The 142,344-nt window shown below is 48.9% G+C and overlaps 3 protein-coding genes and 2 non-coding genes across 13 annotated transcripts in view; 3 read left to right on the forward strand and 2 right to left on the reverse strand.

Annotated features, from left to right (window-relative positions):
• Positions 1–7,799: 7,799 nt before the first annotated feature.
• On the reverse strand, positions 7,800–87,501 carry ARRB1 (arrestin beta 1). 8 transcript variants are annotated; one of them, XM_049652445.1, is made up of 16 exons: positions 86,767–87,497; positions 56,924–57,071; positions 35,994–36,024; positions 34,483–34,543; positions 32,968–33,012; positions 31,972–32,168; positions 30,632–30,691; positions 29,716–29,783; positions 27,344–27,479; positions 26,397–26,481; positions 25,885–25,957; positions 24,654–24,791; positions 23,390–23,473; positions 19,911–19,981; positions 19,118–19,169; positions 7,800–17,763 (listed from the first exon to the last, which is right to left on the reverse strand). In XM_049652445.1, exons 2-16 carry the CDS (start codon positions 56,974–56,976, stop codon positions 17,652–17,654), a joined length of 1,266 nt encoding a protein of 421 aa, XP_049508402.1. In that variant the 5' UTR covers positions 56,977–57,071; positions 86,767–87,497; the 3' UTR covers positions 7,800–17,651. The 8 variants fall into 8 exon arrangements, with proteins under 8 accessions (XP_049508402.1, XP_049508444.1, XP_049508409.1 ...); XM_049652487.1 differs by lacking the exons at positions 56,924–57,071; positions 86,767–87,497 and adding an exon at positions 38,964–41,617; XM_049652452.1 differs by lacking the exon at positions 7,800–17,763 and adding an exon at positions 32,331–32,514 and having other exon boundaries at positions 19,129–19,981; positions 86,767–87,501.
• Positions 87,502–121,549: 34,048 nt separating this feature from the next.
• Positions 121,550–142,344, forward strand: part of RPS3 (ribosomal protein S3) — a 780,806-nt gene continuing 760,011 nt past the window's right edge. The window contains exons 1-7 of one of the 2 annotated variants that reach the window (XM_049619655.1): positions 121,550–121,627; positions 122,834–122,964; positions 123,235–123,328; positions 123,790–123,884; positions 125,293–125,480; positions 125,942–126,138; positions 126,782–126,854. In XM_049619655.1, coding sequence (XP_049475612.1) covers positions 121,598–121,627; positions 122,834–122,964; positions 123,235–123,328; positions 123,790–123,884; positions 125,293–125,480; positions 125,942–126,135 — 732 coding nt within the window. In that variant the 5' untranslated portion in view covers positions 121,550–121,597 and the 3' untranslated portion in view covers positions 126,136–126,138; positions 126,782–126,854. Of the gene's footprint in view, positions 121,628–122,833; positions 122,965–123,234; positions 123,329–123,789; positions 123,885–125,292; positions 125,481–125,941; positions 126,139–126,781; positions 126,855–142,344 lie in introns of those variants that run through there. The other variant, XM_049619664.1, reaches the window with a different exon arrangement.
• LOC125917521 (small nucleolar RNA SNORD15) lies at positions 122,529–122,677 on the forward strand. The gene has a single exon (XR_007456217.1). It is a non-coding gene; the product is annotated as a small nucleolar RNA SNORD15 (small nucleolar RNA).
• LOC125917515 (small nucleolar RNA SNORD15) lies at positions 125,690–125,834 on the forward strand. Its single transcript, XR_007456214.1, has one exon. It is a non-coding gene; the product is annotated as a small nucleolar RNA SNORD15 (small nucleolar RNA).
• Positions 135,980–142,344, reverse strand: part of KLHL35 (kelch like family member 35) — a 7,690-nt gene continuing 1,325 nt past the window's right edge. The window contains exons 2-6 of the mRNA XM_049619610.1: positions 141,451–141,635; positions 139,661–139,779; positions 138,825–139,013; positions 137,299–137,487; positions 135,980–136,420 (exon numbers count right to left, since the gene is read on the reverse strand). Coding sequence (XP_049475567.1) covers positions 136,232–136,420; positions 137,299–137,487; positions 138,825–139,013; positions 139,661–139,779; positions 141,451–141,635 — 871 coding nt within the window. The 3' untranslated portion in view covers positions 135,980–136,231. The remainder of the gene's footprint in view (positions 136,421–137,298; positions 137,488–138,824; positions 139,014–139,660; positions 139,780–141,450; positions 141,636–142,344) is intronic.

Below are 142,344 nucleotides of genomic sequence, written 5' to 3' on the forward strand. Positions count from 1 at the left end.
AAGGAGCACCCTCTTTCGATGAGGAGCTCACTCCCTCCTCTCCTGGGAGCATCCCTCTCATTGCCAGAGGTGTCTGCCTGGGACTCCCTGACAGTGGCAGCTCTGCCCCGGGGCCAGGCGTGTAGGTCACCCACGATAGCTCTTCACAGAATTGGAGATGGTGCCATGAGTCTCCTTATCTGTTCCCAGAAAATTCCCTACCCCTTCTCCCAGTCATTCCTCATGAGAGGGGGTCAGATTCTCTTGAAACGTTCCCATCTGTGAATGACCCTCAAAGGGTGCCCTGCCAGTCCCCCAGGACAAAACAGTAATGATCTCTCTAACACAGGTTAGAGAACTGTGTCTCTAACAGGTCACCTCCCGAGTTCCAAAGATATGCCCTCGTAAGGTAACATAAGACTGCAGTGAGTCCTGGCGAATAAAGCATGCTGTTAGCTGTGGGTTCATTGTCAGCAAAAATCTTTGAGGGTTTTATATGAGAGCTGCTGTTAAGCTAAGTACCAAATCAATAGTTGTCAAAAATCAACTAATTGAGTGCCTAATGTATGCCAGTTCGTATTTAACCTCAGTGCCATTCACTGATTCCCGTTAAATGTCATTTCTGGGCTGCCATCCTTCTTGCAGCCTGTCAGTGGCCTTTGGCCATATGGGACTATCAGCAGGTCCCCAGGGCCCCTAGCCTTGCCTCCCCCACAAATCCAGCCAGCCATTCAGCCTCGACTGAATACAACTTTGCCAGTTCTAGAGAAGCTAATGACCCAGGGAGAATCCTATTTAATCATGATCTAGGGAAAAGAAGTCCCAGGAAACAGAGCTTGGAGTAGGGGCCCCTGGCCCAGCCTTGAGAGGCTTCTACTTAGAGGAAGTCACATTTGAGCAGGGTTTTGAAAGAGGAGTAGGATTTTGAAGAACGGAGAAAACTCAGAAGTATCAGCTGGGCAAAGAACTGGAGGCAGGAAGATCTTGTTAGTCTGAGAATTAGAGAATACCATTAATGGCTGGGGTTAGGTAGGTGGGTGTGTGTACATAAGTCAGATCTGCATTCCTCACATTCTTCACTGGGAGGCTCTGGAGGGATCTCTTCCCTTAGAGGATATGGGAAGCAGGATCACTGCACGGTGCCTCTTCCTTTTTGCTCCCTTCTGCCCATCTTTTTTGTGCCAGACGCTGGGCACTGGAGACAGAGAGAGGAATCAGATCTAAGCCATGCCCATGGGAGCCCAGATGGGCAAGGAGATAAGGGCTGTGGCTTCCACAGGAACCCAGAAGAGGCCTTGCAGGAAAGGATAAGATGGAGGGGTCTGGCTGGCCCTGACCTGATACCCTGATGCCACCCACCCCTCCAGACGGTCTCAGCAGTGCCGAAGTCTCATCGATCGAATGACCAGCCTTCCGCTCTAATCATAATGCTTCTTATGCTGCTGGAAGTCTGAGGTGGGCAGGGGGGTGCAAGGGCCAAGTGCCAGGGGGAAGAACTCCATCTGGTTTGTCCCCCTAAAGAGAGAAGAAGGAGAGAAAAGGTGTGTAACAGTCAGAAATGTGATAGACATGAAACCAGCTACGCTCTTTGAGAAACATGTCAGACACACCAGGGTTTGTGGCCCTGTAAAAGCTGAAATTTCCTCTCAGAAACAAAGGGAAGCAGTGGCCTATCTCCTTGAGAAGACTTTTACTTCTGCAGCCCCTTTCCTACCCATGCCCTTCGGGTCTGCTGTGGGAACTAGGAAGGGCCCGGCTAGAGTCCAGAGGTCTGGGTTTCCATCTGAGCTTAGCATTATTTGCCACACCATTTGGTCCTCCGTTACAAATACTAGTTGAGACCCTACTGTGTGCCGGGTGCCAGAGATACAACAGTGAACATGGCAGAGCTGGCTCCTGGCTTCCTGGCCCAGTCCAACATTGACCTTGGACACCCCGTGCCCCTCTCTGATTCCAGGTTCTTTTTGTCCAGGCTGGGACTGGACTTGTGACCTCCAGAGGTCCTGCCGGCTCTCACTGAAGTTCATCTCCTTCATTAAGTCTCTGCCTGGCAGACTCACGGCCCTAATTTATGGACATGACCTTTGCTGGACTGGGAGAAGCGATGGGGCAGTTAATATTTCTGTGGTAATGTGCTTGGTGGCCTTTGGAGTCCCCTCCTCCACCCCCTCCCTCACCATCCCCACCCCCTCCTTCAGCACCGTCCCAGGTCAATTCACCTAGGGCCGGCTGGTCCCATGCGACCACTTCAACTAACCCTTCATTGTATTGATGGGGACATTGAGGCCCAGAGAGTGTAGGAGGCCAGCCAGGTCACCCCAACTGTCAGAATCAAAGCAGATCCAGAACCCAAGATACCTCTGAGGCCATCCCTGCCCTACTCTAGGTTTGAGTATCTGGCAGGGCTGTCTCGTCTCCTCACTCTCTATCTCCATCCCTCTGGTCATTCTTCTTAAAGCCAGACCCAAGCCTGTGGTAGCCTAGAGATGGGGCAGGGGGAGGGGAGGGCAATGGGGAGGGGAAGCCAACAACAAAGGGTTTGGAGGACTTTGCAGCCTCCCATCAGCAGCTTCCAGCAGGCCTTGGAAACCTCTTGCAGGCAGAAACCCTGCTAGGGAGTATCTCTATCCTTCCCTGAGAGAAATGAAGGGTTTGCTCTGGAACCCCAAGCTCTGTGGTCCCCACGTGTAAAACTCATTCTTCCTGAACCTCAGCACCTGGTGAGATGGACCAGATCCTGCTTCTGTCCTCAATAAAGACTGGGTCACTGTGATAATGGAAGCACATGGGGCCCCTAAATAAGGTGACCAACCAAACCAGAAAACTTTGGAGAGTGAAAGAGGCCACTGTTAATAGTTATATTGGGACAAGAATAATGTAGGACTGTTCCAGGCTGGTGGGCCTTGGACTCCAGTGACTTTTAACAAGACGTGAAGACTGCTAGACTAGCTAGTCTACCAACACTAGATAACTAATACACTCTCCGTCCTTGACCTTATCCTCCAGCCTTCTTGAACGTCTATTCTCCAGCTACACCAAACCACTTAGATTTTAGTAACTAAAATCTAAGCCCAGTGATTCCAGACCCCGTACCTTGGCTCACCTGGTACCCTCTGCCTGAAATGCTTTCCCTATGCAGAAAGCATCAGGACATCTCTAGTCCCCTCTGCTGTCCTCCCCTCACCTCTTCTTCCCATCACTACACCCGCTAGACCTTTATTTGTATAGATTGGTTTTCTGGCCCATTGTCCACACCGGACCAGAAGTTCCCCTCAGGGGTTGGGTCCAGTTCCCTTTTGGGTTCCCAATCCTGGAGGACAGAGATTTGTGAGCACTGTCCTTGCCCCACAGAAATCCAAAGCACCAGGGAAGAAACATCCCGCAGGGCTCATGGCCTCCCTCTGCTGCCCGTCAGATACCCACTCCCTTTGACTCCCATAACCTTCCACATCATTGAACTGAGGTTGCCGTTATAGAAGATGCCTATATGGCTAGCTCCTTATTACTGTTTAGTAAAGTGAGAAAACAGAAAGAAAATGCGGCTATAGAATATGCAATCGTGTAAAACATAATTTATCCTTAGCTCCTCAACTTTGGCTTTTTAATACAATTCTAACTTTCTGGCCCTCGATTTGGAATATTTGTCCATCATCCCATCTGGGTTTGACCACTGGCTCAGCCAGCTCAGTCACAGGTCTTGGTTCCTTTACCCAGAGAGCTGCAACGACATCTGTTGGCCAATTTGTGGCAAAGTGGAACGAGTTTTAATTTTTCTTTGCATACATACGCCATCTGCTGGTGAATATAGGAAAGTTCCTTCTTTTCAGTTCCTCACAATCCATTCAAGTATTTTATAAAGTGCCTATTATGCGCTATAAGCACTGTGCTAGGAAGAAACTGGGGGTTGTTCTAGGCACTTTATATATATTAACCCATTTTATTTTATTTTATTTTAAATTTTTTTAACGTCTATTTATTTTTGAGACAGAGAGAGACAGAGTATGAATGGGGGAGGGGCAGAGAGAGAGGGAGACACAGAATCGGAAGCAGGCTCCAGGCTCTGAGCCGTCAACCCAGAGCCCGACGCGGGGCTCGAACTCACGGGCCGCGAGATTGTGACCTGAGCTGAAGTCGGACGCTTAACCGACTGAGCCACCCAGGCGCCCCTATATTAACCCATTTTAGCCTGATGACAGTCCTGTGAAGTAGTTATTATTATTCCTATTTAGAAATGAATAAAATAAAAAGAAATGAAGAAACCAGACACATAAAATGTGAAAGATTTGCTCACACTGCTAATATGGCCACACTGCTAATAAAGGGCCAAATTGGGCTTAGAACCCAGAGCCCATGTGCTTATACCATAAACAAGCAAGACTTATGAGGGAAATAAACAGAGTGATATAAGAGCAATGGGGAAGGATGTCTTTGACTAGGGTAGTCAGGCAGACCCCTCTGAGAAGATGGCTTACCCTGACGGATTGGAAGAAATGAGTCTATAGGATCTATCTATCAGTCCAAGCAGAAGAAACAGCAGGTGCAAAGTGCTGAGACTGAATATTCAAATATCGAATGGGAGGCCAGTCCTAGCCAATGTCCATAGCCTCTCCTCACCTGCCTAACTTCTTCTCATCCTTCAAAACTCAGTTGAAGCAATTCCTCCTCTAGGAAGCCTGCCTCATTCTCCATCTTACCCACCCCACCTATACCTGATGACCCCTACTTAGTGCTCTCATGGCATGCCATGACTACATGTCAGCCCCATCTCCAATATCCCTCAACAGCAATTCCAAACCTTTGTTGTCATACCTTATCCTCCTATGAATCTGTGAGCTCCTTCAATGGGTTATATTATTTATCTTTGTGTCTTCAAGGGTCCATCATAAGTTCCAGCAAATGGCACATGCCCAGTAAATATTATTTGCAGTCTGTGATATAAATTGTTTACTTTCTTTTTTGCTTTATTTATTTTTTTTTTTTTTGCTTTTGCTTTTTTATTGAGATTCAGATTTGCATAAAGTAAAATCCACTCTTTTGGGCTTACAGTTGATTTTGACAATCAAGATACAGAACAGTTCCATCATCCCCCAAGTCCCTCCTGTAGTCTCTTTGTAGTCAGGCCACCCTCAATCCCAGCCCCTGGCAACTAGGGGTCTGTTTTCTATCTTCCTAGTTTTGTTTTCTCCAAATGTCATATAAATAGCATCATACATATTTGTTCTTTTAAGTCTGTCTTCTTTCACTTAGCATAATGTATTTTAAGATCTATGTTATAGGTATCACTAGTTTGTTCATTTTTTTATTGCTGAGTAGTATTCCATTGTGTGGCTGTACAATAGTTCATCCATTCACTCTAACTGAAGAACGTTTGGGTTGTTTCCAGCTTTTGACAATAAAGGCATTATTAACATTCACATGTGGATGTTTGTGAGAACATAACTTTTCCTTTCTTTGGGGAGTAGCGCTGTCAAGTCTTATATAAGTATATTTAAATTTATAAGAAACTGCAGGCTGTTTTCCAAGGTGTCCATACATTTTACCTTCCCAACAGCAGTGTATGAGTGTTCCAGTTCCCCCACATCCTCACCAGCCCGTTTATTGAAAGGACAACAACTGGGTTGCCTTTGAACTTTTTTGGAAAATCAATTGACAGTATATATGCAGATCTATTTCTTGATTCTGGATTCTGTCCCGTCAATGTAGATGTTTATTCTTTCACCACTACCACACTGTCTTTATTACCATAGCTTTGTGGTAAGTCCTTAGATCAGGTAGTAGATAATTCCAACTTTGTTTTTCCTTTTAAAAATTGCTTGGCTGTTCTAGTTCTTTTAATTCTCCATATACACTTTAGAATCACCTTGTCTATATCTGCAAAAAACAAGCCTGCAGGGATCTTGACTTGGATTTCACTGAATCTGTAGTCAGTTTGGAGAGAATTGGTATCTTAACAGTATTGAATCTTCCAGTCCATGAACGTGGTAAATGTCTTAATTTGTTTAGGTCTTCTTTGATTTCTTTCACCAATATTTTGTGCTTTAGAGATGTGCATCAATATTATGCTCATATTTTGATGCTCATATTTTAATACTGAAGTATTTCCATTTTGGTGCTGTTGTTAAATGGTGCTATCTTTTTATTTGGCATTTTTTAAAGTTTTTTATTTATTTTGAGAGAGAGCATGAGCAGGGGAGAGGCAGAGAGAGAGAATCCCAAGCAGGTTCTGAGCTATCAGCACAGAGCCCAATGTGAGGTTTCATTTCACAAACTGTGGGATCAGGACCTGAGCTGAAATTGAGAGTCAGAAACTTAATTGACTAAGCCACCCAGGCGCCCCTGGCATTTTCTTTTTAATTTCATTTTCCAATTGATGTTACTATCCAGAAGTACAATTGATTTTTGTATATTGATCATGTATCCTGCAACTTATATAGATTCACTGATTGGTTCTAGCACTTTCTTTGGTAGATTTCTTGGGATTTTCTATGTAAATAATCATGTTGTTTATGAATAGAGAACATTTTATTTATTTCTTTACCGTCAGTGGGCCTTTTATATCTTTTTCTTGCCTCATTTTACTGGCTAAGACCTTCAGTAGGACGTTAAATAGGAGTGATGGGAACAGTCATCCTTGCCTTTTTCCCAATCTTAGAAGAAAATCATTCACCACTACCACACCATTTCAACATTAGATACGGTGTTAGCTGTAGGTTTGTTGTAGATGCCCTTTATCTAGTTAAGACAGTTGTTGTTGTTGTTAATCAGGAATGGATATTGAAGGGGGGCCTGGGTGACTCAGTTGGTTGAATGTCCGACTTCAGCTCAGGTCATGATCTCAGGGCTTGTGAGTTCAAGCCCTGCGTCAAGCTCTGTGCTGACAGCTCAGAGCCTGTAGCCTGTTCCAGATTCTGTGTCTCCCTCTCTCTCTCTGCCCCTCTCCCACTCCCTCTTTCTAAAATAAATAAAAACATTTTAAAATTTTAAAAAAGAAATGGATATTGAATTTTGTCAAATGCCATTTGTGCATCTATTGAAGTAATTTAGCAGCATCCCATAAAATTACTTATTTTTGTTTTCATTTTCATTTAATTCACAGATTTTCTAATTTTCTGTGTGGTTTTCTCTTTGATCCATTTACAAGAGTTGCTTAATTTCAAAGTATTTGTAAATTTTCCAGATGCTTTTCTATATTAATTTCTAGTTTAATTGTTATAATCTGAAACATCTTTTTTATTTAAATTCTTTTAAATTTGCCAAGGTTTTTTAGACCCAGAAAATGGTCTTTCTTGGTGAATGTTACATGTGTACTTGAAAATAATGCTCATTTTGTTTTGAAATATTTGATTAATATAAAATATCAAATATTAATAAAGGTGAAATATTTGATTAATATCAGTTAAGTTATTGATAGTGTTCAGGTCTTCTACATCCTTAGATATAGTGTTGTGGATTTGTATATTTCTCCTTTCAGTTCTGTCAGATTTTGCTTCATGTATTTCAAAAACACAATTACTAAATGTATATACAATTGGGATTGTTATGTCTTCTTGGTAAGTTGGCATTTTTATTTTTATATTATGTCCCTCTTTATCCTTGATAACATTCCTTATTCTGAAGTCTACCTTGCCTTCTATTAATATAACCACTTCAGCTTTCTTTTTATTATTGTTTGCATGGTTATCTTGTCCATCTTTTTACTTTGAACTTATCTTTGTCTCTATATTTCAAGTGGGTTTCTTGTAGACAGCATATAGTGGGATTTTTTTTAAATCAACTCTCACAATCTCTATCTTTTAATTGTTATATTTAGACCACTTACATTTAATATAGTTACTGATATGGTTTGATTTAGGTCTACCACTTTTACTTTTTTGTTTGTCCCCTCTGTTTTTCATTCTTTTGTTCCAACTTTCCTGCCTTTTTTTGGAATATGTGCTTATTTTTTAGTATGCTATTTTATCTATATTTTTGGGTCCATTTTAATTGTTGCTCTACAAATCACAATATACATAATAATCTTTCTCAGTATACTTAGGGTTAATATTATATCACTTCAATATAATACAGAAGCTCTACAGATAGGTCTCTTTATCTTTCCCCACTGAACTTTACATTATAGTATATATAGTATAGTATAGTATTTTATCTATGTACTGTGACAACCCTACTAGACAATTTATCGGTTTTCCTTTCATCAATAATACATATTTTAAGGAACTTAAGGGGAGCAATGTAGTCTTTTATAATTTACACAAATAATCACCGTTTCTGTTGCTCTTAATTCCTGAAGATGTGGATTTATCTCTGGCATAATTTCCTTTCAACCAAAAGAAATTTTTAGTTTTTATAAGAGCAGGTCTGCTGACAAATTATTAGTTTCCCTTCATGTGAGTATCTCTTTATTTTGCATCATTCTTTTAAACAAAATTTTTTTAATGTTGATTTATTTTTGACAGAGAGAGAGACAGAGCATGAGCAGGGGAGGGGCAGAGAGAGAGGGAGACACAGAATCCAAAGCAGGCTCTAAGCTCTGAGCTGTCAGCACAGGACCTGATGCAGGGCTTGAACTCACAGACTGTGAGATCATGATCTGAGCCAAAGTGGGATGCTCAACCGACTGAGCCACCCAGGCACCCCTATTTTGCATCATTCTTGAAGGATATATTCACTAGATACAGAATTCTAGTTTGACAACTATTTCATGTTAGCACTTAAAGATGCTGTTTCACTCTCTTCTGGCTTCCATGCTTTCTATTGAGAAAGCTCCATCAAATCATCATTCTTCGTAAAGAATAAGATAGAAAAATGTGTCATTTTCTCTAGCTGCTTTTAGGAATTTAGAGTTTATCTTTGGTTTTCAACAGTTTGGTTATGTGTGTCTATGTATGGTTTTCTTTGAGTTTAACCTGTTTGAGGTTTGCTCAGCTTCTTGAATCTGTAAGTTTACACCTTTCATTCAAAGATTTTTTTTTTCTGCACCAGACTTTTTCTCCTCTCTTCTGGGAGTTCAATGACATGAATCTCAGAACCTATATTATGTCATAGGTCCTTGAAGCCCTGTCAATTTTTCTCAGTTGTCCCTCTTTTTCAGATTGAATAATTTTATTAATCTATCTTCAAGTTCATTGACTTTTTCCTTTGTCAACTCCATTCTGCTATTAAGCTTATCCAGTGAATTTTTTATTTCAGATATTGAAGTTTTTGGTTCTAAAATTTCTATTTAGCTCATTTTCAAGTTTCTATATCCCTTTTTATTTTAAAGGGTTTTTTAAAATTATTATTTTAAGAGAGAAGGTGGGAGCAGAGAGAATCCCAAGCAGGCTCCATGCTATCAATGCAGAGCCCAATGCAGGGCTTGATCTCACAAACTGTGAGATAAGGACCTGAGCCAAAATCAAGAGTCGGACACTTAACCAACTGAACCACCCAAGCACCCCTATATCTTTTCTGAGAACTATCTTCCCATTCATTTCAAGTTATAATCAACCACAATATCTTTTCTTATAATTCCAACATCTAAGTCTTCTTAAAGTTGGCATATGTTGATTGTATTTTCTCTTGATATTTGGTCATGTTTTTCTGGCTCTTTGTATATTGCATAATTTCAAGTTACTATATCTGAAAAGGACACTGTAAATGTTATACTGTTTAGACTCTGGGGTCCCATTATAATTCTTCAAAGAATGTTGATTTTGCTATTGTTGTTTCAAGAGGCAATCAACTAATTTAGGTTCAGACCCTAAGTTCTCTCACCTTCTGTTGGTGGTGGTTCTAACCTCAGCACAAATCCACAAAAGAGAGAAAAAAAGGAAATGCACCCCATGCAGCTTACTTCTCCAAATTTTGACTCCTATGTACCATCTGCCTGCTTTTGTTTAATTTTCAGAGTCATTAGATAGTGTGTTTAGTACTTCTGTCAGGAATTTTTATGTAATCAGTTGAAGTGATAGGCTGTAGTGGACTTACTCTCTTGGCTATAATTTGAAACTCCTACCCATTTTATCTTGATTTTCTAGAGTTTAAAAAAGCTAAGAGAAATGAAGTCCCAAAGCACCATGAAGACAGTGACACCAGGAGAAAAGCTCAAAGCTAAGAGGCAAAAACAAATACTCCCTCTCCCCACCCCCCGACATTTACAGTCCTGTTTAGAGGTCAGGGCACTCCTCAAATTGTGGTATCCGGGCCAATATGATTATTTTTATTTTTTGGATGAGAAGATTCGAGGAAGAGCTGATTTGCTCTTTGGTCTCAGATCTAATCCCACGATCCTCCCCTGCTCTGTATTGCAGGGCATCAACCATTGCAAACCACATATCCTAAGATTCCTTGAAAATTAGCTTTTGATTAGATTCTGCCAATAGTAGGCATGGGCATGATGTTGGAGGGCAGAAAGAAAGGAGAAACCAGAATATTTCTCCTACTCTCTCTGCTTTGAGTAGCATCCCCAGTGACAGATGTGTTTCTATGGTGGTCTGAATTCCTCAGATACCCTCTCCCTCAATGTCCCTAGTTCCTTAGCTCTGTAACTCCTCTCCCTGTCCTTCCAACCTCCAGGTGGTAGTGGTTTCCAGTTGCACCTGATCTCTGGGTTACCTCCAATTTCACTTGCCCTTTTAACTATTGCAATATTATAACCAGTTTCATCAGTAAAATCCCTGCTCCTGAAATACAGGCATGGGGTATTTCTCTGGACTCAGACTGATATAGACCACGAGGGAGGGCAAAACGAAAGCCCTAGCTCAGGTCTCTTAATTCAAATGTCAGTGTCTTCCCACTACCCTTTTCTGGCCTAAAGGGAGCATCAGAGGAAACAGACCACCTTCTGGTTAACCAGGAGGGCAATGCTTTGATCTAGGTTGCACATTATTTTGGAGGAATGTAAAAAAAAATTTTTTTTCATACATAATCAGTTTTCTGGGAAAGTCATCTTACATTCATCAGCGTTTTTCTTTTGTGTTAATACAGCACATTATCATGTAGAACTTTGAATCTTCCTCACATATATCCCCACTCCTCCCATGTGTTCTTTTGGAACAGACAGTGGGTAAGTCATGGAAAGTGAAGTGACTTCAGGGAGACCCAGTAGAGCAGGAGATGAGAACTGAATAAGAACCAGGTCTGGGGTTGGGGTAGGATTCCAGTTGAAGTGGTTGGTGTTGCCAAAAAGAATATGGGATAACTTTACCTGAGGAGCATACCAGGGGTCATGGGATCTAGTGATGCCTGAGAGGGAAAAGAAGTTTGGCAACTTCCCCAAGACCATAATACTGGTAAATGGCAGAGCGGGGAGAAAGCTCTTTGGCAGTTTCCAAAAAGGGTGCAGGAACCAGGTTGGAGTTCGGGCCACAGAAAACACCTGACCCAGTCACAGGTCCTGTCCACCATTCCAGGGCAGCAGGGAGAGAATTTACTGGTCTGTGTCTTACTAGGAGCTAATGAGACAGAAATGAAAGCACATCCAGGATCTGTCACAAAAGACCTTTAATGGTCTCTTATTTATGGTTCTTTTGTTCATTTGTCCTGTTAGAGTTGAATAAACTGTAATAACTTATCTAACGTTATAAGGAATGCCACAGGTACAACAGATAAACCTGGCAGGTGGCCCAGGAATGAGGGTGTAACAAAATAATCACTTAACAGAAGAGCCACAGACCTGGAGACCTGTCCCAGCTACCTGTCACTCCCTGCATCCAGGATCCACACAGTCACTGTGCCAGGCTCAATGCTGGCTCCCATTGGATAGGAAGAGACACGTCTCCCATAGTGTCTGTGGCTAGACCTTAACACCAAGCAGAGATGCCCCAGGAAGATGGTACATCTCATAATCATTCCCCCAAGCAGTCTGCTGATCTGCAGTGTAAGCCATGACCACACCCCAAGTTTGTGCAGATCCCGTCTCATATGACACTACCTATCATGCCCACCTATGACCCTTCCTTGCTGTAATCCCTGTGAGGAAGGCAGAGCCTGGCACTAGCCCCATCTTACACATGGGGAGACTGAGGTCAGTGGGGTTCCAAGGGCATGCTTAGACTGAACATAGAACACTTTCTCCCATGCCACATGGTTGGCTATGCCCTGACCTTCACATTTTCCCCATAGAATTCCCTCAGCAGTGGGCCCATACAGGATTCTGTGTCAAGGGCTGGTCCAGGTCTCACCAGTGTACCCACCCCTTAGCCCTGGTCGTGGGCCCAAGCAGAGAGGCAGGCTGGCAGAGAAAGAATATGGGAGACTGTGGGTGGGAGACCAGCATCTCTTCAGTCACCTTTCTGTTGCCCACACACTTGCTTGTCCACAGATGTGGGAGTGGAATCCTACTAGAATTGCTCAAGGGAAACTTGCTGCTTTAAAAGTCTCTGGAGGGGAATGCTCTCACAGGAGGGACTTCTGTCATGAAGCCCTCCTTCAGCATTTGTTTTGTAAAAAATCTGGACATCCATCCATCTGGCTGTATGTAAAGAGGAACCTGAGTCTAGTTTCTCCTTCTCCCACCATGTGGCCTGGGGCAGGGAGTTGGGGTGCTGACACGAGTCATGGGGTGGGGGCTGGGCCTAAGTCCTTGTTCCGCAGTCCCTCACACTGCACGGGCTGATATCAAGGTAAGACTCACCCTCACTGAGCACCAGGCCCCTGCCCAAATTAAACTCAGGCCAGAGCTTCAGGGTGGGTGAGCAACAAAACCATCAAATGTGTACACACACACGTGTGTGTGTGTGTGTGTGTGTGTGTGAGCAAATGCTTGGGCCTGGGTCTGCGACCCAAGTTCCAATACAAAGACACTTTGTATTGGAATGCTAGAGCCATTCCAACATGAAGAGCAAGAATAGAACCTATGCTTGCTGGTTGAAGATCAAACCTTAGAATGGTGGTTTGAAGAAGTTTTCCTTCACAAGTTTGAAGGTGAAACCTCAATAGGCAAGACAGATAAAAGCAGAGTTGTCCTGGTGGAAGTGGGGATGGGGGGAGAGCTGGAGATCTAGGCTTTGCCTCCACCCCCCATCTTCCCACCTTAGCAGCCCGACAAAGCTCTGTGAAACCCAGGGGTTCCACAGCACCTGGTTTGAAAACCACTGTGTCAGAGTGTCTATAGATCATGGGTCCTGGGGACCTGTGCTTTGATTTCTCATTCAGAGTGAGGAGTTGGGAGAGAGTCCTGCGGGCAGGGGGAGGGGGGATGCTCCCCCTTCAATGGGCCTTTGAAGCCACTGTGCAGGGACACTGCAGGGGAGTGGGAGAGGTGGGGATCCTGCCCCACAGGTAGGCCATTTCAGTCCTGGAGGGAGGACAGAAGCGATGGACCTGCCTGGACAAGAAAAGCAAAATGCCAAGCTCAGTGCAGGCATATGCATGAGGGTCAGGGGGGGTCTGTTTTGGTCCCTGCTGACTTTAAAAACATCAGAACAGATATAGGCCTTTGCCCACGAGACCCAATAACAGTTCAAGATTGGGGCCAATGACTTCCTCTGGGATGGTGGAGGATGTCTGGTCCCCAGTCACTGGCAGGAGAGAAGCTGCCTTTGTGGGATACTGGAGCCACTGGGTACAGGTCATCAGGGCTCAGCTCTCAGGGAAAGAGGCCTGGGTTTTCCCTGGGCCCAAATCCCTCCTGTCACCAAGCATTAGCAGCTGTGTCTGATGCTGGAGAGGACCTTCTACTTTGAAGGGCAACTTCTATTCCACCTCACCCTTGGGGTTCTTAGATGGAATAGTGGTTCAGCCCTCCTTGGGCCTGGGGGTTAGGGGCTCTCCCTAACCTGGGATCAGAGCCAAGGCTTCCTGGCCTCTGTGGGATCTGAAAGATAGGAGGTGTGGGTGGCACCAGGCCTGGGACGGTCCAGATGCCCCCCCAGCTCAATCACTGATATCCATGGCTGATATCCTTTCTGTCAGGATCTCTGGGACCACTATCTGTGGGCGAGGCATTCCTGAATTGCGTCTGGATTTTTCTTTCAGCTGAGGCACCAAAGCCAAACTGACTGCACTCATTCTGGCTGACATCTGCCTAAATGAGAAGGGGGCAAGAGATGAAGACTGCTGGGAGGAGGACTCTGCCCACAGTGACCTTCCCACGTGACTCTGGGTTGCTCCCCTGCAGTGGCAGTGCCACAGCCTGTGCAGCCATTTGCAACTTCCAGAGCTGACTTCCATCTCCTCTGGGCCTCCCAATTCCTTAAGTCAGGCGGGGAAGGGATTACGATCTTAGTTTACAGTTAGGGACACCGGGCCCAAGAGGTCAAGTGACTTGCTCAAGGCTACTCAGCTGGTTGGGGACAGTTGGGCAGGAGGCACTGTGGACTTCCAGGCCAGCATGCTTTTCATGGCACCATGTGGGAACCAGCTTATTAGCAATACACCCAGCTGAACCAGCCCCTGGTGGGCCCACGCTCACCTGTCTGCGCCTTGAGGCTGAGGCGGCCCATGGAGTCCAGCCAAATAACTCAGTCCTTATCTTCATGGGGACTGAACTCTTCTCACAGTTGTAGTGCTGAGGACGCCCCACTGGCCCTCTGCCTGTAGATTTTCACCTGGGGCCATGCTCTTTCCTCCTGCCCAGATTGCTATGTATATGCCATCCACAAGACCCACTGGAAGGTACCAGTGTGGAGCTGTGTGGTCAGCATAGAGCCCAAATGTGTGTACAGAAAGAGCCAATACCATGGGCTGGCGCCTGGGGCCCAGTGGGGCTCCTACACCCCCAATTTCACTCCAAGGTCTCACCTGATTCCAGACAGGCTAAACTCCAGATGGAGAGGGGCCCTGCATAGAAGGACTCGGTCATGGTTGGGGGCCGCAGGTGGAGTGGGGTCTGGAGTGGAAGCTTTGAAAGATGATCTAGGTCTTTCTCCCAGGAAGAGGCCAAAGGAAACACTCTGGCCTGAGCATGGCACCTGGGCTGGGCAGGTGGGGCTGAACTCCAATCTATGCGCCATTCACAAAGTTTTGCATTCTAACATGGGTTGAATCTACCTGGAAGGGGCACTGCTTCTAATTCACAGCAAGGCACCATACGAACTAGCAGCAGCCAAGGAGCCCTGAAAGCACTTGGCTCTTATTACCTATTCCCACTATAACTTTCACCTGACCATGAGCTTTCTGAGGACAGGGGCTGGGACTGACCTATCTCTGTGTGTCGAGTGCCCAGCACTGAGCAGAAGTCATCAGCCAAGAGCGGTGAAGCCAAATTCAAATGAACTTGACCACTGCCCTTCTGCAGCCCTGGGCCCAAAGAGTAAAAGTCTAGATGGGGCTATGATACTTCCCACAGCTGGAGAAATTTCCATTAAAATACTGGGATAAAGCCCAAAGGGTGAGTGTGGTATTGAGGTGAAGAAGCTCAAGTAACCAGGCTGACAAATCTTTCATGTGTGTAGGTGAGGGATAGAGGAAGAGGTTTGTAGGGGAGTGATCGATCACCTCAAATCCTAAAGGGTCTCGTACCAGCCTCAAAGGTTCCAGAGGAAGACACTGGAGAGCATATGCTTGGCCCATGCTGTTCCAGCCCTTCGTCAACTCTTCAGCTGTCCAGTGAGGTGCGGACTGCCAGCAATCTCTGGTAGAGGCTGGATGCCTGGGGCATCCACAGCTAGGACCCCAGGGATGGCCAGGAGAGTAGAGCTGCCCCAAGCTGACTTGGTCCTGACCTGGGGCAGGGAGTCCCTAGCCTCAGATCCTCATGAGATTCAGAAGTGGAAGGGCTGAGGTGCAGTGCCAGGCCTGTGAACTGGGTAATCTCGCCATGGATAATGGTTACGCAGCCCACCCCAGGAGGGGCTGGAGAGTTTGAGACCCAACTAGCATAATAAAAGTTTGTTGTCTCCTTTTTCAGGCAAGCATGGGACAGAGATAAAAGGGAGCAGGGATGGAGGAGAGATCCCCTTGCCCTGCTAAGCAATATATTTGCTTGGGTATAAGGTAAACCTCAGGGGGTCTGCCATCCACAGGGAGCTGTGAGGCACCAGAAGCCCTGTCATAAGCAAATCCGAGCTTGGCATTCTGTAATACTCAGGTACTAGGGCCAAGCAGCTCATGCTAGCTATGGCCACAGCTTGACATCAGATGACCCTCCAGAGGCCCAAGAAGGGCCCTTCTCAGGCCTGGGGAGGCGGTGGCTAGAAGCTCTCCAGGGCCCCACTACCAATGAATCACCTCTGGCGGCAGACAAACGAGAGTCAGTGGTCTGGCTCTGGTTCCACCTACCATACCAGAAGCTCTAAGGTTTACAGATTCTTAGAGGCCAGAGCCGGGAGGTCCCTTTGTGATTATCTGGTCAAACCCCAGGTGAAGAACTCAGGCCCAGAGAAGGAAAGGAACTTGCCCAAGGTCACACAGTAAGTGGGCCTTAAAGGTCAGACAAGAACGAATACCTTTTAACACTTTCTACCTCATCATCTGCCCACTCTATTGCTTAAAAATACCCCAGGTCTCAATCACACAAAACACCAGCCAATGGGTAGTGAGTATCCATGACACTGGGAATGGCGGAGGGTCATCAGCTCCCTAAGGAAACGAAGGGTTCTTTGCTACCTGGCAGTCCCCTTCCTTTCAGGTGACGGCATCTTGATGGACCATGCCACCTTCTGCGAAGAAGCCCCTTTGACTGTGGGCATAGTGGCCTCGAGCGCTCTCTCCCAGCCTGCAGGGCCAGCCCAGCTCAGCCCGGATGAACCGCAAGGGAAAGCCGGAGGATACCGGTGTCCCCAGCCCTATCTGGACCACCAGCCTTACTTCCTGAGGGATCACCGATTGCTCTTACGTCCGCAAAGGAGGGAACAGAGCAGATTCTCATCTTCTTACTCCGACCCCATCTCTCAGAGCCACCCTTCGGGAAACCTCCCCAAGAGCTTGGGCTCACTCTACCTCCGGTTGGTGCTTTCTGAAGACCCCTCCCTTATTTCTCTGTGCATGTGTACAGACAGGACACACACATAAGATACAAGGTGGCTAGGATGTTACATCCTGACAGTACTGAAATAGATGGGCTAGTTCACACAGCTTGCCTTAGACTGAGTAACTGCTGGTGAGAAAGCCAGTCTGGTGGCTTTTCTCTACTCCTGGGGTCTGCAAACCATCACCACAGACACAGAGGGTCACTGTCAGACACAGAGGCATGTAGGGTGGGGACGGAGGGGTGGATGCAGAGAGGTGTTTCATGGGTCTCAACTGCCTGAAGGCAGTAAGAATCTATCCACAGGTGTGCCCCTCCCAGCCAGAAGAGGGTGGCCCTCAGCATAGTCATCTTTTAGCTGCCAGAACTGTGTTAGCCACCTAGGACTGTGGGCACCCTCTCACACGTCTTGAGCCCTCAACCTCACCCCTCCAAGCCCTATGCCCCACACTCCCTGTTCTGCTCCCCATCCCAAGTCAAATTCCAAGGCCAGAGCCAGGATGGCCTTTCTGGGGGGTCAGCAGGAAAAGAGAGGGGCTGGAGGGGTGCCCCGCGACAGGGGTGAGAGGGGTGAACGTGGCCCATGTGACCCTTGTTGGCATGGTGATGTGGGGCCAATCCTGAGGCCAGAGGTTCACCACCGTGACCTGGAAGAACACTGGGCCCCCTGGTAGAAACTAGAAGAACAAAGGGGAGGGGGGAACGAGAACAGGAAGAAGACGAATAAGCATCTTAGTGCAGGAGAGCAGACCCGGAGCTGCCCGGAGGGAGGGCTGGCCCCAGTCTATCTGTCGTTGAGCTGTGGAGAACCAGTGCCATCCTCCTCTTCCTCCTTGTCATCCTTCATGCCTTTCAGTCTCTGGCGGGCAAAATCCTCAAACACGATGTCATCATCGCTGGTGGAAAAGACAAGCAAAACGGGATGTGTTTGCATGGCAGGGAGGGTAGGCTTATCCAGAGGGTCAGATGGGACTCAGAGGCTGGCCCCTAGGGTTGACCTTGGGCAGAAAGGCCTGCCAGGCTGGTACATCCAGATGCCCTCCAGTGACAGTGGGACTGGTTGTATCTGGACTCCAGCTAGTCATGGAAATACCAAAGGGAGGCGTGGGTTTGACTTTCCTGCCTAAGGGCTGGGAAGTGACCCAGTTCTTAAGGATTTGGGGGTGCGAGGCGGATATCAAATGGGGATGGAGGTGCAGTGTGGCTGGGCTGGGGCCAGAGGAAGAACTTATTCCCACTGTGAGATGCCAGGCCCAGTAGTTTCATAGCCTATGCTGAAACCCTCAGAACAGGCCCAAGAAACCCCACCACCCATCCAAAGAACTACCCTCAGGAAGCATTCCTGTATCTGCACAGGATGGTGTGGGCTTGGCTTAGTGGAAGAAAAAACCACAAGAGCCCTTTCTCCAGGGAGCTGTCAGCTCACACTCTATCCTGAGGGATCTTGGATAGGATGGGGTCTGGGGGCAGTAAATCTAAATAGTGGGGCAGAGGGAAGGGTGGGTGGGGAAAGGAGGTGCCTGAATGGGGTTTCTGGACTGAGGACCGCTTTTAAGAACAGTGAGTTCTGTTCTATCACATAACATGTACACTTAGGCCCACCCAAGTCCCCCGCCCCACAGAACTCAGCCAGCCTCATGAGGTGTCCTCATGGGGTGGCTTGAGACACCACATCCCAAATATCCCCTGGGGGACAAGGAAAGGGTGAATTTGGAGCTGGAGAGAGAAAGCTGCTTGGCTCTGGAGGTGGTTCATCCTGTCGGCCTAGGTCCTCCCCCTCGGGCCACTGTCCGGTGAGGCGATGGCCTTTGACCGCAGGGAAATCCGCATCGGTCCTCAGGAGGCAGAAGCAACAAGAGCCCCAGAACCTTCCCCACCCCACAGCCTGATTCCACCGGCTGGGCGCTGGCAGGGCAGGAGAGCCCCAGCCCAGGGCCGCGAACCGAACCAGCCCTGTGAGAGCCGAGCAGGCGCTGTGGACGGATGAACGGATTGACGGACGGACGTGCAAGGACGAGGGAGGAAGACAGACCCCACCAAGGCAGGAGGAAGAGGAACAGGCACGGAGGGTCCTTCAAGTCACATGCAGGCAAGCGGGTTGCTGAAGAGGCGAGCAGAGGCGGCTCTCAGCAGACGGGGTTAGATCAGCTGTTCCTCAGAGGTTAATAAGCATATATGCAAATGATCCCATCGCCCCGCCCACCACCCAAGGCCCGCCCCCCGGACGTCTGCAGGCAGGGTTTGGCTTACTTTGTGTCAAGTTCTATGAGATTGGTATCTACTGGCGCCTCGTTCTCTGGAACTAAACACAGGGTGGGCGGGCGCCCGTGGGTTAGTGGTGAGTGGGCACAGGGGCAGGTGGGTACAGCTCCCCACTCCAGGGCAAAGGGGAGGGCTAGGGAAGAAGGGAAGTGGGGAAGAAGCGTTGCTCCTTGATCTCAAAAACACCCCCAAATCATCCTAAAGGCAGGAAGGAAGGTCCAGGAGGGTCCAAGGAGGCCCCTTGTAGTTCTAGAAGAACAGAAAAACCTCTGGACCCTACTCCTTTGGCATGTCTCCCACATGACTTAGATTCTTTTCTTAAGTACGGGGCTTTCACGAAGTGTTACGACAACCCTTTTTTTTTTTTTTTCCTCACAATTTCACATCTCTGAACTTGGGGTATGTTTTACAACCAATGGCATTTGATACTTTAATTGTGAGAACATTTTTCTTTCTTTGTGGTACATACTATAGAGTTGTCTCTTTCAACTCAAACAGCCTTTGATTTAAGGAAATATGACCAATCTGGTCATTGACCCTTCCACTCCCAGCCTGCCTCTCCATGGACAAAGGAGTCAGACCTCTTTGTCTCTTGGGGGAGTCAGATGCAAATAGAGGAGTGTGGTCCTCACAACAGATCCTGGGGAGCTGAGGAAAAAGGTAACCCAGGCCTGAAGGCTAACCCAGAGTGAGATGGGATGATGGGGAAACACAGCACTGGTGGAGAATGGGGTCAGCAACCTGCAAATTCCCACTCCAGTGACCCACAGATCCTGCTCACCTTCACGATGTGGGGGTTCCTCTTTGGGCTTGGGGTGCATTAGGGTGAAGGGCAGTTCCACGGCCACATCACTGAAACAGAGACCCAGACCCAGTGAGCCTTGAGCCCAGTCTCAGGCTGTAAGACTCAATGCCCTATCAATGCCCTATTTTATGGTCAGAGGAGGTAGGTCTCAGCTAAGGCAGGAAATCTGCTCAGGCCCCAGTTCTGCCACTCTCTGAGCTTTACTCTCTCTAGGAGGTGAATTAGAAGCCCTTTTCTGCTGGCTCCAAAAAAAAAAAAAAAAAGGAAACCTCCCCTTTTCCTGAGAAGGATCCTTGGATTCTCATGAGCTGGGAGGAGGCACAGGGGTGGGGAAAGGACTGCCCAGAGCAGTGTGCACATTGGGTGTGGGTGGGTCCCAGAGGTGTCCTGGGACCATGCAGGCCTCAAATCACCACAGCCAGCCCAGCCTTCCCTAACACAACCCTTCCTGCCGACTCAGTCCCACCTCCAACATCTCCATGAGACTCTTATAAAAGTACTCCTGTGGTCCTAGCCCCCCACATCTGGATGATGCACTGCTGAGGTCAATTAATCGAATTCAAGTTGTATTGGCCCAGGCCCCAGGGCTATCTACACTGTGCATAGAGCCTTGAAGCCCTGTAGGGGCGGAGGGTCTGGGTGGTGGGGAAGAACAGGGGGAGGTGCCACCAACACCCAGTGCTTCTGACCAGGACCTCCCTCCCCTTGGCCCTGATGAACAGAATAGTAACAAGAGCAGACATATGGTGCTGACTCTCTGCTAAGGACTATTCTAGAGTAGCTCCTTTAATCTCCACAACAACCCCATTAGTATAGCATATATACAGACTAGGAAACCGAGGCACAAGGAGGAAAAATAATACTGCACAAGGCCACACAGCTATTAATGGGAAGTGATAAGATTCTGACTCCATAATTGACATCCTTGCCCAATGAGTGATAACTGCTCAGAATTGAGGTGGTGATTCCTATCCATCTTCTGCTCTCCACTCCTACAGAAGGAGCCATGAAACCTTCTCCTCTCAGCTTGGGATGGTGTCACCTTGGAGGCCCTGCCAACAGTGAGCACCTTCAGGCACAGCCTCATCTCACTGACCTTGCTGCCCAGAGCCCAGCTGGTGGGAGGAAGGGAGAGTGGAACAGAGTGGGCAGGGACACCGGCTGTGCAACCAGAAAGGTCTGTTCCCAGCCCCAGCACTGTCTGGGAGGGACACTTTTACATCTTCAAGTCTCACTGAGCTCATCTGGAAAATGGGGAGAGCAATGCTTACCTTCTAGAACCACTAGAACTTCTAGGAGATGATACAGGTCAAAGGTTTGACTGAACTGTGACACTGGTACCTGCCAGAATCATTACTTCCCCTCAATGGGAACATGGGCGATTCACAGGCTATTACAATAGTCTGGCTTTTCTTTCTTTCTTTCTTTCTTTTTTCAATGCAAAGGGGATTGCTTTTCCAGATTCACTTGGAAGAGTGAACTATCAGAATGGAAGAATGAGTTTGCCAACCTTCATTAAAGCCATACAGGATGTGGGTGGAAGAATCTAGACATTAACTCCAGCAGGCCTTGAGTGATCAAGGGCAGGGGATGTGTCTGATTCTTCCGTGGGATCTCAGCATGTAGCACAAAGCTGAGCACAAACCTGGGTTCAGAAAATCTTTGCTGAATTGTACTGAACTGAATTGAATTAATTTCACTTCTCCAAATAGATGATTTCTTGGGATGAACAATACTGCCATCTTGTGACAGGAGGAGGCAAAACCACTGCATGTGGAGCATGTGCCGTTTGGGGAATGCTCATGGATCCAGCTGGCTACAAGGAGAGCAGATATCCCCAGGACCTCTCCTTAGCAGTGCATGGCCTTAGTGTACAAGTTTGGAAGCCACGAAACCCGCATTTCTCCAAAATGCCAGATTTTTACGGGGCTATTCCCCAGATCAACGAAGCTGACCTTGCTGTCTGCAGAGGTTCTTATCTCTTGGGTGGAATGGAAGAACAGGGCAAGGTTTTTAAAGGAGAAACTGCATCTCCCTAGTCCCTCTGGGGAGGGTTCTAGTCCCAGCACATGACTGAGTCTGGCAATCGAAAGTGACTGCTAAGATTCCTTCCAACCCAGTGCCCTGCACTTCTGGATCTCTGGGCCCTCCAGGAAGGTGGGTCGATCAGGTTGAAGGGAGGGACTTTACCTGGATGCAAGATCTCCCAACAGGCTGGGTGGGTCAGAGGAGGCGGGAGAAGTGGTCAGGAGAGAGTTCAGAGAGGAAGAAAACAGAAAGTACGTTCATTCACCACCTTGCTGCCCACAGGGGTAGGGAAGACCCTGAGAGGCACTCCCACCCACCACTGCAGGGCTGTAACCTCATTCAGAGATACACAGAAACGGCATTAGCCTTGCCTGGGGGACTGAAATCCAGGCCCAGCTCAGCCAAATCTCCTCACAGGAGGCCTCACTAAGCCTGAGGATCCTCTTCTGCAAAGGAGACAAAAAAACTGACCCCTGTGCTGCCCGCCCTGGGGAGGCCTCTCTGATGGCAGAAGAAATCAATCTGGGATTCACCGAGGATTCCTCAAGGAAGAGCTTGAGGCAGACTGTGGATCCTGCAAGAGCCACAGGGCACAGGACTTGGGATTTGCAGTTCTGAGATGTCCTGTAATATGTGGGCACATTCTAGTAATAAAGGGGATTCAATGTCTAATGCTATTAGCATTCAAATCTTTTCATAGACATTTATGAACAAGAAAAAAAAAACCCTATGACAAATTAGAAGTCCTAATTCTAGGTTTCTAACAACATGCAGGCCCATTCAGTGGGGAGAAGTTGTGTCTGAGCCTCCACTAGACTGTGCTCCGGGGCAGGGAATGTGTCTGGTCTACTGCAGTGACCCCAGCACCCAGCCTACAACCTAAGATTAGGGGAGGAGATTTCAGGAAATGTGTGGAGAACAGTTTGGGCCTCTGTTTCCCCATCTGTCAAATGGGAGTCAGAACATCCCTAATCCAGCTCTGGGATTCTGAGCCCCTTTAGCCATGTCCTCAGCAGATCAGCATGTGCATGAGCAGGGGTGGGTGCTGTGCCCCAACATGTGATGAGGGGACAGAACTCTCTGGAGATCCCACAGCACAGACTCTGAGGAATCTTCCCCCACACAACAACCCCATGTGCCCAGACAGGGATAGAGAAGAGGAGGAGGGGGAGGAGGAAGAGAGAAACATGGAGAGGGCAGGCAAGGGATTGAAAGTCTCTGAAGTAGGAGAGGGAAAGGGGGCAGAAGAGGAGAAAAAGGAACATGAAGGGGGAAGAGAAAAAACAGGAAGTCCTCCAGCTCGGTTTACCCTCTTGGTGGCTGCAGCTAAAAGGTCCGACAAACAGGCAGAATGGGACAGTGGGCTGTGGGTGGTCAGGGATGCCCCCTTCTGCGCTTAGAGTCTTGGGCTGGGCTAGAACACTTACCCGCCCCGAGATACCACCAGCTTCACTTTCACCTTGTAGGAAACAATGATGCCCAGGATCTCCCGGTTGGCGCCTTCCCTCAACCTGCAAGGTGACATAGGGAAGCAGGTTCATGGAGGATGGCTGGGTAGATGAGACAAGGTAGGGTAGGGTGCAGTGGGGGCAGCAGCCGTCCATCCTTCTCCTGGGCCACTCAGCCACCATGTGCAAACAGAGCTCTGTATGTGAGAAAGGTAAGCTTTGCCCTGAGCGGATAGGAACCTAGAGCCCTGGGTCCCACATCTGGTTGTGAAATTCACTCCCTGTGCACACCTGGCAAGCCCCTTTCCTCCCTGGGCCTGACTCCCAGCAGCGCGGTAGGTTCTTTCTACCCTTAGATAGACGGAGTCTGCTTCTCTCACTGTTCAGCAACCCGTGGGACACAAAGGGCTCGCCAGGCAGGGGATTCAGAGAGAAAGAGGGAGGTTGGCAAGGCAGTGGGGCGGAGGTAGCGGGGAATACCCTGAAGGAGGTGGCCCCTCAAGTCTGGAAGTCTTGAAGTCAGTTAGGATTTGCGCCAGGGTGGAAGAAGGGGAAGAGGGCAAAAGCTTGGAGGTGAGTGGCTAGCATGTGCATGTGAGCAACTGTGTGGCTGGAGCACAGGGTCTGTACTGGGAGTCACGGGCAGGGCTGCTGCAGAGGCAGGCCAAAGCCCCACTGAAGGGCCAGACCTCAGCAGATAGGGCAAGCTGAGTTCTCCACACCCCAGGTCTCCACTAAAGCAGGTAGCCTCAGAGTCAGTGATGACCATGAGGCAAGAGTGATCATATGGCCCTGGGATCCCTCTTTGAGGGCCATACTTCCATCTGGTCTTGCCCAGCTCACTGTCCACATTTTCCCAGACTCCCCACCCCTCTTCTGATTCATCCTCTCCTGCTGGATGAATCCAGCCTTACTCTGCCTCAGGGACATACCCCATATGACTGTAGACCCTAGGTCAGGAGCTGCTGCCTCCTGCAGGAAGTCTCTCCAGGTTGCCCTCCCCTAGGCAAGCCAGCAGATCCCAGCACTGACTAAGAGAGCTGGGTCTAGGGGCCCAGCTTGCTCTCTGGTCACCCCTGGATAGGGATGGGAGTAAGGGGACAGCTTCCTTATAGTTCAAGCTCCTGAGGATGGGCCAGGGACAATGCCTGGGGAGAAGGTAACCACACCATGTACTGGCACTGGTGGGAATAGGTGGGTGTGGACCCACTGGGGGCAGGGAGTAGGGAGGGTGGGTCCTCACAGGGTGCTGGAGGCCAGGTTCGTGTCTTCATGCTTGAGCTTCCCGTCCAAGGCAAGGCCCCGCTTCTCTCGGTTGTTGGCCAGGAAGGGGGTCAGTGTGTAGACCTTGCAGAATGTCGAACTGGGTGCCACTGTGTCACTGGGAAGAAGGGAGGCGGGTGTGGAAATACCGCTCCCCCACCAAGAGCCAATCCCCAGCCATCACCCCCAGCCCAGCCAGAACAGCTCCAAGATCACATAGTAACATTAAAACACGTTTTTAATTTTCAAAAGTACTGATTGCTATTACATGTAAACACACACACACACACACACACACACACACACACATACACACACACACAAGCATGAAAAATTACATGAAATGCACTTGCCTCCCAAAAGGAGGCAGGGCTAGGAAAAAAAAAAAAAAAACTAAACTAAACTAAACAGATGTGTCTTCTACTGGGAGCATCTACTTCCTTTAGGTAAGAAAAGATGTTTCACTTGAGATCTCTCCTCTTGGCTTAGCTGCTAACAGGTTTGGGACAAGATTCCATGCTGTCCTCAAACCTAAATTTTTTTAAATTAAATATAATTTATTGTCAAATTGGTTTCCATACAACACCCAGTGCTCATTCCAACAGGTGCCTTCCTCAATGCCCATCACCTACTTTCCCCTCTCCCCCACCCCCCATCAACCCTCAGTTTGTTCTCAGTATTTAAGAGTCTCTTATGGTTTGCCTCCCTCCTTCTCTGTATCTTCTTTTCCCCTTCCCCTCTCCCATGGTCTTCTGTTAAGTTAAACCTAAATTTTTTAAATATAATTATTCTCTACCCTCCCACATACAACCCCTTTTACCCAATGAGCTGGATTATTCCTTTATCAGACAAGAAATGCTATGTACCTAGTGCCTTCCCCTCTTTGCTGTGGCTGCCAGGAAGCTCAGAGCAAAGTATCGCCTTCAATCTAGGTTTCTGGTACAGTGTAGTCATGACCCTAGTCCCCTTATCTTCATTAGCTTTAATTTGGTCATTCTAGTTTAAGTAGGTCTTTCCCTTGACTGTCACATGCATTTTCCTGTAGCTAAATCAAGTGGATGTTTTCTAAAAGGCTGCTGTGAGTGGCAAGAAAATCTGAGGTCCAGCCCTCTACCAGGTGGAAAAGAGCCATCTGCACCTGTAACTGGAGCCAGAACTTCTCATTTCCCACCCAGTCCCACACATCCAAGGCTGGGCTTGTGCTCACTTACTCAGCCTCTTCCATGGCCACAGGGCACTTGTACTGGGCTGTGTTGAAAAGGCAGATGTCCGCATACTGGCGCACTGGGGAGGAAGAGGGAAACAAGCTGGTGTGAGCCAGGGGTGCAGCTCCCAGGCAAGCCAGGCTCCCTTGAGTTGAGGATGTTCAGCCCCAGGAATGGCCAGAATGCACTGGGGGATTCTGCAAGAGACCACCCCCGTCTTCTACCTAAGAGGTAGCCCAAACTCACCCATTTCCTTCCATTACCAAACATCTCCCTCAAGGACAGCTTTGCCCAGAACCTAGGGAACCTAAGAGTAGGTGGCTTAATGAGTAAACTCATTACCTGGCCAACGAGCAGCCTGTGTTACTAGCCTCAAAAGCCTTACCCTTTGGCTTAGAGCAGGCCCTGGGCTTCTCTGCAGGCCAGAAGTTCACAAGGGGAGAAGCTTCAGCTACCCCCAACCCTTGGGTGGATTCCCTCTTGCCTGCCCCCCTGGGCTGGCCCTGTGCCCAGAGTACCCGAGATCTTGATCTTCTTCACTGTCTTGTTGGTGTTGTTGGTGACGTGAACATTAACGCTGATGGGTTCTCCATGGTAATAGATCTGGGAGGGGTAAGAAGGGAGAAGGGTTGGACCAGAGAGTATTAAAGCTCTAGATAGGGAGAGAGAGAAGAGGCCCCACACACACTTCCTGGGGTTCCCCAGACTTTGTCCACTCTGACATTGGCCTCAAGTTCATCAGCCACTTCCCACTGATGCTAAGTCACTGGGCATGTTCAGTTCCTTTGTGGGATTTTTGAAAGATGATTGAATTAGAAGGTGATAGTCCTGGCTACAGTCCTGACATGGTCACCAGAAATAATGAGAGCAATAAAACAATGGTAATGAAGGATGAGCGCAGCGTGACCTTGGACCGGTCTAAGCCTCGGCTTCCCCCTCTATTCAATGGAGGGGTTGGACTAAGTGATGTATCAAGTCCCTGCTCACAATGGGTGCCAGGAATTTTAGACACAGGAGGGTCTAAAAGAAGCAGGAGAAAGGTGGGGAAGAGCTGACCTGCTCACTGAGGGAACCGGCTCTAAGAGCTCACTGAAGGACCTCATCTCAAATCATGCCCCCAGCACCTACCTTTGGCTGTCCCAGAGATGAAAGGGCAGTGTCCACACCTCAAAAGGGGGAAGGGGTGACGGGAGATGGCCAGAACCCAGGTCCCTTTGGGAGGTACCCTGACTTCTAAAGTCAATCGCACCCTTCAGGCTCATGCCCCACTCTGCCGCTCCTTTGGACCCCCAGAGGCTTCCCCAAATCCCCCAAGGGAGGTCTCAGATTCCCTTAACCCTGTGGCCTTAGGACTGGGGGCAGAAGCTCCTACCCAAGGAGCCCAAGAGGCCATGAAAGACCTGGGATCTGAGGTCCCAGCCCCAGTAGAGCAGCCCCCACCCCCTGCCAAGTCTAAACCTCCTACCTCCTTATCCAGGGAGGCCTCTAGATGCAGGGGCTTGTCCGACATGAGGAACTGCCTGGTGGTCTCAGCTGTGGGCTGGGGGCCAGGCCTCTCCGGGGCATACTGAACCTTCCTGATAACCAGGCGCACAGAATTCCTAATGGAGATGGGCAGAGCGAAAGATAGCCAGAGTCACCTGCCTCCATCCACTTCCCTTGGGATCCTCCCTTTCCTGCTCAAGAGACTGCCATGGCTCCCCATGGCCTTAGAATCCGTCCAAACCACAGAGGTTAACACAGGCCACCTGTGTTCAGAGTCGCCACCTGGCCCCACTCCATCCTCCCCCAGTGTCCGCAGCCACCCCCACTTCCTCACTATCATCCTTGATGGTCTATCTAGTCTTTTCTCTGCATCTTCACTTGCACTGAGCCCCTGCCTGCAACACCCTCTTCCCACTTCTGCCCTCATTTGCTTCCTTCTTCAAGGTCCAGCTCAATACCTCTTCTTCCAAGAAGCCTTCCTGGATCAGCTCACTTGATCTCCTGGTCTGAACTCCCACACCATCAAAGTGAACTACCCCATGGAAGCCCTTCATGTGGGTCTGTCTTGGTAGCCAGCAGGATGGCAAGAAAGGGACTATGTTTTCACTTCCTGCATCCCTTATGTCACCTAATAGCATAAGCTCCTTAAGGACAACATTTTGTATCTAAATTGTTCACTGCTGTGCTCTCACCACCTACGACAGTGCCTGCCATCTAACAAACGCCCGCCAAATACCTATTAAATCAAAATACACAGAGGGGCCCCATGAAGAAATGGGGGCTCAGAGAGGTGATGGGCTTTAGTGGGGGGGGTATGGATTCAGTCAGGGGGATGCTGGCCAGTGAAGAGGACAGAGACTCAGTGGGAAGATGGAGGCCCAGAGAAGAGATGGTGCTCAATGAAGGTGACAGGCACTCAGGGAGGAAATGAGGGAGGGCTCAAGAGCTGGGAAGGGATGGGACCCGGTGAGGCAGCGTCTGTGGCGTGCTGGGTATGCCAGCAGCACCCCCGTTTCTCACCTCCACTCCCTGGAACTGGATAGCCAGGGTTGAGGTCTTAGCTCTCCCTTTATTAGGTGTATGACCTTGAGAAAATTAACCTCTGGGTCTCAGCTTCCTTATCTGGAAAATGGTAATAATAGCCACACCCACCTCACAGGGTTGCTGTGAGGATTAAATTAGTTCATACACGTTCATCACTCTGAATAGTGTCTGGCCCTTAATTGGCCCTTGATAAATGACAGTTGCTATATCATTAGTAATAGCAGTTAGTAGTAGTATGGACATAAAATGTCCCATTGGTGGTGGGGTGAGGGTGGTGGCCTTCAGTGTTGTTCCTCTTCCTTGGTCTGGTGAGGCCCCTTCAAAAACCCACAACCTCCTTTCTTTCCCCTGGTCTCGGGTCTTAAGAAGAAAAGGAAGACAGAAGCCAGGGAGAAGGGTCCCATCTCCCCAAACTCAGGAGTTTCCCAGGCTGAAGATAGAGATGCCTGCAATACACCCTTCGGCCACCAGATGGCAAACTCAGCCCACGCCCTAGGAAGCTGCAGCCCCTCCCTCAGCCAGCCTCCGGGAGGAATTGTGCCTGGGGAGGCAGAGCACATCAGAGTTGGGGTCTGAGACCAGCCTCACCAGGAGGCTGGGCAGGGCCTGCCTGGAGGAGGAGCAGGCATGACAGCAGGGCTGGGCAGTCCGGCTCAGAAGTCAGGGCCAGCTGTTTCCGCCTGCCAGCCTAGACTGTCTGCCCAGGGCTGTGCCTGGCTGGGAGAGCACTACCTTCTCTGACACGTGGGCTGACCACCCCCCTCACTTTCCCCGGGGGGGGGGGGCTTCACTTACTCCACTTCCCTCCCTTGCTTAGAAGCCTCCACTGACCCCACATCCCCCTGTCCCCCCACCCACCCCAACCACCACCTGCTGATGGCCTCCCAGGAGGAGAACTGGGAAGTGGGGGCGGGGGGGGGGGTTCCAGGGTGACTGGGAAAAATCTCGTCTACTGTTAAAAACAATCTGAATCTTGTGTTTCTTTCCAAAACAAAATAAAAAGCCATGCAGTCTGGCGGGGCAAGACTAGAGGCAGGGAGGAAGATGGAGGAGGCAGGTACAGTGGTGTAAAGGAAAAAATGATGAGGCCTGAGCCAGGGCTACTGAGCCACCTCCCCCAGGAAACCCTCCATGACTTGCCGGCCTTCCAGAGTGCCCTTCTCAGAGTTCCTGAGGCTGGAATGTGTGGCCCCTCCTCTCACACTTCCAGGTATTGTTACTTATCTCTTCTTCAGACTTTGCTGCTCCTGTCTCCCTCCCTCTGCCAGCAGGCAGCCCACACCCGGGAGGAAGCTGTGCCCTTCTCACCGCTTGTGGATCTTCTCCTCCAGGTTCTCAGCACAGAAGGCTTTGACTTCATAGTCCACACCACAGGCCTGAGGGGAAGGGGCTGCTGACCACAGGGCCTTGGAGCGGGCAGGGTCCCGACAGCACAGCCATCCCACCCTCTCATTTTACAAACAAGGACGCTGGATGGGAACACCAGACTCCCACAGCCCGGCCACCCCTCAGCCTGACTCAGGGGCCCTGTGCTCAGCCCCAGTGCAGTGCCGCCTCCATCTGCGGCGGCCTCCCCCATCTGACCTTCCCGCAGAGCTCTCCCAGCTCCCCCGACACTGGACATCCCAAACTGCCCTCACTGGGCTCCACTCTCCAGACACCTGCCTGGTCTGGGCGGCTGTCCTCACCAAGGCAGCCACCCGGCAATAACAGCGGGTGCCTCAGCCCCCCTGTTTGGGGGAGCACGTACTGTGTGCAGACCCTACAGTGCTTCAGTGTCTCACTCCACCCTCCCAACCCCATGAGGAGGTGCATCCTATTGTCTCCATTTTGCAGATGAGGAAACTGGGGCTCAGAGATCTGGGGCCTGTGACACTGGAGGTGTCCCTTCTCTCTGAGCCCCAGTTCCCCCACTTGTGAAGCCACCACGAAGGCACCTCCCCCATGTGAGGTTGTGAGGCCGGGTGGTAGTCCGGAGAATATTTTGGTTCTGCTACAGCCAACAAGCCCGGGACAGACTGCACGTAACTGAACGTGGGGGTGAGGATGACACAGTATCAGCCACCCTGTATGAAGGGGCTGCTTATCTGAGGTGGTATTGAAGTGGCCTAGACATGAGGAGGCTTCCACACAGAGGGTTCCAGCACCTAGCAGAGAGAAAGCCAGGGCCCTGGGGATACAAACGTCCTACACCCAGAGAAATGCTCCGAGAGAGGTGACCCACCTTCCCTGTGTCTTCAGGCCCCGGCTGCAATGTCACAGAGCATGGGAGGTTCGGAGGGATCTGTTAAGGGAACAGACGAGCATAGGTCTCCTGTCACATTCACCACTGACCTCCCCATGTCACCCACCCATCACCCCCATGCACATTCAGCAGATCGGGGGGCCCTAGCAACAGGCCATGTCTCTTCCATCAGACTCGGGGCTCCAGAGGACAGACCATGTCTCCCCCATCAGACCATGACAAGGATGCCCCACATGGGGCCAGAGGCCCCTCCAGTAAAGCCAAGGATTTCAGGGTCTTTCTTCACCTAAAGGGTTTCACCTAGACTGTAATAGGTAGAATAATACCCACCCCCCTCCAAAGATGTCCACATCCTAATCCCTAAAACCTGTGACTGTGCTACCTTACACGGCAAAAGGGACTTTACAAATATGGTTACATTAAGGATCTTGAGATGGGGAGAGCATCGGGGATTATCCAGGTGTGTCCGATATGGTCACAAGGGACCTTGGCAGGGGAAGCAGGAAGCAAGAGAGCCAGTGTCAGAGTGTCGGGCTGTGAGAAAGACTGGCCGGCTCCTGGTGGCTTTGAAGACGGGGGGGCGGGCTTTGAGCCCAGGAACGTGAGTGGTCTGCAGAAGCTGGAAAAGGCAAGGCCTAGAGAGCCCCCAAAAGAACGCAGCCCTGCTGACACCTTGATGTCAGCCCAGTGAGACCCATTTTTGATCTCTAACCTCCCAAACTGTAAGACGATAACTTGTGTTTTAATTCCGTGTTTAATTCCCACCAGGTTGGAGGTGGTTTGTCACATGGCTACGGGAAACCAATACATCTACCATGGAGAGGATGACTGTTTCCTCTCTCCTGCTCTAACCTCCCAGCAAGCCAGGGGATTTCACTGAATCACAGAATCGGAGTCTGAGAAACAGGAGATTTGAAAATCCAGCATCTGGGAGTCTTCCCATTCAGCAAAGTGGCAGAGCAGGGAAATCACTATGTGCCACCCCTGGTTTGTGAGCCGGGCTGAAGCCGGGCCATGTGGGCAGCTGGTCTGAGGGAGGAGACAGTCTTTGTAATAACTCAGGGGCGAGAAAGGGCTCCTTCTTTCTCTACAGTCTCTCCCCACCCCACTCTCTCCCGCCAATGACCTGGACACAGGAGGGTCCAAGGAGTAGCCCAGAGGTAAGGTGCCGCCCCTGGTGGTGGCCAGAGAAGAGACACTTACCAGGTAGTGTAAGTGACAGTGCCCCAGGTCCCAATGTGCACTGAGAAACTGAGTGCCATGGAGCTGCCGCCCCAGCTGCCCCCATGTGCCTGCCCAGAGGGCTGGCGGTCCCTAACCTCAAAGGTGAAAGGGTAGGCGTGCTCGCCCAGCTTCTTGATGAGGCGCTCCTGCAGCCGTGTCAGGGGCTTCTTGTCCTCAGGGGCCGGCGGGAAGGACTGCACGTTGGCCACAAACAGGTCCTTGCGAAAGGTCAGGCCCAGGACATCCAGGTCCTCCCGGCCATAGCGGAAGGCGCAGGTCAGTGTCACATAGACTGTGGGAGCAGGGGGCACTGAGGACGGGCCCAGGAGGGCAGCAAGCAAGCCCCCCAGAGCACCAGCTGAGCCCTGGGATCGGCCCAGCTGGAGCTCATAGGTCTGTCCCGAAGCTCCTGTGGGGAGGGCTGTGCTGCCCTTGGGATGGGGGTGCTGGGTACCTGGGAGAGCCATTCGGGTCTGGCCCCTGGGAGGAGGTGGGGGCTGACTGCTGGACCAGCTCTGTCTTTCCCCACCCCCAACTCTGGCCAGCGGAAGTGAGGAGGAGCACAGGAGACTGACAGGGTTGGTGAGGGCTGGCACAGGCTGGCAGGACTGGGAGGGTGGGGCCGATGAAGGGACTGGCTGGAGAGAGCAGAGGGAGGGGGAAACAAGGGCTGGGTGGTATCTGGAAGGCACGGGGTCTTGTCCCAGCCCAACCCCCACCCAGTGTCTCCCTTGGACAAACCCTTCACCTCCCTGGGATTCCATTTTCTCTCCTGTAATGAGACCCTAACTCCTGCCCTGTTGGGCAGCCCCAGCCTTGCAGCAGTCATGATATACTGACGTTGAGAGTGCTCAGGGCACTGAAAAGGTTCTCCCAAAATGGGCCTAAGTGGGCCGCCCCAGGCCAGAGGAGGCCAGGGCACCTGATCTGATGCTTGTTGGAGCTGTAAAGGGAAGAGCCAGGGGGGCTGGGCAGGGAAGGGCTGTAAAATTAGTTGATGTCCTGCCCGGGACTCAGGGAAGCCCTGGGCTAGAAGTTGGTGAGGAACAGGAGGCCCCTTGACGGGCTGGAGGTGGGGACCACCACCTCACCTCTCCTCTCCTTGAGATACTCAGGATCCACCAGGACCACACCATCTGGAAGAAGGACACAGAGTGAGCACACCCTCCCAACTTGACCTCTCACATTCCTGAGCCCCAAAGACCACGCCAAACCCAAACCCAACCTTCTGTCTGCTGGGAATCATGAGAGAAATGGGGAGGCCTGCACCTAGGGGACAGCACTACCACGTCCCAACCCCTGGGGCCTTACAGATCCAGTTGGTAGCCTGGGGCACGTTACCTCTCTGCTTCTTCTCTATTAATAAGGATGACGATGTGGGTCCGAAACCCCTACGATCAGGTATACTTCAGAATTGAGAGGTTCTGAACTGTGGAAAGGCCCCATGGTACACCTTCCATATGTTCTGTAATACCCTCTGCAGGATCTGGGGCCCCATGATCAAATCCCTTAACACCTCAGCAGGGAAACATGGATATCTTCATCAAGAGGCTAAAGTGTAAAGAGCTCCCTATGGGTTCAGGTCAGGTTTTGCGTCTAAGTGAATCCCACGTCAAACGTATGAGCAAGTTTAGATTTCCAGAGTTTCTTGGACTTGGGATTTGCAGATCGGGACTTGTGATCCTGTAGGATCAAACTCACAGGGCTCCTGTGAAGACTAAGTGAGTTGATATGTTTAAAGGGTTAGTTGGTGCCTGGCTCATGCGCTACCATGGAAAATGTCCCATGGCCTGGCCCTGACCCAGTAGAGTCCAGCTGGACACAAAGGACATTTTCTCTGCACAGAACCCCAGGAAGCCAGAAACTCTGGCTCAGGGGTCACCTCCTTGCCTGGCATTCCTGGTCACGTCTGGTCAAACTTTACTCAACCATACGCATACCCACTGAGCAAGAAAATTCTCTCTCCCCAACTCTAGCCCACTGCCACCCTCCCCCAATGCTGCCTTACAGCAATCTCTCTGGGAATCTCAGAGGCCACATCTGGAAGTCAGTGCCAGAGGGCTCCTGGTCCTATCCTGGTCCTGGGCAGGTCCAAGGGATACCTGGCCAGGGGATGCCCACCCCATTCCAAAACCTGCTGGGCATCTCCCCTCCTTTTACTATGGGTATTCCCTCTGTGCCTGAGCACCAGGGACTCCGTAAACAAATCAGTGGAGAGGGCACTCCCCCAACCAGAGGTATCAGTCAGGGAAGGCTTCTTGGGGGAGGGAAGTGGGAGCCAGGACTTAAAGGTGTCTGGCGTGTAAGAAGCCTTATACTGAGTGGCGGCTGCTATCGTCATCGTCAGGCCACCCTCCCTGCTTCTCCCCTCAACCCGCCCACACTTTCCCCTCACATGGTCCTCACTGAAGGGAACGGGGCTGCTCGGTAAATGTGGTCAATGTTTGCCAACTGACACAGGAAACCGCTTACACCCTGTTCTTGAAACCAGGCCCCTCTGGAGACCTGAGAGCTATTCCTAGGTGGCTCTAACAAACCCTCTTTAGAAGCGGCCGGATCGGCCCCACCTTCCCCCGCCTTCCTCCCTGGCCTCTGCAGGGACTCACCGACAGGGTCCACGAGGTCGATGTGGTCCACAAAGTCCCGCTTTCCCAGATACACAGTGAGCTGGGGAAGATAAGCACAGGGGGTGTCAGCAGCTGTGGGCCCGGGGGACACATCCCTGAAAAGCCACTGGCCCTTGCTCTGGAGGAGAACCTGGGAGCTGCCTGTGAAACACCTACACCCATCCATCCTTAACACACATTAAAGTCCTAACTGGACTTGGACCCGAGCTCCAGCCCTAATATCAACAAACCCTTGTACAATTTTGAAAGTACCTGCTTATCCTAAACCCCAGTGAAGAAGTTATCAGTGTTCCTGGTTTATAGATGAGAACACTGAGGACGGCACACCAGACGCACCAGCCCCCTTGATGGTCTGTGGCCTGCAACCTCGCAAGCTCCAGGCCCTTCTTCTCTCCTTAGGCCAGACCAGTCATCCTAAAATGCAAATCTAATGATGCCACTCCCGTCTAAAAACCCTCTAATGGCTCCCAGGGCCCAGAGGTAAGATGACAAATGGATTTCATTCTAAATGCCAACTCTGATAGATGGGGGCTGCCTGGGGCTCTGGGTGGAGAAGGACTCCAAGGCGGAATCCTGGCTCAGCAGGAAAGGGTGAGCAGTGACTGGTGATGTCTGCTGTGGGCACGAAGGGAGACAAAGGAGCACGCGTGGTACTATCTGCCAGCCCAGGAGTCTGGGCTCCTGAGCCCTACAACCTGTCCCACCTTGGCTCCCGCTCCCCCTGCCTCCCTCCTGGCACTCAGATTCAACTGCTGTTCATTCCCCCACACTCCCTGTGAATTATGTTCATGCCTACAATGCCCTTTTTCACCCTGTCTTGCCTGGAAGACAAGGCATCCCTTTTAGAGAAGCCATCCCTGACTGCCCAGGCTGGGTCCCGTAGCCCCTGGGCATCACTTTATCCCACACCTGCCATTTCCTATTGAAATGACCGGTTTCTGTGCCTGCCTCCCCCATCTGACCGTGAGTGGCACGGGGTGTGCCTTATTTGTCTTGGAACACCCTAGCCCAGTCCCCGCCGGCTTGGCCTGCACCCGACAAGGAATGATGTCAGTTATATCTACTTGCTGAACCGAAAGGAAAGCAGGATGGAGCCTGCAGCCTGTGGGAAGAAAGAAAGCAGGACAGACCCTGGGAGCTGCCCTGGATAACTAGGTGATGGCAGGGTTCAGTAGAGAGGCTGCAGGCACCTCTCACACCAGGGGAATCAGTGCCCCCGAGGCCCTTGACGCTTAGTCTAATTATCACACTCACACTGAAGTCTATGATAGGCTGTATCTCAAACCAGAGCAGTGGCTCCCTAAAGTCCAGGGGAGTTGAACTACCCCCCGCAGACAGAAAAGTTTCCCGAAAGGCCCCTCTCCCTGAGGTGGATAGCTCCTAAGGACAGACCGGGGAGTGTGGGGTCCTGCATGGGCAACAGAAGTGGCCAAGGCAGGACAAACATTTGGGGCCAGGGAGGAGCTGGGGTGCGGTTGTTACAGACTCACCTTTCCATTTGGGCTGGCCTTCTTGAACACCCTGCGGACAGAAAGCAAGAGAAAGCCAGGATTAGTGCATCCCACCAGGGGAAGGCTCCTGCGGGCCATCCCTGGGCAGGACAGAGGGCAAGGGCCTGGAGGGCTTTCCAGGCACCATCGAAGCCTTGAAAGCCAGAACAGCGTCTGGCATAATCAGATCCCAGCACCTCCGGCGCCCACCCAAACCTCCCTTATTGCCGTCACAGCTTTTGTGGGATCTGGCCATGGCCCCTCGGCCTCCTCCTCACGCAGCAGGCTGAGGGAGTCTCTAAAGATATGTCATAGAATACCACTCATTTGCTCAAAGTCCTCCCAGCTCAGGCAGCGGAAAAGCTTCTGTGTGTGGTGTCCCCTGCCTCCTTTACCCTTGGGCTCACCTCCCACTCTCTCTCACCCCTCCATTCACACTGCCTCCAACACACCAGGGTGGGACCTGCCTCAGGGCCTTTGCTCTGGCAGTCCACTCCCCCGGGCATGGTCCCCACAACAGATCTGCTTGCCAGCCCCATGCCTTTCTGTGACGTGGCTTCACTGTGGCCTCCCCTCTCACCATCTCTCCTCCTCTGGCTCTATTTTCTTTCCCACAGCACTCACCACGGGCCAACCTACTACACGAGCGACTTGCTAATTTACTCTTGTCTGCACTGCTAACATGTCAGGTCCACGAGGCAGAGGTCTGGGGTCTTTCTTCTCCACTGAAATATCCTGACCTGAGCATCTAGAACAGCGTCCCTGGTAGGTGTTTAATAAATCTGTGTTCATGCATGGCAGGTAGCAAGCACTCAACAAATATTAATAGAGTGAGTAAATGAATGAATGAGTGAAGGAATCAAATGAAAAACTGAGGCCCAGGAAAGGTAGGAGATGTTCCCATGGCCACACAGCAGAGCACTGGATGTGCACCAGGCAGACCCGCGGCCCCCAACCCTTGCAAAGTGCTTGCTGGGCCTAGAGCACACTGTGGTCCCCATCAGCGCCCCCACCCCATCCTCTCCCCGCTGGGCCTGGGAGCTTGAGACCCCCTCACCTAGCCCCCATCATCTAGCCCCAGAATTGCTCACAACACTGTTGGGAGGAGAGAAGAAAAATTAAAGAGGCAGAGCCTCAGAGACTAGAGAAGGTGTTGGAGGAGGGAGCAGGGAGGGAGGGGAGGAGGGAGAGGAGGGGAGAGGGATGCTGTCCTGCAGGCATGAAAATAACAGATGGAACGAGAGATGAAAAAACAAACAAACGAACACAAAGAGAAACTCACAAACAGAGCAATGGAGTGGAGGGACGGAGCAGGCCCACAAGAGGCCCAGAAGGATCCACACAACCCACATGGGTCCCCAGGGGCAGGGGGCGCAGCAGGTATCCAGGGCAAGGCAGGGTGAGGCCCACAGTGCCACAGTGACAGTTGCTCCTCCCAGGGGGGTGTCAGGGGGTGGCCCCGTGCTGCCTCCACAGCATCCCCTCCAACTTCTGGGGCTCAAGGGACCACAGACAGGTCTGAGCCTGGCTTGTAAGGAGGGCCTGGTGCATCTCTCCCCCACCTCCCCTGGTTCTGGGCTTTTCTCCTCCTTATAAATATTTAGCAGTGTTTGGAGTGTGAAAATGCCACAGTCAGCTGGGGTGTAATAGTTGCTAAAGTGAGAAACAATACAGATCACATGGTTTGAACCAGCAGCTCCCAAGTGGACCTGCGGAGGAGACCAGAGAAGGGCCACAGGGACCCCCAACTGCTTTCAGAAACCTCAGTCTAACTCAAGAGCCTGGGGTCTGACAGAAAGGAGAGATCACAAATGCCTGAGTTATAACTGAATCAGGGAAATAACTGAGTCAGGGCAGGCCATTCTAGTGATCCTTGAGAGGGCCAAGGGGCACCCTCACCACGGGAGGGGGCTGAGGGCCAGGCTGGGAGGAGTGACAGTCAAGAAGGGAGGGACAGAAAGAGAAAGGGCAGTAAGACAGAACTAGCATTTGTTGAGTGCCTACTTGTTTCTTACAACACACTGTGAAATGGGCATTATAACTCCCACTTTACTGATAAGGAACTTGAGGTTCAGAGACATCTGATCATTTGTCCAGGAACACACAGCAAGCAAGAGGCTAGTCAGGATTCAGACCCGATTCCGTCTGTGTCTAGAGGCTGGGCCCTTTATAGCCAACACTGCTGCTTTCCTAAAGCAAGTGTTTTTCATCAGCTTTGGGGAAAAGCAGAAAAGAGGAGAAATGAGAACTGGGGAGGGGAGGGGGAAGAGATGAAAGGGTGAGTAAGGATCAAGAAGGAGAACGAGGGCAACAAGGGCAGGAAACGTGGCCAGTGGTGGGGAATGTCCCGATAACTCAATCAGTCCCTGGGGCCACCTGCTCAGGAAGCTGGGACTCTGACGGTTTCTTCAAACAACAACAGCAGCTTCCCATACCCTGAGCACCTGTTCCGCCCTAGTCATGCCTCTGAGTATTTTTCCCAGAACACTGCTGACCACTCAACAATCCCATTTCAGAGATGAGGAAATTCAGGCTCTGAGAGGTGAACTCTGTCTCCAAAATCCACATCCTTTCCACTCTGCTGCCCAGCCAAGCCCTCCGTGAAACAACCCACCGGCTTCCTGACCCCACCCCGGGGCGGGGAGGGGGGTGCTTCCAGTTCACCGGGCCCTGCCCTTGTGCAGCACCATATGGATGGCTTCTGCTGGTCTACTGCGAAGCGCAAGCACAAAATGTGCAAGACCGTGGTCGAAACCAAACTTCCGGATTGTGGAATGGCTGGCTCTGCCTCACCCCTGAGACCCATCCATGCCCCGCCAGCCTGATTCTCAGAGTCAAAGCCGGGTCTCCTAAGAGAAATACCAGTGGTGTCCTCGCTAATTAAAGCTCACTGGAGACAAAGAACAGAAACCCAACAAGGGTGGCTGGAGGAAAGGAGGAGGGAGTATGAGAAGGAGACAAAAATCTCACGGGAAAGATGCGCAGGCAGAACGCAGGAGTGCTGGAGTCAGGAACGGGGAAGCCATCAGCCCTCGAGGCGGTTGCTCTCTCTCCACCTCTCCCCCTGGGGCTGCATGTTCTCACGCTGCTCTCCGGTCGGCTGCTCCATGGTCTCTGGGGACCAACTCTCTCTGCTTACTCAGGGCTTTTCTGCTCCTCCATCATTTTGGCTTGCATGTGGCTCTCACTGCGACCCTGTTTCTACTCTGCCTCTCGCTCAGCTTCTCACTGTTAACTGGCTGAATGGCCCAATTCCAAATTCCCAGGAAAGGAATCTGATTGATCAGCTTGGGTCAGGTGCCCCATGCCCGGACCAATCAGCTCTGTCTAGGGTGTGTCATGTGTTCCACGAGGCTTGAGCAGAGGAGGGCTTATAGAGCGGTGTTTTACGAATCGGGGGTCACAACCCATTAGCTGATAATGAAATCAACTTAAAGAGTTGCCACCAGCACTTACAGAATAGAAGATAAAAGCATGAGACACAGATAACAAGGGCGTAGTAGATATTACTATATTTACCAATATTCCATTTCCCTCTAAGGCTGGGCAAATTTCTCCAGCCCTGTGAAATTAGACATGCCCATGTGGCTTGCCCTGGCCAATGAGATAGGACTAGAAGTGCCCCCATGTCACTTCCGGGCAGAAGCATTTAAGGGCTAGTGCGTGTATTCGTTTTCTGTGGAGCCTGTAACAAGTGGCCACAAATTTAGTGGCTTAAAACAACATAGACTTAGCTTACAGCTTTGTAGTTCAGAGGTTCAGAATGTACCCCTCTGGGTTAAAATCAAGATGTTGGCTGGGCCACATTCTTTTCCGGAGACTCCAGGGCTGAATCTCTTTCCTTACCCTTTCCAGCCTCTGGAGACCACCCACATTTGTCTCACGGCCTCTTCCTCCGTCTTCAAGGCCAACAGCAGCAGGTTGCGTTCTTATTATATTGCCTCATTCTGACCTCTTCTGCCCCCCTTCTTCTATTTTTAAAGACCTTTATGAGTACATTTGACTCCCTAATTTGAGGTGAACTGGTTTAGCAACCTTAATTCCATCTGCACGCGTAATTTCCCTTTTGCCAGGATTTATAACATGTTCAAAGGTGTCAAGCATTAGTATGTAGACATATTTGGGGAGCCATTTCTTTTGCCTACCCTGCCCTCCTTCCACTGCCGCTGAAACCAGCAACGAGTGGATTCTGTCAACTGAATACCAGGGCTCTCCTGTTACATGATAGGTGTGTAACGTGACAGAAAAAGAAAGCTCTCGCACCACTAAGAAATGGGTGCTGTTTGTTACTGCACTTCTCTGGGCTGATACAAAAAGTATTATTTAGTGAAACTTTCATTTTAGGTCAGCTGAGTTACAATGTTAGATGAATTTCATGTTGCAAATGTTTTAATGTTTTAATCCACTGTTCTAGAGAAACACGTCTAAAATGAACATGTTCTATCAATGCCTGTGCAGTTGGTTGGATCCTGTTTCCTGATTTAATTCCCTCAGGCTGGTGCTACCACGCAGGGAGGCAGGTCAGCTCTCCAGTAACCAGCACGTTGGCTTTTCCAATGAGTCCCACTCCCTACCTGCAGCATGGGATACTTGCTGATCAATTTTAATATTCTGCTGCCCTTCTGGGAGCCACCTGTCCTCCCAGTGTCCGTCTGTGCCTGCGCCACGAAGGTACCAGAACAAAGTACTTTCCATGATAGGTTACCCAAAAACCAACAGGTTTTGGTACAGCCAAACAATGGAATATTACATAGCACTGAAATTATTCTTGCATCTTTTGTAACACAGGGAAGTGCCTATGATAGAATATTAAGCAGAACAAGTCAGGATTCAAAACAATATATCTGGCACGAGCTCAACCCTATACTCAACAAATACCAAAAGAAACAATGGGAAGACTTAATGTTAAGGTGGCAATACTTCCAAAATTGATCCACAGATTTAGTGCAATCCCTATTAAAATCTCAGCCGGACTTTTTTTTTTTTTTCCAGAAATGAACAGGCTGGCCCTAAAATTCATATGGAAATGCAAAGGCCCAGGATAGCCAAAACGATCTTGAAAAAACAAAATAGAATAAAGTCGGAGGACTCACACTCCCAACTTCAAAAGTCACTACAAAGCTACAGTAATCAAAAGTGTGTGATGTTGGCATAACGATAGACACATAAATCAATGGAACAGAATTGAAAGTCTAGAAATAAACCCATATAATTATGGTCAATTGATTTTTGACACAGGAGCCAAGACGAGTCAATGGGGGAAAAAACGCAAAGCAGTCTTTCAACAAATGATGCAGGGACAACTATATATCCACATGAAAGAATAAAATAAAGTTAGCCCCCACCTCACACCATATATAAAAATTAACTCAAAATGGATCAAAGCCCTTAATGTAAGAGTTAAAACTATGCAACTCTTAGAAGAAAACTTAAGTGTAAATCAACATGACCTTGGATCAAGCAATGATAACCTTAGATATGACACCAAAAGCATAGGCAACTTACAAAAAAGAGATAAACTTGCTTTTATTGAAACTAAAACCTTCTAAGCTTCAAAGGTCACTATCAAGAAAGTGAAAAGACAGTGCCTAGAATAGACAAGATATTCTCAAATCATGTATCTGATAAGGGTTTAGTATGCAGGATATATAAAAACCCTATTATAATTCAACAATAAACAGGCAAATAATCCAATTAAAAATGGGCAGGGGCACCCGGGTGGCTCAGTCGGTTAAGTGACCGGCTCAGGTCATGATCTCACAATTCGTGAGTTTGAGCCCCACCTCGGGCTCTGAATTGAAAGTACAGAGCCTGCATTGGATCCTCTGTCTCCCTCTCTCTCTGCCCCTACCCAGCTCCCACTCTCTCCCACTCTCTCGCTCTCTCTCAAAAATAAACAAACATTAAATTTTTTTAAATTAAAAAAAAAATGGGCAATGGATTGGAATAGACCTTTTTCCAAAGAGGATATAACAAGTGGCCAATAAGCACATGCAAAGATGTTCAACATTATTAGTCATCGGAGAAATGCAAATCAAAGTCACTTCACACCCACTATGATACCTACAATCCAAAAGAAGACAGTAACAGTGTTATCAAGGATGTGGAGAAATTGAAACCCTCCTCATGCATCGTTGGTGGTAATGCAACCCGGTGGGATCACTTTGGAAAACAGTTTGGCAGTTTCTCCGAAAGTGAAACACAGTTACCATATGACCCAGCAATTCTATCCCTAGGTACATACCTGAAAGAATTGAAAATAGATGCCCACACAAAAACTAGTGCAGAAATGTTCGTAGCACACACTGTTCATAACAGTCATAAAGGGTGAGGAAGAAAATCAAATGTGCAGCAATTGATGAATGTATTTTTAATGTGGTATATCCATACAAAGAAATATTATTTAACTATAAAAGGAGATAGCATACAGATTCCTGCTACAACATGGACAAACCTTAAAAACATGTCACATGAAAGAAGTCAGACACAAAAGACCACCTATTTGTGTGGTTCCATTGACAGGAAATGTCCAGAACAGACAAGCACATAGAGACAGAAAGCGGATCAGTGGTTGCCGGGGTTGGTGTGAGGGGGAAATGAGGAGTGGCAGCTAATGGGTATGGGGTTTCTCTCTGGGGTGATGAAAATGTCCTGAAATTCAGGGCGCCTGGGTGGCTCAGTCAGTTAAGCATCTAACTCTTGATTTTGGCTCAGGTCATGATCTCATGGTGTGAAGTGGCCAAGCCCCAAGTCACTGGCTCTGGGCCGATAGCGTGGAGCCTGCTTGGGACTCTCTCTCGTTCCCTCTCGGCTCCTCCCCTGCACATGCATGTGTGTGCTTGCTCTTGCTGTCTCTCTCTCTCTCTTTCTCGCCCAAAATAGACATTTTTTTAAATGTCCTGGAATTAGACAGTTGTTCAATCTTGTGAATATACTAAAAACCACACCACTACATTTTATGCAAAAATTCGGAATATGATGGTATATAAATTAATTTTATGTCAATTAAAAAATAATACTAAATAATACTAAAATAAATAATAAAATAATAAATAATAAATAAATAATAAAATGAAATAAAATACAATACTAAAATAAAAAATAATACTAAATAATACTAAAACAAACCCTAATACTAAATATTAACAGGGGTTGAAGGAGACTCCCTCCACCCACCAACCCACTCCTTGATACATCTTATTTTTCTATGTTGTATAATAAGCATAAATTACTTTGCAAAGACGCCAGGTTTTCCCTAACAAGATATGTCTCAGGTCTTGGTGAAAGGAGAGGCTGGAAAAAAAAAAACAAAACATTGCTAGTAAAGTAGAGAAATATGGATCCTATTACTCTGAATCCTTTGATGTTAGAGTCTCTCCTTCTGCAATTTTACAATCCAGAGTCCATAAATCTGTGATATGATCCCTCCCAGGCCTGCTGTGCTGTCTTCTGCTCAGCTATTTCTTTCTCCAGGAAGCCTTCCCTGACTCCCTCTAAGTCCCACACCCAGTGGGGAGTCACAGCATCTCCCACACTTTGTGATGGTTTGTTTGCTCACTTTCTGCTTCACTTAACATGAATGAGAGCACAGATCTCATTTGTGTTATTGACACTGGATCCCCAGGGCACAGCATGGTTCTTGGAGCACAGTAGGGGCTCTGTAAATAAATATGGGTTGAATGTTGCTGAATGAACAAATGCTCTAAGAGAACACTGTCAACAGTGAGGATGGAGAAGGTTTAAAAAGATGGTGGTTGGTGATGATCCTTTGCTCTAGGTGAGCAGACTCTAGAGATTTCTTCTTCTGTCTATACTTCTCTTTGGCTGTCAGGATCAATGGGCACCAGGCTTAGAAAATGCTTCACAGGGGCAGTGTCCCAGCCCCCGTCAGGCTGAGTCAGGAATACAACCGATGTATCTAAAATGGGCCCCTGCTCAGCTTTGATAAAGTTCTCCCACTTACCACTCACCTACCCACATTCACACTGCCCCTACTACTGCCAGGCTCTGGGGGCACTAAGGTGAACAATTCATCGTCCCTGCTGATGAATGACCCTGGTATACAGCCCAGTTAGAGAAAGCCACCAAGCACGATGACCACGGTGTACTAAGCTCTCCTTAGGAGTCAGGTACAGTGCTAAGCAATTCACACGCTTTGAGATACTATGTTATTCCATCTGAATATTCCCATTTTTTAGACCTAAGACTCCAATAAATAACTTATCCAAAGTCATGAAGTCAGTGTCAGAAAATACACATAGGAGAGAAAGCCCATGAATGAGCCGCCTATGGGAAATCATTTAAACGAAACGCGTCTTACTCAACAGCGGGAACCTCATCCTGGAGAGACTATTCACGAGTGTGCATTCACGACCAGTGAACTGAGGAAGCGCTGGGAACAGTTCATTCCTTTATGAGCATCGGAAAGTTCGTCGTGGGGAAAAATGCTATGAATACAGTGAATGTGGGAAGACCTTCAAATATTACTCAGTCTTCAGTCAACATCAGAAAACTCACACAGGAGAGAAACCAGGTGCCAGTTGCTGCTCTAAGTAAGCGTGTCATAAAGATGAACTCATTTGTTCCTCCAACAACCTTAAGAGGAGGTGCGACTACATCCCCGTTTCAGCAATGGGGAAACCGAGGCACAGAGAGAGAGTCAAATTTTCCCAAGGTCACACAGCCAGTAAGGGGCAGGGCTAGACACTGGAGCCGAGGCGGTCTGGCTCTAGAGACCACACTTCTAACCATTCACACAATAATAGTACCTTGTAAGTGGGATTGTGTGGTTCTGTCTGGCAAGGCAGGAAGGTCTTCAAGGGAGGAGGCAGCAATGAGAAAGGCCTTGAAGAACATTCAGGGATGAAGAGGTGGCTGAGTCCACAGGGTGCTTGGGAGACAGCAGGCAGCCTGGTGTGGCTGAAGCGTGTCCTGTGCGCCTGGGATGAGCACCAGGGAGGAGGATGGGCCAGAGAAGGGTCCATTCCCCGCCCAGATACTCACGGAGCACTTCTATGCGCCAGGCCCTGGGCTAGGTGTGAAGGGTCTTGACAATGCCAAGCTAAGGGACTTGGACCATAACCAGAAGGCAACAGGGAGCCATGGGCATTTGGGGGAGGGAGAATGACTGGCCAGGGCTGTATTTTGGACGAAGACGTGCCCTAACCCCATAAGTTTCCTCCACCTCTGCCCCAATAGCAATCATGACTCAGTTGGGTAGGGTGGGGACCACACAAGGGGGCATTCCTTCTGCCCTACATTTTGACCCACTTTTTGGGTGTGAGAGCAGTCATCAGGGAGCAGGGAGGCGTGAGGAGCAGGTGGCTATGGCAGCAAAGAGGTTTCTAGGGCCCTTATCACACACTCCCTGGTAGCAGAGTTATTTGTGTACGAGCTTGTCTGCTCTGCCAGAATTGAAAAGCCCTCCCTGTGTCAGAACATTGCCTGCCTGTTTACCCACCATTAGTGCACCTGCTTGTCAGGACAGCCCGGAAGGGGGAAGGAGACAGGAAGACAGGAAATGTCACCCTCATTTCACAGATTTGGAGAGCCTGAGGGAGCACGCTACAGGCTGCTCCATTTGCCAAATGGAGAAATCACACCCCAAGGGAGGGAAGAGTCTTGTGCCGGGGCCCGGAGTGCAGAGTCACAGGGAGGAGAGAGCCCCCAGTTGTCGGTGCTCCTGTTGTACTGCAGCTCAAAACCAAGCACGGCTCCTTTGGGCTTCTGCATGGCTCTCTGGGCACAGGGTGGCATGCCTGGCAGGGCTGAGAGGCGATGGGTGGTGGACGGGGGCCCTGACCAAGTCAAGCTCCCAGGCTCTGGGCTTCACATTGGCTTCTGGGCACACAGCAATTCTTCCAGTCCCCTGTCTGCATTCACATGTTCGCTTTTCCGGCCATGATCCATACTCGTGGAGATTTCCAGGGGGTGCAGGGTGAGGAAGGAGGGGAGCCAGCAGGTGGCCGTGAACTGAGGGGAGAGTTTCTTAACGGAGGAGCATGGCCCATTTGCTGGTAACCTAAGAAGCTGGAGACCTGAAAGTCAAGGGCTAATAAAAATTTCAATGAGTGGGCTGGCAGCTGGACCCCAAAGAGCCCGCAGACAGCACCTGAACATTCTCCAGTCTTCTCTAAGGTTGAGAGAGGGAAGGGAGGGCTGCTGGCGCAGGAAACAGTGCAGACGCTAAAAGCAAGCAGACCCTGCCTGAGTCCTGTGTGACCTCAGGCCAGTTTAATACCTCTCTGAGGCATACTTTCCCTCATCTGGAATATTGGGGTGATATCTACCTCACAGGTTGAAGGCACATAGAAAGACTTGGTACACAGTAGGGAATTGATCAAATGAAGCCAACATCATTGGTAATATGATTATTGTTACCACCTTTCCACTGGCCAACACTGTGCCTTGCTTTTGGTGCCCAGGGGACAGTTCCTGCCTAAATGTCCCTCAAGTGAGAAGGCCTTGGGGTGGGAAGAGATGGTTATGTTACCCTTGCTGGAGACAGGGAAGTTTTTTGTCTTCCTCCCAGTCTCAGATGGAAAACAATAGTTTATAATATAATGTTCTCTTCCCAGTTTAGACCCTCACATTTCATATACCTCTGGGGACATGCCCTATTTCTTCTTTCTATAGAAGCTTCTCCTTCGGTTCTCCCAATGGCAATCCTTTCTTCCCTATGTCACCTCATCCAAGAAGGCTTCCCTGACTGCTTCAGTCAGTGCCTTTGTCCTGAGTCCTCTCATCTCCAGAGGGGCTTTGCTTGCGCCTCTCCCCTCCCTCCTTCCCTTCTCTCCTCTTTCCATCCATCTTTCTGACTTCCCTCCTTTCTTTTCTCCCTTTTATCTTCCAGTCTCTGGGCCTGGCACTGTTCTTATCTCCTGCAGGTACAGGCCCCTGCACCCTGTCCTCAGGGCACCTACACTCTGGAGCAGGGAGGCAGACGTTCCATAAATACACAGACCCTCCCTCAGAAGCACGGCGGGCGGGTGGGATGAGACGATGGACGATGTCTAGCTCGGTTCCAGGCATAAGACAGCCACCCACACACATTACCGCCCCTCCCCTCTTCTCCTCTCTCCAGCGCCCGTGTCCCCTCAGCATCCACATGGGCCTGCGCCTCTCCTCGCCTCAGTGACAGTCACGGAATGCTGAAAAAATGCAGAGAGCAGAAACCTCTTCCTTCAGTCATTCATTTTCCTTGGTACATAGTCAGTGCTAAGTAAATATTTTGAATGAATGAATCGAGGAGAGCCAAACCCTGAGCTTGAAGCTGGGGAAAAATAGGACTTGGGCCAAGTGGCCAGTCAGAGGTGGGCAGCCTGGCCTGCAGGATGGGACGCGCCGCATGGGCCTCAGCAGGGGCCCGGGCCACACAGGGTGGCCCCAGGCACAGGGGGTCAGATTATCCCAGTGGAAGACTTCATTTAAAGTTTCATTTGTCTGGGTTTGGTGTTTTGTTTTGGCAGTCTGAACATACAGACTTCCAGGGTTATAGAATAACATATGAAAATGAGATATTAATTCAGAAGCATTACTTTTTTCCTCCTCTTACACTTCATTAAACATCAGAACAGATCACCATGGCAACGCCTCACCCACTCTGTCGACCACCTTGGGGGCGGGTCAAAGGCTGAGAGTCCTCTGGGGTCTGGGGCTCTGTTCAGACCGTAAGCTATGCCCTAAGGTGGTGGCTCTTTTCTGAGAAAGAATTCTAGGGGGAAAAGCCCATGCCCTACATTTAGCCAGACATAGTGTCCTTGATGTGCTGAAGGGGGCTCCTATAGGCTCATAAGAGCCTACTGCCATGTTTGTAGATTTTGTGAGCTGGTGGTTAAACACAGCCATCGCCAAGGCTCGCCACTGAGGGTGAATGTGCCCCGTGGGGGACAACTTGAAATGTCTGGAGACATTTTGGGTGGTCACAACTTGGAGAAGGGGTGCTACTGGCATCCAGTGGGTGGAGGTCAGGGACGCTGCCTGCACAATGCACAGGTCACCCCCCTTCCCATCTCCAACAAGGAATCGGCAGCCCAAATGTTTGTGGTACTGATGGTGAGAAATCCAGATCTAAGCTTATGGTTAAAAAAAATGATATGAAAAACAAAGGGAAGACATAATCAAAGCTTACCACTTGCTACTATTTCACTAAATTTCCCTACGATGCTCTTGAGGCTATTGATGCCCACTAGATCCGTATGGTGGGACTAACGTATAATGGTCCCCTACCATGCATCTCTTCCCAAGTCCGTGTTCGATGACACCACTTTAATAGTGTGAAATCCTTGGTGGGAGAATTTACACCACAGAAATTGGCAATTACTACACCATCCCCACCCCCACCCCCTGTTTTTTTCCTGAACAGCCACTTGTTACCAGTACGCCACTGGGCAGAGCCCTAAACAGAGAAGGGAATTCACAAGCCTGGTAAATGCCTCTAAGTTTCCAACCCAGGTAGATGGCTCAGCACCAGCCTGCTATACACGGTGTGGAACAAGGATCTAAACGTGGCAAAATGCACAAAGTACACATCTCATACACGGACACACACCATGCACATCGTACACACACGCACAGACACACACACTCCACACATATCCAGAGATACCACACACACACCGCACATCCTCCACATTGTACCTACAGACATCACACACACCACACGCATAGAAAACACACACACATCACACTCCCCTACACCGCACACATATACCATACCTGCTTTGCACCTCAGGCGCCCATGTACCCCACAGACACTTAGACACACTGCAGACAGACCACTCACACAAATATAAGCACAATGTGCAACTGAAACACACAACTCACGCACAACACCACCCCCCCCATGCCAAACACACACCACAGAAATACACATGTAAGTAGCCTTCTAGCTAGCAGAGAACTTATAGAATGAGAACAGTAAAAGAATGCCAACCTGACTGACCACAGTCTTCGATGTCTCAGTACCTTCACCTTTACTCCCTCCTCAGCCTCTGTGGCCCCCCGTCCCCCACACACCACCTCCCTACCAGCCCGCTAAGGTGAATGGCTCAACCCCACCCCCCCCCCCCCCCACCCCAGGAATACCATCCAGTGGTCCTGTCTCGGTGCCCATTCCTCTTGGCCTCTGGAACCCCGGCTGAGTGGTTCCCTACCCCTGCTCTGTGCCCAGCTCTCTGTCAGCTGAGCCCAGCTGGCTGTGGCCTCCAGGGTCTGGCCTCCACCCCTTCCCAGAGCTCATGACAAGCAGTCCCTGGGTGACTCCACCCACTCAGTCACTTGGCTGCTACTAGATGCTGGTTAAGTCCAAACCTCTACCTCCAGCCAGACCCTCTCTGCCCCCACACCCGCCAGCCTTGTGACATCTCTACTCAGATGTCCCCCAACTCCTCAGACAAGTCCCAAACAGACTTTCTGTCTGTCCACACCTGTTCCTTGCCTAGGTTCTCTGCCCCTGCCCACCGCAAAGATCAGAGGTGCTCAATGCACATCTCATGAATAAAGGAAAAAATTATGTAAATCCTACAAAGAGACAAAAAAAAAAAAACCCAAAACACCCAAACTTCCCTGTGAGGCAGAGAGGAAGTCTTACCCCATTTTACAGATGAGAGTCCTGAGTTTTGGCGAAGTTAAGGGACTGGCCCAGAAGCTGCAGCCAAGGAGGGCGGGGTGGGGGGGGTGGGCACAGACAGGTAAGGCTGTGTTAGACCCAGAGCAGGGGGCTGCAGGCAGCAGCAGCCAGGCCAGGGCAGGCCCTTCAGGATCAGCTCTTGCCGGCCCCGAGTGAGGGGGTTAGTTACAAAGAAAAGGAAAAGGCGTTCCTGATACGCGTCCTGTTTCCTCTCCTCCTCTGGGCTTCTCAGGCCTTGGAGGGCGGATGTCTCTGGGCTGGCAACACTCAGACTGTGCACAGTCAGAGGGTGAGGGTCTCCCTGGGACCCTTCCCCCCCACGCCAAGCAGTTAGGCCTGCATGAAGACAGGGGCTCTCTGGAGTGACCTCTCAAGTGTCCCTTCCCAGCCTGGAAGAGCCTCAACCCTCTATCTCCAGTGGAGTCTCATCACAGCCAGGCACCTCCTGTCCATAAGACTGTCCCATAAAGGCACCTCCACTGGGAAGCCTTCCATGTCACCCTCACTTGCTATGGAGTCCTTCTATAGTCCCCCTTCTCCCCTTCCTCCCTGCCCCACGGCAGTTGAGCCCATTACTCTGCCCAGCTTTCTGTGGCTGGTGCCTGTAAATCTGGGCTCCCCATAAATCAGGCAGGGGGTGGGAAGCAGGGAGGAGAGAGACAAAGGCAGAGGCCATAAAATGGGGCTTCTTGAGTGAAAGGACAAGATGAGCCTACCCCATCAGACAGAGGCCTTCCTGAGGGCAGAGGGCAGATCTCCTCTATCAGATAAAGATTTCCCTTAGGGAAATGGCTATGACTTTCCATCACAGGAGTTCCTGCAGGACAAAGATCATGCCTCTTTCCTTAAACATGGAGCTGCCAGAGGATAAGAGGGCTAGTTCCCTCCATTTTAAATAGGGAGCCCCAGGAAATAGAAGCCACATTCCCCCCATCCGACAGGAGTCTCTTTCCAGGGGGATGGGGCCATGCCTCCTCCATTAGACTAGGAGCTCTCAGAGGGCACACTCCCACCTGCTGCCCCCACAACAGTCCTCAGAACAGACTTTAGCTCAGTCTAAGACACAGAGAAGGGCTTCCCTCTGGGGCAGAACTGGGGGGAGTCTTGCCCAATCCTCCCTTGCACAGGGTCCCATGCCAAGTTCCCATTCATGCCCTCAACTGAACCAAAGCTGCCTTGCCATACTTAAGATGGCCACGTGTCTGGGCAGAGGCCACTGGCCGTCTGTCCCAACCCAGGAATGTAGACTTCTCAAGAAATTTCGAAGGGGGCGACTAGGAGAGCCCTGAGAAGAGGACGCCCGGACAGGCCAGCCCTGGCCTGGATGTGACCAGACATGTGGGCTGGATGGGTCTCTGCTCCTGGCTCTGCCACCAGCTGGGCAAACCTCTTCCCCCTGTGGCCACTATCACCCCTCCCACCCCAATCTCCAAACTCTACCATCACCTACTGCTGGCTGAAGTGGCAGGAGGCACAGGAGAGGAAGGACAGCAGGGCCCTTCCCAGGTCCTGCCCAGAGGACATCACTGGCCGCCCCGAGTGCCGGGTGCCGTCCCTGAGCCTGGTCCAAGCCGCCTTCACAATCCTTTTCCCTACGTGTGCCAGCTCCAGGGAGCTGCTATTAGTTAGCATTGATCCACAAAGTGCTTTGATGACACTGTCTATGAGCTTAGCCTCACACCCAGGGCCCTCGGGGCTAGAAGCAAGGGGTGGAAATGGAGCTGGGGACCCAGGCCACTGAGCAGAGTGACAGAACACTGGAGCCCCAAGACCAAGGCCCAAACAAGCCCAGGGCCAGCACTCAGTAAATGTTAGCTGAATACATGTTCACTGAAAAGCTACCTTAATCTGGTAACTTAATCTGGGTATATTTTCTTATTAAGAACTATTATTGTTGTTATAAGTGATGTTTATCATGTTTAATACAAGCCCAGCACTTTTCTAAACACTGTATCAACTCATTTAATCCTCACAAGAACCCTGTAAGGTAGATACTCTTCCTCTTCACACTCTACATAGGAAGAAACTTAGACACAGAAAGGGTAGTAAGTAACTTGCCCAAAGTCACAGAGCAGAAAAGAAATGGAAGCAGCTCAAACCATCTGCTTGAGAAATTAAGAAGTAAAAATATAATAACAATGCCTCTGAAGTTTTTTAAATGTTTGTGTATTTATTTATTTATTTATTTATTTATTTATTTTTGAGAGAGAGAGAGAGAGAGAGAGAGAGAGAGAGAGGGCAGGGGAGGGGCAGAGAAAGAAGGACAGAGGATCTGAGCCTGATGCGGGGCTCGAACTCATGAATCGTTAGATCGTGACCCGAGCCAAAGTCAGCCACTCAGCCAACTGAGCCACCAAGGCGCCCCAATGCTTCTGAATTTTAAAAGAATTCGATCGTTTTGAAAGATACAATTTATCCTGTGTTCCAAACCAAATACATTCATTATCAGACTTATCGTGGTATGGTCAGGAGGTAAGAAGTTCTCTCAAAGAGTAGTATGACAAAGGTAAAACATGTGCTTCTCGGTTATCTCAAAATCATAGTTCTTTAGAAACTTTGAGTAGTTTTATTAAAACTTAGAAAACAAGAAAAACTGACAATGGCAATGGTTTTAAGATTTATCATTTATGTGTTAGGTGCTAGGGACTTCGCATATTTATCCTGCTTAATCTTGAGGCCAACTCAAGGAAGAAAAGGCATTTTTCTCCCTTGAGGGTGCCTATCTCCTACACCTCCTTGGTGGGCCTGGTCTATCAGATGTCTGCCCTGCTCAGGTTGGGAGCTGTTCCAGGGTGGGGCTGTGTTTGGCCCAGAGAAGGGGCCTCACAACGGAGTTCAGGGCTTGGGGTCAGGCGACTGTTGCTTCATCAGCCTGCACTTCAGCTGTCTGGAGTGTTAAATGAGGCCCTGGCACCAAGAGCTCTGTACAAGGGGTGTAAACACTAACCACCACCACCACCACCACAATAATCAGACTCACTGGGTGGTCTTGGGCAGGTTTCAGCCCATCTTGGCCTCAGCTGGCTCACCAGCTCTCAATGGGGGTCACGTTACCTTGATGGGCCCGGGCAGCTGAGAGGAGATAATGGGTATGAGGAGCTCCTTGGAGGTCAGAGACAAAGGCATGTTAGGAGAACAAGGCTGAAATATCAAGCATTTTTAAGAAATGAATTTCCATTATTTCCAAGAACACAGAGGCCTACGGATAAGGTGGGCACGGCAAGGCCAGCCAAGAGCAGCTGTCCTCCGCGAGGCAGAAGCAGGAAGGAGCACTGGGGGTGTCTCTGAACTTCTCCCCAAACCACACCCTGGGGCTTGGTAATCCACACCCTCACACCCACCCCAAATTCTCCACCCACTCCTCATGCTGATTCCCCTCTGTTGTCTGGGGAATTTTGAGAAGCCTGCCAGGAGGAACAGTGCTGGCCCGTTCTTTAGCCACCGATCTGTCTGCACTGACAACTTCCCAACCAGCTCCACCCGCCCAACCTAGATGCTTGTACATCTGACGGAAAGGGTCATGGGGGCCTGCTCAATTCTAAGGACTGGACTGACACATGGAGACCTTGCCCAGGTCAGATCCCAGGAGGCCAGCTCTCTTAGTGCCTCTGCTAGCCTGCCTCTGTTCTACCACAACTCCAGGGACCTTGACAAGCAGAGGGGTCTGTAGTGAATGTATTGCCCACATATGGTAGGGGAGACAGACATTATATTATACTTAAAGGGTCTATCCACCAAGAAGGCCTAACAATTGTAAACATTCATGCACCACGTGTGGGAGCACCCAAATATATAAATCAATTAATCACAAACATAAAGAAACTCAATGATAGTAACACCATAATAGTAGGAGACTTCAACAGCCCACTCACAGCAATGGACAGATCATCTAATCAAAAAATCAACAAGGAAACAATGGCTTTGAATGACACACTGGACCAGATGAACTTAACAGATATATTCAGAACATTTCATCCTAAAGCAGCAGAATATACATTCTTCTCCAGTGCACATGGAACGTTTTCCAGAGTAGATCATATACTGGGACACAAATCAGCCCTAAGTAAGTACAAAAAGATCGAGATCATACCGTGCATATTTTCAGACCACAACGCTACGAAACTTGAAATCAACCACAGGAAAAAATTTGGAAAGGTAACAAATACTTGGAGACTGAAGAACATCCTACTAAAGAATGAATGGGCTAACCAAGCAGTAAAAGAGGAAATTAAAAAGTATATGGAAGTCAATGAAAATGATAATACCACAACCCAAAACCTCTGAGACACAGCAAAGGTGGTCATAAGACGAAAGTATATAGCAATCCAGGCCTTCCTAAAGAAGGAAGAAAGATCTCGGATACACAACCTAACCTTACGCCTTAAGGAGCTGGAAAAAGAACAGCAAATAAAACCCAAAACCAGAAGAAGATAGGAAATAATAGGGATCAGAGCAGAAATTAATGCTATCGAAACCGAAAAAACAGTAGAACAGATCAATGAAACCAGAATCTGGTTCTTTGAAAGAATTAACAAAACTGATAATCCCGTAGCCAGTTCGATCAAAAAGAAAAAGGAAAGGACCCAAATAAATAAAATCAAGAATGAAAGAGGAGAGATCACAACCAACACAGCAGAAATATAAACAATAGTAAGAGAATGTTATGAGCAATCATATGCCAATAAAATGGGCAAACTGGAAGAAATGGACAAATTCCTAGAAACATATACATGACCAAAACTGAAACAGGTAAAGGAGACAGATGCACAAACCAAAAACTATCTGCAAAAGGCACTATGAGGGAGCGTTATAAAGAAGGTGACCGTAACTCCAGAGAGGAAGTGGCTTGAAAGTTACAGAGAACAGGCGACATCTGAGGTAGGACCGGAAGGATGATTCAGAGTTTGCCAGGTCATCAAGGTGCAGAAGAGAGGACATTAAAGTGACGTGCAAATGCATGGAATGACGCAAACCTAAATAGCAGAGTGTACATTTCAAAATCATTTCAAAATCACCATCCCAATTGATACTCTCAAATACCACAATGGGGTTACCTGCCCTGCCACACACACACACACACACACACACACACACACCACACACACGCATGCGCGCAAGTAAGAAAAGTAAGGGCCAGTGAAGACAAATGATGAGCCCAAGGGGAAACAGTGACTGATTTCTCGGGAGAGGGTAGGAGTGAGGGAGGGACACTGGCTGAGATGGCTCTCTTGTCTTGAAGGGGGCGGTATTCTCATAGGTCAGTGATCCCTCATTTCCTGCCCCTGCTGGTCTGTGATGCCCTCCTCCCATCCCCGACATACAAGCATCCTCCTCCGGGCCCCAGGGCCTTTCAGAAGGGTGGCCAGCAGAGGGACAGAGCAGCCTTCCAAGGAGGCCAAGAAAGATCTGAACTTTCATGAGGCCCAGCTTGGAGGCCGTGCCCTACCCTCCCCCACTCCCCCCAGGGCACTGATAACCCCGACCTCTCCCACTGCAAATCTCCTCTCCTAGCCTGTCCTCTCCCCTTCTCTCGCAGCTGCAGCTGCCGCCAGCCTCTCCCTCTCCTCCCTCCACCCCTCGCCATCCCCAGGGAGCAGTGAGCTCAGCCTTTCCCATCAGCCATCCCTGGGAATGATGGGAAATGCGAGGCAGGCCAGGAACCAGCAGAGGCCTGCCCCAGAGAGGGAGGAGGAGAACACGGGCTTTTCTGAGGGCCACTGGGGGCGTCTTGGGGGCAGGGCTCCGTTCTGCTGCTTGCGATGAAGCCCAGGCTGCCGTAAGAGCACAGTCTGCCTGTCCTTACCACTGGCTCTAAATAAGGTGGGATCCAACTGCTGGAGCTGGGATGGGCCTCTTTTTCTGGATGGGGAGACAGAGGTCCAGAGAGAGGAGGGAAAGGAAGTATGTCTGGGAGCTGACTGCCACATCCCAGGCACTGTTGGAGCCTTTCACGTCCTTTGTCTCATTGGATCCTTACCACTACCCTGCAAGGTATGTGTGGCACACTGAAGAATGCCCCCCCTAAGATGCCCACATCCCCCAATCCCTGGAACCGTGAATATGCTACCCTACGTGGGAAAAGGGACTTGGCAGATGAGATTTAGTTAAGGTTCTGGGGATAGGGAGCTTCCCTTGCATTATCTGGGTAGACCCAGGGCCATCACAAAGGTCCTTATAAGAGGGAGGCAGGAGGGTCAGAGACAGAAAAGGCAAGGACGTGCTGATAGAGGCATCAGGAGAGAAATTAGAAGATGCTAAGCTGCTGGCTTTAAGATGGAGAGTGGAACCAGGAGCTAAAGAACATAGGCAGCTTCTAGAAGCTAGAAAAGGCAACAGGATGGATTCTCTCCTAGAGTCCTCAGAAGGAACACAACCCTCCAACTTACTTTAGTACTTTGGGCCTCCAGAACCATCAGAGAATAAATCTGGGCTGTTTCAGGCCGCTAAATTTGTGGTGATTTGTTACAGGAGCAATAGGAGACTAATAAAGGAAGTATTCCCATTCCTGTTTTGCAGATGAGGAAACAGCCTCAGGGAAAGCACGTGACTTCCTCAGGTCCTACACGCTCCCCTCCACACCACACTGGGCTTACTGGGAATCTCCACGGGCTGTCAAGGCTGGGAGCCCCTCAGCCAGAGCTTCAAGGCGGGAGGAGGGGGGAGTGTGAGGAGGAGGTAGGGGTCTGCCACTGCAGGGCCAAGGTTGAGGACAGGAGTAGGGATGGGATCTGGGGAAGGTTAAAGCTCTGCCTGCAAGGACTTGGATTGTGGATTGTGGCTAGGGCCTTCTGGAGCCAGTGACTGAGTCCTACCCTGCCCCAACTTGACACAGGGAGGCACGGGACACGGACAAGGGGTGCTGGCCATGTAGCTGGGCTCAGCAGGCCAAGAACTTGCAGGATTTATCAAAATTAGGTGAAATTTCCCCATTATCTCTCTTTGCTCCTGATAAAATCCCTGAGAGGAAGGCTCCTCATCCTTCTTCCCACATGACCGGTGAGCAGGATGAGGCCCTGGGGGTCAGTAGCTGGCCCAAGTTTTCACAGCCGGCAAGAAGTGGAATCTGGGTGTTCATGATGATCAACATAAGGAAAACATGACTAATAGCTATTGAGCTGTATGCACCTGCTGTCCCTGGCATTTTCTCAGTCATTCTTGAGGCAGACCTGGTCAAGTCCCTCCTCTGCCTCAAACCCCTTCACTGCTCCCCACAAGCTCTTCACAATCTGGGCCCACCCACCCCTCTGATCTCCCCTCCCACTACACTCCCCTGCCCCCCATACGCTCTAGCCCCACTGACCTTGGTTGTTTCCCTGGAAACATCAAACTCTTTGCAACTATGGACTCTCCCATGGGGCTCCCACCTCGCCAGCTCCAGGCCACACGGCACTCACGGCACTCACGGTGGAGAAACCATAGGTCTTGGCCACACCCATTCCTTCTTGTGGCTAAGGGGGAGGGAAAAGGGCCAGAGGTCAGCCCTAGGTGGCAGGAGGCCTGGCAGGCTGGAACTGAGAGGGCCTGAGTGAATCGATCATTTCCTACACAGTAAAGGAAGAGCAGCCTGGACGTGGGACAGGGTGTGGTGGGGTAACTTCTCAGGGGGATGGGCCCTCCCAGAAATGCAGATCCTAGGGTACTGGGGCTGAGGGGGCCTCCGAGAACATTGGATTCCAGTCCTCAGGGCATGTGTGGTGGCACCGAGGCCCAGAGAAGGACGTGACTCACCCCTGGCCCCAAGCATGTCACCAGGAAGGTCAGTTTGGGGCAGTGTTTTGGGCTCTGCCACTCACTAGCTGGGTGACCTTGGGCAAAGAGAAAACCATTCTGATCCTCACTGATAAAGTGGAAATAATAACAGTGCTTTTCTTGGTGAATGCCTGGAGAGGACCAGGTGCAGGGAAGCCTCCGGTAAGTGAGAGCCACTGTCACCACTGAGAGAGCACGGCCTGAACTCAAGGCACTGGATGGGGGAGCTCATCCCTCTGTGTGATATAGCGGGTTTAATTTCACCCCAACGCTGGGCCCTGAGGCCGGGGTGGGAGGGACACCCAGAAAGATGGACACTCGGCTGTCTGCAAAGCCACTGCTTCTGGGCCCCCACAGCTGGTGAGTCCTTAATCTCAGCGGTCATCTCTAGTAAAGAAATTACCAGTCTGATTTTCCTTCCAGTTAAAGAAAGGACTCCTCTAAGGGATCAAGCCTGGGCTAGAGGGGTTCCTGATCAAAACATGAGCTCTCCACTTCCACACTGACGGAGGCAAGAGGAGCCACTGGGCACTGAGCACTCTTCCTGCAGGCGACACTGTGCTGGGCTTCTGTGCAATGACTTCTACCTCTGCGCAGCCACCTGAGGGGACCGGGAGACCCATCCTGCTGAAGGGGAAGCTAAGGTCTGTGGAGAGTAAGTGACCTGCCTGCCACACCAGCTGGCAAGGCCACATTCTTACAGCTCCAGAAGGTCTCTGGGCAAGGGCTGTTCCTATTCTAAAGCCTTGGTTCTAGAGGAGGAGCCCAGAGCTGCCATGAGGCCCTGAGGCAGCCTCCTAATTGCCTGCAGCCCCAGCAGCCCATCTCCTCCCTCCAGGCCCTCTCACCTCCCCTCGGCTCCCCAGAGATCCGTTATTAATAACTATGAAAAAAACACATGGTAACGCCGTTGCCTCCGTCTGGACAAGGCTGTCCACCCCCACACCAAGTTCACATCCACTTTATCTCAGATATTTGCTCATTGGGCACTTCCTCAGAAAGTCTTTGGTGACCCCTGATGAGGTCAGGCCCCCTCGTAGGCACTCTCAGGGTATCCCTCACAGTGGGCACTCTGGCTGTCCCCCTGCTCCAGACCAATAGCCCCATGAAGCCAAGGATAGTGTCTGTTTGCTGCCATGGTTTCCCCAGAGGTATGCCCAGTACTGGCACGCAGCCTCAGGAAGCCACTCTCCACTTGCCTGGGCCAGGCACTGTGCCAACTGCTGATCCCAAGCTGCACATTTAATCCCCACGATTACTCTAGGAGGTGGGGGTTATCATCCTCCTGGACAGATAAGCACATGAGACCAGGACAGACAGTGACTTCCCCGAGGATACCCAGTTAACCTGGTACATGGCTGGGACCAGCACCTAGTACCGGCTATATGATCTGTGGGCCCAGTGCAGGATGCGGGGCCCCTAAGAGCATTTAACCAATCGAGAGGTCCTCCTGAGCTTGGGGCCCTAGGTGACCGCACAGGTCACCCACCCCTGAAGCCAGCCCCCTTGGGCACCCATGTGTTCTGACTCCCGGCCCAAACCCAGGCTCCTCTGAGAGGCCCTTGGGCATCAGTGCCCTATGGCGGTGGTTCTCACACTGAGCATAGGTCAGAATCACATGGGAGGAGGGGCGCCTGAGTGGCTCAGTCAGTTAAGCATCCGAGTTTTGATTTCAGCTCAGGTCATGATCTCAGGAACTGTGGATTGAGCCACGCATCAGGCTCTGCACTGATAATGCAGAGCCTGCTTGGGATTCCCTCTCTCTCTCTCTCTCTCTCTCTGCCCCTCCCAGCTTGCTTGCATGCTCTCTAAATAAATAAATAAATACATAAATAAATAAATAAACATTAAAAAAGAAAAAAAAAGAATCGCATGGGAGGCCTGTTACAACCCAGCTTGCTGGGCCCCACCTTCAGTCTTCCCATTTAGTAGGGGTGAGGTGGACCTGGGAATATGCATTTCCAACGGCTGCATTTCTAAGGTGAGGTTGATACAATGGCCCTAAGACACTGAGAACCACTTCCCAGAGGAACGTATGTTTAGCAGGGGCATTCTGAATCCAGGGTTTTGTGGAAGGAGAGATTTATGGGCAGGCTATCAGGGCTGAGGATGCCTCACATCCGTCCCACCATACCCAGGCCTCAAGTGGAAAGGACCAGCCCTACTAAGAAGGAGTGGGGGGAGGGGGCGGCGGTGCGGTGGAGAGGAAGGGGAGAGGCAGGGAGAAGCGGGGAGGAAAAACGAAAACTTTGCACAAATTATCTTAATTTTTTGTAACAATCTTGAGAGGCAGCTTCTGTTATCTTTATTGTAGAAGAAACCCCTGCATACACAAGTCAATGATTTGCCCAGAGTCACAGTCAGGAAATTACGGAGACCACAACTGAACCTGGTTCAAACTTATGTGTTGCCACAAGCCTGTTTCAACCAGCTGGCCCTGTCAAGTTCTAATCCCATGACCTGCTCAGCCTGGGGAAGCAGAGCCAATAGCCTTGGGTTCACACAGTCCCAAGCCCTGGGAAAGCCTGGCAAGCCTCCAGGGCCCTGCCCCTCCACCACCTGCCTGCCCCCACAAACCCCAGCCTGCAGCACAAAGACCTGGGACCCAGCTGAGGGGGCTAAGTGCTGGCACCATTCCAGCAGGCCAGGACACCCATCCTGAGATCAGAGGTTCCTCCCAATCCAGGCCCTTCTCTCCAGCCTCCCTTCTTTCCACTTACACACGCTCTAAGCCCCAGATCACACGCCATCTGTTCCTTCTGCCTGGAATGCCCTTCCCACCCTGCTATCTGTCCAACTCTTACCCATCCCTAAACACCCCACATCACCTCTACTAGGAAGTGCCCCCTCAGCACCTTGACCATCCTCACCCCTCTATCACGCCACTGTCAGCTTCCCTGGCTGTACCTCCAAAGATCATTCTACAAATACTTATTATCTGCCCTGCTCCAGACACAGTGCAAGGTGCTGAGGATACAAAGCTCAAGCTGAGCTCCGTCAGGCTTGGGTGTGGGTCTGCTTCCCCCTGTGAACCTCTGCCAGGAGGGGCAGACAGAGAAGGAGTAGGTGAGGGTCGTCAAGGAGTGATGGGACCACAGCTGGGGATATGAAAAGATGGTTGGGGGCCTGGAAGGTAGTACAAATTCTATGTTCCAGGCACTGTGAGGCTGTAGGAAGCAGCTCCCCAGTGTCCCACGCCTGGAGTGCAGATCCTTGACAAAGAGCACAAAACTACTACCGAATGAACACAAGGCAGGTTATGTGATGGGCAGGTTATGGGCTCCCCAGGAAACCAAGGCCCAGAGACAGAAAGGGATGAGCCCAGAGTACCACTCAGAGCAGGAGGCAGCCCTAGAATGGGCCTGCAACCTGCTGTCCCAGGAGATGTGGGTTTTAAACAGCAGAGGAAGGAGAAGGCAACGTGCCTTACCCTGAAAAACGTGCCCCGTGGACCCTTCCTCCGGAGACATAAGGCAGTAAGGGAAAGCCACAGCCCACGGAAGCCCTAGGCGGGAGAGGATGGCCACTGAGGAGCAGAGAGGCTGGAGTGTGGCCAGGCTGGCGGAGGAAACATCTTGAGAGGCAAGAGGGAGGAAGGGAGGAGGAATCAGAAAGGAGGAAAGAGCCAGACACGCAAACACCTCCGCCTCCTCTTTCCAACCAAAACAGAATCCCCAGCAGACAGACCTGTGAGGAAGGAGACAGGGAAAGAAGCTGGGGCCTCAGAGGGGTGGGTGGCTGGGAAGGTACCCAGGACAGGAGCCTCTGGAAGCTTCAGGGACTAGGTAGCCCTGCTAAGGATTGGGTGGGGGGTGGTTAGTGGGGAGGCCCCATCAATCAGCAGGGCCCGCCCAGCTCTGTACCCACAGGTATTAAGGTATTATCAGGTACTGTGGGTACAGAGCTGGGGCTCGGGGAGGAAGGTGATGTGGACTCCACCTGGTCGCTCCTACTGCTCCTCCAAGACCCACTCAGGTACCAGCTTTTCTCAAAGCACCTGAAGCAACCACTGGGCTGGGCTGGGCTGGGCTCCAGCACAGGATTAGCACAGACTCAGAAAATACTGTGCAGCAAAACTGATCTGATGATGGTGGAGTCAAGGCCTAGCCCTTAGAAAGCCTACAGTCTGGTAGGAAAGCCAAGGCATTCAAAGGTTGGAGCGTGGGCACCGAGGTGACTCTGAACTCCTAGACAACCAGGACTGGCAGGCATTTCAGAACCATCCACAAAGCTTTGATGGGGGCCTTGTCCTCTAGAAGGACACGCTGCTGGGATAAGGAGTCAGGAGGAGCTGGGGGGACTGAAGAAGAAGGAGGCATCATCTTTGTCCCCCACCCCCACTCCACACACACACACACACACACACACACACACACACACACACACGAGTGCTGAAGGCTGAGGGGCTTCCAGAGACCAGGGTTCTGGTCCTGGCTCTGGGACTTAGACAAACTCCTTGACTTCTCTGGGTCTCTCCATTCCCTCACCTCCATAATGGAAACTCTCCTATCCCCTTGCCTCTCAGGAGACACATCAGGTCAAGGACAGGCTTCCACACAAGTAAGAACGAAGGCCTCGGGCATGACTTCAGCACATATTAGAGTCCCACCCCATCCCTGCCCTGGCTGCCACCTGCTTTCCTCAGGCCTCCATTTGGGTGCAGCGAGCCTGGGAGACAGAGGTTGTGGTCACGAGAGTAGGCAGCCAGGCCTGGTGTCCAAATGGGAGAGTGGCCCCAAAGCAAATCCACTTCCTGTCCAGGAGCCTTCTCTCTCCTTCCTCTCTCCCTAGCGGAGGAAAACAACCCTTCCCACACAAACACGTCCTCACCACTGCTTGAGAAGCTTTATTGAAACTTCTGTCTGGGCTTTCCCTCACCTGGCTGGCTTTAAGCTGCTAGAATTGAGGGGTCCTTCTTTCATCTATTTTTTTATAGGGAACCAGTCTGGCTTGGTTGAACCTTCCACTCGCTAGAGGATAACAGTCCAGCAGTCAAGTGACTTCCCCTTCCTCAGCCTGTGTCTTCTTCTAAAAAGAGGGGATGACGATAGGGCCTACCCCATAATGTTATTCTGAGGATTAACTAAATGTAGTGCCTAGCACTTAGTAATACTTATTAATTCTTACTATCATTAATAATATTCCATGGGGCACCTAGGTGGCTTAGTGGGTTAAGCGTCCAACTTCAGCTCGGGTCACGATCTCACAGTTGGTGGGTTCGAACCCCGTGTCAGGCTCTGTGCTGACAGCTCAGAACCTGGAACCTGCTTCAGATTCTGTGTCTCCCTCTCTCTGCCCCTCCCCCGCTCATCCTCTCCTCTCTCTCTCTCAAAATAATAAACATTAATTTTTTTTAATTAAAAAAAATAATATTCCACAAATATTTATTGAGTGCCTTTTCTGTGTCAGACGCTGTTGGCCGCCAGGGACAAATGGGCAGATATGTGTAATGGATCCTGTCTATACAAAGTTTCCCCTCTAGCAAGGAAGACAGCAGGGTTCCACACTGCACAGCACCAGGGGGCTCCATGGCACAGACCCCAATGCCAACAGCATCCCCTGCAAGACGGATATCAAAGAAATCAATAGTACACAGTGACTCTAACAATAGGTGCTCTCAAATACAGTGCTCCGAGAACACAGGACAAGTGACTGACCAGCCTGAGAAGTGGAGAAGGCTTCCCCAAGAAGTGACATCTGAGCTAGGAGCTGAAGAAGAAGCAGTAATAACTCTGACAGGGGCAAGGTGTGGGCATGTTATACTGAGGCAAAATAAACAAAAGCTGCCGTGGGAAGGCTCTGAGGAAGGAGCAGGATTCATTCAAGGTCCTGAGGGGTATGGGCAGGCGAGGCCAGCAAGGGCAGGGCAGCAGGGCCCGGTCACCAGGTGGACTTGGTCAGCAGTTGGGATTTTATTGTCACCACGATAAGACATTGGCAGGGTTTCAGCAAGGGATGGACACAATGTAGTTACACTTTAATATGCTCACTTTGGCCACAGGGTGGTGAATGGAAGGACAGAGAGGCGAGAGTAGACACAGGGAGACCAGTTAGGTGGCAGGACCAATAATAAGCCTGCTCTTGAGTTCAAATCCCAGATCTGCCATTTATGAGCTGGAAGGGAGATCACAAGAACACCTGCCTCCATCAGTTGCTGCGGGGATTAAATGAGCAACTTCGCGCATGTGAAGAACTTGGAACTCGGAATGACCCCTGGCCCATAGAGTGCGGTGTGTGTTCAGCTGGGATCATTCATCCAGGGGAGAAATGAAGGTGGCCCACATTAGAGAGGTAGCAGTGAGAGAGAGGGAGACATGGCCAGACTCCAGGGATAATATCAATAAGGTCTCCTTGCAAGCACCCAGCTACTCCAGCCCCTGTGCCAGCCGCAACAGCATGAGACACCCTGAGCCAGAAATGCCCAGCTGAGCCCTTCCCACATCCTGACCGACAGCAACGGGGAGAGATAAAAAAACAAATGTTGTCATTTCCAGGTACTAACTTATTGGGCGACTGTTTATGCAGCAAAAGACAAATGCAACAACTCATTGAAATTTACCTGGCAGGAACCTCCCCTCCCCCAAGAAGCTGCACCTTAGCCACAAGAAAGGTGCTCAGAGTACAGCAGGCAGCTGCCGAGCCTGGGACGTTTGCAACTTCCAGGATTCTGCCTTCGGAGAGCCATCGGAGAGCTTCAAAGCTAATCATCTCAGCATTATTTACAATAGCAAAAAAAAAAAACAACTAGAAGTCACATCAATGCCAAATAAGGAGAAGATTCAATAAACTGTGGAGCATTTGCAATGAGGAACTCTATGTGTCATTAATAAATACGGATTTATTAATGGTGGGTTAATGGCATGGGAAATGCTGGAGGCAAAAAAAAAAAAACCAAAAACCAGTAATCCAAATGTCACATACAGTTTAAGCACAACTGGGTTTGAATACACAGGCACAGGCACATGCACACGTACACGTACACACACAAGCAAAGAGGGAAGACACACACAAAAATTTTTTTGATGACCTTCCAAAGTGATGAGATTATGGGTGATTGCTATCTTCTCCTTGTCCAAGTGGGAAGGTTTTGTGTTTTTAAAAATAATCACTGAAAGATAAGTATTAGTTCTTTTTAAATGCTGCATCAGAACTCTGGTCACTCTGTCTCTAAGAGAACACAACACTAGAAGGTTAGCCTGGTGAAGGGAAGGGTTCCTGCCTGCTTTGTTGCTTTGTTCACGGCTGGTGGCCCAGTGCTAGAATGGTGCCTGGTACGTAGCAGGTGCTTGGCAAGTCTTTGCTGAACGAGCAAATGAATGCATGGCCCTTATCAGACTGCACTGTATCCTTCTGAGTGCCCAAGGGCCTCCCTCGCCAGCCCTCAGGCAGGGACTTGGTCTGGTCTTACTCTCCCTGGGGTTCAGCACAGGGCCTGGCACTGAGCAAAGGCCCATGGATGAATGAAAGGCTGAATAAATGAATATTCTACCAAAAGAACCTTCCCTGATCACGGCATGCCAAGCCCTCGAGGGCCAGAGTCTATGTGAAGGAGTGTGGTGCGCGTGCCTGGGAGAGAAAAGGGGGGATATGAATACACTGGGGCCCTCTGAGAACCCAGAGAACTCTGCCTGGCCTGACTCTGGCTCTACCTTCTTCCCGAGGCCCTCCAGTTCATCCACGACTGCCTGTTTTGTCCATCCTCCCACCCCCAGGGAGGAGTTCCAGAAGGCCTGACTCAAGCTACTTACGATGTAGTTTTGTTTTTACAAGAAGAGAGAAGGCAAGCGCCTTCCTGGAATGACATTCCTGCTCAGCTGCCCTGGGGCAACCTCTGGGACAAGAATCTGGCAGGGAAGCCAGCAGGTGAAGGCAGAGCTCTGGGGGATGGGAGGGCAGGTGGTCAGAGGTGGCTGGGGGATGCAGGTGTTGGAGAGGGCAGCAGTGGGAGGCCCCAGAGCTGAGCGAGACTTTGCTGGGGGTGAATGGAAGTGACCATGACCAGGTGACTCCGTATGTATTGACTGTCACAGTGAAGGGATGGGGCACATGCCTGTGCCCGAGCGACAGACTGAGGATGGCCCTGGGAGGGGTGCCAATGTGGAGGGCTTGCCAGAGCGGGGTGCGGTGGGGGGGTAGGCAGCGGCTGGAATCGGATTGTTTCAGTCCATGAGACTCAGAGCCTGAATGACTGCTGGCGGGGCCAGGGAGGCTGACAGGGGCTGGTCAGGCCCAAAAGGAAGCAGAAGCTTGAAGGCTGGGGCTCAGGAGGGACCCCGACTCCCACTGCAATGCCCTACTTTGGTTGTCCAGAGTGCCAGCCCAAAAAAGACCGTCCGCTTTTTATAAATAAAATTGCGACAGATGTGACACCTCAGACCCATCCCAAACACAGGCTCAGAGGTCTGGAGGTTAGAAAACACTGAGAACCCCAGAGCGCAGCCCCCTGACTTCTTCCATGACAAGCAGGCAAACAATAGCCTTACTAAGGTTCCCGAGAGCCCAAGGCACCAGCCCCCAAGACCTGGGTGTTTTCAAAAGCCATGAAGGAGGCCTGCCAGGTCCTATAGGGGAAACAGTGCCCACTCAGGCAGCTCTGAAAAGCAGGAGGTGAGGTGATTTCATTAACAGCTGGAGCTGCAAGCAGCGTGGGAGGAGGCTTGATTCCTGCACCAAGACGAGACGGCGCTCCAGAGAACAGGCCCTGGGTCCGGCTCACGGCCCCAGCCTCGGAGAACAGCCCAGGCCTGGTGCTCAGTAACGAGCACATAGATAAAAATGTGAATGGGCCATAATAACAGCAGCTAGCATTCACGCAGTACTTACTTTGTGCCAAGTGCTATTCTAAGCACTTTACAAATATTAACTCATTTAGTGCTCCAGAAAATTTTACAATTTCCATAATAAAAGATGAAGATCCCCATAATACGAACTTCATTATTCCCATCTCACAGATGAGAAAATGAAACAAAGAGGGGTTAAACAACCTGCCCAAGGCCACATAGCTTTGAATCCTGTCAGTCTTATTCTAGAACCCTTGGTCCTAACCGGTCCGCCATACTGCTTCCCACTGGACACCTGCACCTGTCACGGCGTTCAATCCCACACCATCCTTTCTGCAGTAGTCTCGCCCCCACACCCCTGTCTCACCTCCAGCATCCCCTCCTAACCGATGCTGCCTTGTCTTCTTAGCAACTAAAAAAATATAATTCATTGAGGTGAAATTCACATAACATAAAATGTACCATGCCAAAGTCAACAATTAGCGGCATTTAGTGCATTCACAGCATGCAAAACTTCCTCCTCTATTTCCAAAACATTTCCATCCCTCCACAGTAAAATGCTTCACCCATAAGTAGTTTCTTCTCCCCATCCTCCTCTCCCCCTTCCCCTGGCAACTACCGAGGTCGGCTTTCTGTGTCTACGGATGGATCTGTCCTGGACAGTTCATATAAATGGATTCATACACACGTGACCTTTGTGACTGGCTTCTTTCGCTTAGAACGATGTTTTCAGGGCTTGTCCATGCTGTAGCGTGTATCAGTATGTGATTCCTTTTTATGACTCAGTACTATTCTATGGTTTGGATAGACCACAGGTGGTTTAGCCCTTCATCCACTGATGCATATTTGGACCATCTGTTTCCACTTTCTGCTGCCTTTTGACCCCACCATGACTCTGCGGGTGAGGACTATTGTTCCATCTCGCTTCTAGAAGCAACACTGATGTTCATACGTGGTAGAGCGGTGATTTGCATTGGAAGCCCCGGCCTGCCGAACTAGGTGTTCTTCCCTAGAGTTTCCTTGTCTCCCACCAGCCACTCACTCGCCCTGCAAGTCACACTTTTCCTGGGCATCAGTGCCAGGCACATGCCAGGCTCCGGGCCAGGTGCTGACCACCCAGAGTGGATGATTCAGGCTAGGCCCCAGGGTCCACCAGGGCCTGAAGCTGTAGGGATGGGCTCCTGCCCAGCCCAGAGGTCCCAGGATCCAGGCACACCATGTCCAAAATGAGTACAGGGGCAGGAGGACCCTGCTCCTTCCTTCCTGGGTCTTAGCTTTCTACCCTGGAGAGAAGGAAGATGGCCCCTAGCAGAATGTTCTAGAGTGCTTCACAGTGAGACTGTCGAGCAGAACAGGAATTGCTGAGCTGGAAGGGCCTCCAGAAAACACAGGACTCACAGCATGGAGTGGGGAGGAGCTGTGGATTAGGACAGCCATGAGGGTCTGCCCTGCCAATCTGTCATTTCACCTCTCAGACATAAATGCACTAGAAAAAGTCCTTTGCCAGGAATGCCCACTATGCATCCCTGCTGTAACTTTGAGCCAAACCTCGTCTGAGCCTTCTCTGCACAGAGGTAGGGGCTTGGAAATCTAGAATTCCAGATTCTAGGTTGGGAGGAGTGAGTTGACTTCAGACAGCCCTTCGTTTTGACAACTTCCCCTCAGGCCACCTCTCTGTGTAAGACGGTGTGGCTATGAACAGTAGACACCCAGGGAGGCCATCTCCTGCCTGGCCCTCCAAGAAACCGCCTCTGCCACACATTTGCCTGTTAATGGGACCATCCTGAGGGAGTCTCTGGCATTCAATGTGGAGACAATCTGGACTCAGCCCAGTGACTCATAGTCACCACTGCCTCCTTAGGCCCCCTTCACACAGGACAGGGGCCTGACAACTATGTAGTGAATGGACGAGTGCATGAATGAGTGAACGCACGAACAAACAATCCCTTGGTGATTTCCCAACTTCTGGCCTCTCTTTTCCAGTCTGTTTTTCTACACAGCTGCCACGTGAACCTTCAGCTCCTGCCTCCCCTGTGAGCTGTGTGGCTTTAAACAGACTGCTTCATTTCGCTGAGCCTCGACTTCTCCATCTGCAAACAGGGAGTCGGCTTGTGGGTAATGAGGAGGATGAAAAGAGAAAGCATTCGCCCAGCACCTCAAGGGCTAAGGAACAGTCCAGGAAAAGCAGTTGAAGGAAAGCTGTTTCTCTCTGGCACCCCACCCCATCCCACACCTCTGATCTCTGATCCCCTGATCTCTCTGTGTTCTAAAGGCTGGAGGAAAGAGCCAAGCCCCTGAGCTGGCCCCTGGCTGGATGTAAATGTTTATGCCAAGCCCAGCCTCCCAGGGACAAGTTATTTGCTCTGCCTGTAATTAATTGCAGTAGGCCCGGCTGGGTAATAAACTCTGCCGGGGAAACATAAACAGTTTGCACAGAGCTCCAAATCCTTTGTGAGGCCAGCAGAGAGGGTCTGCAGGAATGGAATATTCTCCCAACCAGAAGAGGAAGACCCCTGGAGATCATTTGAAAAACAGCAGCTGCCATTATTGGGTGCTTACCTTGTCCTAGGCACGGTTGAGCCCCTGATTATTTGGTACCACTATTTTCTCCATTTTATTTATTTATTTTTTAGGTTTATTTATTTATTGCAAGAAAGAGAGGGAGAAGGGGAGGGGCAGAGAGAGGAGAGAAAGGATCCCAAGCACAGAGCCTGACGTGGGGCTCGAACTCAGAACGGTGACATCATGACCTGAGCCGAAACCAAGAGTCAGACGCTCAACCGATTGTGCCACCCAGGCACCCCTCCCCATTTTAAAGGGGAGGAAACTGAAGCTGAAAGAGGCAGGGTGACTTGCCCCAGCTAGAAAGTGGCTGGGCTGGAAGGGACACCAAGCCTGCTTTCAGAATAGTGGGGGGGAAGGCAGCCATTCATTCAACAAAAATGTATGTGAATCCCCCGTGCCAGGTACTGGGACCAGAAGGAAAGAAAAGAAAGTCACTGTAACAGAGGGTGATAGCAAATTACAAGTGGCCATTCAAGCTCTGAGGGGAAGAGACCACCCAGTATGCCTCCAGCAGAAACACGTAGTAGGTGTGCAATAAGTGAGTTTCTGGCTAAAACTTCGCGCTCTTCTCCTTGAGCCAATGGAGCTTGTCGCCAAGCAGTTCAGGGAGTCTTGAAGACACTGTGTCAGGGCTGGGGGTGTAATGATGGGTGAATAAAGCATGACCTTCTCTCCCAGGGAGCCCAATCCAACTGAGGGTATGCACACATGGGTAAAGGAACAGAATGCAAGACAGGTTGATGAGGGTCATGGGGCAAGACAGAGGGATAATCAGTATTTACTGAGCACGATACTATGTGCCAGGCACTGTGCTAAGCCCTACATTATCTCATTTAGGCCTTCCAACAATCCGGGCAGGGGGAGAGAATATTATCACACCCATTTTAAAGATGAGAAAACCGAGGTGCAGCAAGATTACACTACTGTCGCAAGCACACAGACATAAGCAGTAGTGGTAGTGTTTGAAACCTGGCCTTACACCAAAGCCTATGTTCTTTTCTCCCCACCCCCACTGCTCCTCCCTCTCTGAAGGGGGCACCAAAGTTGGGAGGGACGAGGCAACCACCAGTAAGCTCCCTTCACCTCTCCCCACCTCGGCGCGAGGGTGGAGGACGTGGGAAACAGCGCACCCTGCTGGCCGGGTTTCCTTCCTAAGCCAGAAAGGTCAGTTTGCCTGCCAGGGCAGCAGAGCTTTCCAACAAAACCAGTCAGGCTGGTTACCTCCCACCCAACCCCCCTCCCCCCCCCCCCCCCCCCCAGAAGCAGACTTCTATTCTGACCTCTCCCACAAAAAGGCCACTCAGTTTACAACTGTTCCTTCCCAGGGAACTGTATTTCACAGCTTATAAACACTTTCCAACGTCTTAGCTCATCTGACCACCACCACCCCACCCCAGCAGCTCGTGTCCACAGCACCCAGCAAGAGGCACAGCAGGGTGCAGGTGAATTTGACAGGCAGTGGACTGGCTCCACCCCAATGCCCCCCCGACCCCACCGCCAGCGCCCTAACCCTCCCCACCGCACCCCTGCCCATCTCCATCCAGCTTCCACCACCATTTACTGAGCTCCCGCATGACAAGCCTGGGGCTGTACCAGGCTGTTTCATCTGGGGTACATTGTTTAAACCTTTCCACAGCCTTTTCAGGTAGATATTGTGTCCATGTTGCAGATGAGGAAGACTGAGGGCAGAAGGACCTTTCCAGGCTCTTCTTTACATAGCAAGTAGGATCCACAGCTGGGCCTGTCCCAGAACCAGCTCCCCCCTGGGAGACTTTCAGGTCCTGCCTCAGCAGTGAGGACTCTAACTGATGACCAGGTCCACACACGTGGGGTGAGACTGCTCTGAGCACACGTAGGGAGGCGGCACCCACATCCTGGCACAAAGGACCACCTGGCCTGAGCACGGGCAGATCCAGTCTTGGATGAGCTCATGTAATTTGGAAGCCCTCTTAAAAAAGGAGAAGGAGAAGGAGAAGGAGAAGGAGAAGGAGAAGGAGAAGGAGAAGAGTACAAAAATGTCTTCCTTTGGCGCCTTTCACAAAGCGTCCAAGCACGTGGACAGCGCTAGGCCTTGGAACGGGCCCTGGAGCACAAAGGGCCTGAAGCTGAAGCTGCACCAGCCTCATGGTGAACCCGCCTCTGGGCTGGAGGAAGGGCCCAGAGGCGATCCGAACACCACCCGCCTTCACAAAGGCCCTGCCTCCAGCCCAGCAGACAGAGGAGGCTCCGGAGGACATTCCTTCTTCTTGTCACGCGTCCTGCTGCTACTAAACCCTCCCTGCAATTGGGCCACGTCTGTCTGTCTGTCTCCCTCTTGCCATGGTTTCAGAAGAAGCGGAGATCATCTGAGCACAGGGCCAACCCACAGAGTACGTACGCTCACACGGATAGCACCGCTGGCTTTCTTTGTGATCCTGGAGCACATCCCCAGGAGGGTCTTCTATGCCTGGGTGGGCAGGGTCATCCCCCACCTGTGCCTGGAACCCCAGGCCAGCAGGAACAGCCTTGGCAAGAGCCCCATCCCCAAATATTCAAAGGATACAACACCGATTATCAAGTGTTCCCGCATCCCACATCCCATTTGGCCCCCACATCAGCCCTGGGAGGTATGCAGAGCCAGTTTTATTGTTCCCACTTACAAAAAGGGACAACAAATGGCACTCACTGGACCTATGCTGTGCTAGACATGCCAAGGGGCCTTCCACAAGTCACAACTCACAGACACCATGGCAGGAAGGGCTGATCCCCAGGGAACAGGTGGGGAACTGAGGCCTAGCTCGGTCTCTGGGCCAGGACCTGAGAATGGGGCTGCAGTCCTGCTCTCCCATCCCCCAGCCCAGACCTCTGCGCAGTCTCTTCGCAGTCTGGAGTGGCTAGCTCAGAAGGCAGACAGGCTGGATCACAGTGGGCTGAGTGAGGAACATGAGGCCTCCCGCTTCCAAAGCAGAGGAGCAGCTGGTGGCTTCTCACAGGCCTTTCTAGCAAAAGTGGATCGGCGATTGCCTTCCTCTCTCTGGCTGTGTCAGAGGAAGAGTGCATAGGCCCTGGAAGCCTGAAACCTGCTCAAAGGCAATAGCCTCACAGACTCAGGACCTGTGTCTTTTTTCATGCTGCCACGCAGCAGAGGGCGCCATGCCCACCTCCCACCTTGCACCTGCCAGGTCTTCTAGTCCCTTCACAGGACCACCTCTCACCTGACAAGCCAGCTGCCCAGTGCTTGCTCTTGCCTGCCCTAGTCCTACCTTGGTCCTTCCTTCATGATTCATTCACTCCTATATCCATTCTACAAACCCTCATGGAGAACATAGTGTAGGGCGACCCACTGTCCCCATTCACCCAGGACCAAGGTGTTTCCCAAGATGTGGGACTGAGACAGTCCCAGGAAAACTGGGATAACAGATCACGCTGATGTACTGTTACTGTGTGCCTGGCCCTGTGCTGGCCACTGAGGACACACTGGACGTGGTCACTGCCCTCAGGAAGCTTCCAGTTGGAGAGTGGCTCTCACTCAATGAAGAACTATCAAAGGCACCTGCTTAGCACCTCACGCACATTATCAACTGCACTCTTAGGAGGAAGGTATTGTCATCTCCATGGTATACATAAGACAACTGAGGCTCAGAAAAGTGACCTGACTTGCCCAGAGTTACAGAGCTATCAGTGACATGCCAAGACTTGAACTCTGATCCATTGAGACAGATAAAAGAAAGGGCAGGTTTGTTCCAGCATGAACATTAAGAAGACAGAAAAATATAAAGATATGTTTTATTTAATCAATTTTGTAGCCCCCAGTATTTGGCATGTCCTAGAGGTTCAGAAAATGTGTGTGGAAGGAAGGGAGGGAGAGAGGGAGGGAGGGGAGGGAGTAGGCAGGGAGGGGAGGAAGGGAGGACAGAGGGGAGGAATGGGGGGGAGAGACCGGAGGGAGGAGATAAAGGAGACAGGAAAGGAAAGGAGGGAGGAAGGGGAGGGACTAAGGGGAGGGAGGGAGAGGGGGAGGGAGGGCAGGGCAGGAAGGGAGGGAAGCACGCGTCTGATTTAATCACCTTCAGGCTAGGAGATCCCAACCCCCAATTCAAAATACATATATTTCCCTTTTCATAGCCAGTGTCAGCTGTTTTCTTTCAGCAGCAGGGCCAGGAAGGAAGTGAGAAGAGGGAAAGAGTGCTTCTCTTTTGGGTCAGCAGCTCAGGGCTCACTTCCTCCAGGGAATTTTTTTTTTTAATTTTTTAAAAAATATTTTTTTTTATTTTTGAGAGAGACAAGAACACGAGCAGGGGAGGGGCAGAGAGAAAAGAAGACACAGAATCCGAAGCAGGCTCCAGCCTCTGAGCTGTCAGCACAGAGCCCAATGCAGGCTCAAACTCATGAACCACAAGATCATACCTGGGCCGAAGTCGGACGCTGAACTGACTGAGCCACCCAGGCACCTCCCTCCAGGGAATCTTAAGTGACTCACACCCCCACCTAATTCTGGCCCTACCTTATTTGAGTACAACAGCCACGTGTATCACAAGTGTGTGTATGTGTGTGCACATGTGCATACACACATGGGCGTGTGTGTGCAAATATGCATGTGGTGCTTGTATTCTTGCTTCAGTTCACTTCTACAAACCTAGGCCTCACCTGGCTGGGCCAGCCCTATCAGGAGCTGGGGGTCCAAGAGGTACCAAACACTTGTCTGCGCTCTAACATGGGAAACTGACATGTCAGCAGCTAACCATGATGATGCAATGAGCCATCATGGAATGATGCCACCATGCATCCATGAGCCACCATGCATCATGGTGCAAGGGAGCACGGAAGAGGGCACTGATTGCCTGGGCAGGGAGCACCAAGTCAAGGGAAGGAGTCATGCCTAAGCATACAGTAGGTGCTCCGTACAACAGATCAACTGAACTGCACTGAGGTTAGGTTCAACCTGAAAATATAAGGGAGATATCGTCAGAGGAAGAAGGTATTCCAGACAGAGACCAGCTTGGACAAAGGCACAGTGTGGATAAAGTGTGAAGACTGTGGAGGAACATCCAAAAAAAAAGTCAGTGCAGCCAGAGTGTTTGCTGTGTGGTGGGGAGAGCTGAGACAGGAGCACTGGAAGGAAGTTTGGCAAAGATCATGAAAGGCCCCCCAATGCACCCCACCCTACACCCCACGAATGTGGACTATCCTACAGAAACAAGCCAGGTTTTGTTGTTTTGGTTTTGTTTTTTGTTTTTGTTTTTGTTTTTTTATTTTTTTTTAACGTTTATTTATTTTTGAGACAGAGAGAGACAGAGCATGAACGGGGGAGGGTCAGAGAGAGAGGGAGACAGAATCTGGAACAGGCTCCAGGCTCTGAGCAGTCAGCACAGAGCCCGACGTAGGGCTCGAACTCACGGACCGCGAGATCGTGACCTGAGCCGAAGTCGGACGCTTAACCGACTGAGCCACCCAGGCGCCCCCAGGTTTTTTTTTTTTAATGTTTGTTTTATTTATTTATTTATTTTGAGAAAGAGAGGTAGAGAGCGAGCAGGGAAGAGGCAGAGAAAGAGAGGGAGACAGAGTCTTAAGCAGGCTCTGCACTGCCAGTGGGGAGCCTGACGTATGGCTCGAACTCACAAACCTGAGATCATGACCTAAGCCGAAATCAAGAGTTGGACCCTTAACTGACTGAGCCACCCAGGTGCTCCCCAGTTGTTTTTTTTTTTATGTTTATTTATTTTTGAGAGAGAGAGTGTGTGTGTGAGCAGGGAAGGGGCAGATAGAGAGGGAGACAGAGGATCTGAAGGAGGCTGTGCGCTGAGAGCAGAGAGCCTGATGTGGGGCTCAAACTAACAAGCTTTGAGATCATGACCTGAGCTGAAGTCGGACGTTTAACTGACTGAGCACCCCAAAACTGGCCAGTTTTTAAGCCGGGGGGTGGGGGGGAAACAGAGTCAGATATGAATTTCAGAATAAGAGGAGGGTTTGGGGGGCGTCTAGACTGAGCAAAGGGACAGCAGTCAGAAGACTAGTGTAACAGTCCAGGCCAGAAGCGGGGCTTGGCCTGGGCCAGTGGCAGTGGAATGGGGAGAAGAAAGGCACTTCAGTGATAGGGGCACGTATCCGTCAGCATCTGGTTGGGTGTCCTGAAGGTTAGGGTTGGTGTTTCTCTTCTCCATGGAGCTTAGCACACCCCTGTCCCCAAACACTCCAACAGAAACTGAGGCTTGAGGGAGCCAGGTTGCTGTGTGGCCTGGGACAGGACTCAATCTGAGACTGAGTCATGGTTCTTTGTTTGAAAGTTCTTTTTTTATTTTTATTTATTTTTGATGTTTATTTTGAGAGAGAGAGAGAGCGCGCGCTCAAGCAGGGAAGGGGCAGAGAGAGAGGGAGAGAGAGAATCCCAAGCAGGTTCCGCACTCCCAGGGCAGAGTCCGGACATGGGGCTCGATCCCACGAAGTGTGAGATCATGACCTGCACCAATACCAGGAGTCAGACACTTAACCGACTGAGCCACCCAGGCGCCCCTGAAAGTTTTCCTTACCAAAAAACTTTACCTCTTCTGGGGGAGCAGGAGGGCAAAACTGACTGCAAAATAGTGAACATCAGAGATGACCAGATTGTTTCAAGTGTGCATACTGAGTGCCTTGCTGCTGAAGTCAGCCCTCTAAATGAGAAATGAATATGTGCATATTAACCACTCCATTATGCCATGTGATCATCTTTGTCATTTTTAGGATATTAAAAAAAAAATCCCTTGCAAAGAAAAAGTTCTCATTACTGAGCTTAAAAATGCTTCCAGGTTTCTTCCACAGCCCTGGGGCAATAAAGACCCATAATAAAATCATCCTGCTAATGTGCTAGCTGCTTTCATTAGCACAGATACAACAGAGAAAGAATGGAAACTTTATGCCCAGAGGCTGAAAAGCTATTGGTAGCTTTTCACAAAGCTCTTGGTAGAGGAGACGTGAGACCCAAAGCTATTGGTAGAGGGGAGGTGAGAACCCCCAGCCCACTGCTTCTCTCCACCAGGCAGCCACTGGCCTCTGGCCTCCATGTTCCCAGAAACAGCCGTCACTCAGAGCTCAGAGGTGTCCCCACCTCCACCGCCACCCCACAGCCCCAGAGCCTAGAGCTGTTTCTCAGATGATGACACGGTTTCCTATTTCACGGCCACCGCTTATCTGGGAAGTCATCAGACCCTCTCTGCCGGGTTTCCTCCACCGGAGGAAAGCCTTTGCTCCAGTGGCCTTCCACCAGAAGAGACCTGGGCAGACCCTCGTGGCCGGACCTGGTGTCTCCTCCTATGTCCGTCCCGTTTCTTCTGTCCAGGCCCACTCACAGTGATGCCATGTAACAGAACGTGGACTTTCACCCGAGATTTTGTGTCCTCAAGCAGTCTGCAGCCCCAGGACACCCCTAACCGACAGCAGAGGAAGTGAGTGTCTGACACCGTGCCTGGTACATAGAGGGTTCTCATGTATCTGACGAAGGAAGTCAGTCCTGGCTGAAAACCGCCATCACAGATACGCCTCTGGCTCGCTTCTACCTCACCATCCAAAGCCTGCTCCGGTGCCCCCCTTCCGAGGAGCCGCCTCTGACCCTTAACCACCGGGCTCGCTCTGCCCCCGATAGAAACTAATCCACGTCACCCCCTTCTTACAGTGTGCTGTGATGATCTATTTCCTCTCCCCTAGAAGACAGGAGCTGCACCAGTGCTGAGACTCGCCTGTTTCATCCTCACGCCTCCGGTACCCGGCTCAGGGCCTGCGATGTGGCAGATACTCAGAATTTGTCCACAGGTACCTCCTCGGGAGGCGGGGGGGGGGGGGGGGGGGGGGGAGAAAAAAATAAGCCAAGCCTGAAAAGGCCCAGCCCAGAGGAACCCCACGGTGTTCTCTATCATGAAGTTCCCTGCCACCCCAAACCCAGGAGGGCTAGGCCCCAGCTTCTGAGAAAGGGTCTTCGGTGGGAGACAGGAGCAGAGCTGCTCCCTAAATCAGCCTCCCACCAGGAGAGGCAGGCAGGCCACCGGGGTGGGCCAGGCGGCTTGGGGACATGCCTTGAGTGGAGGTTGAGTGCTCAAGAAATGTCTGTGGAACCCAATGGAGCAGACCAAAAACTGCTATTTGTTCTTCTGGCTGCAGAGAGGCCAGGTCCCCTCTGGGGGCACTTCACACGCAAATTATCTCAGGACACGGCCTATTCCTCTAATGAGGCTTCTCCCCTTTGCGGCTTTGCTCCCAGGAATGTGGGGGGGGAGCGGTGGTGATACACAGAGCCAACCTCAGTGGCCACGGCCCACACTAAGGCCGTACACACGGCCCTCCTCCTGAAATGGTGTGGGCAGGCACGTACCACCCAGCCAGGCAGGGGATGGTCACATTGACCTCTCAGGCCCAGGAATCCTGAGCAAAGCAGCGCCTGCCTCCTCCTGGGCCCCTCTGGGGAGGAATGAAAGAAGGAAGCAGGGAGTTGGGCTGTGTTATGTAACCAGCTTCCTTGGAGTCAGAGGCCCTAGCTTGTCTGTCATAGCCCAGCGTTGCAGGGAGAGGCTGGGGGAGGGGGAGGCGGCTTTCTTCCCTCCTTTGCTGTCTCTCCTCCAGACCTCAGCAGACCTCCTAGGCAGGCGCTGCTTTCTTTCCAAGCGCCTCAGCTCCAAGCAGGCACCCCCGCTAGGGGTGTTGTTGTCTGAATGTGTGAAACAGTGGCCTGCTGGCTTCCCTGCTAGAAAACCTGGCTCTAGACTCCACCGCTGCACCTGGGTGCATGGGGTAAGGGAGAGAGGCCTGGGGCCCTCCACGAGGCCCACCCCTGCCCCCGGCTTCCTGCCCCCCAAATTCTCCCTGCTTCCTCCTACAGAATCTGCAAGAGCAAGAGGCCAAAAGGTGGGGACGCTCAGGCTGCCCCAGCACCAAGCTGCTCTGCCCCTCCCCGGCCCTGGGCAATCTCACTTCCCTTTCTCGAAGTCATCTGAACTTCTTCTAGGGCCCAGTGCAACCCCCCACCTCCGCATAGTCAGCGATGTGCACAGCGCTGTTCAGGACAGAAGGGAGGGGATGCGGGAGAGAGGGGAGCACAGAGGACAGCAGAGATCCACTCCTGGTCTTGAATGATAGCAACGACTTCATCGAATCCTGACCCTCTCAGCCACAGCAACCACATGCAATAGGTGATATTATCACACCTATTTCACAAAGGAGAACACTGAAGCCCAGAGAGTTTAAGACCCTTATCCACAGTCACGGAGCTAGCGTGCGATATTGCTGGACAGCAAAGCCGAGTCTGTGTGACTTGACCCCATGGCTCTACCTTTGGGGGATGCTATTTGGGAAAGGCCTAGGCTGTTGAGAGACACTGTGCGGCCTTCACTGGTCACTTGCTGAGGACACTAGTTTGGGAACCACAGGACAGTCATGAGGACAGGGACAAGAGCATGACAGAGGCCGAGGGCTTTCCTGTTGCCAATAGTCTTCCATCCTGATGAAGCTACAGGCACTCAATCTCAGGCTGGAAGACACCCACACACTGCCTGCCCCTTCTAGAAGACAGGGCTGCAAGCGGCCAAGCTATCAAGCACAGAGCACAGCCTGCCCTCTATGCTCTCTCCTGTTCTGGCTGCAGAACAGAGAAGGAAAGCACCCTACAGACCTCCTAGGCCAAAGCCCTTTCTCCTTCCTGCTTGACACACGGAGAAACTGAGGCCCAAAGAGGAAAAGCAGCTTATCCATGGTATCAGAGGGATGGTGAAGAAGTGGGGTCCCTGTATCCAAGGTCAGAGCCCCTGTCCTTGATTTATCTCACTTGGGTGCTGTCCCCAGATAGCACTCTCTCTCATCTGTCTGTGTGTCTGCCTCTCTCCCTGTTCCCCCACCCTCTCTCCCCACCTCCTGCTTTCTTTTCGCAGCTCTCCTTGCAGGCCCAGTGTCTGAAGCCTCCTTCACAGCATCCCTCGCCTTCTCACGCTCTTCTGAGCCTCCCTACCCACCCCCCCTCCTTCCTTCCCCTCCTCAGGGCCAATGAGCAATTCTTGGGTGGTTTAATTAGCTGATTATGACCACAGCCTGCTGGATCCAGTGCCCAGAAGCTTGTCCCCAGTAATTAGGTGGGTTCTGAGTACTTGCCCAGTGGGAAGCCAATGGGTAGATCTCTCCAGCTGCATAAAGAGCTCCTTGATCCCTGGTGGGTCATCAGAAGCCATGGTCCCTGCCTCAGGCCAGGTCAAACCACACTGGATATACTGTAGCTAGATCTAGATGTCCATCCTAAAGAGAGACTCCGTACTCACCCATGCCACAGTCCAGACCCAGGAAGGCTCAGGAAATGTCTGAGGATGGGAATGATGAACGGATGCCACACTCTGGGGGCCAGGAAGGGATGGCTTCGTGGCCAGGGCACTTATTGAGGAAGCAGGATTTGGACAAGCCGTGAGAAGCGAGGATGGCATTCTAAATGGGGAAAGCAGCAGAAGCAAAAGCAGGAAGGCTGGAATGAGCCACCGATCCCCGTGCCAGATAGCTCTGGTTACCAGAAAGCACATTCACCTAGCAAGGTAAAGCTGCTCATCCACTGACCTCCGCCCTTTGGGTCACAAACACTCAAAGCCACTTTTAGACATTTCAAAACCAGCAAAGATGTCCCATTGTCCTCATCAACCACATTGCCCACCCCCCACCCCCAAGTATATCTTTTCCCAGTGAAATACCTACATTCGGCCTCCTTCACTGAGCAAATATTTATGGAGTTCGGTGCCATGCCAGGTCTGCACAGGAACAGGGACAACAGACACAGGGCAGGTGTCCTTGGTCTCACACAGAGGACATCACAAGTGTGTAAATAAACAGGACCCATGGGGGGTGGGAGGGAGGGGATCGATGCCAAGAATGAGAGAGAGAGACAGAGAATGGCAAAAAAAAAAAAAAAAAAAAAAAAAAAAAAGGTCACAAAGCACTTGGAAATCGGTGAGGGCTTCCTGAAGGAGGAGGCCATATATGATCCAGGCCTTGAAGGACAGACAGGAAGAGCACTGTGTTGGGTCAGGTCACCACCTGTGTACTAAGGGTCAATGACAAAACAGGCTTGTGCTGAGACCTTTGAGGCCTCCAGCGTGAGTCAAACAGGGTCCCTCCCTGGGGGAGTTCACAGCCCGGGAGGCAGACCCAGTGAGAGGTCAGCTAAGAGCTAACCTCAAATAACACTGCCCTTGCATCAGGAGACTTGTCTCTGAGCTTTACCTATTTTAATTCATTTAATCCACCAGACAACCTGGTGCAGGCACTATCACCACCTCATTGTGCAGAGCACCCCATTCTGCTACAGCAAAGAAAGGGTTAAATAACAGGGGAAGTCACAGAGCTAGTAAGTGGCTGGGCGGCGGGGCGTTGGAACCCAGGAACCCTGGTTCTTCCTAAAGGCTACCCACTATTATGCTAATCAATCTATGCTAATCAGGCTGAAGGCACAACCCACAGCCACCCAGGCCCAAGTCCCCTGAAGTCTCAGTCTCACTGGCCTATGACAGAGGCGTGAGCTTTGCCCAATCCCCCACTTCTGGCACCCCCTGGAAGAAAGGTCACCCCTACACTCACTAGCAGAACACAGGAAAGGAGTAACTCAAGGAGAGTTACCTCCTTGCCCATCATGGCTGATTTGACTTCCAAGGGATATCAAGATCCAGAGAGGGTGAACGTAGTGCCCAAGGTCACACAGCAATGATTAAGCATTAGAGCATACCTCTGGGACCCTCCTGAGATGGTACATCCCAGCTGTCCACTCCCCACTCCTGCCCCCACCCCGTGCCTGCCCACTAATGGTACTGGAAGGGGGGGCGGGTAAAGGTGCAAAACAACCAGGAGGACCCGCTGTGGGGCCAGAGGCCCATGGCCACTATGGGAGAGATCTTCAGTCTCATCCAGGTCTGTATCCGTTCAGTTTCTGGACCTCTGCATATGCTCTGGAGAGAGGCTGCACCCTGTCCTGCAACTGAACGCTCAGACCCTGAGTGAGGAGCGTGTCTCCTGCTGGCCTGACATCAGCCACAGCACCCCACCTTGCTCCACGCTCTTTAGACCAACAGACAGATCCCTCTCCAGGTACGAGGGGGTCCCTTGGAATCAGCTGCCAGGCCCAGCCCAGCCCTAGGCAGAGACTCAGTCGCTGTCGTGACTTCAGTCACACAGAACACCAGGACCTGTCTGGTCCAGTCCCTGGAGCCTGGCCTCATCTGGCACCAGGTCTCCTGGGAAGGAACAAGCAGTTCCTCTAAAGTGGGCTAAAGACGGGGCCAGTCCCAGAAAGGAGGAGACGTCTCCAGAGAGATGACCCTGCCAGGGCCCCTTGGGGAGGGAGGGAGGGGGCTGGGACAACAGACTCCTTTGTTCCCCTCTCAAAAGCAGCCACCCTGTCCTGCCCCACCCCCCTACTGTTGTACACCCCCCTACTAGGACTCAAGCCATTCCTGGGGCAGGACGAATCCTGCACACAGGAAAGAGAGAGGGTGCCTGAAACCATCAGAGATAATATCTATTCTAATCCCAGGGCTCACACTGGAGACACGCCCCATCCTCCGTGGGAGACAGGGCTTCCTCCCGCAGAAGCCCGTCTGATGGGGGAGAAACCGGCTTCACTCCCAGGAACCCCATTCTGATAGGGATGGTACATCCCCTTCCCTAAGGACTTCACAATCGGATGGAGGAAACTGTTCCTCCCCCACCCCCCCCCCAACCTAGTCTAACGTGGGAAACATGGCTTTCATCCTTAGAATTCTCTAATGGAAAAGACCTAATATTAGCCCTTAGGATGCCCCTGGGCTGAGAGTAGAGGCAAGAAGGGAGGAAGGAGTTCAGTCCAGTCAACAAATCCTTGCCAGGCATCTCCAATGAATCAGATCCAGGGGTGGAAAATGGGTCAGCAAACAGAAAATAGAAATAGCCCCAAACCACAAGGAGCTCACCAACTGGGGAATAAAAACACCTGGGGTATGAATAAATTTGTGAGAGAGTGCCACGAAACTCACCCACCCTAGCACCCAAGGCCTACTCACCAGGGCTGCCAAGACCCTTAGCGGCCACACCCCCATACACTACTGCACCTGCACCCATGGTCTGCACTTTCTGTCTAGATCGCCTGGCCTTCCCCATGCCCCAGGACCTGCTCAGAGTGCACTTCCTCCGGGAAGGCTTCCCCAAGACCCCCAGCCCGAATCAGATGCCAAGAGCCAGCACGGACAGCTTCCCCTGTGACCAGCTCACATTTCTGCAATGTCCCTCCCACTCCCAGCTGAGCCTGAGCCCCCAGGTTCCCACACCTCTGGTTCCCACCACCTGGGGCCCAGGGCTTTCCTCCAAGAGGCCCACCCCAGCTCCAAGCATGAGGAATAGCAGAGTCCTCCCCTCTGCTGTGCCCCTGTGCCCCTGTGGCCCAGCTTTGCCCTCACCCCATCCAAAGCCCTGTCCCCAAGTCACCAGCCACTGCCTTCTAGCCAACTCCCACGAGTCTCTCCCAAGGTCCGTCCCCTCTCCCGCCTCAGACATCAGTGCTCTCCAAGGCCCCAGCTATCCCTAATTCTCCTCTCTTCACACACCATACCTCTTCCCTGCACCACTTCTAAACCCAAGACTTTCAAATCCCCAGCTCCCTCCTCCATCCCTACCCCAGGAGCCTGACCCATCCATGCAGAAGGTGTCTTCCTCAACTTCCAGTCTGGCTCCCTGCCAAGCTGCCCCCTCCCTGCAGGCCTCAGAGTGATAGATGGCCCAGCAAGATCACGGCGAAAGCAGCAGAAGATGGCTTGGCCAAGGCCAGGGGGCCACTTGGGTTGTGTTGACTCCCCCCCACCCCCCCCCCCCTGCTGTTTTTCCACTGTCACAGCCCCGAGGGGTAATAAGCCCCCTGAACCAATGGCAATGGAAAGCTTCAGCCTCGGGCAAGGATGCCCAAACTTGGACGGAGGAGAGCGTGGAGAAGCCCAGAAGCCAGCCTAGAATCAGGGCCCAGAGATAGTAAGTCAGGCTCAACCCTCCCACTCCCAGCAGCCCCAGAAGCATCCCTGGCCAAAGCCACAGGACTTCCCCATCTTCCAGCCAAGATAGGTCACACAGAGCTTAACCGCCAAGAGAGATGACAGCCAAGGTTCAGAGAGCTGGTGATTACGTGTCCCCATCACACCCACCCTCCTCCCCTTCCAGCGAAGAAAACTTCATAAACATCTGTAGGAAAGAGAATTCCATTCCATCGCATTGTGGCTCAGGAAGTCCCACCTGTTGCCCAACTCTGATTGATCCTGTTGCCAGTTGAGTTAGGAGAAACATCAAGAACCAGAAGGGATGCACGACTTGAGAATGGAGCTGCCGGGGAGGCGGGGAGGCCAACCGTGGGCCAGACAAGCCCTCTCCCCCTGCGTGAAAGCACCGTGCAGCAGAGGGCTCGGCGAACAGACAGGGCTGGGTTCAGAAGCTTGTCGGCTGCACGGCAAGGGACAGATTACTTAATCCATCCTAGTCTCTTTCCTCATCTGTGAAAGGGAATAACAGTCCCTACAGCAGCAGGAACCCTGGGAGATCCAAATGAGACCGTGCAGGTAGGTCTCCTGACATATCAGACACCCAAGCAGTCAGGCTAATGGACACCACCTCCTTATTCTTATTTCTCAGCTGCTTCCTCTCCACAACCTTAGCTCAGATCCCTCCCTCTTCCAGGCTCCTCCTCAGCCTTCTCACGGGTTTCCCTGTTTCTGCCATCCACCCCCTGCCACATCCCTCTGGAAGGGAAATCTGCTCCCATCCCTCCCCTCACAACCCCCTCTGAATCACCACGCGCTTCAGGAGAAAATCCTCTCTCCTTAGCTTGACATTCAAGGCTGTGGCTGACTAGTCAGTGTTTATCTCTAAGGCTCACCCATCATCGCCAGCCCAACCCGCAGGCTGTACACGTTGGTTCATGCCTCCCAGGCTTCGCACATTCTGCCCTCAGCCAGGAATGACATCCCCAGTGCCACCACCTGGGCCTCCTCGGCCTTCCAGGTGAAGTTCAGTAGCTCTAAAGCCACCTGGTTCCTGGGAAAGCTTCCCTCACCATGCCCCCTGCTGGGACTGGCATGGGGACTCCTCCTTAGGCCTGCCACAGCACATGTCACCCTGCATTATAATCACCTGCTCTGCTCGACGTCCCTTGGGGACAGAGTGGGGCCATTTCTGTCTGAAGCCCCAGCCCCTGACACTCAGTCAACATTTGTTGAATGGATGTACGATTGCTCCCAGAGCACCTTGTTGGAGCAGTCATCATACATCTGCCTTGTAACTAATCCCATCCAGGCAGATGAGTCTCCTTGACCCTGGGAGTTCCTAGGGGGCAGTGACAGTTTCTGACTAATTTTGTCACTTTCATATGGGGAGTGAGCCCAGATACAGAGATGGATGCCATGACTCCTGATCTAGATAGAGTCCTGGGTATTTGCAGTTTCTTCTTCTAGGTCAGAGACAAAGTAAAAGCCCATGGCCTTTGGAACAAGGCAAGGCACAGCCCATTACTGAGTTTGCCCTTCTCTTCCAAATGTCTCAAGAAACCTGTCTGAAAGCGGGAGGGAGGCTTCCTGGGGCTACTGGGGAGAGGGGGAGAGGGCGGAGGGGGTGGAGGGAGCAGGGCCACCATTCACCGAGTGGAGTTTAGCCAAGCCTGGACTCCAGGCTTCAGGCAGCACCTCTTCCCCTGCCCAGCAAATTCCATGAACTCAAAAGAGCCTTGACATTTTTTTGAGTATTGACAGCTCCAATTTACAGATAGGAAAACTAAGGTCCAGAAGGGTGAAGACAATTGCCCGAGGTCCCCCCAATGAGTTAGAGGCAAGCAGAGGGAGACATGGAAAAGGTCCTGACCCCAAAGATAAGGTCTCCAACAGGTACCTGGCTGCTCCTGGTGTCCCCATCCCGCTGACAACCTACGCCAGCAGGGGAGCAATGACACTCCTCTAATCACAGAGAGGCAAACCAGGGCCCAAGAGGGGCTGAGTCACCCTGATGGTGAAGCAGCATACAAGGAATAAAGGAGAAGACCCAGGGCTGCTAACCCTCACAGGGAGAAAAGTCTAACCTCAATGGTGAGGAAGATCTTGGCTTTGGGGGACGTGGACACAGAAGACAGAGGCACACATCCTCCTGCCGAGGACAGAGACCTGGGCCACAGCACCGGCCAGCCAGCTGCAATGAGGACTAGTCATCAAGGTGAATGCAGACACCTCTCTATCTCCTGCAGCCTCCCCCACCAGCCTGGGCCTCCACACATACAGCAGGGCACCCCACTCTGGCCTTTACCCCATGAAGGGCTTGGCAAGGCCCAAGGGCAGGCCACAGAGAAATGGACCAAGTAGACTCCAGCCTCTGCCCTGCTTCCGGTGCCTCTCGGCCTTAAGCAAGTCAGGTAACCTCTAACACTCTGGTTCCTCTTCTGGAAAACAGGAAGAAGAAAATTAACCTCTTTGAAGAGCCGTCAGGAGGATGGCTAGGAAGCAGTTTCTAAATTACTTCCAAGCCTCAGTTTCTTCTTCTGAAACATGGAAATAATCCCTGGAGGATCTTTCTCATGCCGTCGAGAAAGAGGGCCAGATGACAGTCAGTGTGAAATTGCTTGGTCGCGGTAACAAAACGTGATGACCACTGGGGTCATTTCTTCCTAGTCTATTTGCTCCTTTGGGGTAGGAATCGGTCGTACACATCTTTGATCCCCGCACTATGCCTAGTACACGGCAGACACTCAATAAATAATTATTGAAGGCAAGGAGACCGGGAGGGCGGAGAGAGGGAAGAGAAGAGGGAGAAGTGGGGTACAAGGATAGAAGGTAAAGAAAGAAAAAGATGAAAAAGGGGGGTGTAAGAGGGGTAAGGGGGGGAGATGAGGGAGAAGCTTCTACTAGCACTTAAGGGAGTGGACAGAGTGAAGGGATATAGATGGGGTGACAAACCTGGGCGCCTGATCAGGGCTGGTCTTGGTCTGGAGGGGCTGTCTCCAGGGGCTGCCCTACCCCAGCCTCCTCCCCCTTTTGGTCCCAGTTTTCCATTTCAGAGGCAAAGCCTCTCCCTTTCTGAGCCAGGGCAAGCTCCTACAAAGATAGGAACCCCTCTTCCCACCCCAGCCTGAAAGAGATCCTGGCCAGCCACCCCAGGCCTCCAGAGGTCAGAGGGAAAGGAAACAGAGTGGACAGGATGCATTTTTCTCAGGCTCCGGGGGGCCTGCCACCCCGTGTGATGTGTGTGTGCCACTTCTTGCCACGTGGGGACTGGAGTGTGTGTGTCAGCAGCCCCAGGGCCTGCTGGCTTGTGACCAGGGGGTACCAGTCTGTGGAGGCATTAGCCTGACGTCTCTGTGGGGGTCGGGGCTGGGGTGGTCTTGCAAACACTGTGTTGGGGAGACATGTGCCAGCACAAGTGTCCGTGTCCGTGAGGGTGCGCCTCAGTGAGAGTGTTCATTACAGTGAGTGCAAGGGACAGTGTATGCGTGTATCAGTGTAGGCCAACATGCGTGTGCCAGGATGAAGGCGTAGAATTGATATGTGTTGGAGCGTGACCTGTATGTGCCAACCTGACTGTCAGTAAGAATGTGTTCACAAGTGGGTACCAGTGAGCGTGACAGTGTGTACGCGATCGGTGTGTGGCAGTGAATGTCAGTGTGTGTGCCTGCGTGAGTGTGCCCGCGGATGAGTGTGTCCGTGTGTCCATGTGAGCGCGTGTGCCATTGTGTGCCAACCTGCCCCCTTGTGTCTCTGCGTCTGCTGGCCACTGCTGGGTGTCGGCAGCGAGTGAGTGCGTGTGAGTGTGTGTCCGTGGCGAGAAGCCGCGAGCCAGATAGGGCGGCCCCGGGTCCTCGCCTCTCGGTACCCCCGCCCACGGCCCCACGGCCCCACGGGCCCCACCGCCCCACCGCCCCACCGCCCCACCGCCCCGCCAGCGACCGCACAGGAGACCTCGGGCACGGGAGAGCTGCTTGCCGCGGGGCCAGGCGTCAGCGCTCCCCGGGGTGACCCACAGGAACCCACGCCCGTGCCCTCGCCCAGGTCGCCCCCCACGCGCACCGGGCCGGGCCGCCGCCCGCACTCACCGCGTCCCTTTGTCGCCCATGGTCCGCCGCGGCTGCAGGAGGTCCGAGGCGACAGCGCCCAGGCTGGAAAATCCCCGGCCGGCAGGAGGAGCGCGGGCCAGCCGGCTCCCGGCTCCCTGCTCCGCCTCCTCCGCTCTCCCGGCCGCCGCCGCCCCCGCCCCGGGCCCGCCCGCCGCGCCGCACAGCGCCCGGGCCGCGGCCAGGGGCGTGGAACAGTGCGGGAGGGTGCGTGTGCCTGCGCGTGTGTCTGCGTGTGTCTGCGTCGCGCGCCAGGGCAGGGCGGCTGGCGCGTCAGGGCCCCGAGGTCGGCATTGGGGGTCCGCACGGTCGTGCGCCCAGCTGTGTGTGTGTGTGTGTGTGTGTGTGTGTGTGTGTGTGTGGTGTACGTGAGGGTGCACGCTGGGGTGTCTATACGTGCGCGTGTAGACACGCTAGTGTGCCGGTGCGTGTGCACGACCGTGTGCGCCGGCCGATTAGGGAGTGTGTTTGTGTGATGGAACGGTGTGCACGTCTTTGTGCAGTTGTGTCTATGTGCAGGAGCGCTCTCCCGTGCACGCCGGGGGCAGCCTTTGTGTGTGCGGGAAGGTGGAAGCCCAAGGTCGGCCCACCCCAAGGCAGAGCTCCCTCCCTGCGGCGCCCCTGGTAGGGTGGGGGTGGGGGCCTGTCGGAGACCCCGGGTGCCTGGAACGACCTTAGCGCTATGCTCCACCCTCCCCCACCCCAACTCCCCGCCCTTCTGGAGAGATAACACCCAACAACCCAACAGGGACCGGAAGAAGGGGCCCAGGGGGCAGGAGGAGGCAGCAGTCAACGCTGGGGAACTGATGAGGGTGGGAGGGGACCGGAGGCCAGCAGGGGTGGTGGCAGTGGCTGCCCAGGAAGAGGAAGAAGTGAGCACAGGAGATAAGAAAGAAGCCTAGAGCTGGCCTGCTGTGGACTGGGAGTCTGACCTTGCCGGGTTAGCACAATGGAAAGGCCCCTACCAAGCTTCATGGCTTGTTTATGGGTGACACTGGACACGAGCCCTCTTCAAAAGGGCTCCAAAGGCGGAGAGTGAGATACCAGCCTGCACAATTGTTCACAGGTGTTTGCTGGCCTCCCCTGAGTGCCTGACGCTCAGTAGGCACCCAGTAGATGTTAGCTTATCCCTCTGCAGACATCTTGGTGTCCTGGAAAACCCTGGCTGGGATTCTGCTTTGTCAGAGGCCTCTTCCTGCTCTATGCTCAGTGGGAGAGTGTGAAGTCTTTCCCACCCTGCTCAGTGCTGGGATTTGGCTAATTGGACCAGACAGTCCTAATATTGGCATACTATTGGGAGGAAAGGAAGCTATCATTTACTCTTCTGTGATTGTGGGTCTGTAAACATCTCCAGTAATTATGCTCAGAAGTAGTTACCTATGCTGGTCATATATAGGTGGGTAAAGATATCCCAGTATAATTACTGTAATTATGTTCAGATAGAGGGGTGGTTGAGAAGGGGTGTGCTGATGGGCAGACAGGGTGGTCCAGGGTCTGGGCAATGTTAGGAATTAAAAGAGTGTGGATTAAGGCCCAAGACTTTCCTCTTGGCCTTGGCCACTGGGCCTCAGCCTCACTCCCACAGGGGAAGGAGAGGAAGCCACCTGCTGTTTCTCCTGAGGCCAGGGATCTTGAGAGGGGCACCTGAGAGTCCTGTGTGATGACAGGAGGCTCATTGTGTGAGCTGGAGAGGACCCTAACTGGGATGGAGAGACCAGATCCTGCCACTCTCTGCATCAGTTTCCCCACCTAGAAAACACAGGGGCAACCCATTGTATAATCTTCAATGGCGCTCCTTGCGGTGATGACCAAAGCACCTGGATTTTAAAATGCAGACAAATTCTTCGTTTGATTCCATAAATAATTTGTGTTTAGTTTACTACAAAACATAATGTTGTAAATCACTACCAAGTAAAACAAACAGTCCAGGAAGACGCGTCAGATGGTACCAGGTAACCCCGACCCCAACACAGCTCTTCTCAGCCCATTTTGTAAAGCATGGTCCCAATGTTCTGGGTACAGTGAACAGACTGGTAGACTGAGCGGTCAATACGCAGGATTTCAAGTGCATCCCCACTGATAAATTCTTTTCCCTGGTTTATAAATAAGCAAACTGATGCTTGGAGAAGCTAAGAAGGTTGCCCCAATCCATAGCCTCCTGCGGACCTTGGCCTCTGACCTCCCCTTCTCCAGCCCCCGCCCCCCCAAGGGAGGCTAGTATGTAGTAGAGCTAGACGTTGACCTTCGATTGACTCTTCATTCAATAATTCTGTGTCAAATGTGCCATGCATGGCTCTAGGAACTCACAAATCAGTGATCAGTAGGACAAACAGAGCTGTCATTCAAGTGAGGGGTCTAGGATGGGGGAAGAGGAGTGAAGGGGTGTATATAGAGAGAGTATATATACTCTATACTATATACTAGGAATACTATATTCCTAGTATAGTTAAAATGAACACAATTGTGAAAGTGGTATGTTGAGACCTCTATAAATATAAACGATCTGATTTCAGGCAGTGATAAGTATCATGAAGGAAATGAAACAGGGTGATGGGGGCAAGGGTACTTAGAAATGGGCTCTTGACCTCTGGGTGAAACCTGCAGGTAAGGACCCAGTGATGGGCGGTCCTTAGCTGGGCCTTTCTGAAGCCCAGGAACAAGGTGAGAGTGCCTGGGTTTTGGTGAACAGGGATGTAGTGGTGCAGATCATACAGGGCTTGTGGTTGGGCTGAGGAATTTGGGGAGCCAGGGGAGGACTTAGGAGGGGAGAAATGGTAACTGCACACATCTTTAAAGGTCACTCTGGCTGTTGGCTGGAGATGTCTCGATCCAGACAAGCAGAGGCAGGGCACCCCCTTACCAAAGTAGGCAAGAGAGAGCCGATGGTGGTTTGGACTATGGTGGTGGCAGCAGAAAGGAGAAGAAAGGGGTTCATACATATTTGGAGGCAGAGCACCTGCTGAGGGATCGACTGTGGATGGTGGAAGACCCAGGATTGCTCTGAGGTTTGGGACAGGTCTGTTTTCTTCCACCCTTTATGCAGGCCACCTCCCTGCACCTTCCTTCAAGGGCACTGATGGTTGAGAGTCCTGGAGGCTCCCTCCTTCCTATCTCAATCCATTGAGATCCAGACTGGCCTTTCTAACAGGCAAATATATTCTACTGCTGAGGCTCATAGGAGACGGTCATCTCCAACTATGACCCAGCTTGGGCCAGTCACATGCCTGAGGTTTACCACTCACAGTAAGAATTCCTTAGCAAGGGGCACCTGCGTGGCTCAGTCGGTTTAGAGTCTGACTTCGGCTCAGGTCATGATCTCACAATCTGAGTTCAAGCCCTGCGTCGGGCTCTGTGCTGACAGCTCAGAGCCTGGAGCCTGCTTTGGATTCTGTGTCTCCCTCTCTCTCTGCCCCTCCCCTGCTCATGCTGTGTCTCAAAAATAAATAAAAACATTAAAAAAAAAGAATTCCTTAGCAAAAGAGAAAGAGAAACGAAGTATTACTCCTGCTTTATAGATGGAAGAAAAAAAAAAAAAAAGAAGGCTCTAAGAGGGAAAGTGCTTAAGCCAAGGACATAGCAAATAAAAAGTAGAGTTGCAGCTCAAACCTAAAGCTTCTGTTTAGCTGGTCAGGTAGTTGAAGGTCAGATTGAAGAGGGAGTGAGCAGGTGGGTGGGCAGAAGTTTTTAGCTCCCTGTTCAACAAAGGACGTGAGGCTGACTGATGCGTGCCTTTGAGATGTTAAAGATTAATAAGCTAAGGAGCTTCCCTACTTCTGCCCCAACCAGAAATCTAGGTATCATCTTTGACTTCCCCTTTGCCTCCCTTGGTCAGTATCAAGCCAGTCCCAGACATGTACCTCCTAGTGTCTCCCAGTAGAGCTGAAGAGGTAGGCAGGAGCCAGACCATGCCGGGGCTGGATGGTCATGTTAAGGAATTTGGTCTTAATCCAAAGATCAATGAAGAAGCTTTGAAAGATTTTAAGCAGAGTGGTGACATGCTCAGACATGCATTTTCAGAAGATGGCTCTGGCTGCTGTGTAAAGAATGGGCTGGACATGAGCCAGAGGGGATGCAGAAGGGAGGGACCTTGTCGGCAGTTTAGAGGAAGGATGATAACCGCATTCCAGGGAGAGGACATTCGACAGCTGCAAAACCAGGCAGGAAGGAAAGGGCACAACTCTGAAAGAATTCAGATGGATCTGTGGCCAAAGCACAGAGACAGGTTGAAAGGGGTTGAAAAGGACGATGGGTGCTATATCTTGAGGAAGCAGGCTCATAGCTGGGTCAGCTCCCCAATATGGCAGGATCTAAAGAGATCTAGGGGCACTTGGGTGGCTCAGTCGGTTAAGTGTCTGACTTCGGCTCAGGTCATGATCCCACAGCTCGTGAGTTTGAGTCCCGTGTCGGGCTCTGTGCTGACAGCTCAGAGCCTGGAGCCTGCTTCGGATTCCGTGTCTCCCTCTCTCTCTCTGTTCCTCCCCTACTTGCACTCTGCTTCCCTTTATCTCTCAAAAATAAATAAATTTTTTTAAAAAAATTTAAAGAGGTCTTCAGTTTGTCTAACAAGACTTCCTTATGGTGGGATTGTTGGTATTAAACTATCACTAAGTGGACAATTCAAGGTTCTCATTTGTAATCAACAAAACCAATTCTGGCTGACTTAAACGTACAGAGAACTTATTGGCAGGATATTCAGACGCTGTTACTGCCGAGGGAGGATCGCCAACTATTGCCAGCATCAAACCTTGCCCCAGAAATTAGGTATGGCCACTGCCACCTCTGTCACCAGAAAGGATTCTTCACTGGCCCTACATCTCAGAGTCAAAGGCCTCCATGCATCAAAATCCCCCATGATTGGCTGAGCCTAGTCATGTGATCCTTTTGCAGCTTTTGCTGCAAGGTTACTGAGAAACCGTGTTGTTGGCATTTGTGATTCCCATACTGAGAGGCAGGCTTTAACTTACTCCAACACTTATAGGGTAAAAGATTTGAGGGAGTTTAGAGGGCTGAGTAGCCAAAAATTACAAGTACCCACTCTACTGTGAAATGCAGCTGAATGAGTTACAGTAACAGCTCAGAACCAGAAGATGACAGGAAGGGACAGATACCCTTGCTAACAGAGAGGCCTTTGCCAGGTTGTGGTAGTATCATTCGCTTTCTAAACAAGAGAGGGGCACCTGGATGGCTCAGTCAGTTAAGCAAGCATCCAACCTGGGCTCAGGTCATGATCTCGTGGTTCCTGAGTCGAGTCTCAACGTCCAGGCTCTGTGCTGACAGCTCAGAGCCTGGAGCCTGCTTCAGATCCTCGTCTTCCTCTCTCTCTCTGCCCCTCTCCCGTTGGCACTCTGTCTCTCCCTCAAAAATAAATAAACATTAAAAAAAAAAAAGAGAGTCAGCTGACCAACTTCAGCTCAGGTCATGATCTCATCATGGTCCATGGGTTCGAGCCTCACATGGGGCTCTATGCTGGCAACTCAGAGCCTGCTTCGGATTCTGTGTTTACCTCTTTCTCTGTCCCTCCCCGCCCATGCTCTGTAACTTTCTCAAAAATAAACTTAAAAATTTCAAAAAAAGAGACAGAGACAGCAGATATGATTGTAGCAGTGGTAAAGTATCTTATAGTTGACTAACCCCCGGGAGATAGCAATATAAACTTTGAAAAAAATATAAAAACAAGAATTTGGGGGCTCCTGGGTGGTTCAGTCGGTTAAGCATCTGATTCTTGATTTTGTCTCAGGTCATGATCCCAGGGTCATGGGATTGAGCCTTGCGTCGGGCTCTGTGCTGAGCGTGGAGCCTGCTTGGGATTCTCTCTCTCCCTCTGACCCCCCGCCCTTGCATGTGTGCTCTCTTTCATAAATAAATAAGTAAATAAGTAAATAGGTAAATAAATAAATAATAAAATAAAATTTAAAAAACAAAAGAATTCAAAGGTACTGGAGTGCAAACAAAAACTGTCCAAAACTGGAGGAGATTTTGCTCTTGAAAGATGGGAACCACACTGTGGGAAATCTGCTTTTATATGTTCTTCCCCTGAGGGCACTTCCCAGTCTGGGTAGTGTAGGGAAGCTGGAATCAAGCAGAAACCTGGAGGGACCTGAAAGCTGTTTGAGGTATCAGAGGAAGGAATTTGGGGCTGCTAGAAAGGCTGGAAATTGAAGGGGGGAAATTCTGGAAAGGAGGGAACTAGAGGGGCCAAGACCCCAAATCTTCATATAGATTGTTCTCAAGTCCTCTCTGACACATGGGCAAAATCATGTAGTTTCAGCCCCAGAAAAAGAAGTGACAGGTCATCGAAGCAAATATACGCAGGCCAAGAAGTAAATGAAAAGATGATTCACATCTTATGACATGAGGGAAATGCAAATTAAAACAGCAATGAGGGGTGTCTGGCTGGCTCAGTCAGTAGAGCATGTGACTCTTGATCTCAGGGTCATGAGTTTGAAGAGTCCCACTTTGGGCATAGAGCTCACTTAAAAAAAAAAAAAAAACAGCGATGAGGTACTGCTATGCACCCATTAGGATGGATGAAATTTGAAATACAGACATCAAACGCTGGTGAGGATGTGGAGAAACAGGAACTCTCATTCATTGCTGGTAGGAATACAACTTTGGAAGACAAGCTTCTTTGGAAGATAGTTTCTTACAAAACTAAACATACCCTTACCATATGATCCAGAAATCATGCTTTTTGGGATTTACCCAAATAAGCTGAAAACGTATGTCTACACAAGAACTTGCATAGATGTCTGTAGCAGCTTTATTCATAATTGCGCAAAGTTGGAAACAGCCAAAATGTCTTTCAGTAGATGAATGGATAAATAAACAGGAATACATCCAGCCAATGAAATATTATTCATAAGTGCTAAAGATAAATGAGTTATCAAGCCATGAAAATGCAGGGAGAAACCTTAAATGCATATTGCTAGGTGAAAGAAGCCAATCTGAAAAAGCTACATACCGTATGATTCCAACTATATAACCTTCGGGAAAAGGTAAAACTATGGAGACAGTAAAAAGAGCAGTGGTTGATGATTTTTAGGGCAGTGAAAATACTCTATGATACTATAATGGTGGATACATGTTATTATATATTTGTCCCAACTCTTCAAATGTAAGACATCCTAATGTAAATAATGGGCTTTGGGTGATTATAATGTATGAATATATGTTCATCAAATGTAACAAATGTACTCCTCTGATAGGGAATGTTGATAGTGGGGAAGGATATGCATGTGTGGGGGGTGGGGGGGCAGATGTGGAAAATCTCTGTACCCACTTTGTGGTTTTGCTGTGAACCTAAAATCACTCTAAAAAATCTTAAAGAATAATAATTTTAAAAAATTTTTATTTATTTTTGAAAGCGTGACAGAGCAAGTGGGAGGAGGGGCAGAGAGAGAGAGAGAGAGAGAGACACACAGAATCTGAAGCAGGCTCCAGGTTCTGAGCTGTCAGCACAGAGCCCGACACGGGGCTCCAACTCAAGAGCTGTGAAATCATGACCTGACCCGAAGTTGGACGCTTAACCGACTGACCCACCCAGGCGTCCCAAGAATAAGAATTTTTTAAAGGAAGTGAAAATGAGGCAGAAAAAACATTTGAATAAATAATGACTGGGAATTTCACAAAGTTGGTGAAAAAAATCAACCTCTAGATCCAACGAGCTCAGCAAAACCCAAGTAAGATAAATACAAAGGAATCATATCTAAGTACATCATAATCAAATTTCAGAAAACCAAAAATAAAGAGAAAATCTTGAACGTGGCCAGAGGAGAAAAGACACGTTACAAACACAATTATATAGGGAAAACCAATTCAAATGAAGATTGACATCTCATCAGAAACAAGAGAAGCCAGAAGACAATGGAATAACATTTTTAAAGTGCTAGAGGAGGGGGGGGGGTTGTCAACCCCAAATTTCATTTCAAAAAATGAAAGCAGAATAAAGATATTTTCAGATACATGATAGCAGACCGCATTCATCACCAGCAGAGTTGCATTACAAGAAATGCTAAAGAAAGTTCTTTGAGCTGAAGGAAAATGGCACCAGATGGAAAAGGTAGATCCTTTGAAAGGAATGAAGAACACCAGAAATGGTAAATATATGGACAAAATAGAAGACATTTTTTTCCTTAACTTTTAACTGTTAAATACCAAATTAATAACATTTTACTATGGGATTTTTAAGGCATGTAGAAGTAAAATATATGACAACATTAGGACAATAGGACATAGAGGACAGAAGTAAATGGAATTATATTGTTGCAAGGGTCATATATTTTATTCTAGGTAGACTGTGATAAGTTAAGGATGCATATTATGATCCCTAGAACAAGCACTTAAACTTAAAAAGTAAATAAATGAAGATGAAGTATTAAAAGTATTTGACTAAACCAAAAGAAAACAGGAAAGGAGAAACAGAGGAATAAAAAAGAGAGAGGGAACAGAAAAAGAAAACCGATAGCAAAATAGTAAACCTAATCCTACCATATAGAAAATCACATTAAATAAAAATGGAATAAATATTTCAGTTAAAAGAATAAAAAAATAAGATCCAACTACATGCTGCCTTCAAGAGTCACACTTAAAAAATTTTTTTTTAAATTTTTATTTATTTTTGAGAGAGACAGAGACAGAATGCAAGTGGGGGCAGGGGGCAAAGAGAGAGGGAGACACAGGCTCCAGGCTCCAAGCTGTCAGCACACAGCCTGACGCAGGGCTCGAACTCACGAGCTGTGAGATCATGACCTGAGCCCAGGTCAGATGCTCAACCGGCTGAGCCACCCAAGCGCCCCAAGAGTCACACTTTAAATATAAAGACATAGATAGATAGAAAATAAAGGGGATGGGGCGGGGGGGGGGGGCGGGCAGTGCCCGGAAAGCTCAGTTGATTGAGCATCTGACTCTTCATTTGGGCTCAGGTAATGATCTCATGGTAGCAAGATTGAGCCCAGCATCTGGCTCCGTGATGAACATGGAGGCTGCTTAAGATTCTCTCTGTCTCTCTGTCTCTGTCTCTGTCTCTCTCCCTCCCTCCCTCTCTTTCTGCCTCTCTTCTGCTTGTGCTTGCTCTCTCTTTCTTTCAAAATAAATAAACTTTAAAAAAAAAAACCCAAGAAAACAAAGAACATATTAAACCCGAAGCAAATGGAAGAAAGAAAATGATAAATATAAGAATATAAATCAATGAGATTAAAAGAATAGAGAAAAATCAACAAAGCCAAAAGTTGGCACTGTAAAAAAAAAAAAAAAAAAAAAGATTATGAAATCCCTACAACACTGATTTTTAAAAAAAAAAGGAAATACAAATTACTAACATTAAGAATGAATATAAGAATATCACTCAGATCCTACAGATATTATATAGATGATAAAGGTTATTATGAAAAACTTTACACCAATAATCCAACAATTTAGGTGAAATGGGCAAATTCCTTGAAAAACACAAATTACCAAAACTGGCACAAAAAGAATAGAACATCTGAATTCTAATCCAATCTGACTTTATTATCAAAAACCTTGTCACCAAAAACCTCCTGGTCTAAAGGACTTCAATGGTGAACTATAAAAAATATTTAAGGAAGAAGTAATACTAATCTTACTCAAACATATTCAGAAAATAAATGAAGGAACACTTCCCAACCTATTTTAAGTGACCCTAATCATCCTGATACCAAAACTTAAAAGATATTACAAGTAAAAAAAAAAAAAAAAAAAAACAAAACAAAACTATAGTTAAGTATTCCACATGAGCCTCATTATACATGAAAGCAATGTAGTTTTATTAGCAGAGCATAATACATAGTAGGTGCTCAAAAAAAAAAAATCCTGAAGTATTAGCAAATTGAATCCAACTGCAGATGAAAAGACACATTATATCATGATCAAGTGGGATTTATCTCAGGACATAAGGTTGGTTTAACATTTTAAAATCAATGTAATTTACTGCATTAATGGATTAAAGGAGAAAAGCCATATGACCATCTCAATAGATGCAGAAAAAAGCATTTGGCAAAATTTAACATCCATTCATGATAAAAACTCACTCAGTAAATTAGCTATGGAAGGGAACTTCCTCTAGCTTAATAAAGGGAAACTATGGAAAGCCTACAACTAACATGCTACTTAAAGTTGAAATACTAAGTACGTCCCCTTTAAATACTAAATACTTCTCCCGTAAGATCAGGAACAAGGCAAAGATAGCTCTCACCACTTCTACTGAATGCAACAGCGGGGATCCTAGCCACTGCAATAAGGACTATGGTTTGTGGGTTCAAGCCCCCGCATCGGGCTCTGCTCTGACAGCGCGGAGCCTGTTTGGGATTCTCTGTCCTCTCTCTCTGTCCCTCCCCTGTTTGCATACGATGTGCTCGATCTCTCTCAAAATAAATAAATAAACTTAAAAAAAAATCTGGGCTTCTAAGTTTGAACTATATGCCCCCCACCTGGACATAATTTCTGGAGGGGGAACAACCACCCTACCTTAACCTATCTTGCCCCACATCTCCTAGTTCCCTTCCTCAGAGTCCTCTCTTCCCTTTCCCCTTCTCCATCCAGAAATCAGCATCACCAGCTTTCTGACCTACATCTCACCCCCCAACTATTGCAGACCCTCTAGAATTCAGAAAGCGCATAATGCTAGTGGCTCTAGAGGTGACACCCACAAGCCGTGGGTTCTTTGGTCTCTTCCAGCAGAATAAAGATGGAGGAGGAGTGAGAGTCAGGGCTAGAATTGTCCCCTTGGAAAGGGTGACCAAGTACCTAGATATGCCCTAGACAGAGGAGTTTCCTGAGACCTAGCACTTTCCGTTTTAAACGGGGACGGTGGTGGGCAAACCTGGATGGTTGGTCACCATCCCTCCTGGGAATCCTCCCCCCACAACTACCTTCACTCTGAGAAGGAAAGTGTAAGTGCACTATATCCTGGCCACAGTGGAGAATGCCAGCTCCCAGGTGAGCAACCTTGTAAGGTTTGGTTAGATGTTAAGAGCAAAGATGCCTCCATTCTCAGCCCAAGACGGGCTCTGGATGGAGCTCAGCAAGGCCTGGGTATGTTGCCGGAGGAAGGAACACGCTGAAGGAGCAAAGGGGTCCTACCTTGGGGAGCCCGCCTACCCAAGGTGGGCTCTTTTTTGCAGCCACCACCCTGCACACAGCACACTTCATCCAACCCTGTCATATCCCTGCCTACCCCACATTTTCTACCAAGCACCCGTTTGTTTCTGCATTCAGCATTCACATACATTTAAGTTATTTTCATAAAAGGACTACATTTTGTTAAGTGTTTAAATACAGAATGTTACTAAGGAAAAACTCAGTTTTGCTCCACCCTACCTCACCCTGCCCTATGTCCCCTCTTCTAAGGAAACCAGCAAGATTTTCTAACTTTAGATATGGTGACTTTCACCCCAAATCTGATTGGTATGCCTTTACCTTCATGTCTTGCTTGATCAACTGGATGAAACATTATGGACTCCCTTCATGAAAAAACGAAGAAATGTGCTCCCTTATACTACTGTTCATCTTCCAATCCCTCCCCCATTGTATTGGTTATAGTGTTAGCTTATTCTTCTACTGATTTTTTCCTCAAGCTCAATAATCATTTACAATCTTTATTCCCAGTTTCATCCACGTTAGCTATATCTCACACGTTCTACCATGTAACATGAAGAAATTAGCATCCATACTCTATTTTACCTTTCCTCCACCCTATTCTGGCTCCAACACTTCTACTATTACTTTTACATTGCCAAGAGTTATAGTTACCTATGTTTTATAACCATAATTAAGTCTTTCATGCTTTACCTAGAGCATAATTCTGATCATTTAAATCCAGTAAACAAACAGCCCTTACAATGTTATGATTAGAAATAAGTTCTAATTGAGAGTGTTGTGGATTCATCAAACAAGAAATACATCTCTTTAAAAAAAAATCAGGACAGAGTTCTGGGAAATTACGACTCTGATTGCCAAAGCAAAAAATATAATGTCAAAGTCTAGGAGCTTGTGCCAGAAAGTACGGAAGTGCTTAAATTAATCAGGATGGGACATGTCAGCGGGACACAAGAGTCAACCTGAAAGAGCTCTCAATGGTCAAACCTGGGAAAATCTGAGTAACAAAATAAATAGTGTAGTATTGGAGGATAACACAAAGTGTAAAGCAAATATACTTGAGTCCAGGATGACCTAAATGATTGAATAAATAAATAATTGGGGGGAAAAATCTTCCTTATGGAAGAATTCCAGATAACATATGTAGCTGCTCTCCCCTCCAGATGGAGCTTAATTGTCTCTTCTCCCTTGAATGTGGCTGCACTGAGTGACTCACTGCCAAAGAATAGAGTATGGAAAGGGGAAAAATAGTAACTTTACAGGAGACAAATCTGACAAACAAACACCTGCTTTAATCAAGTGACCAGGGTATCAAGTCACCAGCTGATATCATGTGATGAAAGAGGCACTTCACCTATGTGGTATTCTCCCTCAAAGCAACCCACCCCAGTCTGGTCATGGGAAGAAGTCCAAACTGAGGGATGTTCTACAAAATACCTGACTAATACTCTTCAAAACTGTCAAGGTGATTTAAAAAAGAAGACCAAAAAACAAAAACAAAAACAAAAAACAAAAAACAACAAGGAAAGACTGAGAAACTGTCACAGGAGAGACTCAGGAGACGTGACTAAATACAATGTGCTATACTGGATTAAGTCCAGAAAGAGAAAAAAGATATTAGTGGGAAAATTGTTGAAATTTGAATGAAGAATCTGGAGTTTCAATAATAGTAATGTATGAATGTTCATTTCTTAGTTTTGATGTACTATGGGAACATATGATGCTAATGTTAGAGGAAATCGGGCGAAGGGTATATGAGAACTCCCTGTGCCATCATGGCAACTTCTCTGTGAATCTAAAATTATCCCCAAATAAAAGGTTTACCTGAAAAATATCTGGAAGCGTCCAACTCTTGATTTAGGCTCAGATCATAATCCCAGAGTCATGGGATTGAGCCCCATGTTGGGCTGTGCACTGAGCATGGATCCTGCTTAAGATTTTCTCTCTCCCTCTTCCCTTCCCCCCTTTATGTGCGCGCGCTCTCTCTAAAATAAAATTTAAAAATCTAGAAGCAAAAGTCATGGAATTCTCCAAGAATAGAGAAAAAAAAATTTTTTTTGAGAGGGGGAAAAATCGTATCACAAAGGATCATTTCAAGTGTCCTGGTATTTGTATAATGAATATTCCAGAGAGAAAAGGGAAAATAGAAGCAGGAAAATAATTAGAAATGATAGAATAAAATTTTCCCAGAGAAGAAACATCACGTCTTTAAGATTAAAAGTACACACTGAATACAGAGGAGAATAAAAAACAAACAAAAAACATGCATGCTTAGGGTCTCATGAGGTATCAGAAAGCCTAATAGCTCCTGGAAATTGAAAACAAACAGATTATAAAGGTATAAAGATCAAGTTAGCATCAGGCTTCTCTGGAGCTAGAAGCTATGAAACAATGGCTTGCAAAATTGGGGCCGATGTTTTTGAAGCAGCCAAACTAAAAAACAAGTGTAGGGTCCAAATAGAGTTGTGAGAATGAATAATGTTTACCACCCATGCACTCTTGCTGAAAAGAAGTTACTTGAGCTTGTCTTCAAGGAAAACAACCAAAAAAAGGAAGATATAATGTTGTGATCTGGTTCTCAAAGTGTAGCTCCAGGGCAGCGTCTGGTATGCTGTTAAAAATGCAAATTCTCAGGCCCCCCCTCTGACTTACTGAATCAGAAACTCTGAGTGTGGGCTCCGAGATTTGTGTTTTAACAAGTTTGAGAACCACTGGATTTGTGGATGGTGTTCCCAAATCTTCAGCAGTCTGGTGCACCTACCACACGGCTGCTGTGAGTTGCTGCATAAAATGCCCCCCTCACTCCCCATTCACCCCAGTCTCAAGGCGAGACAGACTCCAGAGTCTTCGCGGGACCCTGCTGAAGCTAGTCTTCAGCCAAGAATATTTCCTTGCTTAGCTTTCTTCCCCTGCTTTATCCTGGTGATAGTGATTAACTGTGGGAGTGGTCTCAGTTTCACCAGAATCCTTGCCTCAGGCTCTGCTTCTGGGTAGCCTGATCTAATAGCCAAGAAACAACAGAACTAACTCATACACACATTGAAAAAAATGGGTAATAACTGTTTGCCTAGAAGTATTTAATTTAAATTGGAACAGGAAAACATAGGTTCTGGTAACAGCATTTTAAAAATGTCTTCAACAATGAAGTGAATTCCAGTTAATAGATTGTACAATTAAGAAGTTTAAAACTCCTAATCATATGATAAAGAAGGCGCCTGTTTCTTCTCTCAGAAAGGAATGGGAAAGATGCCAAAAAACTCCAGGAAAAGCACAAAACTGTACCAGAAAATTGTGATTCAAATATGAAGTAAACAAAAATGTGGCATGGTTTTAAACAATTGATGATATGTAAGGAAAGAAAATTATTTGGTCTTAACATTTGAAATACTCTTTTTTTTTTTTGGACTTATTTTATTTCACTTTTACTTATGGAAAAATTCAAATATATGCAGAGGCAGAAAGAATAGCAAATTCAGCCCCATGTACCCATCCCTCAGCTTCAATGGTTATCAAGATCTGCTCAATCTCAAATACCTAGAGTTTTCTCTTTTACAGTTGATTTGTCTAAATGAGGATCCAGACAAGGTCTGTATACTGCATTTGGTTGCTATGTCTCCTACATGCCCCCTGGGCTGCTCCGCCTTGGGCAACACCAGTCTAGGGACCGAAATGACATTTCCTTCCCTACTGACCCAGTCACCACCTAAAATCTGCAGGGGTTTTTCTGTTCTTGTTTTAAGGCCAAATCCTTTGTCTTAATCAATATCATCTCCTGAAATAACCATTGGGTCATCCTCACGTCCAGGCTGCTTCAAGCTTTCTCAAATCTTCAGTTTCTTTAGAGTCAAAAGAATATCCAGGTGCTTTATCTTTAGGTTTTAAAGGAACTTTTCTTGGTGATCCGGTCCACATGGAAATGTGGGATTCCCCATTCCAGCATAAACACTGAGGCAGGTGTCTAATGTCTAGAAATCTTCTGGACTTTTCTGTTCACTGAAGTTTATTAAGAGCTCCTCTTAATAAATAAATAAACATGCAATGGACACTTGAGTGCCAGATGAGATTAAAGAGATCCAGACAATGCTCTAATTTATATCTGGACTTCTCAGAAAATTCAGAAAGTCTACGTTAGGAGCCAAAAGGTGTTTGGAGCTACAAATGCAAAATCCCCCCAGGAATGATCCCGTGGGTCCCAGTTTTTGTCATAAATTGCTCACTTGACCAGGAAGATGAAGGAGGTGGCCCAGCCTGGGACACACAGATGGCCATCATGGAAGCTTCTGACTCCAGTCCAACCATGCCGGGGTCTTAGGTGCTGGACTTTACCCCTTCCCTTCTCTGTATCAGGCGGTTGATTCTAGGTGGTGCTAGGAACACAAGAGGAAGGGAGTTTCGATCTCAGTGGCCCAAGGCCTCACAGTGACCTGCGGGTAGACCAGGGTTTGGACCCAGGTTAGTCCGGCTCCATATTGTACTCACTTCTCCTCCTTCCCCAGCCCTGTGAAATCTGGGAACCAAAGGGAAAAGTCCTAATGGGACCTGGGTGTTCCCAGAGGGGCCCAAAGGGGATTGCCTACAGTCAGAATGGCCATGTTTCCTGCAGTTAAACCGTTGACTCAGACAAATGTCAACAGACACTCCCAGAAACACGAAACCAAAAGTCAACCAACCGACCAACAGAAAACAGTCTCTCCGACAGGTGAGGAAAAATTGGAGAATTATCAAGTCGATTTCTTCACTATTGTGCTAGAGGCCTGGGAGACTCAAACATTAACCAGCTAATCTGTGTGTGTGTTGGGGGCTCGGTGGGGTGGGGGTGGGGACTGTCTAGCTTGAACATGCCAGACACTGAGTCCCTGCCCTCAAGGAAGCTTCCTAAGTGCTCTCTGCCTGTGAATGATGAACCTCTGATGGCAGAAATGCTTTTCATCATGTTCTCGTTCATTCTCATTGCCAGTATGGGGTCAGGCACAACATAAACACTGTGTGGATGAATTCCATTTTTGAAAATGAGCCTACTCTCTCTGCCACCAGATAATTCTTCCAGCATTCAGTGATTTTGTAAATTTTTTCTAAAATTTTACAGAGAAAATTGTCATCAGGGAAGGGAATTTAGAGGTGAAATTATGCATGCTGCTTTGTAGACATATTTTTTAAATGCCTTCCTGGATAAAGTAGGGGAAGCAGGGGGAGAGAAAAGGCAGGCTTAGAACATTTGCTGAGGAAAAGGCTTTTGATATCTGAAGGGGGTGTGGGACTGGTGCAGACTATGGTGCTGTGTTCAAGGATATCTAAGGATCCATAGCCCTGAGGTTGGGAAGGAAGCAGGTGTTGGGATGGTCATCAGGGGCATATCTTCAGGCTTCTAGGAATGTGTTCCTCATTCATTCAACTGTACTTATTGAGCATCTACTCTGTGGCAAACCTTATTTGAGGCATTGGGGATCCAACAAAATTCCTGCCCTCTCATGGAGCTTACATTTTAGTGGGGAGAGCAGGTGAAAAAAAATAAGTAAGATAAAACTAGAAATGCATTTACCCGGGGGCGGCTGAGTGGCTCAGTAGGCTGGGCATTGGACTCTTGGTTTCGGCTCTGGTCATAATCTCGCAGTTTTGTGAATTTGAACTCCGTCTCAGGCTCTGTGCTGGTAGCACGGAGCCTGCTTGGGATTCTCTCTCTGTCCCTCTCTCTGCCCCTCCCCCACTCGCATTATCTCTGTCTCTCTCAAAATAAATAAACTTAATTTTTTTTTTTCAAAAAAGAAATGTATTTACTCCCTGAGCTGGCGTCCCACTTCTATGATTATAGCCCAGTGCTTCATCTTCAGGGTGAAATGATGTTGGCATGAGGTTATTCATTGCAGTATGATTTGTACTAGTGAAAGGCTGGACACAACTTTTAATCTTGAACTGTGAGAACATATTACTCATTCAAATCAAAACAAAAAATTTTTAATGTAATATAGGTTTTATTAGGTGGTGATAAATATGTTTGGAGAAAAATAGAGAAGGGAGGAAGAAAATTAGGTAACACTTGGAGGGGATGTTACTATTTTAAATTGAAGGTCAGGGAAGCCCTAATGGGGAAGATAACATTTGAGTAAAAACCTAAAGGAGGTGAGGATGTATTGGGGAAGTATTCCAGGCAAAAGGAACAACAGGTGCAAAGGCACTGGGGTGGGATATCAAAGGAGCAGCGAAGAGGCCAACTGGATTGGAGCAGAGAGAGCCAGGGGCAGAGGGTGTGTCAGTGTTGCAACCCCAGGCACTCTGAGTCTGAGGGGCTGCAACTATGGGGTACTCATGACCCTGGGAAGCTCCTTTCTCATGCTGACCTCCCCAGTTCATTCTAACATTTCCACAAATGTAACCTGGTCCTTCCCTGGATCTTCTCTTCCTATGAATGTTCGTCCTGAAGTGTGATGCCCAGAACTGCCCTGGCTTGTATCCCCAGTGCCCCCACCACCACCTCCAGCCCACCTGCCCCCTCAGCAGTGCTGCTGGCTGCCCACTGCTCCCTCCTGGGACCTCTCTTCTCTGCTTCACTGGCCCTCTGGACTCAACTCCTACCCAGCCCTCTGACTGTTTCCTCTCACTGCCCCTGCATACAGAGGCTCCCAGGCTCTGTCCCTACCCTCTTCTCTCTCTCCTACCAACTCTTGCCATCCCACCCTCACCCAGGGCTTCTGAGCACGTTTCTCTTCCTAGCCCAGACCCCCAGTTCTTCTGTTCCTTCGACCTCAATGTCTCCGGTACCATTGACTCCACATATATCCAGAGCTGGACTCACCACCCACTAATCACTCTTCTGCCCCCCAGACCAGTTCAGGCTGGTCCTCTCGATGCCCTCTCCCAGACAACACTGACCATAATCCCTGCCTAGGCCTCCCATTCCTGCCCACCTGAATGGGGACCAGCTCTGCCTGTTGGCTGCTGCCTCCCTAGCACCTAGCACAGTGCCTGGCACACAGTGAGCACTCGATAAATAAACGTTATCAAATGACTGGACAGTCTCATCCTCTGTTTCTAGGTTCTGAGTCTGCTTGCCTCTGCTAGCGACCCCTGCCAAGTTCAGTGGATGGTCCCCCCAGGTCCCCACCTCCCCAAACACTGGGCAGGGGAGGTCCCATGAGTCTGGCCTCATTCCTGAGTGGATTCAGACCCCAGGAGGCACTGGACCTTTACATCTGTCCACTGGAGGCTTAGTGTCATTCTTTGAGTTTCAGTGAATTCCCCCTGCAGGAGACAGAGTGTGAATGGATCATGGAACCCTTTGCAGACAGCTGTTTGAGTAAGAGGAGGGAGAAGCAGAATCAACAGTTAAGGGCCCAGTCCAGCCAGGCACCTGAGGGACTTTAGTGGCCTTCTCAGCAGCATCCTGCATGAGATTGTAAGCCCCACAGAGCAAGGATCTCCTCTGTCTGCTCCTTTCTGTCTGGCACCCTATGGCAGGGGCTTTTAACAAAGGGTTATCCCTCCATCCCCACCCCTAGGTTGCCAGCTAAAATACATGCCACCCAGCTAATTTGAGTTTCAGATAAACAAGTAGATTTTCAGTGTATGTCCCCTCCCAGTATGTCTTTGGGGTATACTTATACTAGAAAATTATTTCTTATTTATCTGAAATTCAAATTTCACTAGGTAGCCTTATTTCTATTAGTTAAATCTGGCAACCCTCTTCCCGGGTGACAGTGGCAATGTCTGAAGACACTTTTGATTGTCACAACTGGAGAGGAGGTCAGGGATGCTGCCAAACATCCCACAGTGCAGAGGAAAGTTCCCCACAACCAAGAATTATCCAGACCACAATGGACCTCTCCTTATGGGTACCCAGAGCACACAGAACTCCCCACTCTACCTCCACCTCTTACCCCTGCCCACCTGCTTTCCTTCCTTCAGGCCATTAAGAGATGTGGAGGGGGGTGGGAGGGAGGGGAGGGTGGGTGATGGGTATTGAGGAGGGCACCTTTTGGGATGAGCACTGGGTGTTGTATGGAAACCAATTTGACAATAAATTTCATATATTGAAAAAAAAAAAAAAGAGATGTGGAGAGGGGCACCTGGGTGGCTCAGTGGATTAAGCGTCCAACTCTTGATTTTGGCCCAGGTCATGGTCTCATGGCTGTGGGATCAAACCCCCATTGGGCTCTGCTCTGACAGTGCGGAGCCTGCTTGGAATTCTCTCTCTCCTCCTCTCTCTACCCCTCCTTTGCTCTCTCTCTCTCTCTCTCTCAAAATAAGTAAATAAATAAACATTTAAAAAAAAGTTGTGGAGAGAAACTCATGGTGCTGTCACAGGTGCTGACCAATGCCAAGTCATGAGGTTAATGGGAAAAACAGAATACAAAATTGTATTCCCTCTGGACACTGTGCAAGAGTAAACTATGCACAAAAACATTCAATGGAGGGAAAACGTAAAAGGTCAAGGTGGTTACTTTAGGCAATGGAAATATTTTTCCCCCTCTCCTCGTCTCTTTTTCTTTTTTCACACACCTCTTGAAAACCATGTTTATAAAATACTTCAAAAATTTTCAACTTTTCATTACATAAGTATTGTATGAGTACATTCTCCTTGTATTAGAAAACACTGGAAATAATATAGCAAGGCCAGTGTCTTTGACCTGCACATCCAATCTGGGCCTAGCCCCCACAGAGAGAACTGCTCCTGCGGGGCTAATGCGGAGCCATCGGAGGGACCCAGGTCTAACTTTGGCTTTGAACGGACGCTGGAAAATGGGATTATACAGCCATAGGACAAGTACATTCAACTCGTTACTGCCAGGTTGTTTTAGAGTTAGCTGTTATCAATTTACTTTGCCACCAACAAGGAATGACAGGACAGGTGTAAGCCAACTCTTGATGCCAGACTTGGAAATGCTGGCTGATCTGATGGGTGAAAAGTATAATCTCATTGTTTTAATTTGCACTTCCCTTATTACAACTATTTTATTCAGCTTTACTGAGATATAATTGACATATGACATTGTGTAAGTTTAAGGTGTACAGTGTAATGATTTGAAGTGATCACCACTATTAGGTTAGTTAACACATCCATCACCTCATATAGTCATCCTCTGTGTGTGTGTGTGTGTGTGTGTGTGTGTGTGCGTGTGTGTAGTGAGAACTTCCAAGATCTACTCTTAGCAACTGCAAGTGTACAATACAGTATTATTAACTATAGTCACCATGCTGTCTTTAGATGCCCAGAACTTATTCATCTTATAACTAGAAGTCCAAGTATTTGACCGCCTCTACCTATTTCCCCCACCCCTCAGTCTCTGATAACCACCACTCTACTCTGTTTCTATGAGTTTGACTTTTTATTTTCTTTTTAAAAAGATTCTACATATAAGTAAGATCACACACTAGGGGTTCCTGGCTGGGTCAGTAGGTAGGACATGCAACTCTTGATCTCAGAGTTGTAAGTTTGAGCCCCACATTGGACATACAGATTACTTAACAATAAAATCTTTAAAAATAAAAGTACGTAAGATCACCCAGTATTGTTTTCCTCTGACTTCCTTCCTATGACTTAGCATAATGCCTGTGAAGTCCATCCATGTTACAAATGGCAGAATTTCCTTCCTTCAGCTGAATGATATGTACGTTTATATATGTACATATGTGAATGTATATATGTATATTTGTGTAGGTATATGTGTATATGTACACGTGTGTATATATGTACACGTATGGATATGTATATATATTATATAAGTGTATATCACATTTCATTATCCATTCATTCATCAGCTACCACTTGGGTGACTTCAATGTCTTGGTTATTGTAAATAATGTGCATTAAACATGGGGGTGAAGATATCTCATCAAGACAGTGTTTTCATTTCCTTCAGATGAATATCCAGAAGTAGGATTACTGGATCATGTGGTAGTTGTATTTTCTTTAGTATTATTTTTTTATTTAAAATTTTTTAATGTTTATTTATTTATTTTGAGAGAGAGAGAAAGCATAGATGGGGGAGGGGTAGAGAGAGAGGGAGAGAGAGAGAATCCCAAGCAGGCTCTATGCTGTCAGCACAGAGCCTGATGTGGGGCACGATCTCATGAACCGCAAGATTATGACATGAGCTGATATCAAGAGTTGGACGCTTAACCAACTAAGCCGCCCAGGCACCCCTATTTTTTTATTTGAGAGAGAGAGAATCCCAAGCAGGTTCCACGCTCAGCATGGAGCCTGACATAGGGCTTGATTCCACGACCCTGGGATCATGACCTGAGCTGAAATCAAGAGTTAGGGGCACCTGGGTGGCTCAGTCAATTAAGCGTCCAACTTCGGCTCAGTCATGATCTCACTCGGTTTGTGAGTTTGAGCCCCACGTCGGGCTCTGTGCTAACAGTTCAGAGCCTGGAGCCTGCTTCAGATTCTGTGTCTCCTCCTCTCTCTGCCCCTCCCATGCTCATGCTCTGTCTCTCTCTGTCTCTTAATAATAAATAAACGTTAAAAAAAATTTTTTTTTAAGAGTTAGACACTCAGCCCACTGAGTCATCCAGGTGCCCCTGGTAGTTAAAAATTTTTTTCAATTTTTTGAGGAAGCTCCATACTGTTTTTCATACTAGCTGCATCAGTTTGCATTCTCACCAACCATGCACAGGGTTCCCTTTTTTCCACATCCTCACCAGCACATATTTCTTGTCTTTTTTTTTTTTTTTTTTTTTTACAAATAGCCATTCTAACAGGCATGAGATGCTGCTTGTATCTCTTGTGGTTTTGCTGTGCATTTCTCTGATGATGCGTGATGTCAGCACAGAGCCTGATGTGGGGCTTGATCTCATGAACCGCAAGATTATGACATTATGAGCATCTTTTCATGTGTCCATTGGCCATGTGTTTATCACCTTTGAAGAAAATGTTACACCTGAGCTTGGATATCTTCAGGGGTTCATCTCTGTTTTGAAATTAATGAAAAATTTACTCAACATGCATGCATATCCTACAACATTCAAAACGGGTGTTCAGTGAAAAGTCAGCCTCCTTTCCATGTCTGAAGCCCCGCTCTGCAACCCTCCATCCAGAGACCACATCCAGACGCGCGGTCTGGCATCTCCATCCAAAGATATTCAATGCACTTGTAAGTGCTCACATATATAACCTTTCTCTTTCATTTTTCCACAAATCGTAACATTTTCCACACTGTTTCCCCACCTGGTTCTTTTCTTTTTTTAATCTGGAACGTGGTTCATTCCACTAGACACAGAACCATTTCATTCTTGTTCATGATTTCACAGAGTCCCATCTGCTGGAGGTATCACAATTGGTTTAAACTGTTCCCTAGCGTTGGACACTTTGGTGGCTTCCAATCTTCTGTCACAGTGTGCATTCCGGTGCATATGCAGTTTCTCACATAGAGGAATACGTTTGCAGGCAATTTGCCAGAAGTAGAAGAGCTAGGTCAAAGGGGAAGTGTATTTAAAGCATTTTTTTTAACGTTTATTTATTTTTGAGACAGAGAGACAGAGCATGAACGGGGGAGGGTCAGAGAGAGAGGGAGACACAGAATCTGAAACAGGCTCCGGGCTCCGAGCGGTCAGCACAGAGCCCGACGCGGGGCTCGAACTCACGGACCGCGAGATCACGACCTGAGCCGAAGTCGGACGCTTAACCGACTGAGCCACCCGGGCGCCCCTGAAGCATTTAAGCGTGTAACCGAATTGCATTCCGCATCAGTTTGCTGATCATGTCATTTCATGACTGTAAAGAAACTGTCTTACTTTTTAATTCACAGAAAAAATATACTACAATCATTGTCTCTGATGATAAGAAACCATGATTTATAAAACAGCTACTACGTGTCAGGAACTACACTCGTGACACCCGTGAGGCATAGTGAAGTAAGCCATTTGTTTAAGGCACCCATGGAGTGGATGGCAGAGCCAGAAGTCAAACCTTGGCCTGTTTGGCTGCCTCCGCTGGGCCTAGGCCTTGTCACCAGGCAGGAGGCTGACACCCTGGAATGAGGAACTAGGCTCCAGCATAACTCACAGTCAATCGTGTTTGGAGGTATTTTAATGGGTAATCTTTTCCTTCGCATTGTTTAAAAAGTTTAGTTGGCAGACTGGTAATGATGCGGTCCGTTTAGCTGAAGGTGACAGGAGATAAGGTCAGAACAGCCTGATCCAGGGACCACGGTTGTCAAGGTTTGATCACAGCCATGCCAGGCCCCTCTGGCAGCACAGCAGCTGACAGAGTTCCCAGAAGTTTACGTATTTTGGCAAAAAAAGAATTGCTTAAGAATGTTGAAATGCAGTCATGCAAATGTAGGGTTTTTTAGAGTTAACGTTGATTTAGCTCTTACTATGTGCCAAGCACTGTTAAAAGCCCACCATTTAAACCTCCCAACAAGCCTACTGGAGGCTTATTATCCCAGGTTACAGATGAGGGAACACCCCTGTTACCTCTCTGAGGGTCTGTCTCTCTCAGTGGGCAACTGGATCTAGAATTAAGTGGCCGTCTTCTCAATCCCTGCGCTCTTTTGGAGTGAATTTACGGAAACTGTCACACCTCCTCAAGCCTGAACAGCTCTGGTCTCAGAGCAGAGGGGAACGGTGGGGATGGGGAGCCACAGAAGGCTCCTAACCTGGGGCATGACACATTGGCTTGCATTTCATTTTATTAAGTTCAATAATTCATTTTGAGAGAGAGAGAGAAAGATAGAGAGAGAGAGCACAAGCAGGAGGGGTAGAGAGAGAGGGAGAGAGAGAATCCCAAGCAGGCTCCACACTGTCAGCACAGAGCCTGATGTGGGGCCCAAATTCACGAACAGGGAGATCGTGACCTGACCTGAAACCAAGAGTCTGAGGCTTAACTGACTGAGCCACCCAGGATCCCTGACTTGCATTTTAGGGAGCAGTTCCATAGTGCTCCAGGGGAAATATTTACAGGCAGGTGTAGGGGGTGGGGGAGGGGTGGCAGGCCAAGGCCTTAGGCAGAGCCAAGAGGTCCTTGGACTGACCCTCTGGGAAACTACTCGAATCTTCATGAGGCCCTTATCCTGTAAGAGGTACTTACCCAATGGAAATTAAATGTCTATAGTTACAAGCGGCTATTAAACCCTTGAAATGTGGCTCATCCAAGTTCAGAGCGCTGTAAATAGAAAATACATGTTGGATTTCAAAGGCATAATTAGAAAAGTAAGACATCTCAATAGTGTTTATGATAATACCATGTTGAAATGATACCAGCTTGGACATACAGGACTAAATGAAAAATATTCTTAAATTTAACATCACCCGTTCCTTCTTTCTCCTTTTAAGTGGTTACCAACAAGCTTGAAATTATCTATGTGCTCACATTGTTATTTCTACTGGACGGCGCTGGTCCATAACCTTCCCCCAGGCACCCGCCTCTTTTCCGCTTCTTGAGAAGCTGTGGTGGTGTCTAACGAGGACCTGTCAGCCAGAGGTGCACGCCGCCCCCACCAGCGTTCTTAATTTGAGACAACAGGACAGAGGCTGGGACTCCCCGCGACCTGGGTGCGTCCGCTGCGCTCTGCCGCCCTCTAGCGGTTCCTCTTCCAAGCCGACCTTTTTTGTGGTGGGATTGGGCTGGGCTGGGCTGGACTGGACTTGGGATGCTGAAACTCTTTGTGGTCCCAAACCATTTATTCCACTCACGTACTACCCTGCTTTGATTTTACTTTTTACTTTTTATGTTTTTGAGAGAGAGAGAGACGGACGGACAGAGCGTGAGTGAGGGAGGGGCAGAGAAAGAGGGAGACACAGAATCTGAAGCAGGCTCCAGGCTCTGAGCTGTCAGCACAGAGCCTGATGCAGGGCTAGAACCCACAGAACCATGAGATCGTGACCTGAGCCGAAGTTGGATGCTTAACTGACTGAGCCTCCCAAGTGCCCCTCATTTTAGTTTTGATTTTAATTCAAAGTTGCCATACAGAAAGAATTTAAGAAATGTCCCGGTCCCTAGTTCCTATCTTCTCAACAGGTCTGCATACAATTCGGATGTCACAGGTATCCCTTCTCCAACGTGGCTTCTGGCTGGTGGAAAATTATCAATATTGCATAACCCTTTAAATTCCTGGATGTTAATAAGTAATTTTCTTGAGGAGGCTAGAGTTTTTGGTCTTAGAAGGCAGTTTCCTTTGGTTGGCAAAATGGGTTAATATCATGGCAAATAGGTCATAAAGTGCATTGTGAGGATTTGGGGGAAAAATGTATATAAAGTACTTAGCATAGTGCCCGGTTCTCTTATAAGTTCTCAACATGTGGAGATATTGTATACAAAATTACTTGTTGGGGCTCCTGGGTGGCTCAGTCAGTTGAGCCTCCGACTTCTGCTCAGGTCATGATCTTGGGGTTCAAGGGTTCGAGCCCCATGGAGGGATCTCTGCCATCAGCACGGAGCCCACTTTGGATCCTCTGTCGCCCCTCTCTCTGCCCCCCCAATTGTGCGTGTGCCCTCTCTCTAAAAAAATAATTAAAATTTCATTTTTTAAATTTTTTACTGTTTTATTTTATTTTTTGAGAGACAGAGCGCCAACAGGGGAGGAGAAGAGAGAGAGAGAGGAGGGAGCCACAGAATCCAAAGCAGGCTCCAGGCTCTGAGCTGTCAGTACAGAGTCCAATGAGGGGCTCAAACCCACTAATGCAAGATCATGACCTGAACAGAAGTCTGATGCTCAACCAACTGAGCTCCCAGGCACCCCAAAATAAAGAAACATTTTAACAAAATTACTTGTTCTTTACACAAGCAGAGATATTCTGACTGTTGTCGCTAGATGCTTATGTCCCTGTATGCTAGGACTTTATTTCAAACGTTTTTTGATGAGTAAACAGGGGGTAATGGGAAGAAAGGATTTCAGTAGGTCACTGAGCTAGGAAAACACCCAGCTGGTTTGGGGTCTTCCTGGAAAACCACCCAGCTAAATGAAACCTGAGTCAGCTTGGCCAATGAGGGCAAGGAGAGTTGCCGGAAAGAGGTCATGGATCCACTCAGAGGGAACTCTGGATTTGTCAGGGTGCACGAAGGCATTCACAGGGTTGTGCACAATAAAAATATAAGTTCAAAGAGAGGATGAAACAATATAAAATATGCAGCTGTTCAAGAAAAACTTGTTTGTGTATTTTTTAAGAGGATAATTGTGGGTATCGAATCACTGTGGCATTCATATTCCTATGGATTATTTTATTTTATTTCTTTTAAGTTTATTTACTTATTTTGGGAGAGACAGTGTATGCAGGAGGGACAGAGAGAGGGAGAGAGAGAGGGAGAGAGAGAGAATCCCAAGCAGGCTCTGCACCGTCAGTGCAAGGAGCCGAACGTGGGGTTCGAACTCACGAACCCGTGAGATCATGATCTGAGCGGAAATCAAGAGCCAGACACTCAACCGACTGAGCCACCCAGGTGCCCCGCCTATGGATAATATTAAAAGAGTGACTAACTGCTATATTTTAAGGTGCTGCCATTCTGATGATGATGGAAATTATAGTCTTTGCAAGTTTATTTAAACTTACAGCAAAAAGTTCTACCTATGTTAAAGTTCTACACAACTTGAAGTGTACGAAGAATCGCCGCATCCTTCAAATTCTTGTAGGGAGAACGTGAGCGCAAAATTTTCAAGACCGGGGTCTAGGCTGCCTACCCAGGAGTGGAATTGCTGAGGTTTGGGGATGCACGATCGACATTCCTCAAGGATACTGAACTTTCCAAAGCAGCTGTGCTAATTGACATTGCCCCCCCACCTCCCCGCAGCGCAGGGCCAACGCCATTGTTGCCAATCCTCCCCCGTGCTCGATGACTGTGTGCAGTCTGCAACATTCAGGAAGCAGCTATGTCCGTTGTCTCCCTGGGAAAGTGCAAGGCTAAGCAGAGGTTGCTTGCAGCCAGAACTCCAGGCCTTCCGTGCCTGTAGGATCAGGGCCCGGAGAACTAGATCAAATGGTTCTAATGGCTTCGCTCTACAAATGCCCAAAGCACCCATCTCTGAGAAAGAGCTCTCTCTGCTCACAGCCAGCCCTGTCATACCCCAGGCCTGGCTCCTGCCCCTGAGCAGCGCTGGCTACATGCCAGCTCTTGGCTCTTGCCTTCCCTCTTTGTCTCCAAGCTAACCAGCCGCCGTTCACACGGCCTTGCTGTGGTCAGGGAACTGGGCAGCTGGTAGCACTGGCTTCTTACCATCCTGTTCCTATCCTCCCATCACCTCAGTGGAGTCCATAAGTTCAGTCTTTTATGTATGGTTTCACTAGTCCAATCCTGGGGAGCCAGCCTCCTGCCTCTTGTTTGTGGAGCATGCCCACCTACCTGGCTATGTGCTCTCCCACATTCTCAGCCCCCTGCATTTGGCTACCCGAGATGCTCACTTGCTTAGTGGACCAGGGGAAGAGGTAAGGAGTACCCGCTGGGAAGAGCCCCAGCCCCGCGCCCTTCTGGGAAAGAGCTTGAGCAAAGCGCTGTAGTTGCAGATTGTGGCCGCCAGAGGGCAAAGTAAGCAAAGCTTTGCTTCGAAGAGCAGGTTCAGAAAGGTGAGATGTCCCCGTTCTAAAGTGAGACTAGACAGAGTCTAGTGCCCCACTTGTGTTCCCCATCCTCGAGCTGGGTTTGGTGACACCCTCTCAGAAAGGCTTTAGCTGGTCTTTCATACCTGCCTGCCCTCCCCTTACTCGTCCTTGTTACAGCTGTCATTGGGCCCCACCTCTCCAGACCACATGCTGATCCCATGCCCTTGCAGGAAGCCTGATGATGTCTCCTCTTTCCAGATGAAGGATCTGAGCTTCAGAAGGTTAATGAATTGCCTGAGATCACAACGCCTGTAAGTGGCAGCATTGGGATATGAAACAGATCGAGCAGGCTTCGTTATTTCCCCAATGCCCCCCTCTAACCCTGCTTCCATCCCCTCAGCATCCTTCTGGCAGGGCTCCAGCATCCTTCATGGCCCCCGTGCATTGTAGTGACACCATTTGCGTGACGCTGCAGTTGCACATCTATTCGTGAGAATATATCTCACTGCCTGAGGAGAGATCTGGGGAAATGTGCCCCGATATGTTTACACTGCTTAACCAGTACAGCATCGTTTTTATTTCTTTCTTTATTCTTTTCCATGTTTTTTATGAATGCATTTTATTTTTTGAATCAGAAAAGAAAGCTATTTTCGTAATGAGGGAGGTCAGCCCCTTCATTTTGCCCGAAGTGTCCACTGGGCTGGCAAACACCTACGTGTCTTGTGAGCCTCAGCTTAAGGATTGGATCTCTGTGACATCCTTTCTTTTTTTTTATTTTTTTTAACGTTTTATTTATTTTTGAGACAGAGAGAGACAGAGCATGAACGGGGGAGGGGCAGAGAGAGAGGGAGACACAGAATCGGAAGCAGGCTCCAGGCTCTGAGCCGTCAGCCCAGAGCCCGACGCGGGGCTCGAACTCACGGACCGCGAGATCATGACCTGAGCTGAAGTCGGACGCTCAACCGACTGAGCCACCCAGGCGCCCCTGTGACATCCTTTCAAATATCCTGTCCTCTCAGTACTCTATTGCCCCCATCATGACACTTATGATGCTTATCACACTCATTTATCTGTATCCTCCACCTCATCCCAGATCTGAGCAGGGGCTGGGTCAGATTCATCAGTTTCCCCAGGACCTGGCATAAGCCGTGGATCCATGGAATAACTAATGCTAATTGAGCACTTACTATGTTCTGGGTGCTTAACTATGTGCTAAGCATTTGGCCTGTATTAATTCATTTCACCCCACAATCACCCCATGAGGTTGAGGTGGGTTTACTATTATTTTCATCCATTTAATAGAGGAGGAAATTGATGCAGGCATAACCTGTTTGAGGCCACGTGGCTAGTAAACCAGCAGACCAGGGGTGGGTACCTAGACTGTCTGGCTCAAGTGTGTGACCTTAAACACTATGCCACCCTGAAAAGTTGCTTGGAAAAGTTCTGCTGGATGAGAAAACTTGGAATTTCTCCAAAGTGTCATTCAACCTGAGAAATGTTTTGCCTAACCCCAAAGGCAAGGATTTAAATCCATACCCCAGCCTGCCATGTGGGTCTAGGGGCCACATAGGCAGTTCGCTCAGAAAAACCTGAACACTGAGTTCACCTTTACTCATTCACCGGATCATGTGGGCTCGGTTTATGGAAGAGAGAGAGCGGATGTATGTGGAAGAAGGGCTGTGATGGTCTTACTTTCCTGGTGCTAGAGCTGCAGGAACGATCCTGAATGCCCCCTGATGGGTCTCTTCCACCTGTCTAGAGTGGGTCCAGGCCAGAGTGGGGTCCTAGTGATGTGGAAAAGGTTGGGGTTTGGAGCCAGTGGCCCAGAAAGAGTTCTTGAGACATCTTTGGTGCAAAAAGGTGGTTTCATTAAAGCACAAGGACAGGACCCGTGTCCTGCAGAAAGAGCTGCACGGGGGTTGTGATGGGTGATTGATTACATACCTTCAAGTGGGGAGAGGTTAGGGATAGCGTAAGTCTCCAAGGAATTTTGGAATCAAGGCTTCCAGGACCTTGAGGGGGCTAGCCAGTGTTAGGAAAAGGTCATTTATTACTGACCTCAGTCATGAGATCCTTCAGATGCATATCAGTGGGCCATAAGCTTGGAGTAGGATTGCCAACATATATGTTGGTGGGGACGGGTAGAGATAAAGGAAGTTTCCAAAGGAATTTTTATATGTTAAAGTAGACTTACAGGATCCCGGGGGTTGGGCTAAGATCACATCTTGCCCTTCGCAAAGTGTCATCATGGAAGCAGCTGGGTTCCCAGAGGAAGGTCACTCTGCCCGTCTCGAGGACTTGTCAGTGGACTGTAAGTTGTCAGGAAATTTAATTTTTTCTTCTGCCTTTGTTTCCCACATTGTTAGGACCTCAACTGAGCATGAAATTTAGCTCTGAGCTTCCCAACGCCCCAGGCAAACAGAGAAACAAGATTGGTACGTCAACACTCCAAGTGAGCTTTCCTCTGTTCTGTAAGTCTGTGGGCAGTTGCTGACTGCCCGTGCCCTGCCAGTCACTGTGCCCAATCCCAAGAAAACAAGAAGACAGACACCATTGATCTCTGCAATGGAAAAGAGTACAGCAGCACTATCCAGTGGAAACGTTGAGGGTCTCAGATGGGAGCCATATATGTAATTCCAGTTTTTCTTCTTTTTTTAATGTTTATTTATTTTTGAGACAGAGAGAGAGAGAGAGAGAGACTGAGCATGAGCAGAGAAGGGGCAGAGAGAGAGGGAGACATGGAATCTGAATCGGTCTCCAGACTCTGAGCTGTCAGCACCAGAGCCAGACGTGGGACTCGAACTCACAAACTGTGAGATCATGACCTGAGCTGAAGTCGGCGACTTAACTGACTGAGCCACCCAAAGGGCAAAAGAAACAGGTGAACTTAATTTTAATAGTATATTTTAACCCAACGTGTCTAAAGTGTTATTGTCTCAACATATAATCAATATAAAAATTATTAATGGAAATTTCTTCGTTTATATATACCTTGAAGTCTGGTGTGCATCGTATACTTATAGCGCTGTTCACTCTGACCAGCCACATCTCGAATGTTCAGCATCCCCGTGAGGCCAGTGGCTACTGTATGGGACAGTACAGATTTAGAATTTAAGAAAAGAAACTTTTTTCTTTACCTTAAACTATCAGAAGAAAGGATTATGGCATTTGGTGCTGGAGGCTGGGGCATTCACATTGTTTCACAAGTGGTCGTGTGGTCAGAAATCCAAAATGTATGTGGCCCTTGCATTTTTTTTCTTTGTTATTTGTATTTAAGTCCACAAGTAATGAATATATATATTTATTATAAGGGAAGCAATAAAGTAAATAGCCCTTTCACCTCCCTCAATACTGTTCCATTCCCAGAAGTAGGTTTAGTTCTCCATCAGTTGGGTAGAGATCCTTCGATGTATCTATATGCATATATATTTTATTTTACCATACAAAGATATTGCACAGTCCATATTGTTCTGCAATTTGTTTTTCTGGTGTAGCAGTATCTCTTGGTGCTCTATTCATATGTGCATCTCATTCTCTTTAATGACTACATAATATTCCACAGCCATTTCCCTACAGTTTTGGGGCTGTTTTTAATTTATGTTTTCACTATTAATAACACTGCTATAATGGGCATGCTTTATTTTGTTTTTTAAAATTTTTTTGATGTTTATTTATTTTAGAGACAGAGACAGAGCACAAGCAGAGGAGGGGCAGAGAGAGCTGGAGACAGAATCCGAAGCAGGCTGCAGTCTCTGAGCTGAAAGCACAGAGCCTGACGTGGGGCTTGAACCCACGAACCGTGAGATCATGACCTGAGCCCAAGCTGGACATCCAACCGACTGAGCCACCTCAAGCATTCTTTATTTTATGTTTATTTCTTTTTGACAGGGGGGATGGTGGAGAGGGTGCAAGTGGGGGAGGGGCAGAGAGAGAGAGAGACAGAGAGAGAGAGAGACAGAGAATCCTGAGCAGGCCCCCCGCACTGGCAGTGTGAGCCCAATGGTGGGTTCAAACTCACGAACCATGAGATCATGACCTAAGCTGAAGTCAGACACTCAACTGACTGAGCCACCCAGGTGACCCATAATGAGCATTCTTGCACCTACCTCCATGGATATATGCCAGGGCAAACCACACCTTTGGTCTTCTGGAATTTCAGGACAGTATCTGTGTGGCACTCACAGAGCCCAGGCATGGCCTGCCTGCATGGCCAAAAGGCCATATGTGTTCTCCCGCCCACGGCTCCCTCTTCCAAGTTCCGAGGACACTTCTGTGGCACTGGGGGCTCAACACAGTGAGCCTTGGTTATACTTTGGATGTCCCAGGGGAGATTAAGGCATCCTCACAGTCCCTGCTTCTATTAGAGTTCAGGGTATTGTGGCCACTATTATTCCTGTGGTGTTATTTTGAGTAATACATTATCTTCTTATAATGGTCTTAGATAAAATGCAAGGCATCATGATAAAGACAAAGGCTCCCTTCACGGGCTTCCTTCTGGAACCAGAGGGCAATACCCAGGCAGGCAGCCTCTCCTAGTGTTGCTGAGGAGCTACCGTGGAGCCTCAGGGTGGATTTACCTCCAAGAACTTGCCATGGTCTGATGCTCAGTTTTGAGTCTCCAGAGCCTGGTTCAGAAATGGCACTTGCAAACAAATTCGTATGAACCATGCTATTAGGAAAGGATCTAAAACCAGAGTTCATGCATTGATTTGATTGCTCGTCAAAGTTTACTGACACTGGGCTCGAGCCAGGCCATATCCCAAGCTCTGGTTATAACGAACAAAACAGGCTTGGTCCTGACGGTCTAGTGGGACATAAGCAGGCCATTCCAACCCAGTGAAATGAGGTGTGGTGGTTATGGGATCGACGAGGAAGAAGTGACATATTTAGCACGGGGAAGGAAAGAGCCAGTAAAAGAACAGTATCACAGGAAAGAGAAGGCATGACTGCTAGAGCAAGGTGTCAAAGGAACAGAACTAAACTTGAACCAGAACACAGAGGGGTGGTCGACCTTGGGCAAGAAGAGGGTCTCTTTCCTGAGCAGGGAGGAGGGCACACACAATCACAGGACGGGTGAGGGGCAGTTCTTGCCTGTACAATCTACCCAGGGGCAGGGGTTAGGAGGGAAGCTGATCACTGAGAGTGAGGGGAGGCTCTGGTCTGGCAACACTTACAACAGGCACCGTGGGAGAATGAGGGGCATATCTGGACGAGAAAATATTCTGACCCCAGCATGCAAGGTTGCTGCTGTCCCACAGCACCCAGGTCCTGTGTGAGGGCACAGAATAGTCAGGTAGGCAGACTCATCAGGGCGGACACTTTATCAGCCTGGCACCACCGAATCAACAAACCATGGAGCTGGATGAGGAAGGGAGTGAGGAGCAGAGGGAGATGACCCAGGGAGAAAAAAGCCTGATCCTGGGTGCCTCATCTCAGTGAGGGTTGTCACCAAGCGCCCACTGCTGGCATCAGAAATTGGGGTGTCATTCTTAACTCCCCCTCAACCGCAATCCATCACCAAGATACATGGGTTCACAGCCTAACTATCTCTTTGGCTCATTTACTTCTTTTCATTTTCCCTGGTCTCTCTGCTCCACTCCCCCCCACCCCCCCAGAACTCTGGTAATTCTGTGATTATAGGACAGATCTTTGCATCGGAGTTGTTTTAGTGCTGGGGAAAAGCTCAGATGGCTTCTAGGGCCAGACAATAAATGAGCGAAGCTGCCAGGGGCTGTGGCACATTGGAAAGCCCTTCGCCATCTAACAGGGAAGGAGAGTGCTGCATGAGGAAATGTGGGCCTAGCATTCTGCTAGATCTATTTTTAAGAGAAGCCTAAAATAGTTTTACAGAGAAATGTCCTGATTTTAAGTGTAGGCAAACTATTCAAATTTAAAATAAAACTGCTCCTCCTGAAACCAATATTGCAGTGTATGTTAACTAAAATTCAAATTAAAAAAACACAATTAAACAAAATGCAATGCATCTGCAAAAAAAAAAACAACCCACCTTCATCACAGAGAAACTTTTTCTTCTTCTTCCTTTTCTTTTTATTGTATCTATATGTCATGATAGGTGTTAGCTGAACTACAATGGCAATCATTCCACAATATTTGTAAATAAAACTGTATGCCTTAAACTTATACAGTGATGTATATCAATTATTTCTCAATAAAACTGTTGTTGAGGTGTTTCGGAGTGAAGTGTGCTGATGTCTGCAATTTACTTTGAATTTTTTTTAATGTTTATTTTTTGAGAGAGAGAGAGAGAGAGAGAGAGAGAGAGAGAGACAGGGTGTGAACGGGGGAGGGGCAGAGAGAGAGGGAGACACAGAATCCAGAGTAGGCTCCAGCCTCTGAGCTGTCAACGCAGAGCCCGATGCGGGACTCAAACTCACGAGCTGTGAGATTATGACCTGAGCCGCAGTCAGACGCTTAACTGACTGAGCCACCCAGGTGCCCCTACTTTGAAATGCATCAAATGATGCACTGTTGGGTGGATAGAGGGATGGATAGATGCTTGATAAAGCAAATACGCAAAGGTCAATTGGAGCGCCTTGGTGATGCACATATGCACAATCCTTTCCACTTTTCTGTACATTTGAAAATTTCAAAATGTAAGGGGAAAATTTTTTAGTTGAAGAATAATTGTGAGTCCACGAACTATTATTTTTGCGACTTCCATTACAAGTTTTAACGGACTTTATGAAAGCAAGGTACAGGTAAATGAGTTCATAACATAAAGGGCATAGAACGGTCCCTAGAATATTTAATAAATATTAGATATTATTAGTGTCATCATTTGGAACAGGAAATGGTCACAAATTGGAAGAGCTGGGCACCTAAACGGATTTCATGGAGGGCTTTCAGCTGACTTTTTATTACAGTGTATAGTGTAGGGACCAGGATTCCATGCTGTTGCTGTATGACCTTGTAACTGTAATTTCCATCTCTGTGTCTCACGTTGCTCACTTTTAAGCTAATGAGAGTTGGACTGTAAGCTCCCCTGCAGTTCCAAAGTTCTGATTGACCTGCTACTCTTCCTGTTTCTGCCTATAGGGGTCTCCATTACCCTTCTTCCCCGCCTCCCCTTTAACGCTTTCCTAAAAACTACAATTCCCAGGAGGTCCCACAGGCGTTGACGTCGCGCAGTTCTTTGCCGTCGCTCGCGCCCTTTATACGTACTTCCGCCGGCGAGCCACTTTCTTTCCTTTCGGCGGTGCGCGGCAGCAAGATGGCGGTGCAAATTTCCAAGAAGAGGAAGGTGAGACCCTGAGGGCCGGTCCGGGGAACCGTGGCGCCGCGCGGGTCGGGGCTTGTGGCGATGCCTTCGCAAGACTTGCGGCTTTGGGTCCTGCCTCGGGAAGCGGCCGTGGCCGCGTGGCGTTCCCGCGGGCTGCGGATGGCGGTGGATGGAACGCGGGGCCCGAGCCGGGCGAGCGCAGTTCGGCGGCGGAAGTCAGGCAGCGAGACATTTCTGCCGCTTCTGGGCGGAGAGCAGAGATGAGCGCCGGGCGCCCCTCCTGCGCCGGAGAAAGCGCTTGTGAGCATTTTTTGGTCGACAGATAGCTTTACTAAACGAATGCTATGTGGGGAGCGTGAGCCATTTCCCACCACGGCTCACACTGTGGCTTTGGGTAGGAGAGGGAGCAGCGTATTCGTGCTTTATTCGTGGCAGGATGCCGCCTTCTGACCGACCCCAAAGACCTCAATTGGAAAAGCTACTGTCAGTTTCTTGCTACGTCTGGGGCCCAAAGGAAACTCCTGGAGGAAGAGAGGAAGGAGACCCGGGGAGAACTTGAACTTTTCGAGCTTTAACTTTTCGCTTTTCCGTGGGCGAGAACTGTGTAAAGACCCATTTGCTTTAGAAAGAGGCAGCTTGTCGTTTTTGTGTGTGCATAACATCTCGTAGATCCACACTCTTTTCGAGTTAGGACTTGCCAGTTTTGTAAGACCACAGGTACTTGACCGCAAGATAACGTGGCTGGGGTTCTTCTGATGGTCCAAGTTGTGTCTATGTGGGACTGCTTAAGTCACTGTATTTTCACCAGTTCCGAGGGTAGTTAGTGTCTCTGCTGTTCTGAGCGAGTGGTAAATGTGCCCTTTCGGGGCAGCTTTCCGTTCAGCATGTATACGTACATCCACATAAACACGTCTTAAAAACCCTTCAATGAAGAGAAGATGACGAGTCTGACTGGAGGTTTTCTCTTTGTCCGGGGGGCCCCTACTTCGTGCCGCGTTCTGTGGCAGTTTTAAGGGCCCTCGGGTTAAAGTAACTTCCAAAGGACGACCTAGAGGCATTTGTCTGAGAAGGGTTGCCCCGTTCCAGATGGAACAAGGGTAATAGACAGGTGATGGGCTGGTTGTTAGAGGTGTGGAATTTTGATGAGAGGGGCCCTGGCAGAAGGACTAGGCAGGAAAAAGTGACCCTGCATCCATGTTCTAATTGCAAGTTTTATCTTTTGGTTAGTTTGTCGCTGATGGCATCTTCAAAGCCGAGCTGAACGAGTTTCTCACGCGGGAGCTGGCTGAAGATGGCTACTCCGGGGTTGAGGTCCGAGTTACACCAACCAGGACAGAAATCATCATCTTGGCCACCAGGTGAAGACTCAGTTTTCCTGGTTATCACCTGTAGTTGTATATGCTAGGACGGTGTATTCTATAAATTTAAGGGGACAACCAGTGAGTTGGCCTTAGTAAACGTACGGTTTTTATTAACGGCATTTTAAATCTAATTCTAGTTCTTGTTATCTAGAATTTATATATCCTTGTGTCAGATGAATGAGACTTTACTACCACATGCATATAAGATTTAAAGTCCTGTCCGGAATTTTGTGAGAGTTATAAATTCTCCCTCTTTATTTTCCTAAGGACGCAGAATGTTCTGGGTGAGAAGGGCCGGCGGATCCGAGAATTGACCGCTGTGGTTCAGAAGAGATTTGGTTTTCCTGAGGGCAGTGTAGAGGTGAGTGATCTTGGCTTACGCCAGAGATAACTGTGGTCCTGGAAATGGTTATTTAGGGTGGTACTTCTATAAACTCTTAACGTCATGTAGATCTTAGTTATGATCACTAAATTTTATAAATGGAGTGGTATTTTGTTGAAGGTCTCTTAATATCCAGTGGGCTTCAGTTTATAGGCCTGTTCTGCTCGTTTCTGGTGGTTAAGGGATTTTTACATTCAGTTTGGGTATGATAATGGTATAATGGATTGGCTACCCCGTCAGTTGGTGTAGCCGTAGAAGGAGCTAGGGGTGGGAGGGCAATAAGGAAAGGTTCGAACCATATCACAGTGCATGTTACTCGTGGGTAGCAGAAGTGTTTAGTACTTGAGGGATGCCAACAGTGATACATGCTGGCATGATGAATGAACTCGTTTTTTGTAGAAAACACTGGTTTAAGGCTGTGACTTGTTTCCTTCTTAAAGCTTTATGCTGAAAAAGTGGCCACAAGAGGTCTGTGTGCTATTGCCCAGGCAGAGTCTCTGCGTTACAAACTCCTAGGAGGCCTCGCTGTGCGGAGGTAAGTGTCTTGAACCTTTTAATGATTAGGGAACTCCAGGGAGAGTAAGTTAAGATTCTTGGTGAAGTTACTCAGATCCATTAAGTGCAGGGATTATAAAGAGGTGAGACATAGTCCTGATGGGAGAGCTTATCTGTATGTATGTATGTAGATAGTGCTGTGAGGAGGGATGGACTGTAAAGCCATGAGGTGGCTAGATGGCTCTGGAGCTGGGCCTACTGGTAAGATTTCAGTAGGAGTTCTTTGTGTAGTTTCACTATTTGTGAAGTTGTCGGAATGACTTGCTTGGGTGTTTAAAATTCAGTCAGTACGTCATGCAGAGCCCTGGCAGGTTTTTCAGCAGGGGAAGGACATGAGAGCTGAGCTTTAGGAACGTTGACCTGATGGGGAAATAGGTAGCAGGAACGGCTGTAGGCAGGACTTCTAAAAAAGGCTGCCTGCCTGGTTTGAGTACCAGCCACTCCACTTAGAACCGTGGTCCTCAAAAGCTTGGTCCCTGGGCCAGCGTCACTGTCATCATCAGAGGACCTGTTAGAAATAAAACTTGTCAGTCTCCACCCACTGAAGTGGAAAGTGGGGGTGTGGCCCAGCAACCTGGTCCAGGTAATTTTTCGTACACAGAGAAGTTTGACTTGGAAGTTCTGAGACCTGAGCCTCTTACTGAGTTTCTGACCCTCGGATCTCCTATTTGTAAATGGAGGTCATTACATCCACCTCTCCTTTTTGTGGTGATTACATGAGATGATGCAAAGGGGCCTAGATCCTAGAGTGCCGGGTCCTACCTTCCCTGTCTAAAGTGGCATCTAGCTCTCCCAATTAGTATTTCCCAGGGTATGCGGTGATAAACGAGTTGGGCGTGATATTTTAAGGCTTACTGTCAATGTATAGGCCTAGAAACCTCTTTTTCCAGCACTCTAGTCAAGGTGGCTAGGAACCCACATTAGTAGTTAGGGTTCCTAATGAATGTGAATTCTGGAGATAAGGGGCCACTCAACGACTGGGGTACTTCTGGGTTCTTAAACTGAGTGCTTACCCGATTGTGAAATGCTGAGTTTTACCACCCTCACCATTTAATTGGCCTGGAGTGAGGTCTAGACTTCACAGGTTTTTTTGTTCTATTTTAATCTTGTTGAGATGATCCTAATGTGCAACCAAGGCTGGGAAGCATGTGGTTAGAAGGATTTGGTAAATATTCCCTAAGGAATTAGCCTAAGATGAGGTGTGATGGGAATGAAGGAGAATTGCCAGGCTCTGGTCAAATTTATTCTCCATTAAAGTTGAAGATAGTGCAGACTAATAAGTCTTGTGCTTTTTGTATCTGTTTTTTAACATGGTGGGGTGTGGTGGGCTTGAACAATCCCTATCTTTGGTGATGATAGGTGGGTATCTGTCTCTTGTTCTCCCAAAGGGCCTGCTATGGTGTGCTGCGGTTCATCATGGAGAGTGGGGCCAAAGGCTGTGAGGTCGTGGTGTCTGGGAAACTCCGAGGACAGAGGGCTAAATCCATGAAGTTTGTGGATGGCCTGATGATTCACAGCGGGGACCCTGTTAACTACTATGTTGATACTGCTGTGCGCCATGTGCTGCTCAGACAGGGTAAGCAGTTGGGAGTGCTTGGGGCAAAGGGCTTTTAGCAGATAGATGTGCTTTCCATGCACACTGCAGTGTTTGGGGAGTTCATTTTGGGAGTAGTGGAGCATGTTGATACTCCTTGGGTTTACTGATTAATGTGCTGTATTGAACTGTGAGAATTACTGAGATCAGTCAGATCCGAGAGTTGGTTTGCTCTTAGCCACCTGTGTACCCTTCGGTGATGATACGATGACGAGTCAGAAAGGTCACATCCTGCTCTTGGTCCTTGTCAGTGCCACGTTCTGTGGTGCTGCGCATGGGTTCCTTTTGCAAAAGTGTCCTGTTCATTGATTGATTAGAGGCATTTGTCTGAGAAGGGACCAGACCCAGGGGTGCTTGAGTAACCTACTGTCCTCTTCTTTCTGTCCTGTCTTATCATGGGATCGGTGCAGCCCCAGCTAGATTCTAACTATGGCATCTTCTAGGTGTGCTGGGCATCAAAGTGAAGATCATGCTTCCCTGGGACCCAAGTGGTAAGATTGGCCCTAAGAAGCCCCTGCCAGATCATGTGAGCATTGTGGAACCCAAAGATGAGATCCTTCCCACCACCCCCATCTCAGAACAGAAAGGTGGGAAACCCGAGCCGCCTGCCATGCCTCAACCAGTACCCACAGCATAATAGGTATGTCTCCAGGGACCTCTTGGGGTAGAGTAAGACCCTATTCCCTGTCTTCCTATTAATAATTCTATATCCCACACTGTGGTAAGCACTTGATACATAAAAATTAGATTATACTTGCTTTACGACACAGGTTGGATCCAGAGGCCTGTTTACCCAGGGATTCTGTTAGGAGTATTTGCCTTTCATCTCTTAACGAAGTTCCTCTGTTGGGGTGCCTGGGAGCCTCAGTCATTTGAGTGTCTGACTCTTGGTTTTAGCTCAGGTCATGATCCCAGGGTTGTGGGATCGAGCCCCGTGTTGGGCTCCATGCTGAGCATGGAGCCTGCTTAAGATTCTCTTTCTCCCTCTGCCCCTCTCCCCTGCTCATGGTCTCTCAAAAAATTCCTCTGTTTACTGCGTTTGAAATAAGTTTTCTTTTATTTGCTTAAAATAATCAAGGCTCTCTTGTTAGTTATTAGTTGCCTGTTCTTCAGCAGCCTCTTCAGTTAAAATAGTAACATCAAGCCTCTTCTATGCCCAGCACCTCTTGTGTGTGCTAGGTGTTCTCTGTGTATATATTCACACAAACCCTAAATGGGAAATGAAAGAACCCAATATTCAGGTGAAGATTCTGTTCTTATTGTTGTGCTTTATTCTGTTTCAGGGTCTTCTTGGCAGCTGGATCTGGAGTTTGGATTTTGCTCTCTAAAGACCTCTAATAAAATCTTTGAAAAAGACGCATGGCCTGAATGGACTGTAGGTCCACTATTTGGACTGATAATTCTGTTGCCCCAAGGGAATATTCCTTGATTGATTCTTTCGGCTGCCAGGAAATCCTTGGTTTCAGCTGTGCTTATGAGGCAGGAGCCAGAACAGGAGGAGCCAAGCAGAGTTAACCAGACCCAATATCCCATAAATCTGGTGAAAGCTGAAGGCTGATGGTTAATAGGACAGCACTTTGATTCATTCACCTGCAGTTTGGTGTTACAGGTTTAGAAGAGGGATATGTTTAAGATGGCTTTTTTTCCTCTGATGTATAAGGGAATCTGTATTGCACATAGAAAATGAGTGTGTTTTATTTTGCCCATTCCATTATATTTTGGGTCATTATACACTATAGGTAGTGTTCTACATTATTCTCATTTAATCCTGAGTCTCTCTAAAGTGTAAAGGGAATTTGCTTGTGCTACTGAAGAGCCTAAAATGCTGAAATACATTTTCCTAAGCAGCATAGAGCTGTGATTAGAATCCACATTTCTATGCTCAGTCCTCTGAGCTGTTACACTCTAGAAGAACATTTACATGTCTACAGTTTGTCATATTTGAAGCGTTTTCTGTTGATGGGCTTTAACAAATTGAGTTCTCCTAGTTTCTTCAGGTGAAACTAGTGCAGGACAGGCTGGCAGGAAAATCCTACGTGACTAGTGCATGAGTTACATTGGGAACGCAGTGACAAATGTGTCTCTGCCCTCCCCCTTTCAGGGGCCTTTGATGTTGATCCTTACTTTATCTAGAAGTAACCTCTCATTGTTTTTTCAGTTTTTAGTAGAGACACTCCCCTTTGGAAGTCTCTAACCTCTAGGGTAGCTAATGTGCTAATGACTGCTTACTGTGTTCTAGGGAGTGGAATGTATTGTATCATTAGGAAGCAGAGCCTAAATACAAAAATGAATGTTTATTTCCCCATGCTTCTCAACTTGAGGTGACAGTTTCTCAAGCTGATGAAAGTTTTCTGGGAAGGGCTGAGCGTGAGGTGGTTATGAGCAGGCAAGCCTGGTATTGGGCCTCCTCAGTAACTATATACAAGTAAAGTGAGATTTGAGTGCCTTGATTAAGTGAGTCTGTGCCCACCCCCAAATCTAATGCAGTATAGGCAGCTATCATAAAGTCTTATTTATCCTTTATGCGTAAAACTAATGGCATTTTGCAATTTTACTGAAAATGTTGAGCCAGGCTATTTAATTCTTGTATTTTTGGACTTCTGTAATTTGGTTGTGAGGGGATTTTTGTTGTGAAACTAGTTCAGCTAATATAAGCATCCAGAATATTTGGTGCTAGAAACAGATTAAGGCAGTCCTGGTCATCTAAGACCTCAGTATCTAGTACTGGCACAGCCAGTCACAGGTCTTTGTATATTAGATGGGGTGATTAAATTCCTTAACTTCCAATCCACTTAAAACTGAAAGTTGGTGTGTGGGGTTCAGTCATGCTGTTATGTAACCCCACCAGGGGGTGCTGTAGCAGGAAATAAGTACCAAAGTAGATGCTTGGGGAAGAATAAAATGCATTGAATAAAGTAGCAGGTTATTAGTGTGCATGTGTAAAGCTTGAGTTACTCAGGTGAAGAAAGGGAGGCTGAAAGCTGGAATGTGAGAATTTGAGAATAGGCCCAGGGGCCAAGCAAGGGTCCCAGATCAATGGACAACACTCAATATGGAGAACCAGGGAAAGTACAAAAACTGTTGGCACCAGAGGACAATGGGTAAGGGGTTTCTTGGGGGGAGGGGGGGGTCAGCATCCAGACAGAAAGGTCACTGTTGTCACAGGCTGCTCTATCCCACAGCAGAGTGATAATGTGTGGAGTCGGTTACCTTCAGCCCCTACGTCCAGTCAGCCAGTCTCATCTAATTGGGAAATTAGACAAAGGCTTACAGGAATGTACAAGCCTGGTGGGGATGGGGATAACCTTTTTCTGCAGAGTGCTTTAAAAAGGAGACGTGGGAAGATGCTGGGCTTTGCAGTCAGACTTGGATTCAAATTTGACACAGGCACTGGTGAATCTTTCCCATCAGTATCTCTCCAGTCTGTTGGAGTTGAAGATCTAACAATACCTGTCTGTAGCATATCATCTAGTGTACTATCTCTAGAGACAACAGCTGAGAGCCCAGGCCGTCCAGCCAGAGTCATTCAAAACCAGGTTAACTTCTTAGTATGAGCATGGGCACATCAATGTCATCTCAGCCTTGAGCATGTGATTTCATAGCACAGTGCCTGACCCATAGGAAGTCCTCTGAGTGTACTGGATGTTGTTACTATTAGTATTTAAGCAAATCCTCTTAGAAATGATTAGTAGCTTAACTTCATGGTATTGGATCCTCCCCATCCTAAGGGCCTTGACCATAGAGACGGCTTTCTGCTTCTGCTGGGAAGTGGGCATAGCTGATCAGGTGTTACCACATTTTGCAGGTGCTGAAATTGGCCTTTTACCATGCCACATCCCACCTAGTGGTTGTTTCTGAGCCCTGAGTTTGCGGTGTATAAATGTAGCTGTTCTGTGTTCGGGCCTGCCAACACCAGAGCAGTAAGTCATTTAAGTATCATTTAGAGTCAACATTTTCAACCTAAAAAAATAGTTTTTCTTAACTATTTTTTTCCTCCTCAGGGACATGAGATTTTGATGTTATTTTATCCAGGAAATAAACCATTTCCCTATTTGTTATTGATCAAAAACTACATGTATAACTTGTTAAGCAGCATGACTGGTGAGAAAATTGTTATATTCCCTGAGCTTGCTGTAAACATTCCATTAATCTGAACATCCCTACAATGGGCTAGTTCTGTCACTAATTTCATTTTATAGCAACTTTAGCCCACATGATACATATTAGAGGAAGGAATGTATGATTTCTCTTAGGCTTTGGAAAATTCTTAGGCTATCTCAAGATCCTACTTAGGGTTTGACAAGTGACATGAAGCCCTAGATTGGGAACAACTTATTCTAAACTCAAGTTTTTACAAGTAAGAGGCTCCAGTGGCTCTGAAATTGAAATGAGACCACACCTTTGCTGCTCAGTCCTGTACTGTACTAGCAGCTCAGCTGGCCAGGTGCAGCTGGGCCTTTGTCCACTGTTGGAGGAGTGCTGCTGTGATGGGTTCATCTCACCCTCCACCCTCACTGGCTGGCCATGGACTGCCCCTATGACCAGCCTGTTCCTGCCAGTCTTGTGTGGTGAATCAGAGGAGCTGGAGTGTTGAATTGTAAGTTGTTGACAGTGTAGAGGGCTTCCCTTGTCTTTGAGAATATTTTTGCTCTTTAGAGGGAGAGCATAGACCCAGCAATGGGACCGCTTTCCCATCAGGGACAGAGGAACAGAGGTGATGGAGCTTTCCTCACTGGTTTTCCTTCAATATGACAGGAAGACTAGCCATCGCTATTTACCATCTAGGTCCAATAGACACCGTATCTTTTAAATTTTAAGTCACTTTACAAGTAATTTACGGAAGAATAAAGGGAAAGTGGGAAACAGTTATATATTTTACAAGTATTGAAGTGTTTACTAAAATTTTAAAGTTTATTTTTGAGAGGAGAGAATCCCAAGCAGGCTCTGCATTGTCAGCAAGGAGCCTGGTGTAGGGCTTGAACCCAAGAATAGTGATATAGACCTGAGCTGAAATCAAGAATCAGACACTTAATCAACTGAGGCACCCAGGTGGCTCTAAAAATACTAAAATTTTAGCAAGTATTAGCACAATTCTGAATATACTGAAAACCATTGAGTTCTACCCTTCAAATGGGTGGAATTTGTGGGATGTGAATTACATGTCAATAAAACTCATTCATATATTCATGAAAATAGGTATTTATGTATATGTATGTATATACATAAATGAATTAAACAATTTTTTATTTTCCTTGTCTGGGAGACAACATACCCCAAATGAGCACCATCTCTTAAACGTGGTTAAATGCTCGTCAACCACCCTGTGTGAAGCTGGAATGTATTCATCTTGTAACTACTGATCCCAGATTTCACATATATCTCTAGTAGGCTCTAGCTTCTTGCTTCTGGGTTTTTGGTTTATGTTTTGTTCAGATTTGCACTTGCATTGTCTACATGGAATACTTTACAATTTTTTGATGGCTCATAATGTTGAAAAGACATTTTCTTTGCTCCATAGTTTTAAAACATTTTTGATTTTAGGTTTATAAAGATCAATTTGAAGGACCAATCTAATGAATTTTTTTTTTTTTTAAATTTTTTTTTTCAACGTTTTTTATTTATTTTTGGGACAGAGAGAGACATAGCATGAACGGGGGAGGGGCAGAGAGAGAGGGAGACACAGAATCGGAAACAGGCTCCAGGCTCCGAGCCATCAGCCCAGAGCCTGACGCGGGGCTCGAACTCATGGACCGTGAGATCGTGACCTGGCTGAAGTCGGACGCTTAACCGACTGCGCCACCCAGGCGCCCCTCTAATGAATTTTTAAAACATCTACAGCATCTGTTTCCCTATAGTCACCTTAGTACACAACTGCCTCAGCATGTCTCCACTTAACGAACTGTAACAAACTATATCAAGTAAATGTTGGGGCACAGGCATCATAAAAGATGAATATTGTACAAAATAGGATGGTACAGGTCTTTGTCAAATACTGTGTGATGAAATCCTTCTTGTTGATTGACTTAAAATGCCATATGTCTTTTCTGTTTTTAGAAATAGGTTGTTCACTCACCAATTCTTGGGTTTGAGAAAATTCATCTATGCGGGGTTTTGCTTATGTGACTGACCAGTTTGCATCCCCAGAAATGAGAGTGCTGCCGTGTCCCTGCATTTACTTTCTGGTTTGTCTGTATTAAGTGTGAAATGTCCTCTGTCAGTTTCCTTCTCTTGGGCGTTCTGTCATTATGGGCAGAGAATGAAAGATCCTGAGTTCTCAGCTGACGTCTCGACTTCTTTTATACCTTCTTGAAAGATGATATGCACTATAGGAAATTTAGTATGGAAACTGAAAGATGATGTAATAGTAATGATTTATTCACTACTGTGTCTTCCTTCTAGGCAATACCATCATTCTTCCATTTGATCATTGTAGTCTTGTTTGGGAATAACTGATGAGTAATGTGAAATAATTTTTAGGATGATTAAACAGCAAAATTTTTCAAGATACAGGAAAAATAAATTCATCATGATCTCAATGTATTTTAGATTTATAGATGAATCTAATGAATCTGTATGGTCAGTGCAAGATAGAATGAGTTTTATTATTTTTAAAAAGTAAGTAAATTTCTCATTGTTCTTTGGAAGCCCACTAAGAAAGAATAACAGTCATAAAATACTAAGTCTTACAAATAGTTAGAACTTTTAAAAAACGAAACTCAAAAACTAAATCTGGGTCCAGTGGCTTCTGATGGTATACAGAAAGTTAAGTCTGTTCTCAGCTGGGGAGAGGATGGCAAACCCATTTACCTAAGGAGTCATACTCAGGACTCCTGGTCTGGCTTCCTCCTGGGCAGTAACAGTCCCATTCAGCAGGCAGCCTGGGGTGGGGGGCGGGGCACAAAAAGCAGTGGGCTAGGAGCCAGGGAGGCCCTCTGTATATGGTCTTGGTCTAACCTGCAGTCCTAGAAAATTAGGACACTAGTGTAAAATCTTTTGCTTGTATTCTGGTGAGCCTGACTCACGAGGGAGATGAACTACGTCTCCCCTCATCCAACTGGGAGCCCCTAAGGGCAGGGACAGTATCGCATCAGGCTGGGGTTTCCCATGGTGGAAATGATGCACAATAGTCCCCCCCACCCCCACCCCCACCCCTGCTTATCCATGGTTTCACTTTCTGCGATTTCAGTTACCCAAGACCAGCTGTATTCTGGAAGCAGATTCTCCTTCTGATTTAGGTCGATAGTAGCCTAATGCTGCATCACAATGTCTGTGTCATTGACTTCACTTCATCTCATCCTGTAGGCATTTTATCATCACACATCATCACAAGACAGGTAAGTTAGTACAAAAAGAGCCTACATTCACACAACTTTTGTTATAGTGTATTATAATCTTTATTAGTTAATTTTAAATCTATTACTTGTGCCTAATTTGTAAATTAAACTTTATCATAGGTATGTATGTATAGGAAAAACATAGCATACCTAGAGTTTGGTACCAACTGTGGTTTTAGACATCTGCTGGGGAACTTGGGATGTATCCCCCCACAGATAAGGGGGGACTATTCTATCTTCCACTTCTAAACAACTCCTGTGCTACGCTCAACACTCTTTTAGCAGAGCCTGGGCAAGGCTGCATGGAGAGAGCACACTTTATAGATGGCTGGACCCAGGGTGGAATCCTGCCTCTGTCACCACTCACCAGACCAGTGACATTAGTAGATAAATCACTTCATAACTCTGAGTCTCTCTTTCCTGATTGGTAAGGGAGGAAATAGTACTACCTCACAGGTGTTATGATACAGAAATCCAGGAAACTTTGTATAGGGTACTGAGTGGGAGGTCTTGTTCCAAGCATTGGGGGATACAGAGGTAAAGCTGACACTTTTCCTGCCTCAAGAAGCATTCTGTGGGTATGTCAAGGGAGACTAGAGATATCACATATATAGGCCTGGCTATATGCCTGGTGATAAAAAAGAGGGGCCGATAAGGAAGGCATAAGGAGAGTGATCAGCTCTGGAATGGAGGGTATCAGATCTGCCCAGGCAGAGAGGGCAGGAAAGGGCATTGCGCTTGCACAGGAGAGCACTGGGGGCATGAAGGGTCATTGTTGGGGAAATGGGGCAGTCTGCTTGGGACAGGAACTGCCCAGCCCAGGTGAGGTGCCCATGTCAAGATCTTACCTTTTCCACTCAGACTTTTGCCTGGGTGGGCAAGCAGTACAGCACCTTTTTTGCTTTGTTCTGGGTATTATCTGTGGGGTAGGGACCAGCAGGCTCTGAGAGGCTGGGTCTCCACTCTCCTCCCCTCCCCTCTGCCATTATCAGCTGGGTCCAGATGGTCACAGGCTTCCTAATCTGGGATAATCAGAGGGTAGCAGCTTAGTTGGAACCCAGGGCTTTGTGATGGGCCAGTCCCAGCTGGAGAGACCCCACAGATAGGGCCCTGGGGCTTTGGAAGATGGGGAGGGGAATGGGGCTGGCCCTGTGCCGGAAGGGATGCAAAGAGCAGATGATAGCTCTTCAAAAGGCAATCTAAGTGCACGAGAGAGGGAGCCCCAGATGGGGCCTGGCCAGCTCCTCTGGGCCTCAGAAACACAGGCATAGGACCAGAACCACTGGGTCTCTGCCTCACAGAATATGTGACATCTTTTGTCCCCTGTCTGTGCTCTGAGCTCATCCTTCCCCCTCCAGCAGTTTTATTTTGCTGCCCATAGAGCCCCAGGCCACCCAGGTGCTTATGATGGTACGAGGAGCTTGTGCCCTCTGTTGACATTGGGGAACTCGGAAGTCCAGGTGTGGAGCTGGGCTGGCTGGGTTCTCAGGCTGGGGCCCTGGTGCCTGCCACCCTGAGCCTGCGGTTTGCTGTGAGCTTGGCCTCAGAGCTGCTGAGGGTACCATGATGGTTTTTGTTCTGTTTCTGCTGCGTTTGTGAGTTGGGGCACCCCACCTTGGCCCTAGCATCTAACAGTGAGCCTTATTTGTTATCCTTTTTAGAGCTTTATCCCAGAGTCTGAACCCTAAAGCTGAAGCTTCTCCCTTACTCATGGTTTTATAATTCTGTTTCTGATCCTCAGACATGTTTACTTACTTATAAGCCTAAGCCTCTGTCTTTATTTTATTTTACATTTATTTGTTTACTTGTTTATTTATTGTCAAGTTAGCTAACATACAGTGTAATCTTGGCTTCAGGAGTAGATTCCCATGATTCATCACTTACATACAACACCCAGTGCTCATCCCAACAAGTACCCTCCTCAGTGCCCATCACCCATTTTCCCAACCCCCCACCCCCATCAACCCTGTTTGTTCTCTGTATTTAAGAGTCTCTTATGGTTTGCCTCCCTCTCTTTTTTATCTTATTTTTCCTTCCCTTCCCCAATAATCATCTGTTAAGTTTCTCAAATTCCACATGTGAGTGAAATCATGGTGTCTTTCTCTGACTGATTTCACTTAGCATAATACCGTCCAGTTCCATCCACATTGTTGCAAATGGTAGTATTCCACTGTATATATATACATCTTCTTTATCCATTCATCAGTTGGTGGACATTTGGGCTTTTTCTGTAATTTGGCTATTGTTGATAGCGCTATTAAACATTGGGGTACATGTGCCCCTATGAATCAGCATTCCTGTATCCTTTGGATAAATTCCTAGCAGTGCTACTGCTGGGTCTTAGGGTAATTCTATTTTTAATTTTTTGAAGACCTTCCACAATGTTTTCCAGAATAGCTGCACCAGTTTGCATTCCCACCAACAATTAAGCCTCTGTCTTTTTAGTTGTCTGGCATTTATCTGTCATTGCTAAGTGTTTGAATTGGAGAAGGTAGTTTAGAAAGAGAGAACCATCCTGACCAGAACTGCTTCATGGATTCCTGAAGCTTCACGAAATCTTGAGTCATGGACTCTGCCACTTACTAAGTATATGATCTTGGGTGATTCTCATCTTTTAAGGCAGTTCCTTCTCTGTAAAATACAAATATTAATAACTAGCTTATTAAAAGTTTCAAAAATGGGGGCGCCTGTGTGGCTCAGTCGGTTAAGCTTCTGACTTGGGCTCAGGTCACGATCTCACTGTCCGTGAGTTCGAGCCCCGCATCGGGCTCTGTGCTGACTGCTCAGAACCTGGATCCTGTTTCAGATTCTGTGTCTCCCTCTCTCTCTGACCCTCCCCTGTTCATGCTCTGTCTCTCCCTGTCTCAAAAATAAATAAAACGTTAAAAAAAAAATTAAAAAAAAAAAAAAAGTTTCAAAAATGCCAGTAATCTCAAATGTAAAGACAGTGATTACCTTTGGGATAGATGTGGGAAGGAATGGGTTTAGGAATGGAGGTGTCTACAAAGGCATTTGTAAAGATCTGTTTCTTAAGCTAGATGGTGGAAACACAGATATTTACTTTATTATAATTCTTAAACTGTATAAAAATATATTCTTTTTATGCATGAAATGTTTCATAATTTTTTTAATATGTCCATACTGCCATCATGAAGGTGGATATATGAAGGTGCTTTGTAAAGAGTCAAATCAGGGAGTAGATGTTGGGCATTACTTCTCCAGGCAAAGCAGGCTTGAGCTGGAACACAGACCCAACCTTTGAAGGTTTTATTTCTATGAGAAGGGAGGGCGGCAATAAGTTAAGGGGCTATTTACATGGAGGAGCCATGAGGGGAGCAGTGGTGAACCCAAGTTCTCCTTCCTTTCTCTGTTTCCTGGCTCAGGCTGTTCAAGTCTGTGTCACCTGCTCAGGCTCTGAATGATGGTGATGCAACCATGGGAGCTGGTACAGCGCTGTAGGGATGGCTGGGCCTCCACCTGCCCACTGCTGGGATCAAAGGTGAAGACCTTGTCGGTGCTCTCCCCAAGATCATCCCGCCCACCAAGGATGTGGACCTTCCCATCACACGCAGTCACGCCACAGCTCTCCTGGGTGGACAAACAGAAAGATAATCAGCTATGGGGTCCAGCCTGGAGCTCCCTCTGTCCCTAGCTGGCCAGGCCAGACAGTAAAACCCCGATCCACAGAATATGAGCAGGCAGTCTAGATGGCAGGAAGGCAGGGACTGGATGAATCGGAGTTCAAGCTCTGGCTTGACCCTTACTAAGGGTTGCCTTAACAGTTAATGGGGTTAAGCAATTAAAACATTTTACATAGTTCCAGGAAGATAGTAAGAACTTCAGTAACAGTGATAACAATCACAACCACCATGACCGCTCTAGGATCTCAGACTCAGGCCAGAAATCTCAGGCTTTTAGAAGCACTGAAGGTCAGAACTGGCAGGGACCAGCAATCCAACCACACCGCTATGTAGTATCTTTGGAGTTTCAGGGAAGGGGACAGGAGATGGGGGAGACAAGGAATGCAGGGGCCAGAACATCTAGGGCCTGGACCTCCCTCCTCTAATATTACTAGGGCAGGGGAACTTACCAAGTCCCTTCACCCTGATCTCCCCACAATAGGCTACCAGCTGGTGGCCTTCAGAACAGAAGAGACTGCAGAGTCATTTAGACCAAGACCCCCATTCAAGGCTAAAGCACTTGGGACTAAGGTTCCATGCTCTGCCTTCATATGGCCTAACTGGTGGCCTTGGATGAGGCCTCAACCTCTCTAAGGCTGGTCTCCTCATCTGTGGAACACGTGGCTGATTATCATAACGAGGACAAAGCTAAGGAATTATATATAACTGCCTAGCATGAAGTCAGAGATAAGACTCCCAAACTCTGAGATTCACATCCTTAGACATGGCACCTTGTTCTCCTGATTGCCACCAGTACCAAGGCTGTGCCCAGGAGCATCTACTTACCACAGGGCTGGGGAGGACAGCTGCCTCCCCCCAGACATCTGTGCCAGGGTCATAAGTGAAGATTTTGCTCATGAGGCCTCCAACCACATAGATGGTGCCCTCAAGGGAGACAGCCTCGAGACAGCACTGTGAGAAGGGCGCCGGTGATCGCAGGCTCCACCGGTCCTCCTCAGGGTCAAAGCACTGCACCTGAGGGGCAGGAGGAGGGGCTGTGGTGAAGCTTCACCCCCCAACTGCCCTCCTACCCACATCCTCCCATCTCTCTGGCTGGGGGGACTCATTCGACACATTTACCTGTGTCCACCAGGCCTGAGCTAGCATCTGCAAGAATAGAGGAGACCCCCTGTCCCTGCCCTCAAGTGTGCTGAGTCTGGTTCCACATTCTAGCCCCAGCTCTGGACTCCTCCCTTTGTCCAAAGCCTCCTCATCTTTCAAGGTCTGGGAAAGGTCTGTGTCCCAGAAGATGGAAGTACCATCTTCATTAGTGCTAGAGAAGGTCTCAGAGAGCAGGCCCCCAAATAGAGATGCATTTCTTGTTGCATACGTTGTCAACCCTCTTCCCTGCTCTTGGTGCTCTGAGCTCATGACAAGATTCCAGCTGGGCTGTCTTGTAGTCCCCATTCCTACAGCTACCCACAGGCTTCCCAGCCCCACCAGTGTTGACAACACCTTCCACAATTTCTGAGGGCTTATCCCACCTCTGTGTTCACCCTTACTCCGTTTCCTCAATTGTTTCCTTGGAGACCCCTGGAATGGCCTATAATACATCAGTGCTGCACAAAAGGGTATTAAAGGGCAGTTCCCCAAGCCAGCCCCAGGAAGGTGTGGGGGGGGGGGAAATGGGGTCAGAATAAGGAGGGGTGAGGGATCCTAGTTTTTGAAAGATTCAGGTCCCAGGACCACAGACTTGTGAGGCCATCAGGAGAGGAGGAATAATTTTTATTCACAGCTTAAATGTTCAACAACTGAAAATTTGGTTGATAGACTATGGTTCACCCACCCAGAGAACTATTGAAATGATGGCTGTGAAGAGTTTGTAAGCATGTGGAAAGTTGCTTACATTTAGATGAGAATAAAAAGAATGCAAAATTTTACTAAGGGTAAACACAAAACTAAAACACAAAAGATTCAGAAGAAGCTTGGAAGGCAATGTACCAAAATATTAATAGTAGTTATCCTTCGGTGGTGGGGTCATGGGTGATATTTTTCTGTTTCTCTGTTTTCTAAATTTTCAGTACTGAGTGGTGGTGGTTGTTTAAATGGAGGAAAAACATTTTAAGTAATCCCATCCTTGCCCTCACTTAATTTTTAAAATGTATTTGAAACCCCTATGGCACCAGGTAAAATATTCACGTCAGACCCACCGTGTGACCTTGGGGTCATCTATCTCTCTGAACTCACTTCCTTGCCTGCAACCAGCAGGTCACTCCTCAGGGTTGTTGAGAGTGAGAAAATGGACGAGGACATGAAGGTGCCAGTTCTGCGCCTGGCACACAGCAGACCTCTAATGCCCTGTCTGTGCCCACCTTGTTGGTGCTGACACCGTCCTGCCCAGCTCCCCCGATCACGTAGATCCTGCCGGCGCAGGCCACCACTGCAGCTGAGCTCACAGCCTCTGGGAGAGGTGTTGCCGCCGCCCAGGTGTTGGAGAAGGGGTCATAGCGTTCTACGCTGCGCAGGCGCCGAAGGCCATCAAAGCCGCCCACCGCGAACAGCTGCGGGTGAGGACAGGCAAGGATGAGGTGTGGCGGCAACTTCCAGCGGGAGTCAGAGCCATGTGTGTGCCAGCCCCACGGGCTCCACTCTGCAGAGAAACTTTCTCCAGACCTAGATCATGTGCATCTCGGCACTGCCAGTGCCTGGGTGGCCTCCATCCACTTACCAAACCTCCCTGAACATGTTTCCTCTGTTAACTGGGAATAATGATATCGGTCTCTGGGGTGGGTATTAAATCTGTCTGTAAAATATCTGGCACCAGGCTGATGCTTAATAATAATAGCTAGTAATTTTTTGAGAGTTTATCAGGTCACTTCAGTGGTCCTAAGAAGCACTTCTATTTTCTGAGTTTGGGATGTAGCTTATAGAGATAATGAGCAATTTTTTTTTTTTTTTAAGTGGCAGAGTCAAAATTCAAACTAGTCTGTTTGGCCCAGAGCCCACACCTTTGACCCCTGACCGCTAGACTGTACTATTATGGTGATTGGTATTAGCACTAGCATTATTTTTAACTTCAGGCAAGTAGCTTTGCTTTTTGGTGCCTAAGATCCCTTCTTTCAAAGACAGTGTCTTAGAGGGCCTTCCCCCAGTAAGTCCATTGATCTGTACCTTGGTTCACAGGGCAGCAGCTGCTGGGTGTGCCTACCTGCCCCTGCATGACTGCCATCTTATGCCTCCACCTGCCCTTGAGCAGCGAGGCCACCTTGATCCAAGTGTGCAGAGGGGAGCTAAACATCCACACGTCATGGCTGTTGATGTGGCCTCCTAGGGAAAGAGAAGCAGCTGTTGACCCCAGGCCCTCTTGCTAACCCCAGCACCCCTCAAGACCCAGAAATAAGGGCCCCCAGATGCAAAGGAAGTGTTAAGCAGGAAAGACTCCCCCCACTGTGCTGGTGTGAGGCTCTAGGCCTGTCACCTGGACAGTGTGCTTTGATTGAATGGTGGGAAGGTGTGAGTTAGGACAAGGGGCAGGAGTTTTGAGGAGAGAGGCCTGAAAGACTCAGGGAGAAGAAGCTGATCTTCACTGGGTGCTTTATGGTGGTATGCCAGGCTCTGTGCTCAGGGAAGCAAAGTGGGGGGCACTTAGAACTCAACTAGATATGAGTGCAAAGCGTGCCCAAGACAAGCATCAGGAAGGTGACGGGGGCAAAGGGAAAACAGAGCCACCTGCTCTGGAATGGGTAAAGGTAGAGAGTGACCTAGGAACCCTGCCTCATTTCTGCCTTTACCTTCACAATTTCATGTCTGTTATCCCTCCATGAGGTGTTAGGGTTACTGTACCCAGTTTACAGATAGGAAACCCAGATGCGGCTTAGAAACCAAGAATGCACCGCTGAAGACCACATATGGCCTTTCACTCCAGATCAGTGACCAGATCCAGAACTTCTAGTCCCTGAAGCTGGGCACTGGTATGGCCTATGAGGCCAGGCCCTGGAATGCAGGCCGTGGACTCTCCTTCCCCATTCCTCCTGGGGTTACTGACCAGGGACTCACCTGTCAGGAGCACCCTTCCCAGGGACAACCCTGACTGCATCCCTTAGCCTGAGCCCATGACTCAAGCCCCAACTCTGTTTTATAGCTCTTACTTCTGTGTATTCCCAGCAGAGGCCCAGCAACATGTGGTTGCTCACAGGCCATCAGGAGCCTTAGAGAAGTTATCCACTAATAAAGTGTGGCCTGGATTGTCCCTGAGGCCTTTCTGGTTCATTCTTCTCCTTATCCTTCCTAGACACCCATAGCTCCCTACCACAGTGCTGTCTGCCTAGACCTGGAATCAAAGCTTCCTTGACCTGACTCGACTCCCTTTCCTGCCTCATCCACAATACCTCCCTTCTTCTCCCAGATGCACTCAATCTGCACTTTGGAGACCGGAGTACCTGGGGTTCCTTTCTGCACATTCCTGTCCTATGCTGTTCCCTCCAGATTTTCAAGATCCAGCTGAAAAGTCTGGTGGTAAAGTGAAGTGTCTCTGCCTTCAGTGCCTCTCCAGGGCACCCCTGGGGAGGCAGGGACTATTTTATTTAAGTCTCTGGGGCCTGAATCTCAGGGAGGGCACAATCCATTGGTATCAAAACAATCTGTGTTCTTCCTAGCTTTGCCATTTTTGAGATAATGGGAAAATTCTTAACCTCCCTGTGAAATGGGGCTGGAGGGGAAATTGAGTGAGTAATGTAAGCTGCCCAGCATAATATCCTGCATGTGGTCTGCTAAATAGAAGTGATTAATAGTACTACAAACTGAAGTGGACTTTAGTGAATAAAGGTCGGAATCACACTAGTGATGGGCTCTGCAGGACTACATGCCACTTCAGCCAATAACCACAGGTCATCAAGAATATCCCACCCCCATTTCACAACTGAAGATTAAAACAAGGGACCTGCACAAGAGAGGCAAAGAGCCAATCCTGTGGGGCTCCCGCTGCGGACCTGCCCTCACCGGAAACATAGATGTCATTGCGCAGAGCACAGGCGGCGAACTCTGAGCGCATGTATCCTGGGAGGCTGGGCAGTGGGGTCCAGCGCCGGCTCTCTGGATGGTAGGCATCAGTGAAGGGCAGCTTCAGGAGCCCCTTGCGGTCACAACCGCCGATGACCACGATCACTTCAGCTAGGTCCATGAATCTGGCATGGTGATAAGCCCAATGCCTGTTAACCCGCACACAACTTTTGGCCCTCCTCACCCTCCCGATGACCAGACTGTACTGACTTGCTGCCCTTCCATGCCTTTTTGTCCTCCAGTCCCGTGCTGGACTCTGACACCTCCAACCTCCTTTCCAGCTCTTGATGGGAAGAGTGTCACACTAATCCTTAACCCCAATCTACTGACCTCTGAATTACAGAGAAAGAATCTTTACAGAGCCCTTGCCTAGAAAAGTCACCTTGTTTAATCCTTATGATAGTTTATTAGGCAGGGATTACTACTCCTTTGGCAGAGGAGGAAACTGAGGCTCACAGACTTTGGCTTGCCAGAAGTCATGGAGCCAGTAAGTGAGAGAGCTGGAATGCAAGCCCAGGTTGGGTGCCACTAACTCATTCTCTTCACCCTTTTCTGCCCTTCATCCCTAATGAAGACTGCCTAATTCTGCTGCCTCCCTCCTACTGTAATCATCTCCAAAACCCATTCCCTAATTACTAATTCCATCACCCTTTCAGCAAAGCATTCTCCCCTTCCACTAACCAACCCCTCAGGCTTTTGACCATACCAGAATTCCGAAGCCAAGCCACCAGCTTCATACCTAATTCCTTTGACAAATATTGAGCATCTTCTTTGTACCAGGCCCTGAGCTTAGTGTTGGGAGACACAGTGTGGGAAGACAGAGGCGTCCTGTCT

The sequence above is a fragment of the Panthera uncia genome, chromosome D1 (genome assembly GCF_023721935.1).
Source record: "Panthera uncia isolate 11264 chromosome D1, Puncia_PCG_1.0, whole genome shotgun sequence".
Taxonomy (NCBI): Eukaryota; Metazoa; Chordata; class Mammalia; order Carnivora; family Felidae; genus Panthera; species Panthera uncia.

What these genes read in the sequence shown, in the direction of transcription:
- ARRB1 (XM_049652452.1), bottom strand. An exon ending in GAAGAAGATCAAGATCTCGG is followed by an intron (nt 25,958 to 26,396) that starts GTACTCTGGGCA and finishes CTTCCTCCCCAG; the next exon opens with TGCGCCAGTATGCGGACATC. An exon ending in AACCTGGCCTCCAGCACCCT is followed by an intron (nt 23,474 to 24,653) that starts GTGAGGACCCAC and finishes GTCACCTTGCAG; the next exon opens with GTTGAGGGAAGGCGCCAACC.